The sequence below is a fragment of the Oppia nitens genome, unplaced genomic scaffold, assembly GCF_028296485.1.
Source record: "Oppia nitens isolate AA-2021 unplaced genomic scaffold, nextdenovo-longstitch-racon4-pilon3 scaffold11_pilon_pilon_pilon, whole genome shotgun sequence".
NCBI lineage: Eukaryota > Metazoa > Arthropoda > Arachnida > Sarcoptiformes > Oppiidae > Oppia > Oppia nitens.
The window spans coordinates 1,898,614-2,042,792 of NW_026533190.1; the positions used below are offsets into that span (position 1 = coordinate 1,898,614).

A 144,179-nucleotide genomic window follows, 5' to 3' on the forward strand; every position below is an offset into this window, starting at 1 on the left:
ACCCGGTATATCCATAAATAAATAGTAAACATATAGTAAGGTAAGTGAATGATGTATCCAGTGAAGTTTAATTAGTTTGCTCTGACGCAATATAATAAAAACGGTATCCAATAGCTCCGGGATCTTTGACAAACAAAACAAACTGTACCAAAGGACTAGACGATAGTCCCGATAGTAGTCTGATTGACAGTAAGTGGCGACCAGTCCTTTATGTTTGTATTGATAGACAAAATTGGGAACCAATCTGATTGTGGCTATAATTGAAAAAATTGCATTCAATATATTCCATAGGATTAACAATGATCTCAATTTGTATGACTTTCCAGAGTTAGACATCCAATAGTTTAACAGTAAAATTGTTAAGAGATAGCCGATTGATATGTAGAATGTGATGAAAAAATTTCGGTTCAACCATTTTAGTATGACTGGCGCCGGTAGTACATCGAACAAGTAGTTTTCCAATTCAGTGATTACAGGTATGTACGATAAACCGGGTAATTGATCCCAATTTGAGGACCAATGATGGGTTGGGTCGATTTAATCGATATTATAGTAATTGTAGCGATAATCTGAATCCATTGTCTAACACTTGTTTTTGTTATAAAAAAATTAATTAATTAATATTAAATAAATCAATATTTATTTTGTAAATCAAAAATAGCTGTAAATTCAATACAGTATTTACTGTATATGTTTCAGAATATTAATTATTTAAATACTAATATTACTTATAAGTAAAATAATAATAAATTTATTTAATAAATTATTTTTCAGATACAATTAGTACAATAATTTTGTCTAATAATAATAATAATAATAAGCATTACAAAGCAATTATTGCATTTAACTTCTAACTTATATTTTTTTTAGTGAATATCAATTTTAATAAAATAAATTATAAACATGTGATTGAAAACTGATATAATTATAGCAAAAGTTTTTGTCACACTAACAGATAAAAAAAAATTAGTCACATATTATCAAATATAACTATATATTTTGTTATAACTATAATTTAATGTAAAATAATGATTAAATTATATTTTTTTCTTATAATGTTTTACTTATTTATGTATTTTTATGTTTAAATTTTTTTTATATTATATAATAATAATATAATGTATTTTCAATATTATATATTATATACTATTTGTTAATTTCTAATGTCTACTCAAAGTAAAACTACAAACAATTTTTTTTATTAACAAAATTTAATTCATAGTTATCTTTTATTTTTATTAATCAATTTGTTTCACATATTTTTGAAAACTATTAATATTACATTATACAGGTTAGTCCCCTTTCCTGTCACCATATATATATAGGGTGACAGGATATATATATATATATATATATATATATATCAAACCCAACATTCCTGTAGAATACAGGCGGCACCTGTATGTGTGGTCAGTCTAACTGACATGACATGAGAATAGCATTATATTACAAGAAATTACATTTCATTATTTGATTGATTTTCATTTATAATAACATTTTTTTAAAAAAAAGTTAAATAATTGTTTTAATAAGTACTAATAAATATGAAATAATATTTTATCATTAATAAGTAGCACACAATTATTAATTATTATTTAAATATAGTGACATATTTGCATTTGACTTTGTTATAAAATATAATGAAATTACAAAACAGTTATAAAATACGAATATTATATAAATGAATAGTTTTTTTTTATAAAAAAAAGTTATTAATTTTTATGTTTACAGTATTTAATAATAACTGTAAATTCAATAAACTATTTATATGTTTCAGATTATTATTTATTTAAATACTAATATTACTTATTAATAAAATAATAATAAATTTATTTAATAAATAATTTTTCAGATACAATAAAATGTTTTTTATCCTCTAAATTAATACAGACTTTAATTATAAAAAGATGAAAATGCTATAAAGCATTAGACAGAAACAAACTTTTATGGCATAAAATTAAATGGTCTCTTATTAATATAAATTTTCTTTTATAAATTGCGCCATAAAGTGAATGAATATTATAATATAAATTCAACTATAGTCATATGGGGTATCAAAGTAAAATCAACAATAGTCATGTGGGGTGTTAAATGACTCAGTATGAGTAAAATAAACTCAAATTTAGCCATATAGGGTATATTTATAAAATAAATTACCATAAAATACGAAGAAATAAAATAATGTTACTAATCTATTAAATCTGATTTTTTTATGCTCTATACCAGTGATCAAAATTAAGTGTTATCATAATAACTTTTTGATACTTAAATAACATAACTAATTTAACAAATATTTAATAGTAATTTTCATAATTTATAACAAACAATGAGTAAGTTAAACAAACACTTTCTCATTTAATATGTACTAGGTTATTTGTACAATTTTGTTTTATAAAGTTTAATTTTGATCACTGCTCTATACAATACTAAACGTTAAAATTTTTATCTAAATTTTTTTTTTACTTTGGCCGCCATTTTCTCTATGTTCCCGAAGAGATATAAAAAATTTTAATGTTGATATTTAATGATATAACCGAATCTGAAATCAGATTTTTGAAATTTTCAACAAAAAAAAATGCTACAGACACAGACAAATTGATCGTATAGTTTTCAGTAAACTAAACTTTTTAAAAGTTTGTTTGAAAATATATTTAATAAGCTATAAATTTAATATAATTTTGTCTAATAATAATAATAATAATAATAATAATAAGCATTACAAAGCAATTATTGTATTTCACATATAACTTATACGGTATATATATTTTTAGTGAATAAAGATTTTTAATAAAATAAATTAAATTTATAAAAACATTTCATTGAAAACTGATATAATTATGGCAAAAGTTTTTATTCACACTAACAGATTTAAAAAAAAAATTAGTCACATATTATCAAATATATGTATATATATTTTGTTATAACTATAATTTAATGTAAAATAATGATTAAATTATTAAATTTTTTATAATGTTTTACTTATGTATGTATTATTATGTTTAAATTTTTTATATATATATATTAATAATACCCAAGGCCCAATACCCCCCCCTAGGATCGAGATTTTGGGATTTTACCCCCCCCCCCAGACTTTTTGACCAAATGGGAAAAATTGTCGCTTAAAAACGAGGAGAAATGATAATTGAACCCCCCCTAAAATCCAAAACCTTTCTTAACCCTGATATATATATATATATATATAGTTAAATAGCTAACTAATTAAATATAATTTTATACACAAACAGTAATGTACTTTTAATTAAATTAAATTATTTTAATTATGATAATAAATATGTATTAAACAATAAATTTAAAAATATAAATATTTTTATATAAAGTATATACAGTATTATAAATTTTATAAACATGCTAAACAATTTTTTTTTTTGTTTAAATTAAACTAAAATTAACTAAAAAATAAATAAATATGATATTAATAAACAATTATTTACTTTTTTGAATGAGTACTGAAGTGTTTCATCATATTTGCTATTTTCGGTAAACCGTTTCCGACATCCCGGTTGCAGACAATCAAACGGTTTTACCTGTCTATGAATCAATCATAACATGTTTTTTTCAAATTAATGTTAGTCCGAAATACCCGTTCACACAATTCACATTAAATAATTTAGTTTAAATTATTCAACTTATTATTATTATTATTAAAAAATTAAACAAGATTTATTTAATGTTATACAATAATTATTATGTACTATAATTTTTTTTACAATACAACTAAATTGCAACCAATTTATTAATATATGGATAATTGTAAATAAATTTTGTTTAATTATTGAAATTTTGTTATTTATAAAAAAAAAAATTAATTAGTATTTAGCTTAATTTTAAGATTGGCAAATTTATATTGGTAATATTGATCTTTATATATATTAGTATTTATTATTATTATGGTCTTAAGTGATTTTAAGCTAGATAATTTATTGATAGACAACTTAATAAAAAAAATAAAATTAAAATAGAAATTATTTCTTTTTATGTAAAACAATTTAAACAATTACAAAAATTATCAATTTAATTTACGTTTTTTAACAATGTAAGTTTTGTAAAAGAAATTCAAAAATAATACTAAATTTAATGTATAGATAAATAGCGATACCAAAACACGTTGAATACTACAATCGCATTTTGATTGGTTTAGTTTGAGCCATAATACGTGCAAATTTATTAAAAGACCCAGTATCATTTGTATAATTTGCATTATGGTAATTAGCATGCTCAATTGTCTAGGTATATGAAATTTCATAATCATCAATGCATAATAGGTATACATAACTGAGTGGATGATTACATTTAAGCCAAATGACCATTGGGCAGTACCCGGTATATCAATAAATAAATAGTAAGCGTATATTAAGGTTAGTGAATGATGTATCCAGTGAAGTTTAATTAGTTTGCTCTGACGCAATATAATAAACACTGTATCCAATAGCTCCGGGATCTTTGACAAACAAAACAAACTGTACCAAAGGACTAGACGGTAGTCCAGATAGTAGTCTGATTGACAGTAAGTGGCGACCAGTCCTTTATGTTTGTATTGATTGACAAAATTGGGAAATATTCTGATTGTGGCAATCATTGAAAAAATTGCATTCAATATATTCCATAGGATTAACAATGATCTGAATTTGTATGACTTTCCAGAGTAAGACATCCAATAGTTTAACAGTAAAATTGTTAAGAGATAGCCGATTGAAATGTAGACAGTGATGAAAAAATTTTGGTTCAACCATTTTAGTATGACTGGCGCCGGTAGTACATCAAACAAGTAGTTTTCCAATTCAGTGATTACAGGTATGTACGATAAACCGGGTAATTGATCCCAATTGGAGGACCAATGATGTATTGAATCCATTGAATCGATATTATAGTAATTGTAGCGATAATCTGAACCCATTGTCTAACACTTGACTTTGTTATTAAAAAAAAATTAATTAATTAATTAATATTATATCAATCAATCAATCAATAGGTTTTTTTTGAGTAAAATAGTAATTAATTTCTATGTTTACAGTATTCAATAATAGCTGTAAATTCAATACAGTATTTACTGTATATGTTTCAGAATAATAATTATTTAAATACTAATATTATTTATAAATTAAATAATAATAATTGTATTTAATAAATGAATTTTCAGATACAACAAAATGTTTGCAGACTTTAGTTTAAATAATTATTGTAATACATGTAAAATATATATTTAATAAGCAATAAATGTAATATAATTTTGTCTAATAATTATACTAATAATAGACATTATAAAGCAATTACAGTATTTAACATATAAATTAGATTTTTAGTTAAATAATTGTTTTAATAGTATTATAGTATAGTACAGTGTATAATAAGTATTAAGAAATATGAAATAATATTTTATCATTAATTGTAGCACAAAATTATTAATTATTAGTTAAATATAATGACATATTTTTAAAAACTTATTTTAAAAGGAAAAATATAATAACATATTTGAAAAATACTATATATATCTTAAGAAAAACATTTCATTCAATAAAACCCTAATTTTAGTCACATATATATATCTAAAGTTACTAATAATCACTAACTTAAGTGATTTTAAAATATTAAAATATCATATTATTATAATACAATTTACATTAAAAATCAGTTTTTTTAAAACAAATAAATTTTTTAAAAAATAATATTTTCGGCAAACGGATAGTTTTGCAAATGTTTGCCCGAAGTTTGGCCCGAAGTTTACGGTCCAATACGTCCAACTCTTTCCAATGTCTTCAGCAGTCAGTTTGAAGTCAAAGTGAAGTCCGGATTAACACTTTTTTTAGGCACAACTATTACCCCCACATTATGTCCCTATTATTACGGTAATAGTCATTAGCATTACGGGTCAGTTAGATATTATTTAGGTTTAAAAAAAACCTGATACTTAATAACAACTATCTTTTAACGGCATTTTTATTATATACTTTTTTTGGCTTTTATTTTAAAACAACTGGATCTCTAAGCAATTGGATTTGTTTGGCCTCCGACCTCATTTGATCCGGGATTGCCTAACAGTGAATATTTAGTTTCACAGTCAGTTTAATACAGTTATCTATGAATACATTTGGTTAGTCTAACTGATTAATGACGGGAATTGTTTTGACGGCTAGTCGGGAATAGTCGGTCCACTTATGCGGACGTAAAGTATGAGATACTAATACTAACAAGTCCAGCTGTTCAGACAATCTTCGCCGAGTCCCTGACTGGACCCTCAATATAGTCAACATTACCGCCCAATATCTTGCCGTCCGGTCCTTTTTTTTTTGGAAACAGTGTGTCGTCTACCTGTGCAGCAAAACACAGCGGCCAATGAATGAGTACTAAATCCACGGTACGGTGTCTTAAATTTGTCCAAAATTTTGCCAGTTGTTAAAAAAAACTCAATAAATTTATTATATATAAAAAAACAATTGAAATAAATAAATAAAATATATATTTATGTTTTTTTACACAAAAGGTAATATTATTTTTTTTTATTAAATTAAATTATTTCAATTATGACAATAAATATGTATTAAATGTAAAAATATATATATAAAAAGTATATACAGTATCATAAATTTTATAAACATGTAAAACAATTTTTTTTTGTTTAAATTAAACTAAAATTAACTAAAAAAAAATAAATATGATATTAATAAACAATTATTTCCTTATTGAATGAGTACTGAAGTGTTTCATCATATTTGCCTTTTCGGTAAACCGTTTACCACATCCCGGTTGCAGACATTCAAACGGTTTTACCTGTCTGTGAATCATAACATGTTTTTTCAAATTAAAGTTTGTCCGAAATACCCGTTCACATTGTGGCCAATCGCACCGAAATTCGGGTGCATCGTTTGCGTCGTGTGTCCACAAATGCTTTTTGAGCGAACAATTTCTGCTGAACGATCGGTCACAGCCGGGCCACGAACACTGGTAAACAATCGGTTTTGAACCGGTAATACTTGAATAGTCATGTATTTTCTGATGTTTGACCAGCGAATGCCGGTTCTTGAGTACAGACTCACAACCAGGCCATTCACAGCGCAATTGTTGACTCGGCTGATGTACCGATTCATGTCCGCGCAGATCGTCTTTTGTCTTGAATTTGCCATCGCATCGGTGACAGTGAAATGGCCGGTCAGTCGAATGTCTTCGTTGATTATGTACAGCGATCTGTCTCTTGTAAATGGTCTTGAATTGGCAGCCGTCGTACGGACAGTCGTAATAGACAACAATCGGATTGTTGCCGCCGCCGCCGCCAGACGACAACCCGTAGTGATTCAGGTCATTCATGTGCTTAAATAATGTTGTTTTACGTTGAAATTTCTGACCACAATCGTGACACTGATTTTGTGGTTGTTTGGCTTTACGTTTGACTGATATCCCTGTTGTTGTCATCCTATTATCACTTTGTTGTCGTTGTTTAGCAGTCTTCAGACGGCCGGGTTGTTTGACTTTATTATTATTATTACCACAGATATCGGTTGTCTTGTTGTTGTAGTCTTCATCTTCATCATCGTCGTCGTCATCGTCAGCATCTAAGCCATCATTAATAGTATAATCTTCATCATCAGTATCTTCTGGTTGTTCAACAACATCGATGTCTTTGTGTTTATGATTGTTTCGGTTGTCAACCAATTGATTGGTCTCGAAATGGCAGTCATTGTCTTCATTGTCGTCGTCGTCATCGCTATTAAAAACTAGTGGATCAATGTGTTCATCAAATATATGCCATTTGCAGTCCGATTTGCGCCGAAATCGTTGGCCACAATGTGGACACTCGTGACGGTAATTGTCGGTCATTTGTGTTTGTTTTGTTTGTCCCGCGCGCCGGTCATCGGCGGTGCGGTTTAATTGGCTGCTGGCCGGCCGCGGCCGATCATTTTTTTTTTTGGTCAATCAAATGGTTAAATATAATTATTAGTTAATTATTTTCTTGTTGTTGTTGTTGTTGTTGTTGTTGGGATCAAATTAAGTGATAATCATTGACAACAATAACAACAATACTGTAATAACACAAACATAAAGTTTATTATTATTATTATGTAATAAATAGTTTACAGTATTTTATATTTATTTTTATTATTACTTTATTTTTGTGTGACATTAATAACGTTAATATTTTATCTAACTTTTAGAAAAAGGATTTTAAGTTTTATTATTATTAGTTTAAATAATTTTAGTTAATATTATTAGTTTAAATAATTTTAGTTAATATTATTAGTTTAAATTATTTTAGTTATTATTATTAGTTTAAATTATTTTAGTTATTATTATTAGTTTAAATAATTTTAGTTATTATTATTAGTTTTTTTGTAACAAATTATATATTTTGTCAAATGTTTGTTATATTATATATATATATATATAGAAAATTTGTCAATAATTATAAATTAATTGATTTGTTTAATTAAATTTGATATTTGTTTGTTTATTAATAAATTCAAAATTTTTATTATTATTAAAAAAAACAAATTATTTTATTAATTAAAAAACAAATATGATATATATTGTAAAACAAATTATAGTTAAGAAAAAATCATTTTTAAAAAAAACAGTTAAAATAATAAACTATTGATAAAATATATAATAATATAAATATACAAAGTGGCCCTGAGACAATAGTAGCTCTAGTAGATGATGGTGTGATGACTGGTAAAAGTAGACTGACCATCCATACAGGTGCCGCCTGTATTATACAGGAATGTATTGTACAGGTGACAGGAAAGGGACTAATCTGTATATATGTAATATACAATATAAAAAAATATATTGAAACTAATTGAATTAAAAATTTAAAAATTTAAAAATTTAAAAATTTAAAAATTTAAAAATTTAAAAATTTAAAAATTTAAAAATTTAAAAATTTAAAAATTTAAAAATTTAAAAATTTAAAAATTTAAAAATTTAAAAATTTAAAAATTTAAAAATTTAAAAATTTAAAAATTTAAAAATTTAAAAATTTAAAAATTTAAAAATTTAAAAATTTAAAAATTTAAAAATTTAAAAATTTAAAAATTTAAAAATTTAAAAATTTAAAAATTTAAAAATTTAAAAATTTAAAAATTTAAAAATTTAAAAATTTAAAAATTTAAAAATTTAAAAATTTAAAAATATATATATATATAAATAACTATGAATTAAATTATTGTTAGGGAAACTAAATGTATAATTGTATCTGTAAGACAACCATTTCAAAAGGGGGTAGTAGTAGTAGTAGTAGTAGTAGTAGTAGTAGTAGTAGTAGTAGTAGTAGTAGTAGTGTCAACATAGATCAACCCACACATACACACACACAAAATATGACAATCAATCAGTTTAAAGATATATTAAACAAAAACAAAAAAAAACTTTTTAAAAGTATATTTATATCTTATTGTATTCAATAGTAAATTGATTTTTTATCAGAAACTAGATTTTTGTTTTTTTATTAATATTAAATTATTGTTTATTATTATAATAAATTAATATTAATAATTAATAGTTTAATCAGTATCATATCAATATACATATATTTTATAAATTTATAAATACATTTTATTTACAATACTGTATATCTAATTAAAATTAATTTTTTTTTTTGTTTAAAATTATTATTATTAATTTTTATATAGTCAAATCAACAATTAAAATTTGAAAAATTAAAAATTTCAAACAAAAACTAAAATAAAATATATTATTTTATAAGATACAAAAAAAAACAACATCAAAGACAACTAACACCACTTCTTCTTCTTGAGTTGAGTTGAGATAACACACACACACAGACACAGACATTGAGATTGAAGTACAAAGAGTTAGAGACTATATCTGTTTCCCAGTAATTAATAGAAAAGTCGACAGATATGACGGATACAAATATTGATGACATACCAGCCAGAGATCTAATAGATTATGTCAAACGTAATAAACCACGGGTGAAGAAAGCATTGGAACAAAGATTGGTGACACCGATAGACAATACCATCCATTTGGTAGCTCATCCGTACTTCAATCTGATCGGACCAAAGAAACAGAGTCTACAGATTGGCAAAGATTTATATGAGATAAGTCTGAAAAGAAGCTGTAAATCAGAGGATGGCATCAATTTAGGAAACAATTGGATAATTCACGGCCAGCACATCAAATATAACGCCCGGGGAATGGAATTTAAGCGACAAATGGCTTTTACCACATTTGAGGGTACTGTCCATTCGGGAGAATACAGTGCTATGTTCTCGCAGTTGGACACCACCGATAAGGGTAGGATGCAGTGCGGACCTCAGGCACAACTGCTCCAACATGAACAGCAAAACAGGATGTATATCATCGACGTCCAAACGGCTGGAGCATTGCGCTTTCAATGCATCAATTGGTCTGTTCATCGGTCGCTAACCTATAGGCTGGTTAGGGCAGCCGAAAAAGTGCTAACAATAGCCGTTATATTGATTAGATGTTACGATATAATCAATCGGATCAGTCCGGAAGACATGGAACATATGAGAAACTATGTCTACGGTTACGGGACAGCCGTTTCCAAACGATTACGTGATGCCAGACGTTCCGAAGAGATCTACAAAGCAGCCATTGTTCGTCAAGAGAATATGACTGATATTCGACCACTTAGTGAACCAGAAGCCGAACCAATAGAGGTACCGATTCCCAATTATCGACAGGTGCCCCAATTCAATGTCAATATGGATATCGAAACAGCCGTTAGACCATGGCGAATACTTTACTATAGTATAAATCAAAACCGGTTATTTCAGAAATCATGGGATAAGCTGTTTAAAAGGATTGCCAATACAGACACTTCGCTCGAATTTTTGAATGTCCCGATCGGTGAGGTAGGTCAGAGGCGTACTGTTCGCCTAAGAAATCGTCAAAAATTAAAGATAAAAGTTAAACATCTATTAGCTGAGGATGGGGAACGGTATGAGCTACTATCGTCCACATTTATCGATGCGTCTGCCAATAAATATTTGTTGAAACAAGTGCCCGCTGGCGATCAGGCATGGGTTGCATTCAGACACAAACGGACACATCATATACCGTTACACAGTCACGGCCTGAGCGGCAGTGAGAACGGTCTCAACCGAACAACTCGGCGTTACGACGGCAACAATGGCTATCAGGTAATGTCACTGATATTTCCCAACGACGACAACCTAAACCAACAGCGCATCTATTTTGTCAACAGAAAAACGGCCAAAAAGTTGCGCTACTATTTTGAGCTAAATGAGGTGATGAGGGAATATCAGTCCTGGTTTGACCAGTTGTTGCCAATAGCGGCCCGTCTGTGCGATGCCCGCCGTTCGGTCAAAGAGTTGGACAACGATACAGATCCGCAGCGTCTAAGCGATTGTCGCGACTATGAGTTATTGAATGACTTGATCAGGAAATTGGCTGACAATTATAAATGGTTGGTCCAATTGGAACAGATATGGAGGTACAGTATACTGGCGCCCAATACCCGTCCAAAATCCAAACGTGTAAAGGCTGAGGAACCCATCCAATCAATTCAAACAAATATAGCTGTTTATCGTATAGGAAGGGGTGCATATGTAGATGTGTAACCGTGAAACAACCATTTCCAAAGGGGATAGTAGTGCCAATACAACAGCTCAACAACAACCCAAACATATACACAAAATATGCCAATCAATCAATCAATCAGTTTAAAGATATATTAAACAAAAACGAAGAGTAAAAAAACAAAAAAAAATTTAAAACTATATTTATATCTTATTGTATTCAATAGTAAATTGATTTTTTTCAGAAACTAAATTTTTGTTTGTTTATTAATTATAATTATATTATTTTAATTATAACTAGTTTGTCCCGCGCAACATGTATAGCCGTTCAATTCTTTTGCTAATTTTCAAAAACTTATCATAAGTAATTTGAATGACTGCCTAATTTGTTTTATATAACAAACAACTTAACCTAATGTAACAAAACTTTATAATAAATACACATTAATACGTCTAAACTCTTGAGAAATTTTAGATTTTTATGTATATTTAAATAATTTTTAAAAAATTTAAAAGTTTAATAATTTTTGTGAAAAAAATTTGCATTTTTAAAAAATTTACAAAATTTTTCACTTTTAACTAACCTCCCGGTGCCCTGTGATTCATACAATATAGCAAAATGTAATAACACAGCACCTGCCTACCTGTCCCTAAAACCTACCTGAGCTCAATAATCATTTAAAATTTTCCATAGAATTAGCATTACTTTAAATAATAATTGAAAATTTTAACACAAATTGGAAATTTTGGAATTTGAGAAAATTTTACAAAAACTAAGCACAGGTAACTAACCTCCCGGTGCCCTGAGACTCATACAATATATCAATATGTTATTACACAGCACCTGCCTACCTGTCCCTAAAACCTACCTGAGCTCAATAATCATTAAAATTTTCCTTAGAAATAACATTGCTTTAAATAAAAATTGAAAATATAACAATACATTTTTAGATTTGAATTAATATATGGTTGTTGATGAAATGTGCACGCATACAGACAAAACTATTATCTTAAAGTGTTAAATATTGATAAATTAATAATAGTTTAATCAGTATCATACATATATATATATATATATATACATTTTAAATTTATAAATACATTTTAGACATCACATCAGATATCTAATTAAAACTAATTTTTTTTGTTTAAAATTATTATTATTAACTTTTATAGTCAAATCAATAATTAAAATTTGAAAAATTAAAAATTTCAAACAAAAATTAAAATAAAACAAAAAAAAAGATTTATTTTTAAGTACCAAAAAAACAACATCGAAGAGAACTAACACCACTTCTTCTTCTTCTTGAGTTGAGTTGAGATAACACACACACAGACACAGACATTGAGATTGAAGTACAAAGAGTTAGAGACTCCCACTGTTTCGGCAGTAATTAATTGGTCAAAAAAAACAGTAGTCGACAGATATGACGGATACAAATATCGATGACTTTACAGCCAGAGATCTAATAGATTATGTCAAACGTTATAAACCACGGGTGAAGAATGCGTTGGAACAAAGATTAGTGACACCGATAGACAATACCATCCATTTGGTAACCCATCCGTACATCAATATGGCCGGACCAACGGCTCAGGGTCTGCAGATTGGCAATGATATATATGAGATTAGTCTGAAAATAAATAGTTTATCAGAGAATGGCATCAATTTGGGAAACAATTGGATACTTCACGGCGAAACCTTGAAATTTATTGACCGGGAAACGGAATTTCCGCGACAAATGGTTTTTACCACATTTTCCGGTAGTAGCCGTTCGGGAGTGTTCAGCGCTATGTTCTCGCAGTTGGACACCACAGAGCCGATGGGTAGGATGCAGTGCGGACCTCACGCACAACTGATCAGTCATGAAACACAACAACGATTGTATATCATCGACGTCCAAACGGCTCGAGCGTTGCGCGAACAATGCATCAACTGGTCTGTTCATCAGTCGCTAACCTATATACTGGTCAGAGCCGCCGAAAGAGTGTTAATAATAGCCGTTATTTTGATCAGAAGTTACGATCTAAACGAAGTCCATCCAGAATATATGGAACGAATGAGAAACTATGTCTACGGTTTCGGGACAGCTGTTTCCAAACGATTACGGGATGCCAGACGTGCCGAAACCATCTACAAAGCAGCCATTGTTCGACAAGAGAATATGACTGCTATTCAACCACTTAGTGAACCAGAAGCCGAACCAATAGAGTTACCGATTCCCAATTATCGACAGGTGCCCCAATTCAATGTCAATATGGATATCGAAAGAGCCGTTAGGTCTTGGCGAACACTTTACTATAGTATAGATGAACACCAGTTATTTCAGACACCATGGGATCAGTTGTTTCAGCGGATTGCCACAAGAAAAACTTCGATGGAATTTTTGAGTGTCCCGATCGGAAAACTAGGTCAGATACGTACCGTTCGCCTACCAAATCACCAAAAATTAAAGATAAAAGTTAAACATCTATTAGTAGATGATGGGGAACGGTATGAGCTACAATCGTCAACCTTTATCGATGCATCTGATGTTAAATATTTGTTGAAACAAGTGCCCGGTGACGGTCAGGCATGGGTTGCATTCAGACACAAACGAACACATCATATACCGTTACACAGTCACGGCCTGAACGGTAGCGAGAATGGTCTCAACCGAACAACTCGGCGTTACGACGGCAACAATGGCTATCAGGTAATGTCACTGATATTTCCCAACGACGACACCCTAAACCAACAGCGCCTGTATTTTGTCAACAGAGAAACGGCCAAAGAGTTGCGCTACTATTTCGAGTTAACTGATGTGATGAATGTATATCAGTCCTGGTTTGACCAGTTGTTGCCAATAGCGGCCCTTCTGTGCGATGCCCGCCGTGCGGTCAACCATTTGTACAACGATACAGATCCGCGGCTTCTAAGCAATACTCGCGTCTATGACTTATTGTATGGCTTGATCAGGAAATTGGGGAACAATTATAAATGGTTGGTCCGATTGGAACAGATCTGGAGGTACAGTATACTGGCGCCCAATACCCAACCCGAATCCAATGTAGAGGCAGAGGAACCCATCCAATCAATTGAAACAACTATAGCTGTTTATCGTAAGGGAAGGGGTGCGAATGTAAATTTGTAACCGTGAGACAACCATTTCCTAAGGGGATAGTAGTGCCAATACAGCTCAACAACAATCCACACATATATAAACAAAATATGCCAATCAATCAATCAGTTTAGAGATATATTAAATAAAATCAAAAAGTAAAAAAACAATTAACTTAAAAAAAAGTATATGTCTTATTGTATTCAATAGTAAATTATTATTATTTTTTTGGTTATAATAAATTAATAAAAGGTTTAATCAGTTATTAGGGAAGGGGTGGTCAGTTGTATGTTAAGAGCATTTTTCAAAAAAAAATTATTGAATAGAAAATTATTTGATTTATATATTAATTTTTAATTACAACATTGGATGATAAAACAATATGAAATTTAACAATAAATTTAACAAAAAAAATTTAACAAAAAAATAAAAATAATTATAAAAAAACTAATATCACATTTAACAACAACAACAGTAAACCACTTCCTCTTGAGTATACATCACTCACAAGAGACTATTAGCTAAAACAGTCAAGAGATACACACACACACACACACACACACATAGACAGCACAGGTAGACAGATAAATAGACAGGTAGACAGGTTCACCATAAATTGTCAATCATTAAGAATAGGAGTACATATAATATACAACAAAAATTTAAAACATTAGTTTCAAAAAAAATTTATGGCAAACCAACCGACAGAGGAACAGTTAGCTGATATAAATGGCATATTAAATCATATACAACCCATACTGAACACTCCCATAGTGTTTGTTCGGCCAGTTCAAGGTACTCAGCCGTACATCGATTTGGCCGGTCCTCTGGATCAGGTTCAACAGTTAGCCATCGGTGACGACATATTTCCAATAGAGCTGCACAAACAACAACCCCAGGGAAACATTATTAGCATTTCATTTGGCAATCAGTGGCGTCTACGCAGTCAGCCGGTCAACTATGGCGGCCAACAAAATCCGCAACATTTTCGCCGAATGATTGTAACAACGTTTGCCGGTTACGCCACTGCTGGCCAATGCGGAGCAATGTTTGCCCAGATTGTCAACGGTATGAGCGGACCGCAGGCTCAGCTGATGTTAGGTCCGGGACAACACCAATGGCAGAGACTGTTCGTCGTCGACGAGGATACAGCTGCTCAGTTGAACTACCAGAGCATGACATGGGGCGATCATCAGTCATCCACCTATCAGTTAGTTACCGCCGCCTATTTGCTATTATCATTGGCCAATACGTTGAACATGTTTTACGATCAGGACGTTGACCAAGAAATTGCTGAAAACATGCGAACAAATATCCATCTGTTAGCTGCCGTACATCGACCGCAACTGTATAGATCAATGTCAGCTGATTATATCAACAGGATTGCCATTGTTCGTACCCGAAATATGCCGGCACTAATACCGCAACATTGGCCACGAGCACAACCGTTTATGCTTCCGTTGCCAGCTATGCCCGAGGAGGTGCCGCCATTTGAGGCCGACAACATCGATATGGAAGAACTATTTGACGATTGGGAAGCATTTATCCATCCCCTACTGGCTAACCAGGACTATAATACCGATTGGGCCGAACAGTTTGGCCGGTTTGCCACTGTTGAAAATTCCATTGAATTCTTGGACATTGTCGACAACAATCAGCCAGTATTTCGTGCTATTCATCTGCCGAATGGCCAGGACTTTAATATATTGATTACACGCAAACCAAACGACACATATGAGTTGCATTCGCCATTTTTTACCGATTCGACTAACTTTAGGTATCGCTTAAGACAAGCTCATCCGTGGCCAGCCTGGACGGCCGATAGATATCAGGGAAATCTATGGGTACCGTTGCACAGTCACGGACTGGCCGGCAGTTATCAGGGTCCAGTAATTGTCAGAGGCAACAACGGCTGTCAAGTTATGTCAGTATTGTTTGGCGACCAACTCGTCCAACAGCGACTGTATTTTATCAACAGACATATGGCCGTCGAGTTGCGCAACGCTTTCGAGTTTCGTCGGGTATTGACTGGATATCAGCGCTGGTTTAACCATTTGTTGCCACTGTCCCGACGCATATGCGATGCCCGTTGTCTGTCCCGTCAGGAACACGACGACGCCGATCCCGAACTACTTGAAAGTGTACGCAATTTTGCCGATCAATTGCATCAAATAAGCGACAGATTGTATGAAAATTATTGTTGGTTAGTCCGATTGGAACAGATCTGGAAGTACAGTGTACTGGCGCCCCATATGACTGCCGCTGTCGATGAACACCGGGAGGATCCTATTCGATCAGTTAAGATAAATGCAGCGGTTTATGGTCTGGGAAGGGCTGCTAAACTACAATCTCTTTGGCCGGAAGATCAGGTAAAGGAACAACAGGAACAGGAGTGATGATATAGAAATAACAACAACAACAACAAAGTAGTCACTAAACTAATTGGTGTTTTTCTCCTATTAAAAAAAACAATTGAACAAAAAAAATATATTTTAAATAATTAAATGTTAGAATCAGTTAGAAATTTTTAGTCAAACAATTTGTTTGTTTTTTTTTGTATCACATTTGAATTTTAGTAGTAGTAGTAGTAGTAGTAGTAGTAGTAGTAGTAGTAGTAGTAGTAGTAGAAGTAGAGTAGTAGTAGTAGTAGTAGTAGTAGTAGTAGTAGTAGTAGTAGTAGAAGTAGAGTAGTAGTAGTAGTAGTAGTAGTAGTAGTAGTAGTAGTAGTAGTAGTAGTAATAGTAGTAGTCAGTTGTTTTTTAATTGTTAATTTAAAAAAAATAATAAGTATATTAAATTAGCATTAAATTTAAATAAACTTTTTAATTGGAAAAAAGTATATTAATAGGAAAATATTTTCTAAAAATTATAATTTAAAAAAAACATAATTAAAATAAAATTTTTAACAATAAAATTAAGTTGAAAAAATTTTTAGTTTTCAAATAAAATTTTAAATACAAAAAAACATTAGAAGTAAAATATCACTACCTCTTGAGTTAGAAGGAACATCCGATGACACAAACAGATATAATATCCAAAATAGACTAACTGTCCGACATTTACTTACAGTACATACAGATACACCACAAACAGTAGAAGTAGTAGTAGTCCATCAAAAATCATGGCAAACCAACCGACACCTGAACAAGTAGATCTATTAAACACACTATTACAGCAAACAGAACCTATATTACAGACTCAGGTAGTTTGCATTAGAGAGGATGCACAAAATCATCAGTACATCAATTTGGCATCAAATAGGTTACAGCATCTAACCATAGGCCGCGACCGGTTTGCGCTACAACCACGAATTAACAGAGGCTCTAATATTGTAGTATTTAGAAACCATTGGACTTTCAAGGGTCAGGTAGTCAACTATGATGGCCGGGATAGGCAAATGGTTCAGTCACCGTTTGCCGGAGCCGGACATGCGGGAGTAAAATACAGAGCTATGTTTCCAAACATACCAAATGAAATGAGTGGATCACAGGCACAACTGACCAGTAATGGGGGTCAACAGCAACAAAATCTATTCGTTTTAGACGTCGAAACGGCTCATGCGTTGCGCAACCAGTGCGTCTCGTGGGGTGACCATCAGTCTCTAACATACCAGTTAGTTAGGGCCGCCTACGGACTGCTATTATTGGCCAATGCATTGAATAGATTTATCGATCAGGATATCCACCAACAAGTAATTGAAGACTTGAGGTCACAGATCCATCGGTTGGGAAGTATTTATGCTAAACAACTGCAGTCGGCAATTGCTTCCGAATACGTTTTCAAAGTAGCCATTATTAGACATGAAAATATGCCCGCATTAGTACCACAAGTATGGCCAGTAGCGCAACCATTGTTGAAGCCGGTGCCCAATTATCGTCCGGTGCCGCCATTCGCTCCGAACAATATCAATATCGGTCAAATCAATACCGAATGGACTGCATTTCGCAATGCAATAGTCAATCACGACTATTATACTGCAGATTGGGATCAAGTGTTTGGCCAGTACGCCAATATTGGCACTTCAGTTGCTTTTTTGAACACAGTTGTCGGCCAACCAATATTTTCTGACATCACTCTAATGAATGGCCAAATCTTTGCCGTAACAGTTCATAACTTAGGAAATGGAATCTATGATTTGTTTTCACAAAGCTTTACCGATTCAGCCACTTATATATATCGGTTGAGACAAGTGCCAAATTGGCCGGCTTGGGTAGCCGATAGGTTCATTCAGAGTCATGGTGTGTATGTACCGTTGCACAGTCACGGACTGGCCGGCAGTCACCCCGAAGGCGAAATCAATATCAGAGGTAACAACGGCTGTCAAGTAATGTCGTTACAGTTTGGACACCCATTGAACGATCAGCGCATATATTTCGTCAACAGATATATGGCCCTACGATTGCGACAACTTTATGAAACCCATCAGATAATGGTTCTCTATCAGCGCTGGTTTGACCATTTGTTGCCACTGTCCCGACGCATATGCGATGCCCGTCGACTGTCCCGTCAGGTACACAACGACGCCGATCCCGGATTACTTCAGACTGTCCAGAATTGTGCCAATCAATTGCATCAATTTAGCAATCGATTGATAGCAAATTATCATTGGTTGGTCCGATTGGAACAGATCTGGAAGTACAGTGTATTGGCGCCCAATATCAATGCCCCGGTATTGGAGAACAGAGAGGATGGGCCCAATTATATTGCTGTTTATCCCGGTATGTATGGTGTGGGAAATGCTGCAAATCTAAAATCCGTATGGCCTGAAGATCAAGGAAAGGGAAAGGGAGCTCAAGACGAACAATAATAGTGATTATAGACAACAAACAATGGACAACACAGGTATTGGTGTCTCAACAACAACAACAACAACAACAACAACAGGAAAACCATATCAGTAATTCAAAAATCAGTTCAGAAACTGTATAACAATAAAATTTAGTCAAACAAGTTGTCTATAACTATTGATAGATTTTATTAATTTTTTAAACAGTCTAATTGTCCAACATTTAAACGGTACATACGGTTTCGTTACGGTACGTAGTCTCATAAACTACTGCTACTACTATTACTACAATTTGTAGTAGAAGTAGTAGTAGTAGATAAAAAACATGGCAAACCAACCGACACCCGACACAAGTAGATCACTAAAGTAAACACTATATTACATCAAACATCAGCCTATATTACAGAACTCCGTTAGTATTCATAGTATTTGTTGAATATAGACAATGCAAAAAAATAACGATACGTTTTATTAGTTTATAAAAAGTTTTTTTTTATTAAATTAATTAATTATAATTAATTATAAACTAATGATAATATTTTATGTTTTAAATAAAATTAAGTTTTTAGATTTAACAATATCTAACTATTATTTTGTTTTTATTTATTTTTTGTTTAAAATATTTACAGAAAAATATAACTAAAACTAAACAAAAATAATCATTTGATTCAATTTGAAGTTAATATTTTTTGTTAACATTAGTTTTTCATTACCGGTAATGCAAAAGTAGTTTTTGAAAATTTCATAATTTTTTTTCTCATATAAATTAAAAAGTATTAGTAAATTATTTACAAAATTTTTAAATTGTAACAAATATTTTGTGTTGTTGTAGAAAATTTTAATCAAAATTGAAACAATTAAGTTGAAAATAAAAATTTCAAATAAAATTTCAATAAAAATACATTTTTAAATTACAAGAAATACTACATCAAAGATCTACAATAACAACAACAAAACCACTTCCTCTTGAGTTAAGAAAAGAAAGATCACATCAGACACAATACAATTCACAGACAAACAAAAAGAGATATATCATCTAAATTGTGAGATATATCCAAACAAAAACAAGTCTAACTGTCCGGACATTTATACGGTACACACACACACACACACACACACAGGTCACACAAACATTAGTAGTAGTCCATCAAAAATCATGGCAAACCAACCGACACCCGAACAATTAGATCAGGTACGCACTCTATTACAGCAAACAGAACCTATATTACAGACTCAGGTAGTTTGCATTAGAGAGGATGCACAAAATCATCAGTACATCAATTTGGCACAACATAGGGAACAGTATCTATGCTTAGGCCGCGACCGGTTTGGAATACGACCACGAATTAACAGAGGCTCTAATATTGTAACATTTAGACACCATTGGAATATGAAGGGTCAGGTAGTCAACTATGATGGTCTGGATAGGCAAATGGTTCAGTCATCGTTTGCCGGATCCGCACATTCGGGAACACATCACAGAGCTATGTTTCCATACATACCAAATGAAATGAGTGGATCACAGGCACAACTGACCGGTAATGTGGTTCAACAGCAACAAAATCTATTCGTTTTAGACGTCGAAACGGCTCGTGAGTTGCGTAACCAGTGCGTGTCGTGGGGTGACAATCAATCTCTCACATACCAGTTAGTTAGGGCCGCCTACGGACTGCTAGCATTGGCCAATGCATTGAATAGATTTATCGATCAGGACGTCAATCTACAAGTAATTGAAGCCTTGAGAACACAGATCCATCGGTTGGGAAGTATTTATGGTCAACAACTGCTGTCGGCAATCGCTTCCGAATACGTTTTCAAAGTAGCCATTATTCGGCATGAAAATATGCCCGCATTAGTACCACAAGTATGGCCAGTAGCGCAACCATTGCGGAAGCCGGTGCCCAATTATCTTCCGGTGCCGCCATTTGAACCGAACAATATCAATATCGGTCAAATCAATACCGAATGGACTGCATTTCGTAATGCAATAGTCAATCACGACTATTATACAGCAGATTGGGATCAAGTGTTTGGCCAGTACGCCAATGTTGGCAATTCAATTGATTTTTTGAACACAGCCGTCGACAATCCAACATTTCCTAACATAACTCTAATGAATGGCCAAATCTTTGACGTATCAGTTATTAACTTAGGAAATGGATTCTATAATTTGTTTTCACAAAATTTTACCGATTCAGCCATTCATCGATATCTGTTGAGACAAGTGCCCAATTGGCCGGCCTGGGTGGCCGATAGAAAAATTCAGGGTCATCTGTGGTTACCGTTGCACAGTCACGGACTGGCCGGCAGTCACCCCGAAGGCGAAAACAATATCAGAGGTAACAACGGCTGCCAAGTAATGTCGTTACAGTTTGGCCACCCGTTGAACGATCAGCGCATATATTTTGTCAACAGATTTATGGCCCTACGATTGCGTCAACTTTTCGAAACCCATCAGATAATGGTTCTCTATCAGCACTGGTTTGACCATTTGTTGCCACTGTCCCGACGCATATGCGATGCCCGTCTACTGTCCCGTCAGGTACACAACGACGCCGATCCCGAACTTCTACAGACTATTCAGAATTGTGCCAATCAATTGCATCAATTTAGCAATCGATTGATAGCAAATTATCATTGGTTGGTCCGATTGGAACAGATCTGGAAGTACAGTGTATTGGCGCCCAATATCAATGCCCCGGTATTGGAGAACAGAGAGGATGGACCCAATTATATTGCTGTTTATTCCGGTATGTATGGTGTGGGAGCTGGTATAAATGTACCCTCCTTATGGCCTGAAGATCAAGGAAAGGAAAATGTAGCTGAAGATGAACAACAACAACAACAACAACAGGAGGAAGAGGAACAACAACAGTGATTATAGACAATAAACAACAGACAACACTGGTATTAGTGTCTCAACAACAAGAAAAACAAATCAGTGAAACAAAAATCAGTTCAGAAACTGTATATTAAAAAAATGTGAATCAGTAAAATATATTATTTTATTATATATTATTTACCCCAAACCCATCCCCACCCACCCAACCACTTCCTAACCTCACACTCACCTCAAACTAACCTAACTAAACAATTCTATAGTAATAAAACTAGCATTATATATATATGACATTATATGTATAAGTGTATAAAAACAATAGTTTTTTGCTGGCTGTCTATAATATACATTTAAAGTCAAAAAATTTAGTCAAACAAGTTGTGTATAACTATTGTATTCAAAGTATTATATTTACAAAAAAAACGATACATTTTATCGATTTTTTTTAAAAAATAGTCTAATTGTCCGACATTTAAACGGTACATACTGGTCACACAAACTACTACTACTACTACTACTACTACTACAAAAAACATGACAAACCAACCGACACCCGACACAAGTAGATCAAAGTAAACACTGTATTACATCAAACAGAGCCTATATTACAGACTCTGGTAGTATTTATTAGAGACGATGCAAAAAATAACAATACATTTTGTTAGTTTTAAAAAAAAATATATAATTATAAACTAATGATAATAGTTTATGTTTTAAAGCAATTAAGTATTTCAGTAACATAACTTTTTTTTACTATATCCAACTATTAATTAGTTTTATTTTATTTTTTTTTTTTTTAAATATTTACAGAAAAATATAACCAAAACAAAAATAATCATTTGATTTATTATTAGTTTTCATTAATATAAGTAGTTTTTGAAAATTTCATAATTTTTTCCTCATATAAAAAAGTATTAGTAAATCATTAGTAAATAATTAAATTGTACAAAATATAAATTTTTTGTTGAAAGTTTTAATCAAAATTGTATTTAATAAAAAAATATACAATATAATTAAGTTGAAAATAAATATTTCAAATAAAATTTCAATAAAAATACATTTTTAAATTACAAGAAATACAACATCAAAGATCTACAACAACAACAAAACCACTTCCTCTTGAGTTAAGAAAAGAAAACTCACATCAGACTCAATACAATCCACACAAAACTATGATAAATGATAATTAAGTTATAAAACTAACATTTTATATATGTATAGCTGCATAAAAACAATACTTTTTTTGCTGGCTGTCTATAATATAGATTTAAGTCTATAATATATTATTATATTTTCGAAAATAATAATACATTTTATCTGATTTTTTTTAAATAGTCTAATTGTCCGACATTTAAACGGTACATACAGGTCACACAAACTACTAGTAGTAGTATTAGTAATAGTTGACAAAAATCATGGCAAACCAACCGACCATTTTTTTGTTGTTGAAAATAACGATACATTTTATTGTTTTTGTTTTTTTTGTTGTTGAAATTAGTTTGTATTAAAAAAAAGTTTTACAATTAACTTTAATATCTATAATATATACCAATTAATTTATTAATTTATTTAATTATTAACAGAAAACTATATATTTAAAAAAAACATTTGATTGCATTAGTTTTCATTTATGAAAGTCTAGATTATATAAAATTTCATAATTTTTAATCATATAATAAAAAAGTATTAGTAAATTATTACTAAATTTTCAAAATTGTACAAAATATATTATTATTATTTTTTGTTGAAAATTTTAATCAAAATTGTAATTTAAAAATAAAAAAAAAATTGAAACAATATAATTAAGTTGAAAATAAAAAATTTCAAATAAAATTTCAATAAAAAAAACATTTTTAAATTACAAGAAATACTACATCAAAGATCTACAACAACAACAAAACCACTTCCTCTTGAGTTAAGAAAAGAAAGCGCAGATCAGACAGAATACAATCCACACAAAAACAAACAGAGATATATCATCTAAATTGTGAGATATATACACACAAAACAACTGTCCGAACATTTATACGGTACACACACACACACACAGGTCACACAAACAGTAGTAGATGTAGTGGACAAAAAACATGGCAAACCAACCGACACCCGAACAAGTAAATCTAGTAAACACTCTATTACAGCAAACAGAACCTATATTACAGACTCAGGTAGTATTTATTAGAGACGATGCACAAAATCATCAGTACATCAATTTGGAAGTAAATATGCCACAGCATCTAACCATAGGCCACGACCGATTTGAGTTACGGCCAACATTGGCCAATGGAATTCCGATTGTATCATTTAAAAACAATTGGACTATAAGTGGTCACGAAGTCAACTATGATGGCCGGGATAGGCAAATGGTTCTGTCATCGTTTGCCGGATTAAAACACGCGGGTATGCAACACAAAGCTATGTTTCCATACATACCAAATGAAATGAGTGGATCACAGGCACAACTGACCAGTAATGTGGGTCAACAGCAACAAAATCTATTCGTTTTAGACGTCGAAACGGCTCATGCGTTGCGCTACCAGTGTGTCTCATGGGGTGACCATCAATCCACCGGACTATCACATACCGGTTAGTTAGGGCCGCCTACGGACTGCTAGCATTGGCCAATGCATTGAATACATTTATCGATCAGGATATCCACCAACAAGTAATTGAAGACTTGAGATCACAGATCCATCGGTTGGGAAGTATTTATGGTCAACAACTGCAGTCGGCAACAGCTGCCGAATACATATTCAAAGTAGCCATTATTAGGCATGAAAATATGCCCGCATTAGTACCACAAGTATGGCCAGTAGCGCAACCATTGTTGAAGCCGGTGCCCAATTATCGTCCGGTGCCGCCATTCGCTCCGAACAATATCAATATCGGTCAAATCAATATCGAATGGACAGCATTTCGCAATGCAATAGTCAATCTTGACTATTATACTGCAGATTGGGATCAAGTGTTTGGCCAGTACGCCAATATTGGCAATTCAGTTGCTTTTTTGAACACAGTTGACGGCCAACCAACACTGCATAACATCACTCTAATGAATGACCAAATCTTTGCCGTAACAGTTACTAACTTAGGAGATGGATTCTATACTTTGTTTTCACTAAATTTTACCGATACAGTCAATCATCGATATCGGTTGAGACAAGTGCCCAATTGGCCAGCCTGGGTGGCCGAAAGGAGAAGTTATGGTCTGTTTATACCGTTGCACAGTCACGGACTGGCCGGCAGTCAAGCGGAAGGCGCTCTAACTATCAGAGGCAACAACGGCTGCCAAGTAATGTCGTTACAGTTTGGCCACCCGTTGAACGATCAGCGCATATATTTCGTCAACAGACATATGGCCATACGATTGCGCCAACTATTCGAAACCCATCAGATAATGGTTCTCTATCAGCGCTGGTTTGACCATTTGTTGCCACTGTCCCGACGCATATGCGATGCCCGTCTACTGTCCCGTCAGGTACACAACGATGCCGATCCCGGACTTCTACAGACTGTTCAGAATTGTGCCAATCAATTGCATCAATTTAGCAAACGATTGATAGCAAATTATCATTGGTTGGTCCGATTGGAACAGATCTGGAAGTACAGTATACTGGCGCCCAATATAAATGCACCGGTAGAGGAAAACAGAGAGGGAGAGCCCAATTGTATTCCTGTTTATCCCGGTATGTATGGTGTGGGAAAGTCTGCAAGACTACAGTCCGTATGGCCTGAGGATCAAGGAAAGGGAAAGGGAGCTAAAGAGGAACAACAACAGTGATTATAGGACAACAAACAACAGACAATACAGGTGTCTCAACAACAACAATAGGAAAAACAAATCAGTAAACAAAAAATCAGTTCAGAAACTGTTTAAATAATAAAAAAAATTTAGTCAAACAAGTTGTGTACAATTATTGTATTCAATAAAGTATTATATTTTCGAAAATAACGATACATTTTATCTGATTTTTTTAAATAATCAAATTGTCCGACATTTAAACGGTACATACAGGTCATACAAACTACTAGTAGTAGTAGTAGTAATAGTGGACAAAAAACATGGCAAACCAACCGACACCCGACACAAGTAGACACAATATTACATCAAACGGAGCCTATATTATAGACTCCTGTAGTATTTACTAGAGACGATGCAAAAAATAAAGATAAGTTTTATTGATTTTTAAAAAAAAATATTTTTTTTAAATGATAATTATAAACTAATAATAATAATAGTTTATGTTTTAAAGCAATTAAGCTTTTCAGTAACACAACTTTTTTTTAATAATATCTAACTATTAATTATTATTAATTTATTTATTTAAATATTAACACAAAACTATAACCAAAACACATAAAAACAAAAATCATTTGATTATTTGAAGTTAATATTTTATTTTTCATTAGTTTTCATTATTGAAAAAAGTTTTTTAAAAAAATTGATAATTTTTAATCATACAAAACAAGTATTTAGTAAATTATTACTAAATTTTCAAAATTGTATAAAATATTTATTTTATTTTTTTTTTTTGAAAATTTTAATCAAAATTGTATTGAATAAAAAAATTAAAACAATATAATTAATTTGAATAAAAAATTTCAAATAAAATTTAAAAAACTACATCAAAGATACAACAATAACAACAACATCACCATTTCCTCATGAGTTAAGAAAAGAAAGCACACATCGGACACAAAACAAACAGTGATATATCATCTAAATTGTGAGATATACACACAAAAAGTCTAACTGTCCAAACATCTACACACAGGTACATACAGGTCATACAAACCTGTGCTAGTAGTGGACACAAAATAAAAAAAACAATGGCAAACCAACCGACACCCGAACAAGTAAATCAAGTAAACACTATATTACAGCAAACAGAACCTATATTACAGACTCAGGTAGTATTTATTAGAGACGATCCACAAAACCGTCAGTACATCAATTTGGCAGTATTTAGACCACAGTATCTAAGTCTAGGCCACGACCTGTTTAAGGTACAGCCGAGGTTGGATAATCTAAGACAAAATTATGTCACATTTAAAAACAATTGGATTATGAGAAGTCAGTTAATCAACTATGACGGTCGGGACAGGAAAATGGTTCAGTCGGGGTTTGCCGGATGGAAATCTAGTGGACAACACAGGGCTGTATTTCCATACATACCAAATGAAATGAGTGGATCACAGGCACAACTGACCAGTAATGTGGGTCAACAGCAACAAAATCTATTCGTTATAGACGTCGAAACGGCTCAAGCGTTGCGCAACCAGTGCGTCTCGTGGGGTGACCATCAGTCTCTAACATACCGGTTAGTTAGGGCCGCATACGGATTGCTATCATTGGCCACTACATTGAATATATTTATCGATCAGGACATCCATCAGCAAGCAATTGAAGATTTGAGAACACAAATCCATCGGTTGGGTAGTATTTATGGTCAACAACTGCAGTCGGCAACAGCTGCCGAATACATCTTCAAAGTAGCCATTATTAGACATGAAAATATGCCCGCATTAGTACCACAAGTATGGCCAGTAGCGCATCCAGTGATGAAGCCGGTGCCCAATTATCGTCCGGTGCCGCCATTTGATCCGAACAACATCAATATCGGTCAAATCAATGACCAATGGACAGCATTTCGCAATGCAATAGTTAATCACGACTATTATACTGCAGATTGGGATCAAGTATTTGGCCAGTACGCCAATGTTGGCAGTTCAGTTGCTTTTTTGAACACAGCCGTCGGCCATCCCACAATGCATAACATCACTCAACTAAATGGCCAAACATTTCAAGTAGAAGTTACCCATTTGTTAGGTGAAGGACATGAATTTTTTATACTGAATTCAACAAATTTTAGCGATTCAGAAATTTCTCGATATCGTTTGCGACCAGTGGCCAATTGGCCGGCTTGGGTTGGAGATTATTACCGTAATAATCTGTGGCTACCGTTGCACAGTCATGGACTGGCCGGCAGTCACGAGGAAGGCGAAAACAATATCAGAGGTAACAATGGCTGCCAAGTAATGTCGTTACAGTTTGGCCACCCGTTGAACGATCAGCGCATATATTTCATTAACAGATATATTGCTAGACGTTTGCGCCAACTGTTTGAAACCCATCAGATAATGGTTCTCTATCAGCGCTGGTTTTACCATTTGTTGCCACTCTCCCGACGCATATGCGATGCCCGTCGACTGTCCCGTCAGGTACACAACGACGCCGATCCCGGACTTCTGCAAACTGTCCAGAATTGTGCCAATCAATTGCATCAATTTAGCAATCGATTGATAGCAAATTATCATTGGTTGGTCCGATTGGAACAGATCTGGAAGTACAGTGTATTGGCGCCTTATATAAATGCACCGGTATTTGCAAACAGAGAGGTTGGGCCCAGAATTATACCCACTTATCCCGCTATGTATGGTCTGGGAGATGGTGTAAATGTACACTCCTTATGGCCTAAAGATCAAGGAAAGGGAAAGGGAAATGAAGAGCAACAACAACAGTGATGGACAGAGACAACAAACAACAGCTCAAGTATTTTTGTGGTCTAAACAACAACAAAGTAAATCAAACACAAAATCAGTAGAGAATATGTATTAAAAAAATTAAAAATATTTAGTCAAACAAGTTGTTTATATAACTAATTATTTAAATACACTAATGTTTTCTTTAGTAAAGTAAAGTATAAGATATTTAAAAAAAACGATACATTTTATTGTTTATTTTGTTGTTGAAAATAGTCTTACAATTAACTTTTGAAATTTAAAAAAAAATCGATAATATCTACCAATTAATTAATTAATTAAATTATTAACAGAAAACTATATACTAAAATAAACATTTTATTATATAGTTATAATTTATATAAAATTTTTAATCATATAATAAAAAAGTATTAGTAAATTATTACTAAATATTCAAAATTGTAAAAAATATATTATTATTATTTTTTGTTGAAAATTTTAATCAAAATTGTATTTAAAAAAAAATTGAAACAATATAATTAAGTTGAAAATAAAAAATTTCAATAAAATTACAAGAACTACTACATCAAAGATCACCACTTCCTCTTGAGTTAACAAAAAAAGCGCACATCAGACACAATACAATCCACACACAAACAAACAGAGATATATCATCTAAATTGTGAGATATATCCAAACAAAAACAAGTCTAACTGTCCGGACATTTATACGGTACACACACACACAGGTCACACAAACATTAGTAGTAGTCCATCAAAAATCATGGCAAACCAACCGACACCCGAACAACTAGATCTAGTGAACACTATATTACAGCAAACAGAACCTATATTACAGACTCAGGTAGTATCGATTAGAAACGATGCACAAAATCGTCAGTACATCAATTTGGCACTAAATAGGACACAACATCTAACCATAGGCCACGACCGGTTTGAGTTACGGCCAACATTAGCCAGAGGAGTACCTATTGTAACATTTAAAAACAATTGGACTATAAAGGGTCAGGTAGTCAACTATGATGGCCTGGATAGGCAAATGGTTCAGTCACCGTTTGGCGGATTCAAACAAGCAGGACCACAATACAGAGCTTTGTTTCCAAACATACCAAATGAAATGAGTGGATCACAGGCACAACTGACCAGTAATGTGGGTCAACAGCAACAAAATCTATTCGTTATAGACGTTGAAACGGCTCATGCGTTGCGCAACCAGTGCGTCTCGTGGGGTGACCATCAGTCTCTAACATACCGGTTAGTTAGGGCCGCCTACGGACTGCTAGCATTGGCCAATGCATTGAATAGATTTATCGATCAGGACGTCCACCAACAAGCAATTGAAGACTTGAGAACACAGATCCATGAGTTGGGAAGTATTTATGCTCAACAACTGCAGTCGGCAGTCGCTTCCGAATACGTTTTCAAAGTTGCCATTATTCGGCATGAAAATATGCCGGCATTAATACCTCAAGTATGGCCAGTAGCGCAACCATTGTTGAAGCCGGTGCCCAATTATCGTCCGGTGCCGCCATTCGCTCCGAACAATATCAATATCGGTCACATCAATACCGAATGGACTGCATTTCGCAATCCAATAGCCAATCACGACTATTATACTGCAGATTGGGATCAAGTGTTTGGCCAGTACGCCAATGTTGACAACTCAATTGCTTTTTTGAACACAGTTGTCGGCCCACCAATATTGTCAAACATCACTCTAATGAATGACCAAATGTTTGCCGTAGCAGTTACTAACTTAGGAGATGGATTCTATCTTATGTCTTCACAAAGGTTTACCGATTCAGCCAATAGTATATATCGGTTGAGGCAAGTGCCCAATTGGCCGGCCTGGGTGGCCGATAGGCATATTCGTGTTATGTATATACCGTTGCACAGTCACGGACTGGCCGGCAGTCACGAGGAAGGCGCTGACACTATCAGAGGTAACAACGGCTGCCAAGTAATGTCGTTACAGTTTGGCCACCCGTTGAACGATCAGCGCATATATTTCGTCAACAGACATATGGCCCTACGATTGCGCCAACTATTCGAAACCCATCAGATAATGGTTCTCTATCAGCGCTGGTTTGACCACTTGTTGCCACTGTCCCGACGCATATGCGATGCCCGTCTACTGTCCCGTCAGGTACACAACGACGCAAATCCCGGACTTCTACAGACTGTTCAGACTTGTGCCAATCAATTGCATCAATTTAGCAATCGATTGATGCGAAATTATCATTGGTTGGTCCGATTGGAACAGATCTGGAAGTACAGTGTATTGGCGCCCAATATAAATGCTCCGGTATTGGCAAACAGAGAGAATGAGCCCAATTTTATAGCTGTTTATCCCGGTATGTATGGTGTGGGAGGTGGTGGTGGTCTAAAATCCTTATGGCCTGAGGATCAAGGAAAGGGAAAGGGAGCTGAAGAGAAACAACAACAACAGTGATTATAGGACAACAAACAACAGACTACACAGGTATTGGTGTCTCAACAACAACAATAGGAAAATCAAATCAGTTAAATAAAAAACAGTTCAGAAACTGTATATTAAAAAAATTTAGTCAAACAAGTTGTCAAATAACTATTATAAATAAATATATTGTATTCAATAGTAAAAAAAATTATTTTCAAAATAACGATACATTTTACTGATTTTATTAAACTACAAAAAAAACTATTGTTTCAAAACTACAAAATTATTGTACAGTATATATAACTAACTATACGATCATTGAAAAAAACATGTATTATTTTTTTTTTAAATTTTAATCACAAGTAATATTATAGTTGAAACAGTATAACTTTCAAATAAAATTTTTAAAAAATACATTTTTAAATACAAGAACTCAAAGACTCAGACATAATCAAAGATACAACAACATCGGCACCACTTCCTCTTGAGCTAAGAAAAGAAAGAAACATCCGGTCACACAAAACATACACATAAACACAGATCTAAATTGTGAGATATCCACACAACAACAACAACAACAACAAAAAAGTCTAACTGTTCCGACATTTATACGGTACATACAGGTCCAGCAAACAGTAGTAGTAGTAGTAGTAGTAGTGGACAAAAAACATGGCAAACCAACCGACACCCGAACAAGTAGATCTAGTAAACACTATATTACATCAAACAGAACCTATATTACAGACTCAGGTAGTATTTATTAGAGACGATGCACAAAATCATCAGTACATCAATTTGGCTGAACAGAGGCCACAGTTTCTAAGTCTAGGCAACGACCGGTTTAAGATACAACCAAATGTTAACAGAGTAGGCATTAATACTGTCTCATTTAGAAACAATTGGACAATTCAATGGGTCAGGTAGTCAACTACGATGGCCGGGATCGGCAAATGGTTCAGTCAGGGTTTGCCGGATGGAAAGCTAGTGCAAGATTGCCCAGAGCTATGTTTCCAAACATACCAAATGAAATGAGTGGATCACAGGCACAACTGACCGGTAATGTGGGTCAACAGCAACAAAATCTATTCGTTATAGACGTCGAAACGGCTCGTGAGTTGCGTAACCAGTGCGTCTCGTGGGGTGTCCATCAGTCTCTAACATACCGGTTAGTTAGGGCCGCCTACGGACTGCTAGCATTGGCCAATGCATTGAATAGATTTATCGATCAGGACGTCCATCAACAGGTTATTGAAGACTTGAGAACACAGATCTATCGGTTGGGAAGTATTTGTGCTCAACAACTGCAGTCAGCAACAGCTGCCGAATACATATTCAAAATAGCCATTATTCGGCATGAAAATATGCCCGCATTAGTACCACAAGTATGGCCAGTAGCGCAACCAGTGGTGAAGCCGGTGCCCAATTATCGTCCGGTGCCGCCATTTGAACCGAACAATATCAATATCGGTCAAATCAATACCGAATAGACTGCATTTCGCAATCAAATAGTCAATCAAGACTATTATACTGCAGATTGGGATCGAGTGTTTGGCCAGTACGCCAATGTTGACAACTCAGTTGCTTTTTTGAACACAGTTGTCAGCCCACCAATATTGTCAAACATCACTCTAATGAATGACCAAATGTTTGCCGTAGAAGTTAGCCGTTTCTTAGGCCAAGGAAATAACGCAAATGACTACTTTCTACTGTATTCAACAAATTTTAGAGATTCAACAGTATATCGATATTGGTTGCGACGAGTGGCCAATTGGCCGGCATTGGTGACAGATCTAAACAATAATAATCTGTGGACACCGTTACACAGTCATTGACTGGCCGGCAGTTTAAGTTTAAGGCGCTTTAAATATCAGATGCAATAACAGCTGCCATGTAATGTCGTTACAGTTTGGCCACCCGTTGAACGATCAGCGCATATATTTCGTCAACAGACATATGGCCCTACTATTCGAAACCCATCAGATAATGATCTGGAAGTACAGTCTACTGGCGCCCAATATAAATGCCCCGGTAGTGGAAAACAGAAAGGATGGACCCAATTTTATTGCTGTTTATCCCGGTATGTATGGGATAGGAAATGCTGCAAAATTACAATCCGTATGGCCTGAGGATCAAGGAAAGGGAAAGGGAGCTGAAAAGGAACAACAGTGATGGCAGAGACAACAAACAACAGCTCAAGTATTGTTTTAGTCTCAACAACAACAAAGAAAATCAAACAGAAAATCATTAGAGAAAATGTAATGAAAAAAATAAAAATATTTAGTCAAACAAGTTGTTTATAACTAATTATTAAATACATATTGTTTTCTATAGTAAAGTATTATATTTTTTAAAATAACGATACATTTTATTGTTTTTTTTGTTGTTGAAAATAGTTTGTATTAAAAAAAAGTTTTACAATTAACTTTTGACATTTTTTTATATCGATAATATATACCAATTAATTAATTAATTAATTAACAGAAAACTATATATTTAAAAAAAAAACATTTGATTGCATAAGTTTTCATTTATGAAAGTAGTTTATATAAAATTTCATAATTTTTAATCATATAATAAAAAAATATTAGTAAATTATTACTAAATTTTCAAAATTGTACAAAATATATTCTTATTATTTTTTGTTGAAAATTTTAATTAAAATTGTATTTTAAAAAAAAAAATGAAACAATATAATTAAGTTGAAAATAAAAAAATTTGAAATAAATTTTCAATAAAAATACATTTTTAAATTACAAGAACTACTACATCAAAGATCTATAACAACAACAACAACAGCACCACTTCCTCATGAGTCCTCAAGAAAGAACATCCGACATACAAAACAAACACACAAACAAACAGTGATATATCATCTAAATTGTGAGATATACATACAAAAAGACAGTAGTCTAACTGTCCCAACATTTACATACAGGTCACACAAACAGTGCTAGTAGTGGACACCAACAACAACAAAAAACAATGGCAAACCAACCGACACCCGAACAAGTAGATCAACTAAACACTCTATTACAGCAAACAGAAGCTATATTACAGACTCAGGTAGTATTTATTAGAGACGATCCACAAAACCGTCAGTACATCAATTTGGCTGTATTTAGACCACAGTATCTAACTCTAGGCAACGATCGCTTTAAGGTACAGCCGAGGTTAGATAATCTAAGACAAAATTGTGTTACATTTAAAAACAATTGGATTATGAGAAGTCAGTTAGTCAACTATGACGGTCGGGACAGGCAAATGGTTCAGTCGGGGTTTGCCGGATGGAATTCTAGTGGACAACACAGGGCTGTATTTCCATACATACCAAATGAAATGAGTGGATCACAGGCACAACTGACCAGTAATGTGGGTCAACAGCAACAAAATCTATTCGTTATAGACGTAGAAACGGCTCATGCGTTGCGTAACCAGTGTGTCTCGTGGGGTGACCATCAGTCTCTAACATACCAGTTAGTTAGGGCCGCCTACGGACTGCTATTATTGGCCAATGCATTGAATAGATTTATCGATCAGGACATCCATCAGCAAGCAATTGAAGACTTGAGAACACAGATCTATCGGTTGGGTAGTATTTATGGTCAACAACTAAGGTCGGCAACAACTGCCGAATACATATTCAAAGTTGCCATTATTCGGACCGAAAATATGCCTGCATTAGTACCACGAGTATGGCCAGTAGCGCAACCAGTGATGAAGCCGGTGCCCAATTATCGTCAGGTGCCGCCATTTGATCCGAACAACATCAATATCGGTCAAATCAATACCCAGTGGACAGCATTTCGCAATGAAATAGTTAATCAGGACTATTATACAGCCGATTGGCATCAAGTGTTTGGCCAGTACGCCAATGTTGGCAGTTCAGTTGCTTTTTTGAACACAGCCGTCGGCCATCCCACAATGCATAGCATCACTCAACTAAATGGTCAAACATTTGACGTAGAAGTTACCCATATCTTAAACGAAGGAAATGAATTTTTTATACTGAATTCAACAAATTTTATCGATTCAGGAGTTTTTCAATATCGGTTTCGACAAGTGGCCAATTGGCCGGCTTGGGTTGGAGATTATTACCATAATAATCTGTGGCTACCGTTGCACAGTCACGGACTGGCCGGCAGTCACGGAGAAGGCGAAAACAATATCAGAGGTAACAATGGCTGCCAAGTAATGTCGTTACAGTTTGGCCACCCGTTGAACGATCAGCGCATATATTTCATTAACAGATATATTGCTAGACGTTTGCGCCAACTGTTTGAAACCCATCAGATAATGGTTATCTATCAGCGCTGGTTTTACCATTTGTTGCCACTCTCCCGACGCATATGCGATGCCCGTCGACTGACCCGTCAGGTACACAACGACGCCGATCCCGGACTTCTGCAGACTGTCCAGAATTGTGCCAATCAATTGCATCAATTTAGCAATCGATTGATTGCAAATTATCATTGGTTGGTCCGATTGGAACAGATCTGGAAGTACAGTGTATTGGCGCCCAATATAAATGCACCGGCAGTCGAAAACAGAGAGTATGGGCCCAGAATTATACCCACTTATTCCGCTATGTATGGTCTGGGAAACAGTAAATATCTACAATCCTTATGGCCTAAAGATCAAGGAAAGGGAAAGGGAGATGAAGAGCAACAACAGTGATGGCAGACAACAACAAACAACAGCTCAAGTATTGATGTGGTCTAAACAACAACAAAGAAAATCAAACACAAAATCAGTAGAGAATATGTAATGTAAACTATAAAAAAAAATATTTAGTCAAAAAAGTTGTTTATATAACTAATTATTTAAATACTCTAATGTTTTCTATAGTAAAGTAAAGTATTATATATATACAGTATTTTAAAAATAACGATACATTTTATCGTTTTTTTTTTGTTGTTGAAAATAGTCCTACAATTAACTTTTGACATTTTAAAAAAAATCGATAATATATATCAATTATTAACAGAAAACTATATATTAAAAAAACATTTGATTGCATTAGTTTTCATTTATGAAAGTTTAGTTTATATAAAATTTCATAATTTTCAATCATATAATAAAAAAGTATTAGTAAATTAGTAATTTTTTGTTGAAAATTTTAATAAAAATTGTATTTTTTTTTTAAAAATTGAAACAATATAATTAAGTTTCAAATAAAATTTCAATAAAAATACATTTTTAAATTACAAGAACTACTACATCAAAGATCTACAACAACAACAACAACAGCACCACTTCCTCTTGAGTTAACAAAAGAAAGCACACATCGGACACAATACTATCCACACAAACAAACAGTGATACATCATCTAAATTGTGAGATATATATACACACACACACCAAAAAAAAGTCTAACTGTCCCGACATTTATACGGTACACATACGGTAGTAGTTGTAGTGGACAAAACAAAAATCATGGCAAACCAACCGACACCCGAACAAGTAAATGAATTAAACACTATATTACACCTAACAGAACCTATATTACAGACTCAGGTAGTTTGCATTAGAGAGGATGCACAAAATCGTCAGTACATTAATTTGGCACAACATAGGGAACAGTTTCTATGCCTAGGCCACGACCGGTTTCAGTTACGGCCACAATTCATGAAAAACGCTGATATTGTATCATTTGGAAACCATTGGACTATCAAAGGTCAGGTAGTCAACTATGATGGCCGGGATAGGCGAATGGCTCAGTCATCGTTTGCCGGATTCAGACAAGCAGGAGGAGGACAACACAGAGCTTTGTTTCCAAACATACCAAATGAAATGAGTGGATCACAGGCACAACTGACCGGTAATGTGGGTCAACAGCAACAAAATCTATACGTTATAGACGTCGAAACGTCTCATGCATTGCGCAACCAATGCGTCTCGTGGGGTGACCATCAGTCCCTCACATACCGGTTAGTTAGAGCCGCATACGGACTGCTAGCATTGGCCAATACATTGAATAGATTTATCGATCAGGATATACACCAACAAGTAATTGAAGACTTGAGAACACAGATCCATCGGTTGGGAAGTATTTATGCTCAACAACTGCAGTCGGCAATTGCTTCCGAATACGTTTTCAAAGTTGCCATTATTAGGACAGAAAATATGCCGGCATTAGTACCACAAGTATGGCCAGTAGCGCAACCATTGTTGAAGCCGGTGCCTAATTATCGTCCGGTGCCGCCATTCGAACCGAACAATATCAATATCGGTCAAATCAATACCCAGTGGACAGCATTTCGCAATGCAATAGTCAATCACGACTATTATACAGCCGATTGGCATCAAGTGTTTGGCCAGTACGCCAATGTTGGCAATTCAATTGATTTTTTGAACACAGCCGACGATAATGCCACAATGCATAACATCACTCTAATGAATGGCCATATCTTTGCCGTAACAGTTACTAACTTAGGAAATGGATTCTATAATTTGTTTTCACAAAATTTTACCGATTCAACCAATTTTCTATATCGGGTGAGACAAGTGCCCAATTGGCCGGCCTGGGTGGTCGATAGGCATGTTCGTGTTATGTATGTACCGTTGCACAGTCACGGACTGGCCGGCAGTCACGGGGAAGGCGAAGACAATATCAGAGGTAACAACGGCTGCCAAGTAATGTCGTTACAGTTTGGCCACCCTTTGAACGATCAGCGCATATATTTCATCAACAGAAATATGGCTCTACGATTGCGCCAACTTTTCGAAACCCATCAGATAATGGTTTTCTATCAGCGCTGGTTTGACCATTTGTTGCCACTGTCCCGACAGATTTGCGATGCCCGTCTACTGTCCCGTCAGGTACACAACGACGCAGATCCCGAACTTCTACAGACTGTTCAGATTTGTGCCAATCAATTGCATCAATTTAGCAAACGATTGATTGCAAATTATCATTGGTTGGTCCGATTGGAACAGATCTGGAAGTACAGTGCACTGGCGCCTCATATCAATGCCCCGGTATTAGAAAACAGAGAGGTTAAGTCCAATTGTATTGCTGTTTATCCCGGTATGTATGGCGTGGGAGCTGGTGGTGGACTAAAATCCTTATGGCCTGAGGATCAAGGAAAGGGAAAGGGAGCTGAATAGGAACAAAAACAGTGATTATAGGACAACAAACAACAGACAACACAGGTATTGGTGTCTCAACAACAACAGGAAAATCAAATCAGTAAAACAAAAATCAGTTCAGAAACTGTATATTAAAATAATTTGTCAAAAATATTGTTGTCAAATAACTATTATAAGAACATATTATAGTATTTAATAGTAAAAAAATAGGTATAAATGCAGATTATAAGGACTCACTAATTTTGCATTAAATACATTGTATTAATTAATAGTATTTATGCTCAACAACTGTGGTCGGCAACAGCTGCCGAATACATCTACAAAGTAGCCATTATTCGGACAGAAAATATGCCGGCTTTAGTACCACAAGTATGGCCAGTAGCGCAACCATTGTTGAAGCCGGTGCCCAATTATCGTCCGGTGCCGCCATTTGATCCGAACAATATCAATATCGGTCAAATCAATAACCAGTGGACAGCATTTTGCAATGCAATAGTCAATCTCGACTATTATACTGTGTGTGTGTGTATATGTGTGTGTATGTGTATGTGTATGTATGTGCGTGTGTGTGTGTGTATGTGTGTGTGTATACGTGTGTGTGTGTGTGTGTGTGTGTGTGTGTGTGTGTGTGTATGTGTGTGTATGTGTGTGTATGTGTGTGTATGTGTGTGTATGTGTGTGTATGTGTGTGTGTGTGTGTGTGTGTGTGTGTGTGTGTGTGTGTGTGTGTGTGTGTGTGTGTGTGTGTGTGTGTGTGTGTGTGTGTGTGTGTGTGTGTACTAAATTAATAATCAACTTAACATTTAATTTTCTATCAATAAATAAGTAAACAACAAAAAACTAATTAATTGCAAGATATGTGTTAATTATTATTATAGACCACACATAAAAAAGTGTTAAATGTTAAATAAAAAAATAAATGTTAAAATGTATATTAGTGTGTTAAGAGGGTTAGTTAGGTGTGGAGTAATTTTATGATTTATAATGACTTAAAAAACATTAACATTAATATTACATAACAATACAAAAAAAACTAATTAATTACTAGATATGTGTAATTATTATTATAGACCAAATAAACAAAAGTGTTAAATGAAAACTTTTTTTTTTAATTTCTAATCTAGAAATTAGTTTTTTTATAAATCTCAATGAATTTAAATATTTTGATATATTTTTTGGACTAATAGTATCTGATTTAATATCTTGAATATATATCTCGATTACATATTACCAGAAATTTTGCAATCGATTAGATGGTCCCTCACCATAGATTCCCATTTTTGTTATTATTGGACGAACCGGCAGTTCCTGATGGTCGGTATTGGCCACCAGTAGACCGTATTTCCAGATCTGTTCGAGTCGGACCAGGTATTCATATTTGTGAAACAATAGATTACCGATAGTAAACAATTGTTCACTCAGTTCGTTGACTAATTCAAGCAGTTCCAGGTCGTTGTCGTGGTTAACCTCACGTGACATCCGACGCAAATCGCACAGCTGTCGGGTCAATGGCAACAATTCTTGAAACCATTGATAATATTGGACCATCACGTCTTGGACTTCAAATAGGTTAAGCAACTCCTGAGCCATTGCCCGGTTAACAAAATAGAGCCGCTGTTCTGCCAATTGGTGGATACCATCAAAGCGAAGTGTCATTACTTGACAGCCATTGTTACCGCTGTTTCTGTTTTCGTTGTCAATATGACTGCCGGCCACTCCGTGACTGTGCAACGCCATCCAATTGCGCAACAATTGTCTTTCTGCCAACCAGGCCGGCGGACAGTAGTCGTCCACTCGTCTCAATCGATGTATATTGTATGCCGAGTCGGCAAACATCTCCGACTCTATGATAAATATGTGGACAACTTGATCCTGGATAACTGCAATGTCCGGTCTAATTTCTACATCAAACTCGTGGCCATTGGTCAGAGTAATGTGATACTGGGCCGGATTATTGTTCAGTGGTATCGATGTGTTTGCATTGGCCAACCGGCCGAATGTCTGATACCATTGTACGTCAAACAACGGATGATCCAGAAGATTGTCGATGAAGTTGTTGGCTGTGTTCTGAAACTGGACAACATTGATGTTGTGGCCATTGAATGGTTGCGGTTGAACTAAATTGGGAACTACTTGAAACTGGTCGATCGGTTGCGGTGGCTGTGCTCCACCCGGCGGTATCAATGCTTGCATTGATCTTTTGCGAACAATTGCACACTTGTAGATCAAATCTAATTCAATTGAATGCTCCAATCGGTCGACGCAGGCGTTGCCTAACAAATGAATATTAGTTCGCAAATCTTCAATGACTTCCAGCGGGACATCATTCTGGCCGATCCATTCAAACAATATACGGGCCAATACTATACAGCCGTGAGCTGACCGAATCAGTTGGTATGTCAGCGAACGAAACTGACCCCATGTTAGGCACTGTCTCTTCAGTGAGCTGTACAGTGTCTCGTCGATGACATAGAGACACATTTGCTCGTTGTTGGCAATCAGCCGGGCCTGTGCGCCGTTACTTCCGCTAACTCCGTACGAAAACATACACCTAAAACGAGTTGTACTAGTGAATGTTGTCTGGACCATGTATAGTTCACGTCCGTCTACAAAATTGATCGGTATGGCCCGTATGCGCCAATTGTTGCCAAAGTCGACGACACCGATTCCATGGCTATTAGTCAACGGTATTACATATTCATCGACACCGATGGTTAGCAACTGAAATTCATTAGTATTGTCGAGAATCATTTCGACATACGGTCGACCGCCTGCAGCAGTGAATGGCAATACGGCTAACTGACGGCTAATCGTTTGGTAAACCACTTCAATAAGGGCTAGCATATCATCATAATTTTCCGGTTGATTAGCCATATCTGGATGAATGGGGTGCTAACTGACTGGTGCTCTGGATGTCTGTCCTTTTTTTTGGAAGTTCTTTCAAATCTATTCAAACAACTGATTCTTTAGATTGTTGGGTCTAATATCTTGTGTGTGTGCAGTAATCGGTGGTAAAATAATATATCTTTTTTTTGTTTGGTCTTTAATAAAATTATTATTTTTTTTATAAAACTTCAATTGTTGTGTTTTTTAATTGTTGATGAAATTGTTTGTTTGCTTTTTTAAATAATAAAAATTGTTAAGTTGTTTTAAATTATTTTTTACCGATAAATTTTTTTTTAAAAAAAAATAATTACTAATTAACTGAATCTGTTTTTAATTGTTTTAATAGTCTATAATAATTACTTTACTTTTACAAAAATTGAATACAATTATTGATGGCTATAAACAACCCATTGTACGGTCAGCTCATATATTTAACCAACAGTTATATAACTGTCCAGAATTGTGACAATCAATTGTGTTTAGTAATCAACCGATTATTGAAAAATTATCATCGGTTTGGTCTTAAATGTATATTATAGCAGCCAGCAAAAAGTATTGTTTTTTTATACAGTTATACATATATAAATTGTTAGTTTTATTATTTAATTATTCTTTAGTTAGGTTAGTTTGGGGTGTGTGTGAGGTTAGGTAGTGGTTGGGTAGGTGTGGATGGGTTTGGGGCAAATAATTTTCTACTGGCTGTTTATAATCTACATTTGTTCCCAAACATGGAGTCATCACCCAGTTATATACCCATTCATCCTGCTATGTATTGTCTAGAAATTGGTCCAAATGTACACTCATTATGGCCTGAAAATCAATGAAAAGATGAGAAAGATAACAGTGATTGCAGTGATTTATGTGTGTATGTATGTTATGTATGTGTGTGTGTGTGTGTGTGTGTGTGTGTGCGTGTGTGTGTAAAATAACTAAATAATCAACCTAACATTTAGTTTAACTTAAAAAACATTAATATTACGTAACAATACATTAACAAAAAAAACTAATTACCGGTAATTACAAGATATGTGTAATTATTATTATTAGACTACACATAAAAAGAGTGTTAAATGTTAAATAAAAAACTTTTTTTTAATTTCTAATCTAGAAATTAGTTTTTTTAAACCTCAATGAATTTAAATATATTGATTATTTTTGAACTAATAGTATCTGATTTAATATCTCGAATATATATCTCGATTACATATTACCAGTAATTTACTAATCTATTAGACGGTCCCACACCATAGATAGCGACTTTTGTCCTTATTGGACGAACCGGTAGTTCCCCATTGGCCGTATTGGCCACCAGTAGACCGTATTTCCAGATCTGTTCGAGTCGGACCAGGTATTCATATTTCTGAAACAATAGATTATCGATAGTAAACAATTGTTCACTCAGTTCGTTGACTAATTCAAGCAGTTCCGGGTCGTGGTTAACCTGACGTGACATCCGACGCAAATCGCACAGCTGTCGGGTCAATGGCAACAGCTCTTGAAACCATTGATGATATTGGGTCATCACGTCTTGGACTTCAAATAGGTTAAGCAATTCCTGAGCCATTGCCCGGTTAACAAAATAGATCCGCTGTTCGGCCAATTGGTGGATACCATCAAAGCGAAGTGTCATCACTTGACAGCCATTGTTACCGCTGATAATTTCATTGTTGCCGGGATGACTGCCGGCCAATCCGTGACTGTGCAACGGTACCCAAAAGTGATTTGTTAGTCTTTCTGCCAACCAGGCCGGCGGCCAGTCGTCGCCCTTTCGTCTCAATCGATGAACATTATGCACAGTATCGGTAAACGCTTGCGACTCTATCCTAAAAAAGTCGACAAATTGATTCTCATTCTCAAGAAAATGAAGGTCCGAACTGAAGTCTACATCAAACTCATGTCCATTGGACAAAATAATGTGATACAGTGCCGGATCATTGTTCAATGGTATCGATGTGTTTTCATTGGCCAACCGGTCGAATGTCTGATTCCATTGTCGGTCAAACAACGGATGATCCAGAAGATTGTCGATGAAGTTGTTGGCTGTGTTCTGAAACTGGTCGACATCGATGTTGTGGCCATTGAATGGCTGCGGCTGAACTAAATTGGCAATTACTGGAAACTGGTCGATCGGTATCGGTGGCAGTGCCCCACCCGGAGGTATCAATTCTGGCATTGATCTTTTGCGTTCAATTGCACACTTGTAGATCAAATCTAATTCAATTGAATGCTCCAATCGGTCGACACATGCGTTGCCTAACAAATGAATATTGGTTCGCAAATCTTCAATTTCTTCCATCGGGACATCATTCTGGCCGATCCATAGAAACAATATACGGGCCAATACTATACATCCGTGAGCTGACCGAATCAGTTGGTATGTCAGCGAACGAAACTGACCCCATGTTATGCACTGTCTCTTCAGTGAGTTATACAGTGTCTCGTCGATGACATAGAGACACATTTGGTAGCCGTTGGCAATCAGCCGGGACTGTGCGCCGCTACTACCGTGAAGTCCGTACGAAAACATTGCTGAGTAATCTGTACCAAGAGGGAAATTTGTATGGACCATGTATAGTACCTGGCCGTTTGCAAAAGTGATCGGCACGGCCCGTATGCGCCAATTGTTGCCAAAGTCGAACGAAACGGTTCCATGATAGTGATACATAGGTACTACATATTCGTCGACACCGATGGTTAGCAACTGAAATGCATTAGTATTGTCGGGAATCATTTCGACATACGGTCGACCGCCGACAGCAGTGAATGGCAATACGGCTAACTGACGGCTAATCGTTTGAAAAACCATATCGATAAGGGTTAGCATTAGATCATAATCTTGCGGTTGATTAGCCATATCTGATGGTGTGCTAACTGACTCTGTGCTCTGGATGTCTGTCCTTTTTTTGTGGAAGTTCTTTCAAATCTATTCAAACAACTGATCCTTTAGATTGTTGGGTCTAATATCTTGTGTGTGTGCAGTAATCGGTGGTAAAAGTAATATATCTTTGTTTGTTTGGTCTTTAATAAAATAATTATTATTTTTACAAAACTTCAATTGTTGTGTTTTTAATTGTTGGTGAAATTGTTTGGTTTTTTAAATAATAAAAATTAAAGTTGTTTTAAATTATTTTTTACCGACAATTTTTTTTTAAAAAAATTTTAATTACTAATTGTAATAAAATGTATCGTCATTTTTCTAGAAAAATTCAAATTATTGATGGCTATAAACAAACCAATCGTTCGATCAGCTCATATATATATATATAACTGTTTGAAACCCATCAGATAATGGTTGTCTATTAGCGCTGGTTTTTGCACCATTTGTTGCCACTGTCCCGACGTGTATATGCGATACCCGTCGACTGTCCCGTCAGATTCACAACGATGCCGACCGACGGCCGACTTCTGCAAACTGTCCAGAACAATTGTTGAGAAAAATTATCATTGGTTTTGTTCAATTGGAACAGATCTGGTAGTATAGTATACTGGAGCCCAATATATATATATATATATATGCTCCGGTATTAGCAAACAGAGAGGCATCATCCAGTTATATACCCATTCATCCTGCTATGTATTGTCTTGGAATTGGTCCAAATGTACAATCCTTATGGCCTGAAAATCATGGAAAGCATGAGAAAGTTAACAGTGATGGCAGACAACAAACAAAGAATACAGTCTCATAGCATTCATTTCGACAAATGATTCAATAATATCGACGAACGAGTTAATGAATTCAACGGTGAGATAAACAATTCGATGAATGCATTATTGAAATCGACGTATATTTTAAACAAATATTTATTAGCAATGTTTTACAATAATATACAAATAGTAGTTAAATTAATTATAAATAATTTTTTTGTTAAGACATGAAAAATAAACAGATACTGTATTTTTTAGATAAAAACAATACAAAAACATTTGAGTTTAAAATGAAAACAATAAGATTTTTTGTGTACAGTTTGTGACATTCGATATATACGTCGATTTCAATAATGCATTCATCGAATTGTTTATCTCACCGTCGAATTCATTCACTCGTTCGTCGATATTATTGACTCACTCGTCGAAATGAATGCTATGAAGACTGTATCTAACAAAAATCAATTCATAAAATATTTAGTCAAACAAGTTGTGTATAACTAATAACTATTGAATACAAATTGTTTTCAATAGTAAAAGATATTTTCAAAATAACGAAATTGATTTGTGTGTGTGTTTGTGTTTGTGTAAAATAACTACAAATAATCAAATGAATAATCAACTTAACATTTAATTTTCTACCAATAAATAACTAAAACAACAAAAAACTAATTAATTACAAGATATATGTATACTTATTATTATAAATCACACATAAAAAATTGTTAAATGAAAAACATAAATAGCTTTTAAAAATAAATTTATTTATCTATTTTTATAATTTCTAATCTAGAAATTAGTTTTTTTTAAATCTCAATGAATTTAAATATATTGATATTTTTTTGAACTAATAGTATCTGATTTAATATATTGAATATATATCTCGATTACATATTACCAGTAATTTACTAATCTATTAGATGGTCCCACACCATAGATAGCGACTTTTGTCCTTATTGGACGTACCGGCAGTTCCCCATTGGCCGTATTGGCCACCAGTAGACCGTATTTCCAGATCTGTTCGAGTCGGACCAGGTATTCATATTTCTGAAACAATAGATTATCAATAGTAAACAATTGTTCACTCAGTTCGTTGACTAATTCAAGCAGTTCCAGGTCGTTGTCGTGGTTAACCTGACGTGACATCCGACGCAAATCGCACAGCTGTCGGGTCAATGGCAACAGCTCTTGAAACCATTGATGATATTGGGTCATCACGTCTTGGACTTCAAATAGGTTAAGCAACTCCTGAGCCATTGCCCGGTTAACAAAATAGATCCGCTGTTCGGCCAATTGGTGGATACCATCAAAGCGAAGTGTCATCACTTGACAGCCATTGTTACCGCTGATAATTTCATTGTTGCCGGGAATACTGCCGGCCACTCCGTGACTGTGCAACGGTATCCAAAACGTTTGCGTTAATCTTTCTGCCAACCAGGCCGGCGGCCAGTCGTCGCCCACTCGTCTCAATCGATATAAATTGTGCACCGAATCGGTAAACACTTCCGACTCTACCCTAAATATGTTGACATTTTGTTGACCATTAATGTTGACATTGTCCGATCTGATATCTACATCAAACTCATGGCCATTGGACAGAATAATGTGATACTGGGCCTGATTATTACTAAGAGGCATCGATGTGTTTGCATTGGCCAACCGGCCGAATGTCTGATTCCATTGTACGTCAAACAACGGATGATCCAGAAGATTGTCGATGAAGTTGTTGGCTGTGTTCTGAAACTGGACGACATCGATGTTGTGGCCATTGAATGGTTGCGGTTGAACTAAATTGGGAATTACTGGAAACTGGTCCAACGGTAGCGGTGGCAGTGCCCCACCCGGCGGTATCAATGCTTGCATTGTTCTATTGCGAACAATTGCACACTTGTAGATCAAATCTAATTCAATTGAATGCTCCAATCGGTCGACACAGGCGTTGCCTAACAAATGAATATTGGTTCGCAAATCTTCAATGTCTTCCAGCGGGACATCATTCTGGCCGATCCACAGAAACAATATACGGGCCAATACTATACATCCGTGAGCTGACCGAATCAGTTGGTATGTCAGCGAATGTAACTGACCCCATGTTACGCACTGTCTCTTCAGTGAGCTGTACAGTGTTTCGTCGATGACATAGAGACACATTTGATCGTTGTTGGCAATCAGCCGGGCCTGTGCGCCGTTACTTCCGTGAAGTCCGTACGAAAACATAGCTAAATAATGTGCTCCGACAGGGAAACTTGTCTCGACCATGTCTAGTACCTGACCGTCTGGAAAATTAACCGGTAAGCCCCGTATGCGCCAACGGTTGCCAAAGTCCACATAAACGGCTCCATGGTATTGAGTCAACGGTATTACATATTCGTCGACACCGATAATTACCAACTGAAATGCATTAGCATTGTCGTTGTCGGGAATCATTTCGACATACGGTCGACCGCCTGCAGCAGTGAATGGCAATACGGCTAACTGACGGCTAATCGTTTGGAAAACCAGTTCGATAAGGGCTAGCATATCATCATAATTTTCCGGTTGATTAGCCATATCTGGATGGATGGAGTGCTAACTGATGGTGCTCTGGATGTCTGACCTTTTTTGGAAGTTCTTTCAATCTATTCAAACAACTGATCCTTAAGATTATTGGGTCTAATATCTTGTGTGTGCAGTAATCGGTGGTAAAAGTAATATATCTTTGTTTGTGTGTTTGTTTGGTCTTTAATAAAATTATTATTATTTTTACAAAACTTCAATTGTTGTGTTTTTAATTGTTGGTGAAATTGTTTTGTTTTTTTTAATAATAAAAATTAAAGTTGTTATAAATTATTTTTTACCGATAAATTTTTTAAAAAATAATTTAATTACTAATGGTAATAAAATGTATCGTCATTTTTCTAGAAATACTTTACTTTTTCAAATTGAAATTGAAATTATTGATGGCTTTAAACAAACCATTGAACGATCAGCTCATATATATTTCACCAACAGATATATATATATATATACTGTTTGAAACCCATCAACGACATTGATTTGTATATATATATATATATATATATATATATGTGTGTGTGTGTGTGTGTGTTTGTGTGCAAAATAACTACAAATAATCAACTTAACATTTAGTTTAACTTAAAAAAAATTAACATTAATATTACATAACAATACATTAACAAAAAAAAACTAATTAATTACTAGATATGTGTAACTATTATTATAGACCAAACATAAACAAAAGTGTTAAATGTTAAATGAAAACTTTTTTTTTTAAATTTCTAATCTAGTAATTAGTTTTTTTTTAAATCTCAATGAATTTAAATATATTGATATTTTTTTGAACTAATAGTATCTGATTTAATATATATATATATATATATATACTGTATATTCTTGTATGGTATGGTTTATACGATTACATATTACCAGAAATTTTGCAATCGATCAGACTTTCCCTCACCATAGAGAGCGAGTTGTGTCCTTATTGGACAAAGCGGCAGTTCCTGATGGTCAGTATTGGCCACCAGTAGACCGTATTTCCAGATCTGTTCGAGTCGGACCAGGTATTCATATTTGTGAAACAGTAGATTATCGACAGTAAACAATTGTTCACTCAATTCGTTGATTAAGTCAAGCAGTTCCAGGTCGTTGTCGTGGTTAACCTCACGTGACATCCGACGCAAATCGCACAGCTGTCTGGTCAATGGCAACAGCTCTTGAAACCATTGATGATATTGGGTCATCACGTCTTGGACTTCAAATAGGTTAAGCAACTCCTGAGCCATTGCCCGGTTGACAAAATAGAGCCGCTGTTCTGCCAATTGGTGGAAACCATCAAAGCGAAGTGTCATCACTTGACAGCCATTGTTACCGCTGAATCTGTTATTGTTGTCGGGATGACTGCCGGCCACTCCGTGACTGTGCAACGGTATCCAATTAAGCATCGTTAGTCTTTCTGCCAACCAGGCCGGCGGCCAGTCGTCGCCCACTCGTCTCAATCGATGAACATTATGCATTGAGTCGGTAAACACTTCCGACTCTATCCTAAATACTTGTACAATTTGATCCTGGATAATTGCATTGTCGGGTCTGATTTCTAAATCAAACTCATGGTCATTGGACAGAATAATGTGATACTCGGCCGGATTATTGTTCAGTGGTATCGATGTGTTTGCATTGGCCAACCGGCCGAATGTCTGATTCCATAGTTCATCGAACAGCGGATGTACCATAAGATTGTCGATGAAGTTGTTGGCTGTGTTCTGAAACTGGACGACATCGATGTTGTGGCCATTAAATGGTTGCGGTTGAACTAAATTGGCAATTACTGGAAACTGGTCGAACGGTAGCGGTGGCAGTGCCCCACCCGGCGGTATCAATGCTTGCATTGATCTTTTGCGAACAATTGCACACTTGTAGATGAAATCTAATTCAATTGAATGCTCCAATCGGTCGACACATGCGTTGCCTAACAAATGAATATTGGTTCGCAAATCTTCAATGTCTTCCAGCGGGACATCATTCTGGCCGATCCATTGAAACAAAATACGGGCCAATACTATACAGCCGTGAGCTGACCGAATCAGTTGGTAAGTCAGTGAATGAAACTGACCCCATGTTACGCACTGTCTCTTCAGTGAGCCGTACAGTGTTTCGTCGATGACATAGAGACACATTTGGTCGCCGTTGGCAATCAGCCGGGCCTGTGCGCCGCCATTTCCGTGAAGTCCGTACGAAAACATAGCTGTAAAACGTGTTCCCTGTGCGAAACATGTATGTACCATATATAGTTCCTGGCCGCCTTGAAAAGTGATCGGTACGGCCCGTATGCGCCAATTGTTTCCAAAGTCTACGTAAATGATTCCATGGTAGTTACTCAACCCTACTACAAATTCGTCGACACCGATGGTTAGCAACTGAAATGCATTAGTATTGTCGTTGTCGGCAATCATTTCGACATACGGTCGACCGCCTGCAGCAGTGAATGGCAATACGGCTAACTGACGGCTAATCGTTTGGAAAACCAGATCGATAATGGTTAGCATAACATCATAATCTTGCGGTTGATTAGCCATATCTGGATAGATAAGGTGCTCTGGATGTATGTCCTTTTTGGAAGTTCTGTCAATCTATTTAAACAACTGATCCTTTAAATTATTGAGTCTAATGTCTTGTGTGTGTGCAGTAATCGGTGGTAAAAGTAATATATCTTTTTTTTTGTTTGTTCTTTAATAAAATTATTATTATTTTTACAAAACTTCAATTGTTGTGTTTTTAATTGTTGGTTAAATTGTTTTGTTTTTTTTAATAATACAAATTTTTATTTAAATTATTTTTTACCGATAAAATTTATTTTTCTTTTACTAAAATTAACTGAATAATATGACACTAATTATAAAATTGATTTATTATGTAATTAACAATTGTTTGTAATGTTTTGTATATACATACCATAGTACACATAATAATTAGTGTAATTATATTTTATTTATTGTAAAAAACAGATTTTAATAATAAAATGATAATTTTTTAAAAACAAAAAAAAATAGTTTTCAAAAAAAACCTAATAAAATGTTTTGTCATTTTGAAAGATACTTTTCTTTTATTTTTATTGATGTATTAAACAACTTGTTTGACTAAATATTTTATTTTTTACAAATATCTCAATTGATTTTTGTTTTTCTTGTTGTTGTTTAGACACCTAAATACTTGTGTTGTTTGTTGTTGTTGTCGACCATCACTGTTGTTGTTGCTCTTCCTGTTGTTGTTGTTCCTCTTCCTCTTGGTCTTCATTTTCATTTCCTTGATTCTTAGGCCAAAAAGATGGTACATTGACTCCTTTGCCTAAACCATATATAGCAGGATAAGTGGCTATAAAAGTGGGCCCTGCCTCTATGTGTTCCTGTGCCGGAGCATGTATATTGGGCGCCAGTATACTGTACTTCCAGATCTGTTCCAATTTAACCAACCAACGATAATTATCCATCAGTCGGTCGCTTACTAAACGCAATTGATTGGCCCAATTATGGACAGTCTGCAGAAGTTCGGGGTCGGCATCGTTGTGTACCTGACGGGACAGACGACGGGCATCGCATATCCTCCGGGACAGTGGCAACAAGTGGTCAAACCAGCGCTGATAGAGTACGGTCACCTGTTGGGTTTCGAAAAGTTCGCGCAACTGTCTGGCCATAAATCTGTTGATGAAATATATGCGCTGATCGTTCAGCGGGTCGGGTAACAGTAGCGACATTGCTTGGTAGCCATTGTTGCCTCTGATAAGATCCAGGTCTTCGTTGTGACTGCCGGCCAGTCCGTGACTGTGCAACGGTGTCCATAGAACGTGAGTGTTTCTCTCTGCCAACCAGGCCGGCCAATTGGGCACTTGTCTCAACCGATATGTATGATTGGATGAATCGGTAAAATTTGCTGAAAACAGTATATAGATTCCAACTTCAATTATGGTAACTGTTACGTCAAAGTGTTGGTCATTTACTAGATTGATGTTAACAAAACGTGGTTCGCCAACGTTTGTATTCAAAAAATCAATTGAATTGCCAACATTGGCGTACTGGCCAAACACTTGTTCCCAATCTGCAGTATAATAATCGTGTTGGCCTAGTGTACCGAGAAATTCTGTCCAATCGGTATCGATTTGACCGATATTGATATTGTCGGGATCAAATGGCGGCACTGGACCATAATCGGGCACCTGCATCAACAATGGTTGCGCTACTGGCCATACTTGTGGTATTAATGCGGGCATATTTTCTGTCCTCACAACGGCAACTTTGAAGATATATTCGGCAGCTGTTGCCCACTGCAGTTGTTGACCATAAATACTTCCCAACTGATGGATCTGATCTCTCAAGTCTTCAAGTACTTGTTGGTTGATGTCCTGATCGATAAATATATTCAACGCAGTGACCAATGTTACCAGTCCGTAGGCGGCCCTAACTAACTGGTATATTAGCGACTGATGGCCACCCCACGAGACGCACTGGTAGCGCAACTCTAGAGCCGTTTCTGCGTCTATGACGTATAGATTTTGTTGCTGTTGAGCCGCATTAGCGCCGGGAATTATCTGCGCCTGCGGTCCGCTCATACCTTTGGATATTTGCGGAAACATAACTCTGTATTTTCCAGCGCCTACGTAACCGGCAAACGATGTCTGAACCATTGTCCGATCCAGACCATCGTAGTTGATCCGCTGTCCCCGCAGAACCCAATGGTTTCCGAACGAGACAAATGTCGGTCCGCCTTTGACACTCTTTGGATGTACCGGAAACCGGTCGTGGCCTAGACGTAGCAACTGTGGCCTCTGTACTGCCATATTGATGTACTGATGATTTTGTGCATCGTTTCTAACGAATACTACCTGAGTCTGTAATATATGTTCGGTTTCTCCTAAGATTTTGTTTATATCTTCTAGTTGTTCGGCTGTCAGTTGGTTTGCCATGTTTTTTGTCCACTACTACTACTAATACTGTATGTATCGTATGGACAGTTAGTCTTTTTTTGTGTATGGATATTATACACAATTTCTGTGTCTAACTGTTTTTGTTGTTTTGTTTGATTTTAACCTCTAAGTGGAAGTGATGGGTGATTTGGTTGTATCTGTGACTACAAAATGTTTTAGTTTTTTTAAATTTATTTAAAAACTATTTTTTTATATATATAAAACTTCAATTGTTGTTTTTAATTGTTGGTTCATTTATTTGTTAAAAACTATTTTTTTTTTAAATACAAATTAAATTTATTTTAAACTATTTTTTTCAAATAAAAAGAAAAATAATAGTCAAATAAATACAGGTATCAAACATACATAAATACTACACACACACACATACTGTAGTATCGGTATACAATTTCAGTCCCTCAACATTATACTGGGCACCCACCTAATTACAAGCAGACAGACACACACACATACAAAGTACATGGCTGATCCCAATATGTTGCAACATATGAGACAAAATATCTTATTATGGAGACAATCGGTTGACAATCCGGACATTTCAAATGGACTATTGGCTCATATAGATTATCAATTACGACAAATACTAGATAATCGGCACCTGTATGCCAACGCTAGAGGATGGGAGGGCCGATGGATTATCCATGAGGCTGAACAACTTCAACGTGATATTGATCATCGATCGAAAGACTACGGCGATGAGGAAGTGTTTTTGTCGACTGTCAATCAGGCCAACCATTTGGCCGTAACGTGTGAGGCATCGCTAAATCAAATGATTGAAATGGAACCGCCCGACGATATCATTGATATATCATTGTTTAATTTCGATCAGCCGATACATTTGCCGTGGTGGGGCGGCCGAGAGCATACTATACCGATAGAAATGCATCATTGTATGCCATTCGATACGGCTATAGCCGAATCGTTGGACACTTGGTACGGCTATTGTCGCTTTCCGATGCCACGCAACAGTCCGCTACCGTTGACCATATTTGTGGCCTGGTTTAAGCGTCACCATCAACCCTCAGATAATGATAATCTGGAAAACGTCCGGTTTTCTGTCTATCTGAACCTGGATCATATCTGGAAGAGGCCGTCCGGCACCCGTATGAGCCCATTCAACAACTACATATCAGCTAAACGTCAAGCTATATGGTTTTACGGACCACGATTACATGTGCTCAGTGCCAAATGGTATTTCGAGTTACGGGATATAGTAGACAATTATCGTCGATTGTTACCATTTGCCGATCGTCTACAACAAAAGTTGGTCGACATTGATCTACTATATCGGCAACAGTTTCACCAATGGACGCCACAGGACAGGGCAATACTTGAACCCCACTATCGGCAAATGTTTGCCAATATTTTGCGTATACGGGACCGACTGCGCGACAATTATCAGCATTTTGTCGATCGTCTGAATATGTTTTCAGTCGATGATGAGACAGGAGGTGGCGGTGGTCTACTTATACCGTAAATTGTACTAAATTACCAGTTGATGGGGTTGACCAGTAAAACATGTGTATGGCTTATGATTAATATTTCCGAAATAGTAATTAGTAGTAGTAATAGTTATTGTTGTTGTAGTAAACAATAAAATATAGTAGTATTAGATAACTGAGGGTTTTTTTCTGTATATATGATTGATTAGACAATACATGGTTAAGCTTGCAAATGGTCGACCAGATGTTTCAATACGAAACAGTCGATATCGGACTTACCGGTTATACGATCAACCAATGAATTATTGATTAGACTAGTATTTAAGATTTTTTTAAAAAAATAAATCAATTATGTATATAAAATAGCTATTTTTCTTGTTAGTTTAATTATAGCATATTCATACATCAGTTCACTTGATCAGGTATGTTATAGACCATATCTACGATGACGGGTAGCGTATGGATACAGTATATCAATAAAATGTCTGCCCCTATAAAACTCTAGTTCCGGTGAAGCCATATACTGACTAAACAGCTGTTGTATTGTTTGATTAGTCTCCAAGTATGGCATAAGATTCAGACAGTCGGGTATGGAATCTATAGGTGACGCTTTCAAATGGTCGACCAGATGTTTCAATATGAAACAGTCGATACCGGACTTACCTTTGATGCTACCGATCAACCAATGAATCATTTGGCACATATTGGCAACGTCTTCGCCAAATTGATTTTTCATAAGCAAATGGTCGTCACTGGTAGTGTATTGTCGGGAAACACCAAAATCGGCCCATTTGGCCACTATGTTATACCCGTCCAACTGCTGCTGTTGTTGTTGTTGTCCATCCTGTTCGGCTATCGGATCTTCCGAGACGTTGTCGGTATCTGAAAATATCAAAACATTTTGTAGACCAATATCGTAGTGAACAATATGATTGTAGTGCAGATACTTGAGTCCAGCACAGAGATCCCAGAATATTTTGTGTACAGTATAACAGGTCAACAATCCATTATTAACATATTGATCCAGTGATCCGTAATCAGCCAAATCCATGATAATATAACTACGATCGTAACTGTCGACCATATCCCGGCGGTCATACCTAAACTCCAGCGACGATCCTATATTGATAACCAAACGATAGGTTAAGACGTTTTTATGATTAAGAAAACGCATAATACGTTTCTCCCGTTCCTGTGCTTGCCTGCACTCGTCGGCCAATCTGTTTTTCGGATTTATATGGCAACACTTGACAGCAAATGTCTGGCCTAACTGTACATTGCACTATATAAAATTTTTGCGCACATTTGCTTCACATTTAGGAGAGTTCTGGGGACTTTCAGTTTGAGTAGAGCTGAACACCATAATTCGTGACCCTCAATGAGCACACCAAGTAGCTATGACAACAAATACAAGTAATAATGTTTCTCGATCAGTAGATCAGTTCAAGAAACAGTAACAATGTTACTAGTCTGTATTACCAGAGCAACAATGAAACTTTTTCTAAAATTACAAACCTACTAAACTTTAGTAATAATCAGAAACAATGATTGTTGAAAAACAAAGAAACAATAGTTCTCAAAAATTGAAAATCCAAATGAAAGCACCAATGATTCTTGTAGTCAAACTGATCGCGAGCATAGAAACAATAATACTTACGGTTATGAAAATAGTTCGACCAGAAACAATGAAACTTAAATTCCAAAGTAATAATGTTTCTCAAAATCCATCTCAGCTTTGGATCGAGCAACAATATTACTTCTATTAATTGTGATACTTTGTCAAGTAACACTGTTTCTTTCAACAATAGTTCAGTACTATTGTATCTTAAGTGTTGATTTTATACAGTCGTTATTCATGAATATGATTTAAATCGTAATTTATTTAATAATATTAATGAAAATCAAATTAAGTAACATTAGTTCTTAACAATATTTTATATAATTACTTAAGAATATTGACGAAATAAAGTAATACAAATATATATATATATTAAATATAATACTTATGATCTGAATTAAATTGTTAATTTTAGTGTAGTAATAGTTAATTAATGTTTAACAAAAAAAATTATTTACAAAAATGAATATCAACTAATAAGACTATTTAACTAATTAATGAAAATAATTTTAAACCAATTATTTTGAATATAGTGTTGATTACTTACTAAAACAATTAATGAGATTCTTCAGACTTTCAGTGGGAATATTACCGTCGACTTTATCCAAATAGTAGTCAAATCCGAGAACTAATTTCTCAAAACCCATCCAAAAACAAGCTGTTTCAGGCGTATAGACAATTTCAGAATAAAGATTTTTCAGCATAATAGCTGAAAATATGCTTTCAAAGATTGTATCAGATTTTGCAAACAATTCGTCCAACTGATACACTGATAAATATGTTACGCCATTTCCGCTTATTTTAGTCAATATTTCTTCCGTAATGTCTTCAGTATTCAAATCCAATGTATCAGCATTTGTGACAATAATGTGCATATGAGGCGACGAATCGGGTCCTATTGTCAAATCTTTTTCAGCGGAAATCATTTCCTTGTGGCCGTAAATTACACGACGTTTGCATGTAATCTCTTCCAAAACCAATAAGGCGGCCACAGCTCTAGAGGCATCTAATAAATATTGAAACAAATAGTTTATTAAACTAAACTAAATTAATGATTTTATTACCGTTTTGAAATTTAGACGAAATTTGCAATAAATGTTTAGATTTTGGTAGTTTGTCGTCAGCAAAGTTTGATTGGTATTCATAGAGTGAATGCCATAAATTCAATGTTTTGTCAATCAACGTATTAGTATTCATCGAACGCATCAAATCTAAATTTTTGCCGCCAAAGTGAGTGCAAAGCTCATGAAATTGGTCGTAAAGCTAATAAAATATAAATATTAGTAACAATATTACTTTTAATTAGAAAATAATTAGATTATACAATATTTTAATTACTTACACATTTTGTTGATTTTTCCAATTGCGAGTCATCGGTTTTGAAACGAATGTTTCTGTCGTTTTCATCAATTAATGGTTTGCAAATCAACTTAAATAATGCTAATGATTGTAGTTTTGGATAATGAGAAATACGTTAAAATATTTAGTTAAATGTTATTCAATGTTTCTTATTGTAATTAAAATTATTTTATTTATTTACCCAATTTATTAGATTTCTCATTTGATTTCTCTTCAGTACTCTCAACAATCACAGTTGCTGACATACTTGTGCTATCATTCGAGGACTTCCTATCAATTTTAGTTTTTTTTGAAGTCTGTTGATAGCTAATTTGGCTACCACTGACATTGAGTACAAAATCTTCTGCAGAATTGTCATTTTCTTTATTATTGTGAGAATAAGCAACCAATGGATTTGGTTCTTCAGCTATAGGCTGTAAATTGTAAAATTTAAATAAAAAAAATTAAAAACAAAGTTATTAAATATACATAAAACAAATTAGGAATAGTTTATTAAATTATCATCAAATACTTGTCGATTTTCTTCATCTGATTTATCGCTTTCGTTTAATTGAAGCCCTGAAGAAACATTGTTTCCATCCTCTACTTCCATGTCGACTTCTTCTTCAGATAATCTATGAACACCTAACATAGCCGATGTAGTTTGCATTTGTTCGTCATCTGAAGATTGATTCATCCAATTTTCAGTGTCTTCAGTTTTTCGTTTGCGTTTCATTATTTTTGCGATTAGTTTACTACTAACATTTTCTTTAGTGGCCTCGGGTTGACTATAAAAATAATTAATTTAACTAAATATTTATATATTATTGATTAAAAAAATATATAATAACTTTGTTGTTTGTTGACTAGTTATTGAATCCATTAACTCAGTGTCATCTAATGACGGTTCGCTTGGATTACTTACTAAAAATAAAAATTTTTTAATAGTTACAATGTTTTAATATCTAAATTAATTTTTTTTGTTTTACTTTCAGGTAAATCGATTTCATTTGAAACCACTGCTGATGGTGTGGTCTGTTTAGTCGGTCCTTTTTTCGATTTACGTTGTTTGGTGGTCTTAGTAACAACTTTTTTGCGCTTTTGTTGGCCTAAAATATTTACAATTTTCTGATTACTATAATCTATTTAATAATAAATAAAATAAGTTAATCACTTAGTTGTTTTGGTTTCTTATGATATCTTTTGTTGTATTCTGTTTTGCGGCCTTTTACCAAAAGTTGTTCCTATAAGTAACATTGTTTCATAAAAATATATTTTAAACTAATTGGGTTAGATATATATTTATATTCATTTTATTTAATTAAATAATAGACTTACAAAAGTCAGTCCTTTGCTACCAAACAGATTCGGATACCTAGCGGTGAAACTGTAGGCAAGTATACCGAACAGTTTTGGCAATTGAAGTTCACTCTTATGTGGAGACATTGTTTTCATTGCTCTACATAAACAATTATTTTACAATTTATTAATTATAATAAATTATTAAAACATTTAATTAACTTAACTGTGAATAAGCATCAATGTGTCTATTGAACACATTAATCATTGTTTTTGCTAACAGTGGCCTACTATCGAGATTGATATTGTTGTCGGCAATTAGTAAGTTAAACAACTCTTCCTCTTCAGCATTATCGTTATCAAAAAATGGTAACATAGGACTACTTTTGATAAACAAATCTGAAAGTTCTTGAATTGTAAGAGGCAATGATTCCAATTTAATGTCATCACAAGTTGTCGGCAACAGATCCATCAATATTCGAGTATTATCTCTGGCCATCTGATATCTCGGTGTGACTAATGATTTCTTCTGTTTTCTTGTAGGACAATCAGTGTCTTCATAATCAGTGTCTTCTGTCATTGACTCATGAGTTTGTAAACTCTTTGATTATTTTAATTGAAATTTAATACATAACAATAAATAATGAGTATATATTATAAAAATAATTTAAATTAAAAAAAAATTAAAAACATACTTACCTCACGTTTGTCTTCAGGTGTCCTCTTAATGACGGAACTATCGTAAAACATACGTTTCGTATGTTTACGTGTCGACCGACGATTAACTGATTTTTCTATTAAATCACTTTGTTCACTCATTTTGTTCAAATATAAATTAGTAAACAATACTAATTCAATTTAATAAATCACCAATTGATAATCCAATTGTTGTTAAATAAGTTTAACAGTAATTAAAATTAAACACTGAATATGTTTTTGACTGTAATAGTCATACGTTTAAAACCACATTTATTTTGAACTTTTATTGTATAAACATAAAAAATACTGTAATATTATTGGCTAATTTTAGGTATCTCTATGCACAACTATAACACTTGTATCATATACACTAAACTTATATAAGTATTGCATATAGTCATTTAATAAACTTATATATAATTATTATTCAATAATACAATAAAATAAGGTTAAATTATTTAATAACTTAATTAATATTTTCAATTGTTTAGTTTTTTTTTGAAAAGTTAATTTTAATACATTTATTGTTTAATTTAATTTAGATGCTAAAATGTCAGTGTTTAACTGTCAATCGCCTAACTGTTCTGAAACTTTTATCGAACACTTTATGTATAGTAAACATTGTTTCAAAAAGCATTATGTTTTAGGAGAAAGTTTCAAATGCTATGCATGTGATTACAAAAGAATTCCCACAATTGTCATTAACTATAATTCCAATTCTGATGATAAGAATAATCAATCTAAATTATTGAAAGAGGAATTCCATAATACCTGTGCTTGTCATATCAGATATCACGTCAAAAAGAAGAAAGATAAAGTCAGAAACTATGTTTCTAAATCTAAAGACAATAACCAATTGAATCCTCCAACAATTATTGACAATATTTCATCGACAGTTGGCTCACATAAAAAACTAACAACAACAGTAACGGCTTTTTTATGTGATGATGATGGTAATGAAATATTAAACAATGAAATAAGTGAAAACGATTATAGTTACGATAATAGTTTTACAATTAGTGATGCCGAAAATGTGAATCAAGAAATTACTATTAACGAAAATGAATCTGAAATTGATTACAATTTGATTGATGAATTAGATTTGACAAATACGATATTTGAAACTGTTGATTACGAACCATTAGAAACAATGGAACTTCACAACAATAGTGATTCTGCTGATGATATTTCAAGTAACTTTTCATCAGATGGCTTAGAAATAAATAATAAGACTATTGAAGATCACAACTATTATGGTATGAATACTAACGATAATAACGAAATCAATGACATTGATATTGATCCTAAAGTTATTCGCGAAAACTTATTTAATGTAATGAATAAACTGAAAAACAATGTTTCTGAAAGAAAAGTTATTCAAATGGCATTAGAATTTTTGGATGTTTTTAAACCATTCTTTACTAGCTATCACGAAGACTTGTACTATTATATGAGAAAATCAGTTAAATCAATATATCATCAACACAATGAAATAAAACAACTATCATCATATGTCAAATTTACCGAATATAAATCTGATTGGAATAATAGTAATAGTAGTAGCTGCCAGTTAACAGATAATGATACTCAAAGTGCTAGTAGCAGACAAAGCAATTTGAGCGGTCCTTCATCTAAACGTAGAAAGAAAAAACATCACTCAAATAAAAAAAAGACCTCAACGACAACCGTATATTTCATTATGTTCATATAACAGAAACATTGAAACGTAAACTAAGTGATCCTGAAACCTACAAATTGCTAATGAAAGACAAAGGTAAGACACATTGATTCTAAACATTAATTAAAATTATATATATATTAATTTTAATTAATGTTTAGAACGAAAGAAAAATGATGACTATTATACATCATATAAAGATGGCAAACAATATGAAACACAAATTGAACCGTTCGACATAAATACAGACAAACCATATTTAAGAATACAGTTATATGCCGACGACTTTACTATTAATCCAAAGAAAAGCGGACCAAACGAACAAAAGCTTATAGCCATCTACTTTACAGTAGATAACTTAGGCTATGAGAATCAATCGACTAGAGAATCAATATTAATGACATGCTAAAGTAACATTGACTCTGATTCAACAAACTACTCATTTTTCTGAGAGTTTCAATGTTTCTTACTAATAGCGTCTCGGTTGTCAGTGGTTTGTTAGTGTGACTATCGGTCGACTGTATTGACTGAGCCGAGATTTGGCTTAAGTGTCTTGAACTAGTATTACTACTGACAAGTTCGTCTTGGATTTGATTGGCCGACGATTGTGTACTAACTGATGGTACATTATCCGTCAGTTGTTTGTCCATCTCATTCGAATACGAACTCAAAATACTTTCATCAGAACCAATGTTTTTCGGTATTTCCATGTCTTTGTCAGTCACTGGTTCTCTATCATTATTTATTGAAAAAGCACTCAAGTTTTCGAACGAAATCTTTTCCATAGTTGTTGAAATATCAACAACAGTATCATTGTTACTTTTTATTTGTTTAACAATCGGCGGCAGGTCTTCTGAATCAGTATTATCCATACTATCTGACATATTCTCTTCTATGGTTTCGAAAGTTCGTTTCTTTGTTTGCGATGTTTCACTATCACCAGTGATTTTGTTCTCCGATTTTTGTGTCCTATCGTCTGTGATTTGTGAGCCAATGTTTATCAGCGAATAGTCTTTGCTTTGTTGACCAACACTTTGGTTGATCACTATCAGGTCACCCCATTCTTCTTTTGGATATTCGGTTACAAAATGTGTGGACAACATGTGATCAACTCTTAGTTGAGGTCCATCAAGTGTGGCCGCAGCCTCACGCGATAGTTGTGATAGCGGATCGAAACGTCTCTCCGCAATAGCGATCATTAGATCGTAACCAAACAATTCTTTATCATCTTCTACTTCCATCTCTGGAGTATGACTTGAAGACGGCGGTCGTTGTTGTCCACTCGACATAATCACACAAATGAGTTTTAATTTTCGATTAATCTAAATAATATTTAATTATTTAAAAACATATATATTTATTTGTATAATTATTAGTTTAGTTTAAATAAAACTTACCAATTATTTGATTTAATAACTGTTAAAAAAAACTTTTATTGCGTCAAAAAAAACTTTATGTCTAATGCTTACAACTATAGTGCGCCACTCTTTGTTTGAATTCAACTCTTACTGTTTGTAATATAGTGGCGCTATATGTATGCATATGAATATTTTATTGGCTAGTACTAGCTTTGTTGCTTATAACTATCTATTAATACGCCATCTAGAATATTGTAAACAATATTCAAATAATATTTTATTTCAATATTAAGTAACAATATTTCTATAGTGAGTATTTTATAAGAAACTTTATTTTTGATAAAAATTTATATTAACTTTATAGTTAACTCTGATACAATCTTTTTTTAGTAAATATTATTTTTAAGAAACTATGTTACTTACAAACAATTTTTGTCATCATTTTCTAGTCAACTCTGATACAATCTTTCTTTAGTAATTATTTTTTAAGAAACTATGTTACTTATAATCAATTTTATCAACATTTTCTAGTCAACTCAGTTACAATGTTTATGAATTTTTCATATATCTAAGAACTATTGTTACTTTTTTAACAAACATGTCATGTGGTACAAACAAATCTCTAAACTGGCGCTAGAATACTGTGCTCTGATTGGCTGACGACTTTTAACTAAAAAAAATCCACAAAAACATAACGATATGCTGTTACTTTTGCAGCGCCTCTGACGGGGGAGTAACCAACTATTAGATGTGAAGCAAATGTGCGCAATTATTTTATATAGTGTTGCGTAGCCGTTCCCCGTTAGCGGTTGTCCTAACAGTTTCAATCTGATTGATTGATTGATTAGATTTTAAAACAAACCAAACAAACAAAATTATGATTAGTTAGTTTAGCAAACATGTAGCTAATAATAATAATACCTGTAGTACTGTATATCATTGATGTTTGATACATACCCCAATGCCATATTTACCTTTAAATACATAACCAAATGCTCCACTACCTAAATAACTGGTCGACTTAGTGGACGTACAGTCATCGATAATAAAACCCATTTGTCTCAACGTTTTGAAATCCGATTTTAGGACATCCCAATCGCACATACTTTTTGGACTCATTTTCAATGTATTGCTAATGTTTAGCTCTGATCTTCTAGCAATGTCATCGTCCATATGTTGTCCAGTCGCCTGCTCTGGACTATCATCAGGTGCTCCGGATGCCTGTGCCATTATCTGTATAATTAATACTTATGTTTAAAATTATTTTAAAAAACAATTTTTAAATTTAAATTAATAACCAAAAAAAATTCACAACAAAATATATGAATATTAAAATTATTTAGAAAAATTACTATTTTAAAAACAGTGGGCACCGGGAAATTATTATTATTATTACTTCTACTACTACTACTACTACTACTACTACTACTACTACTACTACTACTACTACTACTACTACTACTACTACTACTACTACTACTACTACTACCACACACACACACACATTATTTTAAATTATTTATTTTATAATTTTAAATGTTTAAATAAGATTTTTTTAAAAATCAATATTTTATTTTCACTGTATATACACTGGTTTTTTTAAAAAAATAAATAAATAATTTTCAGTAAATTAATTCATTCAAATAAAACTTGAAAACACATAACTGTCGTAGAGATGATTGGCGACCAATGCTATCGGTAGTAAATTTAATGCGACAAAACTGACGCCAATTGAACAGTCCGATCGGCGCTAAACATTGCGGACACTGGACACTGCCCGACACTTGGCTATACACGTTTGCGGACAACCATGCGGTCGGTTCGGTAAACACAAAGCACTTGTTATAGCGCAGCACTTGGATGTCGCTAAACAGTACTGACCGACACCGGGCGCACTGGTATTGGCAGCCGAACTGGTCGTCATCAATGGCCGTCGACTGGAGTATCGCGAAGAACTTGTGCTGAATAGTCTGGTCGGTGTCGACGATACCGTAGACAATCCGTTTTTGACAAACATAGAGAAACCGATTCAATAGGTATTCCCGAAACTGATGGTTCAGCGGATCAAATGAATAGTTCATCGCTTCGAACAGTTTGAGCTGAAATCGGAAACCGCTGTTTGGTCTGGCAATTGGCCGCCGTTGGCGTACCCGACGCATGGCTTCGCGATACCCGATACGGTCTCTCCACATGATATACGAGACAACTATTGTAACACTACGCGATCGACCCATACGGCAGTGGACATACACTGGCTGCGATTGGCTCAGGCCGTTGTCAATAAATCGGTGCGCTCGGGGAAAGTGTGTCAATAGGTCGTCGTTGTGGGTGTCGTTCAACTGGATGTGCCCGTACTGGACGTCCGGTAGACGACAGCTGTCATCTATGCCGACATTTCTCACAGTCAGCACACGTCGGGTACCAATCAGGCGCATGACATCCAAGTCATGGGCGGCCATAACGTTACCGAGGAATAGGTTGTCTTCGATCATCGAATAGTCAACCGGTAAATGCATGTCCTCTTGTTTTATGACCATTTTTTTTTAATTTGCATATATAATACAGTATACTGTATGCTTCTGTATGTTCACTGTCCGCGGGTATATGAGATAAATGTGTGTTTTACCTACTGTTCCCTCAGTACTAGGGGTTTAAGACACAACACTTAATCAATCAATGGATTGCCTGAAGTTGTGTCTAACAAATCAAACAAACAAACAAAAACTAACAATTATTTTCAAAAAATAATTTTTTTGTTGTTGAAAATTCTTTTCAAATCAATTGTTTAGAAAAATTTAAAAAACGCGTGAAATATTACCATAAAAATAATAATTCATAATAAAAATAAAATTTTTTTCAACAATTAAAAAAACAATTACCGGTAAATTTAAAAAAATAAATAAATAAGTGCATAACAAATTTAGTATCAATCAAATAGTAGTAAAATAAATTAATTGTTAACAATATATCAACAAGGCAAATCTTTTATCTTTAGTTATTTATTATATTTAGCTAGTTTATTTTACTAAAAAATAAAAATGTTTACCAAAAAAATTAATTTATAAAATAAATTGAATTATAATTTTTTGCCATTTAATAAATTTCTACTAATAATAATAATCTAAATAATTTTTTTGTTTATTTACTGAAACTTTTGTTATTGTTGAGATATATATAACTTTAAATTTATTTTAACCTATAATCTAATATATATATATATATATATATATATATAATAAAACTTGTATATTTTATTGTTTTTTTATAAAATTTTTAAATAATATTTTGTATATATATAGTTTTAATATAAAAAAAAATTTAAGTAAAATTATTATTTAAAAAAAAATTAAATTCAAATAACATAATACAGTACACAATATACAGTACAGTATAATATCATATATTTATTTTACGACATTATTGATGGATTATAACCGTTACGTCAATATTTAATACAATATTATTATTACATACACTTTAATACTGTATATTACAGTATATAATAATAATAAGTAAAATTCAATTTCAAAAAATTTTAACCAATAGTTATGTATATATGTTATGTTTGATTGAAGTTATTATTATGTGTTTTATTATAAATCACTAACAGATTAATAGTTAATGTAATATTAAAATAGCAAAACAAACAAAAAATTTTGTTTTGAAAAGTATTTAAAAAACTTTTTTTTGATAACAAAACAAAAAAAAGTTTTGTTTGTTTTTTGTATTGTTTTTTTAATTACAAGTGATTTTTAACTTATCATAACTTTGAAGAAGAAGAAGACGACGAAGACATTGAAAGATAATAATAATAATAATGGCCTCAACATTGGCGGCGGCTATGAATACATCGGAGACGGAGGCTATGACCACATCGGAGGCGGCGGCTATGGACACATCGGCGGCGGCTATAATAACATCGGAGGCTATGACCACATCGGAGGCGTCGGAGGCTATGACCACATCGGAGTCGACATCGGTAGCGATGACCAAAACAACAACAATGCGCCACTCGTTTGACCGTTTCGGCGACGATCTAACTCAACTGGTACTATCGTATATGACGATCAGTCCCGAAGACAAATGGAAACTACAGTTTGTGTCCAAACAGTGGCAACGGTTGATGTTTAACACTGTAACCGATATCGAGATAGACATCCGATTCTGGAATGATATGCGAAGAGCGGAATGGTTTCTATCGATTGTCCGAAAGTGTCGTAACATTCGCCGTCTAGTCATCCGCGACCACACCAAAGACACTGCCCGATCTGTTGTCGACATTCTGTGCGACCATTTGATGGCCAATTGTCCGCACATCAGACATCTGTCGCTGGAAACCGATGACACCAGCAGTGCGTACACCGGTTTCAATCGGCTGTTGACATCAGTTAGCCAACAGTTGTCGAGTCTTGAATGGATTACCTACTGGAAGAATCATCGGAAAGTTGTCCGCATTGTCAGCGAATATTTGCCGCAAATCCCGAAGCTGGTCATCACCGACAGAAGCTTACCGTTTGCTGAGCTAAGAGAGTTTTACATTGAAAAAGATCTCTGTATACTACCCGCTAGTATAAAGTCGGTGGCAATCGGACTGAGAGCTAACGATTGGCAGTCACTGATCGATCAGTTCGCCACCAACTATGGCCGCCAATTGACCGAACTGGACATTGCTGTCAAATTGAACAACGAAACTGATATCGTATTGTTGGTAACAGCGCTGACACAGATGTCTCAACTAAGACGACTTCGGCTAAACTTTTATCAAACACCACTAATGGATCAGTTTGTTTGCCAACTGTTGAGTCTAGAGTTTAGCCGTAACTGTCCTAATCTTAATCATTTAACCATTATTTGTGCTCAATATGCTTCTTATATTGGTATTAAAAAGAAGACATTTGAAGAATTAATCAAAACATTGTCAACAGATCTCAAACAACTGAAACGATTGACCATTTCATGTCATATTGGCTATCGTTTTGACGAAAAGTATTTGCTGACCAGTGGCCAACTGAAACAAATGAAACGGTTGACACATTTGTCTCTGAATTTGTCGGGATTCAACATCAGTGACAAGTTTTTCGTCAACATTGACGACAATTTACCGCGACTTCAGTTGATTGACATTACCGGTGTGGTCATTACGCGCACCGCTATCCAGTCGTTGGCCAAATTGCGTCACTTGAATACCGTACGATTGGCCTCCTGTTCTAACGATCTAATTGATGACCAATATATTGTCGGCGATCTACTCGATGGCCAACCAAAAGTGACCAATGTTTACGTGGCTCATAGTTCACGAGATTTTAGACACAAGTTTACCCGCGGGTATATTGAAACTGAAAATCTAGTTATTACCGGTAAAACTATTTATTAAATGATATTTTTTTTAAAAATACAGAAATATATATTTAAAAAATATTTTTTTAAAAAATATATTTAATATAACAGTAAAATATTTATAAAGTATTTATTTATCTATTAAACACACACACACTTACACCAGATATTATTATTATTATTGCACTTATTATAATCACTATTTTTTGTTTTGCTAATTACGGTAAACCATAATTACCGGTAATACACTTTATATACGTAATATAATAATTTCAATTAATTCAAATTTAACTTTAAATTTTTAATATATAGTATTATAGTATTTATAAATAATATATTTGTATTTTTTTGTTATTATTTTTTGTTGGTTGGCAATTATTTTGACGTTTATTAAATTATCTAATCAATTATGTATTTATTATTATTATGATAAAGTACTTAAATAAAAATTATCAATAAACTTTCATTATTTAAACTATTGTTAATTTTTATTTTTTTTTGTAACTAATTAATGGAATATTAATTTTTTTTGAGTATGGTAAGTTAATTAATTACAGGTAATTTTAACTCTAAAATTTACTCTAATATTTTTTTTTTCTAATAGTTAAATTTATAAAAATATTTGGATAATAATGTATTACTCCTAAAAATACTTAAACTATTTGCTATAAATTAAATAGTTATTTAAAAAATAATAATACTGTTTTACTACTGTATAAGAAAAAATTATTATTATTTATTTAATTACTAATCTGGTAAAAATTAGACCTTGATGACAAATCTTTTTATTTATTGCTACTATTATTATAATACAGGTATTTAAATAATATTTTCATACCTGTATATCCTATATTATACATAAAATAATACTATTGTAAATTACAATTACAATTTGTAATACAGTATTAAATATTGTTACAACAATTTATTGTAATATTAATTATAATACAATTGTAATTACCCCTATAAATTACGGTTAATGCTATCAGTTTGCTAGTTATATTGAATATACATTTAAAGGGTAGCAAAATTAACCAAAAATTTTTAGACGTAATTGATATCCTTAATAATATACACACACACATTGATTGTTATATTCGAAACCAAAACAACAGTACATAGCACCACAAGTACATAGAGATATATCATAGATTACACTTAATATATATACATACAAATAAAATCGTGAATATAATAACTATGTCTAACATTGTCTATGCTCCGCCCCTAAACATTAAACAATTATATTGCGCGCATAGATATTTTATACACTATTGTGCTTATGTGGGCGTTAATTATTGTTTTGGTTTTGAATATAATCTAATAGTTTATAATACTATTATTAGATGACATCATTGACTGTAAAAATACAAATAACAACTAAAACATAGAAATATAATAATAATAATAAAAATCAATAAAACAGTTGAATGAATGTCATCGCCATTGATGTAACAAAACAGTCAATAGATATCATATCATATCAAACATATTGTCTATATATTGAAGATCTGATCCGAGCGACAACAACAACAAAATGGTTGAACATATGATGCGCTCGGATCTGATGTCACTCTGCCAGCTGTTCCTGCAGTCGGAGGCCGCCTATAACTGTGTGGCCGAGTTGGGAGAGTTAGGACTGACACAGTTCAGAGATGTATGGATTTTATCACCCGAATTGATCCCATCATCGATGTACTAATGTCTTGTTATTTGTCTCTTTTAATAATAGTTGAATCCCGATGTCAACGCTTTTCAGCGCAAGTTTGTCAACGAAGTCCGCCGTTGCGATGAAATGGAGAGAAAACTTAGTAAAAGAAATCATTTGTTTTGTTTGTTTTGATTGAACCAATGTCTTCATCAGACATCCACCAGATAGTTGTCCACCAAACTAATCACTACTATTACTACTTTGGTTTAATCTATTTTAATAGGATATCTGGAGAAAGAGATCAGACGCGACGGTATACCTATGCTGGACATTGGCGACAATCCCGAAGCGCCGCAACCGCGTGAGATGATCGATCTTGAGGTGTGTGTGTGTTGTTGTCTCAATTGGTGACACCATTTGTGATATACTAACTATAAATATCAACTAATTGTGAATTATCTTATTTTTGATGACCACTCTATCCATTTGTAGGCCACATACGAAAAGCTGGAAAATGAGCTCAAAGAGGTCAACACCAATGCCGAAGCGCTTAAGAAGACATACCTCGAGTTATCTGAATTGAGACACATATTGAAAAAGACTCAACAGTTCTTCGACGAGGTATGAGTTTGTTTTTAACTACTTTTTTTCCCCCCCAACTATTTTATGAATGAACTCTGGATCAGATCCCTATCTCCCCCCCCCGCCCTCTATATATATTTACTCTGTTGTGATGTCGTCTGACTCTTTACTACCCCTTTTCCATCAACCATACCTTAAATCTTTGATCCCATAAAAACTGATTGATTGATTGATTTGTGATGAGTTGATTATTAAATGTTGTGATTGTCCTCAAAAAAAAAATTTAATTAAAAATAAAAGTTATATAATTTTAATTTAATAACTCTTTTAATAATCTAATTAATAACAACTAATAACTATTACCAGAGATATTATTATTATTATTATTATTACTAGAATTTTGATTACCTTAAAATAATAATAATAAAAATTTAATTACTATGCATAATATTATCATCTCATTATTATTATATTAATATATGAAAATGTTAAATCATTGATGAGACCAGTAGTACTCTATTAAAGTATTATCTAATTTAGATCATTGATAAATTTATTAATTTTAATTAATGTTTTTTTTATTAAAAAAATTGTTTTTAATTGACACCAATTCATAAATAATGAGACTGTTAATGATATTAACATTGTTTATTAGTTATTATTATAATTTATAATGATGATGATAAAACATTTAAACAATATATTATTGCATTTTGTTAGCATATTTAATTTTATCTAGTGTATTTTTTTTGGGGGGGAGGGTGCACTAATTATTTATTTGCATGCTAATTTTTTTTAAATATTTTTTTAAATGCTTAAATTATTAATTAATAGATTATTTATTTTAATTATTTATTTTTATAATTTTGTTTCCTATCATTTTTTTTCTCTCTCACTCTCTCTCTCTCCACTGTTTTCCCCCAATTGTCTAACAAACAAACAATTGATTATCACTGAAAATAACTGTTACACCTGTTTATTATTGACACACACACACATACATACCTAATTGTCACCTGTATTAACCACTTTAAAAAAACAATACATACATATCTTTTACATAACATACACATATAATTTGTTTGTTTAATTTATGTTGTTTTTATTGTCCAATTTATTATATATATATACTGTATGTATATCTGTATGTCATCCCCCATGTCTTGTATTGGTTTTCGATGTTGTTGTCTGTGCTTTATCTGTGTGTGTGTGTGTGTGTGTGTGTGTGTGCTGTGTATGTGTCCATCCGTGTGCCAAATGATATGTCATAAAAAAAGGTGTCGGACATACCAATACAGATGCAAGACTCTGGCTATCAGGACGAGAACATACAGTTGTTGGGCGAGGAAGGTCTACGAGCCGGCGGTCAACCGGCCTTGAAGTTGGGGTAATGCTAAAAATCAATTGATTAGTTTACTGACTTTGTTTCAAATCACTAATAAATTTTGTCTGTTTTTTTCGGACTGATTAGATTTGTGGCCGGAGTTATACTACGCGAACGATTACCATCGTTTGAGCGTATGCTGTGGCGGGTGTGTCGCGGCAATGTATTTCTACGACAGGCCGAAATCGATACGCCACTGGAAGATCCGCATACCGGCGACAATGTCTATAAGTCGGTCTTTATTATCTTCTTTCAAGGAGAACAACTCAAGTCTAGAGTTAAAAAGATATGCGAAGGGTATGTATATGATAACCACAACTATCTGGTTTATACACACACATACAGGTGCTCTCTCTCAACAAAATGTTTTTTTTTCTACTACCGTATAGTTTTCGGGCCACTCTATATCCCTGTCCGGAGACACCATCGGACAGACGCGAAATGATTAGCGGTGTTGTCTCGCGAATCGAAGACTTGAATACCGTTTTGTCGCAGACAACCGAACACCGACATCGAGTACTGGTCGCTGCGGCCAAGAATATTAAGAACTGGTTCGTTAAAGTACGCAAAATTAAGGCCGTTTATCATACACTGAATATGTTTAATTTGGATGTCACACAAAAATGTCTGATTGCCGAATGCTGGGCGGCCAACGATGACTTGGAACGCATTCAGATGGCACTGAAACGCGGTACCGAACGCAGCGGTTCAACGGTACCGTCCATATTGAATAAGATGGACACCCAGGAGGTGCCGCCGACTTTCAATCGTACCAACAAAGGTTGATTGATTTATTATTTTTTATAACTTTAAATAAATTGACTTTTTTTATTATCAATTGTTTTCAGTTACGCGCGGCTTTCAGGCTATTGTCGATGCCTACGGTGTGGCCACCTATCGCGAGATGAATCCGGCACCGTTCACAATGATAACCTTCCCGTTTCTGTTTGCCGTAATGTTTGGCGACGCCGGTCACGGACTAATTATGACACTGTTTGGCCTATGGATGGTACTCAAGGAGCGCAATCTCATACAGCAAAAGTCGACTAACGAAATATGGCTAACATTTTTCAATGGTCGCTACATTATACTAATGATGGGCTGCTTCTCCATCTATACCGGGTTTATCTATAACGACATATTTTCTAAATCGTTGAACATATTTGGCAGCTCGTGGTCGGCCGTATCGCTAAACAAATCGAAAAGCTATCCACACGAACATTATATACTGGATCCTCAAGTTAATTACGATGGAGGACCATATTTTTTCGGTTTAGATCCGGTATGTATGTGTGTGTGTGTGTGTGACGGACGGTAGTAAACAGTAATACCGTGTAGTTATATATATTTTGGTGATTACGGTATTTATTATTTTATTTTTGATGTTCCCCGTCGACCAGGTTTGGCAACTGTCGGAAAATAAGATACTGTTTCTCAATTCGTATAAAATGAAACTATCGGTTATACTCGGTGTCGGCCAAATGTTTTTCGGTGTTATGCTTAGCCTATGGAATCATAAGTGAGTAGTTGTTTTTATCATACTATCCATTTTATCGTTTAACCTAACTAACTGTCCACACATTTGATTTTTTTTTGTTTTAAAAATCAGATATTTTCAAAATCGACTGAATATTATCTGCGAATTTATACCGCAAGTAATCTTTTTGTTGTCGATCTTCGGTTACATGAATCTGATGATTGTTGTCAAATGGCTTAAATATGATTCGCGTGAATCTGGTTGCGCGCCATCCATACTAATCAATTTGATTAATATGTTTCTATATAAATATGTCGACGACGACGATAAGACATCCGCCTGTTATCTGAAGGACTGGTACGCGGGACAGAAATTTTTTCAAACAGTACTACTGTTGGCGTCGTTGGGTTGTATACCGTGGATGTTGTTCGTCAAACCCTATATACTGATGAAACAACACGAACTTCGTATGCGTTTTCATTCGACTAATGAAGTACTGGTCGATGGCGATACTAGTATTCAGATTGAACAGCCGCCGCCACCATCGGCTCACGGAGATCACGGTGACGGCCAGTTCGATGTTCAAGAGGTGTTCATACATCAGGCAATACATACTATTGAATACTGTTTGGGATCCATATCGCATACGGCCAGCTATCTGCGTCTGTGGGCACTGAGTCTGGCCCACGCCCAACTGTCGGAGGTGTTATGGTCGATGGTCATGCGTATCGGACTCAATGGTAACGGTATTTTTGGCGGTATTGTCATGTTTTTCATATTCGGTTTCTGGGCGTTCCTGACGGTCAGCGTTCTGTTGCTGATGGAAGGTCTGAGCGCTTTTCTTCACGCCCTACGTCTGCACTGGTATGCAATAAACTGATTGATTCATTGTTTGTTTGTTGTAATCGTAATTAATGTTTTTGTTTAATTGTTTTTAGGGTTGAATTTCAATCCAAGTTTTACTCGGGAATGGGCTATTCATTTCAACCGTTTTCGTTTGAGGTAATACTCGAATTGGCGGCTCAAGAGTCGACCACCGAAACCAATTGATTGATTGATGTTTTTGTTTTAAAAATTATCATAATTTATATAAAAAAAAATTTACCCTTAAATTAATCGATAAAAATTAATATTTAGGAATTAATGTTTTATTAGTCTAATTTAGGTAATAATAACTGTTAACTCGATTTTATTTTATAAACTACAAATTTATTAATTATAAAAATATTTTTATTTATTAACTCTATTAATTAACTCGAAATATTTTATTTTACTTTGAAACTCAATTGAATTATATACAGTATATATATATAAAAAATGTTTAGTCGAAAAATATTGTAACTCGAATCTAAAATAATTTATTGTTCATTATTATTATATATATTAATATATATCTATTTAATTGTTAATTTTCTATATTTGTTTTTAATGTTTATCTCATAATGTGTTATATTTTTTTTAACTATTTATTTGTCTGGTATTGGAAAATATTAACGTAATAACTGCTAAATGATTGAATTGGAGACTGAATTATATATTATTTTTCTAAATTTTATTTTATTTCTATATAATTTATACATAAATTGTTTTTAATATAATTATTATTATTAATTTTTGATGTGTTCAAAGTATTTTTTTTTTTAATTATTATTATTTATCTAAAATGTATTCAATTAATTAATTAATTTTTTTCTGAAAAAAATATAAAATAAATGTTGTGGTTGTCGTTGAAAACAAAAAATTAAATTATTTTACAATTCAGATTTAATTAGTGTATTAAATATTTATAAAACATTAACTAATTTAATAAAAGGTAAGACTCTTTTAACTAAATTATTAGAAAACGGTTTAGAAATGGGAAAATAAAACATTTTCATTAATTAATTATACACCAAACAAAAATCTAACATTATTAACTAAATAATTATTTTTTATGAATGATTTTAATATAATAACTATTTATTGTTAGATTTATTTTTGTTGTTGTTGTTGAATAATATCATAAATTTATAGTTAAAAAAAATTAATTAATAAAATGGTAAAGCTGTAATAGTTATTATAAAATCTATATATATATATAGTATTATCATTGTTAACAACTTAAGAGATAATGGTATAAAAGGGTTTATATATACTGTAGTTATAATTCAAAGATTAATACAATTTATTTAAAATTATTATTACTATTACTATTACTACTAAAATCATACTGTAGTTATAATCAAATAATAAAATGCTAAATTTAAGTGTTTATTTCATTTGATTTAATAGTATAATCTAACTTAATTAATCTAATTAATTTATGATAATTAAAAAATTATTGCGTATTTAATGTCTATATACCTGTATATATACTGTCTATAAGTATTAGTTATCAAAAAACAAAATTATGTAAAAACATTAATTAGTATTGTATTAATTAGTTTTAAATATTTAATTATAAATAACATATAATTTTTTTTTAAACAAAATGCCCGGTTATGATTGCGACCGATTTGTTAATCTGAGTCCATCGGATAGGTCGGAGCTATCGTGTAGTATATGTCAGGATATATTTTGCTGTCCGGTTATCGTCCAGTGCTGTCGCCAAACATTTTGCGAAGACTGTATCAACAATTGGCTGTCCGCTAACAATACCTGTCCGTATGATAGAAAAACACTTACTAAGGATGCATTAGCACAACCACCCAGGTATGTCCAAAATTTTTTTTTAAAAAGTAATATTTTTTGCTATTTAAATTTTAAATAGATATATAATTTATTTAAAATCCAAACTTGGCTCAGGTTCATTTTATGGTAACATTGAAAATATAAATTTAGTTTAAGTTTTAAAAAATATATAGTATTTATTTAATTTTACTATTTATCACATTTTTATTGCCCGACTGTTTAATACACAAAATATTTATAAAAAAAAACAATTTCTTAAAAAAATTTAAGTAAAAACTTTTTGTGTATTTATTTTGTTTTTTTTGTTGGTTAGAGTTATGATTAATATATTAGGAAAACTACAAATCAAATGTGATTTTCAGGATAAGGGTTGCAATGAAGTGATATCGTTAGAGGATCTGTCAAATCATGTTAACAATAATTGTCGATATAATTCATCCAAAAGTTTAATTACGGAAACAATTAGCGTATTGACAGCTAATTTAAGTGTAGAGTCTTTGTTAAGAGAAATACATGAATTAAAGGCCGAAAAGAAAAACTTTTTGAAAACAATTCAAGAGTTAACCGATAGTCAAGAAGACTTGACTACAAGTATGAGTAATCTTCAGGTAATTGTAATTTAATTTTAAATAATTTTTTTCAAAAAAATATTTAAAAATATAGTTTCAATATATTACTAATTAAATTAATTTCTCAATTTATAGCTAATTAACAACCAAAGTGTGGCCACAAATACAGGTATTAGCTCACAATCAGTATCACAACCGGAAGTAATACATTAAATATATATATATTTTTAATTTATGAGTATTTATTGAAGATATCTATTGTTTGTTTGTTTTTTAATTTTTTTCTGAACAGTTGTCTGAACTGGAGATTATCATTGAGTGTCGCAAACATTTGTGGTCACCTCAAGTGATCCACAATATGATGAACAGAGAGATTACAGAAAAAGTTTTATCAATTGTTAGGTCAGAAATCAATGGAAATAATAGTTTATTTATGATTTGCCAAAACATTTTCAATGAACTCAATGATGAGTTTGGATATCTATGGCACTGTAGGGCTGACTATAGAAATGGTTCAGAAAATTGTTTTAGCTATGAATTGGGTTATTATTTGAGAGTCAAATTTAGTTCACTAGTATTTGATATCTATAAAACACAATATGTAAGCATTGAATTTTGTTATTTTTAAATTATATGTTAACTTAATTTATTTTTATATATATATATATATAATAATTTTTACTAAAAAAAAAATTAAGCTAAACGTCGACCAATTGAGAAAACGGTTAAGAAATGGCAAATTAAAACGCGAAATACAAATAGTTAAGACAAATATGACACACAGTATGATATCGATGGTCAATGAGATTATATTTGCAGCCATTGATAAATCTGTTGAGACAATTGCAGGACTGGCATCGGAAATGAAATATCGGATGGACAGGCAATACCCGGCCGGCAAATGGCATTGTTTTATGTATGAAAAAAGCTTCGGCGGTTATAACATACATCCCAAACACGATTCGTTAATTACCTTCGAAGTCGCAGATCTTAAGGTTACACTATTTCAAGCCATCAATGATTGATCAGAAAAAAGTTATCAAAAAGAGTACAAACTATTTATTTAAAAAAAAAATTCAATGTAAAGTATATATATATTTTTTGTTGATATTATTAATGTTAATAAGTATTTACTTGGAATTTAATTAATAGATTTTTAAATAATAGTCTCCGACAATATCTTTTAAAGTTTTTAATAACTATTATATAACAATAGATACTATTAATAATTTGTTTGTTTGTTTATGAGTTGCTTTTTTCCTATCTTTCAATATGATTGTATATTTTCATAATTGTATACTAAAAAAAATAGTTGACTCTATTTAATGGATAATCAATAAAAAAAAAAGATAAAAATCATAGAAATATAATTTTTTGATATATTATATTTATTATTTAGTATATATTTTGTTTATTACATACTGTAATAATATAATATAAACTGTGTGAATAAATTTAATTATTATTATTATTACTATTATTATTAATAATTCAACACACATGTAGTATTTGTATATTATATTTAGTAAATTATGAAAAAAATAATGAGAGATAATATTTATTATATTAATAAAAATAAATATTTCTGTTATACATAAAAATAATTAATCAAAAGTTTACGCCAAAAATACCAACTATAATATTAATTTTTATTAAAACTATTCAAGATAATTAATAAAAGTATAAGTAATTAAATACAAAATAATAATATGATTTATTATAGTTTTTTATCTAAAATTATTTTATGAATATTCATTACTAATAACTAAATAGACTATATTTTTAATAACATTTTTTTAGTTAGTAAATATATATTTAACTTTTTTACATTAGTCTAGTCCATGACATTCAAATATATTGAAATATTATTACAAATAATAATAAAATACTATTACATAAAATAAAACATTTCATTAATTACATACACAAAAAAAACACTATTAACTAAATATAATTATTTTGTGATAGATTTTGATATTACGTGTTTATTAAGTATTTATTATTCACGTTTTTTTCGATATAATAAAATAACATATAATATAATTAATAACAAAATTTAGTTGAATGTTAACTATACAATATTATAGTAATAGATTATTAGATATTTGTATCACAAATTTTTTTTACTTATTTATTATTAAAAAAATCAATATTAATTTATCATTGTTTTATATTTGTATATACTTTATTATGTTAGTTATCAGTTAAGTTAACTTCAATTCAAAGTAAATGCAAATATTAAATGACACTGTTTTTTATGAAATCAAAATTTTGTTCACCAAAAATAATTATGAACTTATTTTTAATATATTTTTAATTGACTAAAACTTATATAACAAACATAAATAAAACTTTTTTTTTGTTGGTGTCAAATGAGTTTATATTCAATAAGGTTTGTTAATTATTTAACTTTATTTGATTACAGTATATAACTTATTATATATTTTTTATATACTATAAAAATATAACTTAAGTTTGAATAATATATATTTTTTTGAAAATGTTATATATATATATATATACATAAAATTAATTAGTTTTAAAATATCAAAATAATTAGTATGTCTATAGTGGTCATCAATAGCAACAATAAAAACAAAAGTGAAACCGCAAACCGTAAACCGCAAAACATTAAAGACAAATACCGAAACTTTTTGAACCGAAACCATGAAATACGTAATGGTTTACAACAATTTGAAACCTTTCTATGGAAATATCATATACTGGTATCCAATAGTATTGACGACCATCGAAACGGCTGTCAAGGCTGGCGTCGCATACGTAATGTGTCGGCACTACGCGTAGCGGCACTGGTCATGGCTTTCCGCTATACGATGTCCATACTTTTTACCAGCAAACGTGTCGATGACCTGATGTGCAACGCTCTGTATCTGTTGTCCAATCAGAAAGTTTTGTCCGCTATCTATCTGTATGTCTCGGTGTTGTTGAACTTTGGTTTGGGTGCACTGATCCAGTACTACGACCTGAGCCGCAAATTTTATGTATTGAATTTCATCGACGACATCAAACACCAGCGGATCCGATATCCGTTGTCGTTGATATTCAATCGGAAATTCGGACTCAAAGTCAACTTTATTGTCAAATATTTGTTGAATAAGTCGCTGATGATATCGGTAGTATTGGGTACAGTGGTCATCATAGCACCGATGCTGATGCTCAGTGTCCGATCGGATAACGGTTTTCCAATGGTTTTAGTAGTATTCTGGAGTTTTATGACATTTCTCTTTTATTATACATTTTTTGCATTGATTTCCGGTTCAATTTGTTTACTATATTTGACGTCCGTTTACGTTAAGTATCAGTTTATGGACACCAATGAAATTATTGAACGCTGGAAAAGTTTGGACAACAAAAAACTAGTCGAAGCCCTGGAACGGCACCAATCGATTACGGCATCGGTAGATCAGCTGAACAAACAGCTGAAGACAATTATTTGTGTTATTTACTACTTTTTGCCGATTGTTACGGATATAGCTTTCTGGTTGAGCTATGCGCCGGAAAGTATTGTATTTATTAAGATATTTGGCGCCTGTTTTACTGGGTTTTCGGTTATCTCGTTGTTCGGTATGGTCGGTATGGTTGCATCGGTAACCCGAGCCGCTCATCGGACACTACCGCTGGTCTATTCGGTATTGTTGAAGAAAAAACAGTTGGCACTCAATCATCGATTCAAATTGATCCAGTTTATGGAGAAGCTATCGGGACCGGCCATCGGGTTTCGGTGCGCCGATTTTTTTGCCCTCAGTCACTACCAATTGTATCGATTGATTGCCAATTGGGTAATATTTTATCTGTTTCTCATGGATCTCATTGATAAAAGTTAATTTTATTATTATTATTATTAAAAAATATATTTATTTATTGTTATTTGTTATAATCAGTCAATAAAATACTTGTCTACAAAAAAAAATAATATATATGTATCAGTAGTTTATTTGTTGTGTAGAAATATTTGACATCAAATGTAAATATTTTTCTGAATTTAAGAGATTAAAGTGGTTAAAAAACATTTAATTTGAATTGATTTAATTTTTTGTTGTATTTATAATAGTAAAACAATGTGTAAATTAGTTTAAAGTAATACTATCTTTAAACAAAATTTACACACATTTACTACTAAATACAAGTTTATTAGTTTATTATAAGTTATGTAACATTTTTTTGATAATTAATTTGATTAAATATATGTACGGCTAAATTAGTGCAAAAAAATTAGTAATTTATTTTTAACTATTTTCCGTAAGTTTTTTTATTATTAATTTTTAAAATTATAATGATATGATATTGATATACATATAAAATAAACTCATTATCAATCAATCAATGAATAATTTAATTATTTAAAAAAATATAATAAAAAAATTAATTTTTGTAAAATGTTATATTAGTTAAAACTCATAACACACATAAAATAACTTTTGTAGAAAAAAACTAATTTAAAACTAACTAATGTCAGTAATTAATAATTTAAGTACAAATATATTGACATTTATTTTTGTTGTTTTGTTTTTTTGGCAATTTAATACTATTAATGATAATAATATTAATAAATTTATAAACTAATATATAGTATTATTAGTTGAACACATTAATTATTAAATTGTTATTAATGTTTCCCTACCCCATCCACCCGCCCCATTCAAACCCCCCCTCACACATACACACACACAATGTGGCTACACCTCAGATGGGACAACCTTGGTATCGATGGGCTCAGCCATATCATCTTGAGGTACGGCATCATATTGTTTGCCATCTTTTTCGGTTTGCACCGGCTGTTCGGCAGCAGTGGCAACAGTAACGTTGGCGCCGCCGGTTGGCGTTGGCAGTACATAGCTGACCGGCGCACCGCCGCTAGTCTGGATTACCACTGGTCCGGAAAATAGATTTTGTCGGCGCCTATAGAGATCGTAGGCAAAAGCAATGGCCAGTACGGCCACTACAAAGTTGATGACCGTATTGAACGAATAGTATGGATTGCGGACGGCCTGATCAATGGAGCCGAGAGAGCCCAGTGTCATCAGTACAGCGTAAGTGGTTGTCATACAAAAGTGCTCCTTATAGGCGCCCATCAGTCCTAATAGATCGAACAGTATGGCCAATGCCAGTGCCACATAAATGATTGAAATCGTAAATGTCTGTCCAAAAAAAATTTATTTTATATATAACTTATTTATGGGATGTGTGTGTGTGTATGTGTGTTTAGAAAGTATACCTTAACAGTAGCCCTGTCCTCCTGGGATAGTCTATTAAAGGCGTCATTGTTTTCGTAATAGGCGTTCACCAGAAGCGATGTAACGCCAGCCATAATGACCGCTGCAATGATACTGATGGCACAAAACGTAAACAGTGCCCACTTTTTTACACGAAAACTAGTAGTGTATCGGATATCCGATTGGTGTCTATTGGTATTGAATTTGACGTCCATTTTTTGATTGTCTAATAATTGATTTTTTAAATACAATATATCATTTAATTATAGTTTTTTCTCTTTTAATAATTTTAGTTCAAACGTGTGAATCGTTATCATATTATTATTATTATAACTTAAAGACACTCACATATAGCCTACACTTTTTCTCACATATTTTTTTGTAGTTGATTTGATTGGCATTATTAATACATTGTATTAGAAAAAAGTAAACTGTTTTTTTGTTGTTGTATTGATTGTTGAAGAGTCTACAAACTATAGTGATTAGATAATTTCAAAGGTAAAATCAAACTGTTTTATATATATAAGATTTCCGAGGGAACGGTATCTAATTTTTTATTAATAAGTTTTTGTTGTTTTCCTAGTTATAAAGCGTCATATAATATTTTATATCTGTATAATAGTAATTAGCAATATTTTTGTTTAATTTAGATAAATGATTTAATACATATAGATAGACACACACACACACACACACAATTATTTGGTCATTAATAGCCATTATAGTGTTTAGATTGTTGATAAAATAGTTGGTTTATTTATATTGTAAATAAACTAAAACAAAATTAAGTAAATTCAGGTACTTTATATACATTATAGTACCTGTTTTTTACTATAGTATATAAATATTTGTACATTTGTATATATAATGTAAATATTAGTATTGAAATTGAAATATTGATATAAGTAAATATATTACAATCAATTTTTATTATACTATTTGTTTAAATAATATTATTACTGTAGAATGTAATATCAATATAATATAAACAAACAAACTGTTAAACAATTTGTGCAATTAATTAATTTTTTTAATTAAAAAAAATAACTTTTTAATAGAGAGGACTTTTTTTTCATACTCATGTTGTTGTTGTTGTTGGACACCAGTAGCTGATAATTGCTGGTAACTGTCATATTGTCATTGTTATAACCAGTCAATTAAATAATAATTAATTAGTAGTTTATTTGTTGTCTAGAAAAATAATTGTAAATATTTATTGAATACAGATTAAAGAGATTAAAACATTTAATTTGAATCAATTAGTAGTAAATGTGTTTAAATTATAAACAATGATATAGTTTATTATAAGTTATGTAACAAAAAAAAAGTTTGTTTTTTGATAATTAATTTTATTTAATAGGTGTAAAAAAAGTTAAATTAATGCAAAAAAATAGTAATTTTAAAATAACTATTTAATTATTTTTAGTCATTTTATAAATTATGATGATATTACATAATACAGTATATTTCATATAAAAAAATAAACTCATCAATTTCAAAACAAAATAAATAATGAAAAATTTATTTGTTTATTAACCAATACATTTTTAATAATTTAATTACAAATATATTGACATTATTATTTTTTGGCAATTTTTATGCTATTAATATTAAAAAATTTATAAATTAGTATTTATTGAAAACATTGATTATTAAAATTATAATAATTTTGTTTGTTGTTTTACTACCCCATCAACACACACACACACACCCACACATAATTTTTACACAACAGGTGGGATAACCATGGTATCGATGGGCTACACCATATCATTTTGCGGTACGGCATCATATTGTTTGCCATGTTTTCCACCAGTCTGCACCGGCTGTTCGGCGGTAGTGGTAGCGGTGACTACAGTAACGTTGGCGCCGGTTGGCGACGGCAATACATAGCTGACGGGTGCGCCATCACTCATCTGGATTACCACTGGTCCTGAAAACATTAGTTGTCGGCGCTTATAGAGATCGTAGGCAAAAGCAATGGCCAGTACGGCCACTACAAAGTTGATGACAGTGTTGAACGTATAGTATGGACTTTGGACGCCTCGGTTAATCGAGCCGATAGCGCCCAGTGTCATCAGTACAGCGTATGTGGTTGTCATACAAAAGTGCTCCTTATAGGCGCCCATCAGTCCTAACAGATGGAACAGTATGCCCAATCCCAGTGCCACATAAATGATTGAAATCGTAAATGTCTGTCCAAAAAAAAATTTTTTAAAAATATATTCATGACTTATTAATGGGATATGTTAATAATAGGTGTGTGTGACTGTGATTGTCTGGGAATTAATACCTTAGCTTTAGCCCTGTCCTCCTGCGATAGTCTATTAAAGGTTTCGTTGTTTTCGTAATAATCGTTGACCAGATGCGCTATAAAGTTGACTATAATGACCGTTACAATGATATTGATGACACAAAACGTAAACAGTGCCCACTTTTTTACACGAAAACTAGTAGTGTATCGGATGTCCGATTGGTGTCTATTATTGAATTTTAAGTCCATTTTGTTTGTTTGTTTAATAATTGATTTTTAAAAAAATTATTTAATTACTATTTTTTACTTAAATACAAATACAATTTATCATTTAATTATAGTTTATTTTTTCTATTTAAAATAATTCTAGTTTAAAAACGTGTGAATCATTATCATCATATTGATACATATAAATGCTAATATATAGTAAAATATTATTAATTTATTTTATAATATTATCTATTATTGAAAAAAATAATGTTTAAATAAAAATGACATTTTTAACGGATGAAATACTTACCATATATGGGAAATGCCATATATGTGTTATAAATATTAAAAATATAATTATATATTATATATAAAGTGTTAATTTAATATTTATTATTTAAAATTATATATAATATATATATAATATTTTTAAACTAGGATGTTTTTGTTACTAATACTTAAATATTAGTATTGAAATTGAAATAGTATTGATACAGTATATGAAAACAAATCACAATTAATTTTTATTATTATATTATTTGATTAGTTAATATTAATACTGTATAACATAAATATCAATATTATATATAATATAAACAAACAGACAAACTGTTAAACAATTTGTGCAATTAATTAATTTTTTTTAAATTAAAAAAATCACTTTTTAATAGAGAGGATTATAAGGCTTTTGCTTTTCATACTCGTGCTGTTGTTGTTGGACACCAGTAGCTGCTGATGATTGCTGGTAACTGTCATGTTGTTGGTATGCGGGCGGTGCTGAATAGGGTTGCTGTGTATATGGCACCGATTGGTTGGAGGAGGAAGAGGATGGATGAGCACCGGTCGACTGGTTCGGTCCGATATACATATCGGGTGTTTGATAGGCGTGTGCGCTGTAGGCCGGCTGACTGTACGGCGGATAGGTGTTGATGTGCTGCAAGTTTTGGCCCAAAGCTGGTGACCTAAAAACAGTGGTCGTAGTGGCCATCATTGGTGGCGGCGGTGCCGGCGTCTGTATGATTATCGGTCTGGCGAACGCGTCCCGACGCCAGCGATACAGATCGTAGGCAAACGTATAGGAAACCAGACAGACTATGATGAACGGTACGGCCGCGTACCAGAAATCTGTATTTTTAGTGGCCAAACCAATTAGACCGGCCGTAATCAGTGTGTTGAGTACGGCATAGGTGCACGTCATACAGTAGTGCTCTTTGAGTGCGCCAATCAGTCCGACCAAATTGAACAGTATGGCCAGTCCGCACCCGATGTACGTAACTATCAGAAAGATACCCTATTTAAATGTATATATATAATGAAATATAAAGGATAGTTAGCTTTTTATTTATCAGACTATAGATCAGCTATCTATTGGTAATACTATAGAAAATTAATTAATTAATAAATTAATTAAATGATATTTTTTTTACTTTTTTAACATCTTTAACCCATTTTTCTTCCCATTGATAGTTATTATCGATAATTTTGGCAATCAATTTGTTGGCCATCGAGGCCAACACTATGGCACCAATAATACACAGAAGACAGAAGAAAAATAATAGCCATTTTTTGATGAAATACCAGACTGACTGTCGTATATCTGTATTATTATTATTGTTATAATTATTATTATTTAAAGTCATAGTTAGTTAATTATAGTAATAAATAATATATAATAGCTATTAATGTTGTCTCCATTAGTAATGTTTTATATTGTGAGAGCTCTCCGGTATTTTATAATCATATTGCTATAGACAACACATTTTATTTTATTAATTTTTTATATATGATATTTCAATATCAAAATGCAATTACAGGTATCTATAATAAAGCATTAGTAATGATACAATTGTTAACACTGTAAGGAATTATGATAATCTTAATTATTTTTATTGAACTTTTAGTAGATTATTAGTTTATTTTTTTCACTATAACTTTAAGCAAGTTTTAGATTTTTTTTAAATACATTTAATTAGCTATAATTTGTTTTATTTTTAAAGATAAAAAAAATCATTTTTTAATAGATAGGATTATAAGGCTTCTCACGCTGGTGTTGTTGTTGTTGGACACTAGTAGATGCTGATGATTGCTGATAACTGTCATATTGTTGGTATGCGGGCGGTGCTGAATATGGTGGTGGCTGTATATATGGTACCGAATGACTGGAGGAGGAGGAGGAGGACGTTTGAGTACCGGTGGACTGGTGCGGTCCGATATACATATCGGGTGTTTGATAGGCGTGTGCACTGTAGGCCGGCTGACTGTACGGCGGATAGGTGTTGATGTGCTGCAAGTTTTGACCTAACGCGGTAACAGTAGTTATGTTGTTCATTACAGACGGCGGTGCCTGTGTTTGTATGACTATCGGACTGGAGAACGCCTCCCGGTGCCAGCAATTGAGATCGTAGACAAATATATATGAGACCAGACAGGCTATGCTGAATGGTACGGTCGGGTACCAGGACTCACAATTCTTAGTGGCCAAACCAATTAGTCCGGCCGTAATCATTGTATTAAGTACGGCATATGGTGCACGTCATACACAGTAGTGGTCTTTGAGTGCGTCCATCAGTCCAACCAAATTGGACAGTATGGCAACTACACATTAAAATAAATACACATTTTTAATAAACTGTTTATATACAGTATATTACTATCCTATACATATAATTTTCTAATTTTGTTTTATTATTTAATTTAAAATTATTTAATCATTACACAACAACAACCCGTTTTCAAACCTATCTATACTATTGATAACTATTCAATCAGTGCGCATACATGTATTGGGATTGGGGTTAGTTTAATCACAATAAGTAAAATAAAATCAATTGATTTTTTTCATAATAATTTATTTGTAAAATCTATATATGTTTTCAAAATGTCCACAAAAAAACCCACTGAACTGAAATTGGTGGCCAAATTGGACGGACAGTCGATAATCAGTCGTCACAAACAAAAACCAATACAATTACTATACAATTCACTCTTCTTCTTCAGCTTCTTCTCCTTCTTCGTCGTTGTCCGTGTCTTCTGTTTGCTGTCCTTTCTCTTGTTTGTTGTCGACGACCTCTTCTTCTACGTCTTGTACTTCGCGATCGACTTCTGTTTACAGTCGGTGGTCGTCGTCGTCGTCGACGACGTCGCCGACGTCTTCTTCCTCCTCCCATAAATTGCATCAAATACTGGTGTGCATTAAACGGCTGATAGGCTATAGGATTCAAGTCGTACTCACTGTCCGATCGGATATTGGATATGACTTGTGTGTACGGTTGTCGACATACCGGACAAGTGTTGTTTTGGTTGGACCAATGGTTCAGACATACCAAACAAAATTCGTGCAAACATTCATTAATGACTGCCCGATCGGTTACCGGATCGTGACATATGGGACACCGGTCGGCGCCATCGCCCACTTGACTATTCTGTTGTTGTGGATTTTGCTGTCCATCGCTACTACCTCCTGGTGTCGGTGCCGCCGCCGCAGTCGCTGTTGTCGGTACTGTCGGTGTATTATTATCATTACCTGTTTGACTATGATTTTGGCTATCAGTGCTCTGAGTGCCACCAGAGGTACCATTTACTGTACTACCCATTGTTGTTGTTGACCAGATCTTGTATTGTCGGTAAACCTATTAACCTAACCTTACTTTATTGGGCACCGGTATTGTTGCTGTTCGAACTCGAGGCTCCGGGCGGTTTTGAGAACAGATATATAGTTTAGCAAAAATTTGACATCCAATTCTCAAATAATGTTAACAATTATTTTTTTTTTAAAATATAATTTAAAAGTTTATTGTATTGTATTATTGATATTTAAAAAATATATATTACCGGTAAATGCAATATTATAAATGTTTTATTTTAATTTTTAAAATTAATTTTGTTAGCGATAATGATATTACTATTGTATTATAAAATAGTTAACTCACAAAATAAAAAGTTTTTAAAATATAGTATAGTAGTTAATATATATAGTTATCTAGAAAAAAATTAAAATAATTATTTGATAGCAATAAATTTGTTTATTTTTTCATATAATTAAAAAAATACTATTAAATTTATTTAATCTATCAATCAATCAATCAATAATATAATATACCGGAAAATAATTAAACAGTTAATAAATCAATCATAAATACTAAATTAAATAAAAACATTTTTATTATTATTATTATTATTGTCAATCAATCAATCAATCAATCAAACAATTTTTCTGAACTAAAATTTACAAAAATTAATTAATTATTAATAATAATAATAACAGTAACCGATTGATAAACCGATAGTAGATCTACTCAAATAAAACACTAAGTCTACAACAAACTAGTAATTGATATACACATAGATATCGCGGTGGATGTCCATCCAAAATGATGGCCAACCCATCGCCCGCGGGGGTTGGCCTACCATTTGTTAGCGTAGTCCCAGTTATCGTAGAGACCAGCTTTGATCCGTTTGTCCAATTGTCTGATTTTCTTGTTGTGTTCAATAAGTTTGTCGTGTGATTTCCGTTGTTGATAACACTCTTTGAAATAACGCCGCCTTTCAATGGGTACGACACTGTTTGAATGTCTGGCCACTGCATCTTCGAGTACATTATCCGAATGTACTAACCGATAGCGGCGTAACGGTTCCTCCGATCCGTTTACTACCAGCCGATATTTGCGGCCAACAAATTGCCAAAATGTTTTAGACATCGCGCGGTCGGGGCGTATGGTTCGGGTCCGTTTGGATGTGTTTCGGGTGTGATGTTTTGTGTGGACAATGGGAGGACAGGTATACGCCGATCGGTCAGATTGTTTGACCAGTTGTTTGATGTAATGATTTGTTTGAATGAATTAATAATTGATAACAAAATTATTGTTATTATTATTATTATGTACTGTATATCAAAACGCCATACAATTATATAGTACTGTACTGTATATAGACTCGTCAAATGTACAGTAAGTATAGTGTATAATGTTTTTTAGGGAATAATAATAATAATTTGTTCAATGTTTTATTTATATCACGCAAACAATTACTTTTTAATTTGTCGCGCGATTATAAATAATTTTAATTTATTAAATAAAAAAATTAATAAATAAAATATGTATACTGTTTATAATAAACTGTAAGCGCGTAAGTATTGTTGCACGTGTTGCTAACTATTGATACACATATTAATCAAAACATTATATGCATAGAAAACTTTTTTTGGTTATAAACTATTAATCAAATATTAAAAAAAAAATATTAAACTAAAACAAACAAAAATTAATTACAGTATTTGTTGTATTAGGTCACTCTAGAGATATATAATATGTAAAAATGTTAGTTAACTTGTTTGCCAACCACTAGAGGGGGCGGGGGTGGGGAGGGTGACTTTGGGCATAAAGTTTTCTGTACAGTATAATCATATGATTGTATTTTATTTTAAATTAGAGGACAAGTCATACACACACACACACAGAGTGCAGGGTTGGGCCAATACATACATACATACAGTTAGGGTTAGATTGAAATTCCGAGGGAGGGAAGTTCCCAAATAAAATCCCTCCAATTTTCCCGGAAAATATGGAAAATATATTATATTCCCTCCCTTGATCGTTAGAAAGGGAAAATATAATTTGTCATACATTAAAAAGTACCTAATCTCAATGACTATGTGTTTCAATTGGGACCATTATATTAGCAATAACTCAATCAAAATGTGATTCAAATAATATTAAACATTTAGTAAAAACATTAAATAAATTTTGTAGAAATTTACTATACAAACGTGTTTTTAATTAAACATTATGTAAAGTGAGTTAGGGTACGATAGGTGGTACCACAAGGAAATGTCTTCCCTGGGAATTCCCAGGGAACAGGGAATATAAGGAACTTATGGATAATAAGACGAGGGAGGGAATCTGATCTAACCCTACATACAGTACAACAACAATGAATACATTAGTAGACAAATAAAAAAAATCAAACAACTGATGCCATATGATTATAGTACGCATGCGTAGTAACATTAATATATTGTTAATGTAGAAAAATTTTCATACATTCTATGCGTAATACTCTAATACTTATTAATGTAATATTTTGTTGTTGTTATATACAGTATCAGTGTATTACACACAGTGTAGAAATTTGTTGTTGTTGTCGTTTCACTGTATAGCATCCACCAGTTGTTTAAGCGTTGACTGTTTGATTATCAACAGTAACTATGAATACAGTGTGTCTATGTATGTGTGAGTCAGCAGCCATTGTATTGGTATTGAATTGAATACCAGTATTTAGATTATGCATTGAGTCAGTGATTCCCCACAAAAATCTATTGCTTTAAACACATACACACATAGACTACAGTGTATACTAAACATACACACAGTGTGTATGTATATATTGTGCTTAAGTTAGAGCACAATAGCCTTTAATATACATAAAAATTATTATTATATTATTATTATTAGTAGTAATACTATGTGTGTGTTTAGAAACAGAGATTATTATTAATATTATTATATTGTTTAACAAAACAACAGTGAAAATAATGAAAATGTTTTTTAATAAATAAGAAATAATAATAATATTAATAATAAAAAATAATAATAAATTTATTGTATATCTCAGTGATTGATAATAATAGTAATAATAATAATACTGTAATAATGTTATGATAATAATAATAATAATAAACAATACGATAGACAGTAGGAGTAAATAATATTTAATGATAATTGATTTTATTATGATTATCACCAATCAGTGACACAATTATCATATTATTAATTATTTCTGTGATAGTAGTAGTGGTGATGATGATGATGATGTCTGGAGGAGGAAACATGTGTTGTTAACATAACTGATCCATATTTTGTTTTTTGCTTTATTTGTGGCTTTGATTTCTTTTTTTTGATGATCAGATATCCATCCGCTGATCGCCTCAATTGTCTCAATATCTATCCTATCGGACGGTAGTGACCAGTCAACTATAGTGATCCATCTGTGTCGCTGCCGTCATCATCGTCATCATCATAGGCGTGAATGAGTTGGTGGTCAACCATCACCGACTACAATATCGGCCATCAAGTTTGATACACACAACACAAGCAAAAAAGATGTGCCAATCAATTGTCAACCCTATTGTAAACTATGCCAGTGGTCGGCCATTGTGTCCATTTCGGTGATAATCCGTTTCCCAGCGTTTGCCTCGGGAGTTAGTCTGTCATCTCTCCCACCCATCAGTGGTTCCCATACTCATCATCAGCATAGTGTGTCTCAATTTATATATCATATATATATACCTATACTCAACACCCGTTGTTTCGTTTTATAATTTTAATTTTGTTGGTCAACCCATACAAAAAATAAGTCATGTCCTTATATTACTCATCATCGCTAAGCACCAGTATGTGGTGCGCACTGTGGTCGCTGTTGACGGTGGTTACGGTGCCGCCTATCACTAGCGCCTTACAGTTGCGGCCACTGGATCAGTACATTGAACACTACGAGCCGCTCGACTACCCGCCTATCGACACAAGTCAACTGCACCGTCACCTCAAAGCACGTGCCAAACGGTCGAACAGTGTCGACAGCCGTTATCATACGGCCAGCGCTCACGACGACCGTCAACTGTTGCCGGAAGATATTAGAGTTGAGTTTCGATCTCATGGTCGACATTTTCCACTGAGACTGCGACCCGATTATCATACAGTTTTTGGCACCGATTTGGTCATCGAATCGAGCGATGGCCAACCGGTTGCCGTAGATCTCTCGCACATTGTTTCCGGTAATCTGTTAGGCGAACCGCGTAGTCGAGTGTTCGGCAATTTGCGTAAAGGCGTATTCGAGGGACAGATACTCACCCAAAACGATCAGCACTATTACGTGGAACGGGCGCTCAAATATATAAATTCTAGTAATGATCCCATACTCCAAACCGTTAGCCACGACCAGTCACTGCCATTTCATTCAGTCATCTATTCGGCCAAACACGTCAACGATCCGTATCGCCAAAAACGGTCAACAGTGGACGGCGCCTGTGCTCTTGACGACGATGTCCGCGAATGGATGAACACTGTATCCAGTTCGGCGGGTGATGACCAGTCGACAATGGCCGAGGGAACCAGCGATTCGCTGATGCGAAACAAGCGCGACAATAGCGGTGGTGGTGGTGGCGGCAACAACGGCTATAGTCGCAACAATTTTTGGACATCGTTCGAGGCCCAGGGCCGTATCGGTCCCCAACAGCGACCCGTACAGCCGGTCCAGCGAGACATACCGTTCGTACCGCAGAAGCGGGCCTGTAGTCTATACATACAGACCGATACCTATCTGTGGGATCACATAAAGAAAACCGAACAGTCGGACGCCAAAGCCCGCGAAGAAATTGCATCGTTGGTCGCCCAACACATCAAAGCTGTTAATCATATCTACGAAACTTCTGTGTTCAAAGACATCTATGGCCTAAAGTTTATCGTTCAGCGGCTAAAAATCAACGACTCGTCCGCTTGCGACACACCCACCAAACGCGAGTCCAACCAGTTTTGTTCGCCAAATATCGATGTCTCCAACTTTTTGAATCTAAACTCTCAGTTCAATCACAATGACTTTTGTTTGGCGTACATATTTACCTACCGTGACTTCAGTGGCGGTACACTTGGCCTGGCCTGGGTGGCCAGTACGTCAGGTACGTAGTAGTAGTAGTAGTAGTAGTAGTAGTGTATAATATATATTATATATATCAACCGTGTGTGTGTCTGTGTCTGTATTATTTATGTACAGATTGTGCAATACCATCGATCCCAATACTCATAGTAGTAGTTAATAATAATCGGGACCCCCTCCCCTCCCCTCTCATTTTTTAAAAATCACTACCACATCCCTCCCCCTTTTTTAACGATCCCTTAATCTCAATCCATATGTTTGACACCAAATATTTGCTAATTTATATTTTTGTTGTTTATTAGTTGTTTATACTGTTTGGTTATATTTAATCATTGAGATAAATATGTTGTCTCTCTCTCTCTCTTTCTGTTTACACTCCCGTTCCTGTCATAAACCCAGTCAGTGTGTGTATAGTGTATTGATAGTGTTTTTATTGTTTTTGTTTAATCATATGCCAAACATATTACCCTTATTTTTATTGTTGTTTTTTTGTGCTATGAATTTGGTTTATGGTGTGTGTGTGTGTGTTTGTGTGTGTGTGTGTGTGTGTAGTCTAGTAGTAAACGGTAATACTGTTTAAAAAAAATTAACAAATACTACAGTATATATATATGATATATCTAGACTTAACGACTCATTAAATGTTTTATAATAATAATAATAATAATAATATCTGTATAGAGTATAAATAATCATATAATTATTGTATTATCATCGATATTATTATGTGTTTAGTATATACAGTATTTTAGGGGAACTTATTGTCTTTGACTTTAAACACAATTTAGTTATTATTTTGTGTTTTTTATAAATTTTATGCATAAATTAGTTCAATAAAAAATATATATAACAATTTATATGTGTGTGTGTGTGTGTTTAGTTTGACTTTATAAATACGATAATTGGTTTTTTTTAAAAAAGTATACTATAGTATATAAACAATTTAGTAATATTTAAATGATTAATTCAAAAAATAATTGGACCGTTTATAATGAATTACTGGTAACCTGTAGTAAAGTTTTTAATAATAATAAAAAAATTAGTTTCCATATTATTATTATTACAATTATACCAAACAATATGCAAAACAATTTAATGCTATAATAATTCATGATTTTTCCCAATAGTAGTCTAATTATTGGATAGTCTGTTATAGAAATGTTACAAAAAATTATATGAGAAAATTAATGTTGTTTTTCCCTCATTTAAAATTGTTTTATAATTTTTTTTATATAAGTTATAAATGCATTTTGAAAGAAATTTTCTCCAATTAATTCAATCAAAACACCCAAAGTCTGGGTATATTTATAATACAAAAACCATTGCATACCATAAACCGCAACACCTTATCATTATTATTATGATTATTGTTGTTATTGTTATTATTTTAGGCTAACTTTCACTAATCACGCAAACATTATGATTATATTTTTATTTTTTATATGTTTTAAGAGTGGAAAAAAACTTTTTATTTTTTTCATTAGTATTATTATTATATGGTTTTAGTCTAATTTTTTAATTATACTAAACCGTTGTGTATTAGTTAATAGTTATTTATTTTGTTGTTGTTGGTATATATTATTTGTGAATTAGAAAGAAAATAATTTTATATATATATATATAAAACATTGTGTTTTTTTGTGAATAATTATACAATAATTTCCTGAAAATATATTAAATATGTTTTTTTATGTTTGTCAGTCTATAGCTGTGTCTATGAATTTTCAAATAATAATAATAACAATAATATACTATGAATGCCATATCCTTCAATAACACAAAAAAATATAAATAAATAATTGGCATTGTTTTTGTCTGCAATTTTTTTATATATAATAATAATTTATATACTTTATATGTATATGAATTTGATTTTAATTTCTATTGGTTTTAATTAATTATTTATTGGGAAGTTTTTTTGTGTTTGTTTTATTAATTTTTATTATTTATTAATTATATATATATATATATATATATATATTACTTGAGAAATATATTATTATAGCTGTTAATAAACAAATAGGTTGTTAAAAAAAATAAATTATTGAGTTAGTTTTTTTTTAAAATAATTATTATTTGCAAAATTTGGAGCATTGAGTGATAAAAAAAAATAAAAAAAAGTAGTTTATATATATAAATAATAATTTTTTGTATATAATAATAATAATGATAATAAAAAATTGTTGTAAAAGGAAAGTACTGATTATCCCTTTAAAAAAAAAATATTAATTAATAACTCGTATTAATCGTTAACGGACTGGTCGTTTCATGTGATAAAATAAAAGATAAAAATAATAAAATAAATTATATATATATTTTTGTTGTAAAAAAATAAAAATTAAATAAGTTTACTATATTATTATTATTAAACTTGTATTATGATATTTTTGTGTGTGCAAAGTTTTTTGCAATTATATATATCATAATTTATATATAAATATATTTTTAATGTTTAAAATATTATTATTACTCTATGAAAAAAATTATATAAAATTATTATTTTATTAGTTTTTCAAAAAACTTGATTTTTCTAATCTATAGTCTCTGCCAATTGCTAATGACTAGGACCTTGAATATATTGTATATATATATATATATATATATATATATATATATATATAAATTTATATATATTGTAGTGTAAAAACAATTTGTGTGCCATTGATTATAATTATTACAAATTTATAGTACAATGTGTGTATGGTATTATAAAATCATAATTTATAAAATAAATGAAAAATTAATAATAGGTTTTTGCAAATAACATACAATAATAATTTATTTATTTTTTTTGACTTAAGATCCATAGCTATAAAAATTTATGCATAATTATTCACTGTATATATTAACTTAATAATATAATAGAAATAATAATAATAATAATAGTGTGATAAACAATGATTTAATATATATTGGTGTGGCATTAGTTGATAACATGTATTATTTTATTATTATTAATACAATAAATTATAATACAGTAAAAAAAGTGTTTCGTAATCACATATTATTATTAATTTAATATTAATGCTTTAAAATTGTATGTTTTATGTGTGACAAGTTATTTACAATTTATTATTTTATATTATCAGCTTTTTTTAGTTTTAGAAAAATTAGCTTAAATTAAATTTATAAATAATGTAATTTATATATAGATATAATACTAGTATGACATAATGTACAGTATAAACATTTATGTTATTTTTTGATTTAATTTTTCAACAACAACAAAAATATCCTATGATAAAAATTTTAGATTACATTTCAATGGGTTTTAATGTTTAAATTACATTAAAAAATTTATAACAGTATAGTTTAATTAGTAAATTTGATATTTATTATGATTATTATAGATTTTATTATAATAATTATTATTATAGATGACTAATATCTATATATATATATATATATTTAATATCATTGATTTGATTGCTTCCGAAATTAATGAGAAAATTAAAAAATGATTAAACAATTTCATATAAAATTTCAAAAAAATTAGTTGCTTGAAAAATATGTAATTAAATTTTTTTATAATGTAATTGTAATAATAATACTAAAATGATTGAACACACAAACAAACAAAAGAGAAAGTAATTTAATTTACAATTTATATAATATTGTTATCATTATATATATATATATGACTCCCCAGTAGTTAGTAGTGGTGAGTCATTCCTAAAAATTTTAATTGAATTTTATAGTTGTTTGAGAAGTCAATTATCATTGAAATCTCTATCTATTATAATTTAAACTGATTCATGTGAACCAAATAAAATAATTTATATATATATATATACAGTATTAAACATTATATTAATTTGATATTACATTTATGTTGTTAGTGTGTGTGTATGTGTGTGTATGTCTATGTGTTTCATTTGATAAATATATTTAATGAACTGCCACTCAAAATATTTCTTTCTTTTTAAAAAAAAAAATAAAATAAAAAGTTTAGCTAATTTTTGTTTGTTTGTCTAAACACACATACATTTAATTTAATTGAAATTTTTTTTATATACAGTATATTAAAGTCATTATTATTATTATTATTATATATAAAAAAGTTCAGTAGCTTTTTGTAGCCAATACACACACACACACACACACACATACATATAAATAAATTTATATATAAATATATACTGTATATTATAGACAATTAAATGAATTAGCCACGTATAAATCAATTTGAAGCAATTTTTCATTGTGTGATTGAAATAATTTTATATATATATATTAAATATATTATAGTATAAATATAGTAGTTTTGTTGTTATTGTTGTTGGTATCATTATATACGAGGTTATATATTAATATATAAATTTATATATTATATTATAACTTATTAACTTTACTTACCATGAATTTGATTGTCAATAAAATTAATTACTATTAATATGTTTTATGTATAATGAATGAATCAATGAATTTATATATGAATTATATATTTTTTAATCATATATTCTGTCCGCAAAAAATTAAATATATTATTACATTATATATATATATACAGTATATGAGCATAAAATTCATTATTATTATTATTATAGTAGTTGTAATAATAATATTTATGATTATATATACAGTATATTTGTTGGTTATACCCTTTTTTAATGATTACAAAAAAATATTTTCTCACATATAATACACACACACATACACACACTCCCTTATCATTTACTATATCTATATTAACGATACTATAATAATAAATTAGATGGTTATCCCTAAAAGCCTCTCTCTCTCTCTCTCTCTCTTTACGATATCATTGTCCTTAAAAGTCGTTAAACTTTTGGACTATGAATTGTATTTAATTTACGTGACATTCACTATATACTATAGTTAAAAAAGTTATAAATATGGAAATATAGTAATATATTTATGAATAGATATAATGCATTATAAATAATTAGTAATAAAAATATAATAGTAATAATACTAATACTAAATAATGATATTAAAAATCGATAGTTTTTTTTAATGACACAATTATCACACACACAGCAAAATGCTATTATATACAGTATATACACAAAAGCTATTTGATAATATATTTTTTCATAATAAAGAAATAGTAATAATAATAATAATACACTTATTATTAATAATGTTATCATTTTTCTAGTTTGTTGAGACCCTTACTTTATTATTATTATGTCATTTATTTTTTTTCGATGACATTACTGTATATGATTTGAATAAAATTATACTATATTTTAAATAGTAGTAATAATAATTTCAATATTTTTTGTTGTTGTTATGTATAATTAGGCGCTTCGGGTGGTATATGCGAAAAATACAAGAGCTATACGGAGAACATTGGGGGTCGACAGGTGCAGACAAAACGTAGTTTAAACACCGGTATCATTACGTTTGTCAACTACAATAGCCGGGTGCCGCCCAAAGTCAGCGAACTGACACTGGCCCACGAAATTGGCCACAATTTTGGTTCGCCACACGACTATCCGCTAGACTGTCGACCGGGCGGTTCACAAGGAAACTACATTATGTATTCGTCGGCGACATCGGGCGAACGGCCAAATAATAACAAATTTTCGTTCTGTTCGGTCAACAATATATCCAGTGTTTTGCACGCCGTCTTCAACAACGAAGGCAAAGACAATTGTTTCCAAGAAGATAACGGACCCTTTTGTGGTAATAAACTGGTCGAAGATGGCGAAGAATGCGACTGCGGCTACGATATGAAGGAATGCAACGAACGGTGTTGTTATCCGCGTGAGATCGAGGCGTTCAGGGCTCGGGAACCGCACGCCAAACCCTGTCAACGGCGACCGGGTTGCAAGTGTTCGCCATCGCAGGGTCCGTGCTGTACGGAAAATGGCGAATTTGAGACCCGACTGAAACAATGCCGACACGAATCTGAGTGTACATACGAATCGTTTTGTAGCGGTTACGATGCTGTATGTCCGCGACCGCCGCCCAAACCCAACAATAAAACCGAATGTAATGGCGGCACACAGGTCTGCTGGAACGGTGAATGTGTCGGATCTATTTGCCAGAAGTATGACTTTGAGGAATGTTTTCTGACGGCCAAACGTGGAGCCAAACCTGACGAAATGTGCGAAGTGGCCTGTCAGTCGCCAAACAGATCCGAAACGTGTAAACGTACGTCCGAATTGGACACTATGCGCAACATATCGGGCCTGAAACTGCGTCCCGGTTCGCCGTGCAATGATTTCCAGGGCTATTGCGACGTTTTTCAACGTTGTCGAGCCGTCGATGCCGAAGGACCGCTAGCGCGGCTCAAGAATCTCTTGCTTAACCAGAAAACATTGATGACTATTAAACAATGGGTGACCACCTACTGGTGGGCCTGTATGCTGATGTTGGTCGCCATCATGATGTTTATGGCAGCGTTTATCAAATGCTGTGCCGTACACACGCCCAGTTCGAATCCGAAAAAACGGCCGGCGCTCCGACTGAGCGACACATTGCGCCGACCGGCCGATACGCTCAGGCGAAAGGTTAGTCTCCGATAATTATTATTGAAATGCCAAATGAATTATTATTATTATTATTAACATTTGTAGACAACATTTTTGTTGTTAATGAGATGGGAAGGGAAAGGGGTTTGTGTGGGTTGGGATGGGAACTGTAGTATCATTTAATTTCTATTATTTTCTTCCTGTATAATCACAACAACAACAACAACACGGTTGGTATGAATGACGGATGAACTGGTTTTTTGCTGATTGTCTAATGATTATTGTCTTCTCTTATTTTTTTTTTGTTATATTTTTTTTGTTTGTTTGTTATTGTTTTATACATTATATATATACAGTATATTGTTTTATAGAAATGTTTTTATGTTTTTTTGTTGTTGTTTTTTATTATTATCATCAAATAAATATAAGTAGATATTATGTTTTAGATTTGCTGTTAAAATGCAATTTAAAAAAAATACATTGTATGCTAGGATTTTATATATACTGTATAATATACACTATAGAGATGATAGGAAAAAGTATTTTATTGTATTAATGAAACAATTTTTGTTTAGTTTTGTTGTGTTTTTTTTATAATACTCTCTCAACCACTCTATCGTTAACTTTTTGTTTCAAAAAAAAAATAGTAAAACAAAAACACTTAAACGAGATTGAAATGAAAAAAGTCATCTAAAAAATATCACTTTAAAGTTTATATATATATTGTATATAAATTAAAATTTGAATTATTCCCCCCCCCCACCAATTTCTTTCCCTAGTATTTATTAACTAAATATTTATTAAATTTAGTACAATTTATTTTTTTAAAAATAATTTCAATTGTCGATTTAAAAACTATTTCAATGGGTATATTGAAATATACTGTGAAATTATTGTAATTTTTAATATATGTTTTTGAAGTTTTGTAAATGTTTTTAGTAGTAGTTGTTGTAATAGCACTTGAAATACAATTTTGTTGTTGTTGTTGTATATTACTTGATATCATATTATGATTGCAATTGGTTTGAATTTTTTTTTATTGTTGATTTTTTTCATCGAGGGGAACAATGACATTAGCAATAAATAATTATATAATACTATAAATATATATATATATTTGTTTAGAAACAATAAAAAACTAATTCAACTATAATTGAAATCAAACAATCGGTAAACATTTCCCCCCCCTCCCGTCCTCCCAATATATTGTACTGTATATACAGTATACAGTGTATATTGAAATATCACTGTATATACTGCATATTATATAAACATTTTGTATGATATTTAGATTTTTATTTTAAAAAAATTGCATTCAATTCAATTCATATCCTGTTTTTTAAATGCCTACATATTTTTGTTGTTGTTGTTGATATCCTATACATTGAACACATGTATATTTATATACTCCCGGGCCATAACCTTATACATACACACACACACAAAACCAACTGAAATGATAGATTTATATTTTTATATAATACTTCAATACCTGTTCCCAAACAACACTTATATATTAAAAAAAAAAATTATATCTATTTATCCATTGGATGACTACAGGAAAGGACATGAAAATGTGATTTTTAAAAAAATATATTTAACTTTATATGTTATTTATATATCCACTATTCAATAGGAGTTGTTAGATTATCATTAATTTGTATATATTTTGTTGTTGTTGTTACAAACATCTATAAAATAAAAACATAATATAAATTTATATATATATATATATAAAAAAAAAATAATATATAAATTTTACCAAACACTTGCATGACTTGTTGTGTATGCTAAACATAATATTAAAAAAATATATATATATATAATAATAATTATATTATTGTATAAGCAAACCTTGAATTTCAATAATTTTTTTATATTTAGTATTTTTGTTGAAATATTAAAATTTTTATTATTTATTATTTATTTTTTTGCTCTTTTGTGTCGAAACGGCTCTTTTTTAGGGGTGATTATTATTATTATTAATGTAAAAATATTTTTGTAAGAAAAAAAAAATATTTTATTTTAATGTATTTATAAATTATACAAATACTGTATATTTTTATATATCCAGTAGTCAATGTATGTTATCTTTTGTTTGTTTTTTTAAAATATGTTTTGTTGTCGACATTGAAATGTTTAAAGGTTTTATATTTTTAAACATTAATATTAAGCAAACTTAAACAAAAAGTTTTTTTTTGTTGTTAATTGATTTTAGACTTGATTTGGGTTTCAAAAAAATTTTATTTTTTAAATACATGTTTATTATTATTATTAATATTATTTCATTATTAAACAATTTATAATCAAATCTTGTTTTTTGGGGACAAACATTTAAAAAAAACAAACAAATTTAATTATACTATAGTATATATAATATATATATATTATTAATTTACAACAAATATGCAGCCATATATCTATAATTGTATAATTTTTTTTTATTTAAAATTCTAGTAAATTAATCAACAAAAAATTAATTAACAAAAATATATTTAGTAAATTATAATATACATTAAATGCATTATTCATTTAATGATATCATAGAAATATCGTAGGACTTCATTATTATTTAGTATTATTATTATTATTATTTATTATTATTATTATTATTACTATTATTATTTAGTAGTAGTAGTAGTAGTAGTAGTATAGTCGGGTGTTAAATAACAGCAAAAATTAATTTATTATTTAATATGTCTGGTTTATGTAATGTACTGTACTGTATATTTTTTTTATTATTAAATTCATTATATGGTTTTACAGACTATTATTATTATTATATCTATCATACATTAAATTGTGTAATACTGTATGTTTGATTAACGATATTATTATATATATATATATATAATGGTATATATATAGTGAACTATGGTTTTTCTCAAGATCTCTATCATTAACCATATTTTATAAAAAAATATACACAAATACACACAAATATTAAACTATAGTATTAATATATATATTAAAAATTTATATATATATATATGACTTGAAATTCACATAACAAATACACTACAAAAAAATGTTTTTTGAAAAACTTGTAATAAAAGACCAGACATTCACCCGAAAGAAAGTCATCAATCATTAGCTGCCAAAACATATCGCCAAACCATAGCTTGACTTTTCATTTATTATTATAAAATATACTGTATTTATAAATAACTTGAACTCACTTTTTAAATCCCAATTTGTATAATGAGATTAATTTTTGTTTCTCTCTCTCTCTGTCTATCTCTTTCTCCACCCTTTTATATCCAACAGAGTCGCGACCGATCGCACAACTCGGGACGTAATCGTGAATCACGTGGCCATCATCAGCAACAACCGCTGTCGCCGACATCTGGCCAGTCACTACAGTCGGCACCGGCCGGCTCGCTGCAGATGCAGGTGAACCCGCACGCACCGCCCACACTAGTGGTGGCACTGCCGCCAGTTAGTACTACACACTTGGATCCGCCGCCACCGTATACGGGGCCGCGACCCACAGCGCCGCCATTGCTGGCCGGTCCTTCCCATGGTTATGGCGAAGGCCGAGGCCACTACAACCGTAACGGACAGTCAAACGTGCCAACCAGTGCGAAGCCTATGGGCGCCAACGGACGCACCAGCGATCTGCCGATGCCGAGACAGAGCGGCACCGGAGGCGGCGGCAAACACAGCCGTAATAGTGATGTCGAAATGCCGAAGTCTTCGCGGCGCTCGTGATGTTTATTAGGCTCATCCCATGGCCTGAATGGGACAAACTTTTATTAGACTTTATTTCAATTATTATTATTATTATATATATATATCTAATTAATGAAAAATTTAAATTACAATTTATTATCTATTGCTCTCTCTCTCTCTCTCTCTCTTTAATATTATTTATAAGTTTTTTGTTATTATATGTCGATAACTAATTGATTGATTGATTGATTGATTGATTTGTTTTATTGTTGAATGGGAAGTGATTTACAGTGATTTTTGCTGCCAATCCTATTTTCACTCAAATCAATTGTACATTTTTTTGGAGACATTTTTATTATCGATGATGATATATATACATAATTATATTTATATGTAAAAACTATATATATATATATATATTATTGAATTGGATTATTATGATGAAACAAAACAAAAAAAAAACTCGATATATATATAATATACAGTATATTGTAAATTATGTGAAATATTTAAAAACAATATTTGAAAAAAACAAACAAACACTTGATATAACTATTATTATGATAATTATTATTATTATTATGGTAATTACCATGTATATATATATATATAATTAATGATAAATTTTAGTGTCTGTTTGTATATTGTCAATTATATATATATACACACACATGTCAATAATTTTAAACTTTTTACTATTTGAATATCTTGATAAAAATCCAAACAAACAAAACACAAAAATTATTGATTTTAATAGACAATTGAAAACAAAACAAAAATTGTTGATTTGTATGTTGAATAGTATTTGATAGAAGGGGACGAAATAGAGGGGTTAGGAAATTAATGATAATTATATAATACACACACACACACACATACATACATACACACAACTACAACTAAAAAATTACTGAAAATTATTTTGCTCCAATTATTATTATTATTATTATTGTTTTTTATTATTATTATAGAAATTAAATAACTATTCCAATACATTGATAAATAAGGTTTTTTGATTTCTATATAATTTATTTATATACAAGTAAAGTGTTCAATTAAATAATACATCATTTAATTATGATCAATGTGATATTTTAAATGAACATCTAGGTATATAATAATAATAATATAATTATTTAACTAATTGATTGATTGATTAATTAATTAATTTATATATTATAAATATATGTATATTTATCACATAAAAATTATACACAAACACAACACACACACACATATAAATAGACAATTGAATATAAAAAAATTTAATAATTTTTATTAATTATTAAAAAAAATCGGGTTAACCCGTACCCCATACGGTCAGTCAGATCTGGTCAATACTATTTGCTGTTGTTGACCTCGCAATTAATAATAATAATTATTATTATTATTTAATAACTAAATTGTTTTAATTTATTACAAGTATTTTTTCAAATATTTATTTTACTCATTTATAAATATTTTAATTAATTTATTATTTAATTAATTAATTAAGATTTTGTGTTTTAGCATTTTTTTCAATTTTTGTTTTTATCCAATTATTAATTTCAATTTATTATATATTTTTTAAATAAAATAATGTATGTAAAATGTAATAATGATAAAAAAACATAAAAATTTATATATATATATATATAATATATCAATAGATATATACAAATTAAGTTTACAAATTAAACATAAACATCAATTTACAAATAGTCATTAAACATACAGTAATTAATTGTTTTACATATAGGAAAAATTAATAAATGTAAAAATAATTTTTAAAAAACAAATTTGTTTGATTTTACTATATTTATAATTAATTTATCAATTTTATTATTATTATTATTTATCATAAATTTTTCAAAAACATGTAAATTAATGGCCATTTATAATATATTATTATAACATTGTATGAGATTTTTTTTTTGAGATGATTTGTACAATAATTGTCATCAATTTTGGCAATTTAGTAAAAAAAATATTATCATTATTATTATTATTATTAAATATTAAATTTACACAATTGTTATCATAACTATGTTTATGTGATGTTATTAATTATTATTAATAGTAAACAACAACAACTGATACCGGTACAATTAATATATATATATATATATATATACTGTAGCAGCACCCAGGACAGTTGACTTACAATAGGGTGATCATCAGGGGTGGGGGGTGGGTGGGAGATGACTACATGACTACTGGTAATAATTACAACATTTTTTTATTTAAAAAAAAGGTATTCAATTCATACAATAATACCCGAAAAAACTAACTGTCCCTAATTGTGTTAGGAAAACAATAATTTACTATTTTTTTGGTTATTAAATTAAATATAATATCCAGGACAATTCTAACAATTATTTATTACCTAATAGCTAATTATTATTATTATTATTGTCAATTATTTTTATAAATATATATATATATATATATATATATATATAGTATTATTATTATAAATAAATTTATTTGTCACAAATAATTTATATACAAAAGTATATACCGGTATATAATATTAATATATATATAAAAAAAATGTTATGTAAATATCGTTTTGAACAACTGTTTCATTAGCTGGTCGTCCATTGACTCAAATGACTGAGTTTTGCAGATATCTTTCCAGTGGTTGGCCGCAAATCGGGCGCAATGAGACTCCAATGCCGGCAATCGGTGGCCAACAGCAATCTGATAGACACTGCATATGCTGTCCATTGTGATCGACGATTGTAGAAACTCGCCGCACATGTCCAACAGTTCGGGTTCGTTGTGCGTGGCGGCCAACAACAATAGTTGGCCAGCGTTGGCCACTGTAATGTCGGGTGTTAGCGAATAAAGATATTTGATGAACGCGTACATCGATTCGTAGCTGAAATTGTTTTCGACAAAGACTTCGTTATTGTAGACCAACGAGTCTTTGATCGACTCCCAGAAGTGTCGATTACGGATCTGTAGTATAGTTTTATGACAATAGATTGAGTGATGATTGAAGACAAATTCGATGTCAAAGTTTAGATGATTGTCGAAAGCTTCGGACAGACAATTGTGAAACACTTTGGCCGCTGTCATGTCGTCGTTGTCTTTATGGACATCAACCGCTTTGTAGCCATCGCTAGACGTAAATTCGTTATTATCCTCCTCTTCCTCCTCCTCCTCCTCATCTTCTTCTTCTTCTTGTGCAACACCGATATCGTGAAATGGATTCACCGATAGTTTACATTTAATCAGGCGTTCAGCGTTGGCCAACAATTGGTCATCAATGGCGGCCAATTCGTTAGGCTTTGCAATCGCTGCTTGTTTTGCCACTACTTTATTATTATTATTATTACTGTCGGCGACAATCTTTCCGTTTCGTATGGTCACCGATCGGAATGTCTTGTCCACTCCCGAATATCGAGCGTAAACATCGTAGATAGTAAAACCAGATGTCCATCGGCTAACGTCTTGCGGAGTAGTGACCAGTTGTCTGTGAAACGAATAGCCCCAAACCCAGTACCGATTGTCAACAGATACGGCCAACGATAGACTTTTATCGAATATGGCGACAATGTCTTTGAATTTGACCGCAGTTTTCAACTTATATGGCTTACACATGTTCTCGGTCTGGCCGTTGCCGATCTGTCCGAAATCGTTTTGGCCAAATGTATAGATGTCGCCGGTTCGGGTCAATAGGATAGTATGATTTGGTCCGCAGCAGCCCTTCTTGAAGGTCATGTTTTCCAAACCGGAAATCTGTTTGGGAAGCGGATCGAAAGCCCGTTCCTTACGGCCGCCGTCTTTGCAAATATGATGATCGCTTTCCTCAATCGGTCGACCCAATTGACCGAAATCGTGTAGACCCCAGACATAGGCGCGACCGGTACACGAAATGGCCAGCGAATGATTTTTGCCGCACCCAATAGACTCGATAGGTTCGGTTAAAACAACCGGAGTGGGCCGTTCGCGCCAACACCACGTATTATCGCCAATAGCACCAAACGTGTTGCGTCCCCAGCCGTACAATAGGCCATCGCTGGTCAGCGCCAGTGTGTGTCGATTGCCACAGTCGATGGCCACTACTGTCCTGTGCTGTAGTCCAGCGATCAGCTGCGGAGTCGGCGACGACGTAAACGTTCCGATGCCTAACTGGCCATATTCGTTACAGCCCCAGGCATAACACTGGCCACTTTCAGTAAGACCGATACAGTGGCTAAAGCCGTAGTAGATCTTCATCAGTCGTTTGCCGGTCAATACGGTATTCAGTTGCGGTTGTTTGATATCCTTGTCGTTAGTTCCCAGACCCAGACAGCCGTGTCTGTTCGGGCCGTAAGCGTACACTTTGTCACCTGCGTCGGCAGTGGCGTACATAACTTCGCTGCCGTTAAATCCGAATGTGGCCACCAATCTGATGCGTGTCCAGTGGTCCTGTCGGCCACCGGTGCCGCCGCCGGCGCGCATCCGCTGCAAACTAGCAAACTGTTTGACAATCGGCATTGAATCCATCGGTTACTACTTTATGTGTGTGTGTCCGCCAAACACACGCGATTCACTGGTCACAGTGTGTCCAAAATAATCGGGCGATGGTCAGTGGCCACCAGCGGTCAACAAAATTTGGTGATTTTTTAATTAATTACTAAAATAGTTGATAACTTTTTTTTGTTTGTTAAATCGTTTATTATTTGTATGTATTATCACATTCACAGTCAGTGTTTATATCATATGTATTATAATGAAAAGTCTAATCAAAAATTAATTTTTATTTAAACACTGTATTTAGTTATGTGTTCACTGTATTCATTGATTCACTAATAATAATAATAATGACTGTAATAATTGTTAATACATGTTATATATGTGATGTTTGTCTGTATTTTTATTTTATTTTATTTTTTTTTGTATCAAATTTGACGACAAATATACAAACACTGCTTACTATTGGCTGTACACACTGTATCAACCTATCAGGGTTGGCAAAAATACATGGTTTTTGTGAATTTTGATTTTTGTATAAAAATACAATGTACTATATAGTACCATGTATTATACAAATTTTAAAACTAATATATATATAATTAATTAATTAAAAATATAAATTATATTATGTTAAAAAATTAAATGTTTAAAATATTTAGTAAAAATATAATTGATAGAAAATGCATTATTATTATTATTAGTAGTAGTAGTAGTACAATCGTTGTTTCTAAGTTATAATAATCAAATAATTTAAAATAAAAAATAATAATATTAAATCTATATTTATTATAAAACATGATTTAATTTGATTATATCAATGCTTTTAGCAATAGTTGGCACTAAATTTGTTTTTGGTAAACCAAATTGGTCATGTATTTTACAATTGTATTATGTACTGTATATTGTATTATGTACTGTATATTACGTTTTGTATTATACAAATATTTTGTCTCTGCCAACACTGATAACTACAGTCTACACTGTGTAGAGTTCAGTACAGTACTGAACTACTACTAAAGCAATAATTTTTACACACATGTAATGCTAACTAACTTTTATTTGGGGTGGGGTTGAGGTGGGGGAGTGTGATAGTAGTAGTAGTAGTGAGGCCAAGGGTTGGGCTACTTTGGACTATCATAACAAATATTATTATTAATAGTACTCTATAATATGATATTATAATTAATTAATAATCAATATCAAATAATAATAATAATAATAATAAATTTTGTTAAATTAATTATATGTGTGCGTGTGTGTGTGCATATATTTTTATTTAATATATTTTATTTTAATTATATGTATAGTATAGTATAATATAGATATAAATAGCACATAAAATTCAATCAAACAAAAATTATTTGTTATATAATAATACATTTGTATAGATTTTTTTTATAAAAATAAATATTTATAATTAATATATATTTTTAATATATAGGTAATAGACTGTGTGTGTGTGTGTACGACAATTAAATCAATAATATGATATAATTATTATTATTATTATCAATATAATAATTATTAATCAATATTTATTTATTGTCTATTACTAAATCAGTAGTACTAATAGACTATATTAGTGATAATTTAACATGTTGATTGTTTACATTAAAAATAATTTGAATAAATACATGTATATACATATAATTACTGTTAATGTAATTTTTATTAGTATGCATATTATAATTAAAAAAAAATAATAAAATATTTAATATGTATTTGTAAAATCAATTTAAGAGCTAAAATTAATTATTTTAAAGTTTTGTACACATTATCATATCATAGTATTAATAGATAAAAATATTTATTATATTTTTTGCAAATTTATAATTTTATTGCAATATTTGTGTATTTTAAGTACTAATAATAGTAATAGTAATATAATAATGATATTTAATAATCTTAAAGATATAGATAATAATTTTAATAAAAAATAATAATTAAATCATAAACTTATTATTAAATTATAAAAATAAAATAATTTCATTTTAATATTATTAAATTATCTTAATTAATTTTTTGAATGTACATAAATTTTTAAAATTTTTACACAAACACACACAAAATTAGCAGCAATTATAACATGGTATACTATAATAATTAAAAATAATGATAATTAAATTTAAATAATAAAAACATTTTTATAATATATTATTATTAGTTTTTTTGTGTTTGTATATAATATTAATATAAATAAAATCAAAAAAATATATTATATTTTATGTTCAAAAGATTTTTTTAAAATAATTAATAAATTGTCAAATACTGATGGTGTAAATCATAATAATAATAATAATAATAATAATAATAATAATAAAACCTTAATTGAATTCAATTATTGTATAATAATAATAATAATAATAATAAAAATAATAAAACCTTAATTGAATTCAATTAGTGTATAATAATAATAATAATAATAATAAAAACTAAAAACAAATATCAATATACTGTATATTTATATAATATATATAACTTAGACATAAATTATATTTAAATATTTAATAATAATTAATTAATTAATAAAAAACACACACATATTATATCAATATATTTATAACTTTTCTTAGGTGATGATAATTTTTTTCATAAATTTATAAATAATTGTCGATATGTTGTTGTTGTTGGTCATCAAAGTTTAGTTCAATAGCAAAATGATCCCTAAATAATCTCCATGAGCTCGGCTTATGCGGATTGTCCAACAGTGTCCGGTCTAGACGTAAAACCCGTTGATCTGGTCCGACAAATGCCGTATTAAACCAGAAATAAAAGGCACAATCTTCGTAAGCTCGGGGAACCGATTTCGACCGACTGGTAAACTTTAGCCGTACATCGCCGGCCAGTTGTGGACAGTTAATCGGTTCGACAGTCAGGACATCGGCCAGCGAATCGTAATCAGTCTGACAGTTACTTTGGGCACCGAAATCCATGTTAAACATTGGCAAACGGTTTACGTGAATCTGACACTGAAGATCGGAACCGTTACCGTTGCCCACACCTAACAGTGCACTAATTTTTATTGTTTTCAATCGTAGCTGTCGTCGCGGTTCGGGTATTTCACCGGACAGTTGGGTCATAACTTTTGTAAAATAGTCGACATATCGCGACTGTGACGGTGTTTCGACTCCTTGAAACTTCTCGCCCTTACTTCGATCGGTACGGCGATCGGCAAAATAGTCTAACGCCTGCTGAGAGGTCTGGTATTTACCAGTATATACCAGATATGAACAGATCATAGTTCCGGTTCTTCCCTTTCCTCCTAAATTGTCAACAAAAATAAAATTTAATAAAATTATATTAATTTATAAAATAAAATTTAATATATTATATTATATTAATATATAAAACTAAAACAATAATACAAAAAACCCCAATTGTCTTGACATATATCCAAAAATAAATAGATTTGTAAATTATATGCTATTGATAATTAAATTTTTGTTTAAAAATTTTTGTTGTTGTTTATTTGATTTATTTAAATAGAAATAAATTAAAAAAAAAATTTGTTTGTTTTTCTACACACTTATTCATTGATTCATTTTTTTAAAAAAAATTTTACAATACTTATTATTATTATTGTACTTAAATTTAAATAATATAGAAATATAGATAATAGAAATATAATAATAATAATATACTGGAAATTTTTTAGATATACGGTATATATTACTATACAATACTGTATAATAAAACATTTGTTGTTGTTTTTGTAGATTTAATAATAATAAAAATAATAATAATAAATATTTTGTTTTTATTTTCTTTCAAGTTTAGGGGTTCAATGAATTGTGGGGCTGTGTGTGTGTGTGTAGCAGTGTGTATGTGTTTATACACAATATATTATGTTTGGTAACACCCTTTAGGATAAACTAACTCATAAGGATGTTTGGACTTTTCAAACAAAAATATATTTTTTTGAATACATTTATAATAATATAAATTATATTAATCTATTGTAATTGTAATTGTGTAATAAATTACTGATTATTTTTAAGTAATTTATCATTAATTTTGTTTTTACATACAGTATAGTTAGTTGAATATTATATTTTTATAAACTCTATATTATTAACATTTATGAGGTTTTTTAAAATTTGAAATATCATATTATTAAGAAATCTAATTTGTTTTATATTTTTTATTGTTTTCTCTATTGTTTTATGTGATTACCTAATGTGGCTAAAAGTAATCAATTTTTTTTGTTATTATAAATTTTATTTAAAATACCCATATAAATATTATATAGTATTTTAATTGTTACTATAATTTTGTTTTTTATTGGATAAATAAATTAAAATAAAAATATTAATGTTATTAACAACAAAAATGTTATGAATAATAGTTTTATCGCCGATAAGTAATTAATTTTTTCACCCAATAATAAGTTTTTAATAAATATAAAATACTAAATTACTGTTGAAATGTATTAATCATTAAGTATTAAATATAAGAAAAAAAGTGTAATAAAAAAATAAAAATAAAATAATAATAAGTTTGTAATCTATTATTAATGCATTAATTCAACTTATTTTTGATCCCTTTCCTCGTTCCCCTCCAAAAAAAAAACAATAACATAACTATCCATTATTTCCAATTATTTTATCGTATTACTAACCCATACAGTGGACGGCAATGACATTATCGGCGCTACTTTTCAACCATTGGGTGGCATCCTTACAGAAGTCCATTATCTGTTGCAGTGACGGCACATTATGATCGTCGATACCGTAGTGGCCAACTTGGCCGTGAAAATATTTCGGATCGTACTGTTTTTCGGCACACAAATTATACACTTTATAGTTGCCCGGGCCGTGATTTTTGTCCAAATAGGCGGCCACGTCCTTAATGTTATTTCGATAGAAAGCCATCCTACCTGTCCAACAACAAAAACAACAACAAATAGACAACCAATCAATTAGATAAACTATCTAGATCATTATTATTATTATTATTATTATTATTATTATTATATATATATATATTGTTTACCAGTAGACGGGAACGACATGGCAATGATATTGTCGGTTACGTAAGTCAAGTCCAAATCAAACAGCGACGTCCGGATACGGCGCTTGTTTTCCGATACCACTTGTCGGGCACCGCGTCGAAGATTTCGGGGCTCTGTATAGCACAGGCGGACCAGAATAACGGTACGGACAATACGGACGACACGACCAAACAGTACAAGTCTTTATTATTATTATTATTATTATTATAAAAAAGGGGTTAAAAAAAGAGTTTGTTATATACGAGAGAAACAAAAACAAAAAATAAAATAAAAAATAAATTTTGATGAATATATTTATGCGGAACTCATGTTTTTTATTTAAAAGGGAATGGTATGGTATGGGATAGGTTAGGCTATTTTGTTGTTGTTTTTGGTTTGTCATGTCTTACCGGGTATAGCCACTCATCTCAACAAAACAATAGACGGCAGTCACGATAAAACTCACTGATATTACCGCAAAGTCCAGCGTATCCAACATATCGATGAAAAATATTTGCATACTATATATTAAATAGGAGTATATATATTAAAAAAAAATTATGAATAAAAAATTATATTTTAATAATAATTAAGAAATAAGTTTTTGTTGTTAACTAAAAAATTGTTACTAAAATTTCAATTTTATGTTTTTTTTGTTTGTTTGCATGTTTCGCAAAATAATATTTGTTTTATATAAAATATAACAACAAAAATTACTACTGTTTACCAGTTTATAAATAAATAGTTTTATTTTATTTTTTTTAATTATTTTTATTTATACTATTAATACTATTAAATTTATACTTAAGTTATGTTAATATAAATATTGCAACAAATTTTTGTATTTTATTCTGTTAATTATAAACAGTATTTTATTTAAGGTATAAATTAGTTACTATATTATTAAATGGTAGACTACTGTATATTAAAATTTTGTTGTTGTTATTGTAATTAAGATTGCTTAAAATGATTATCATTATGATTATGATTATTTTTTAAAAAAATAAATGTACATCAAAATAAAATTCCAGATAATAATCATAATTAAACATAAACTTATGGAAAAAATAGTAGTTATAATCATATATATAATATATATGTTGTTAAATAGTTATTATAATCACATAATTCAATAGTAAAATTAAAATCAAATAAACAATTATAAACTATAGTATCCTATAAAATCTTTTAGTATAAAAGTTTAATAAACTTTTAAACTTATATAATATATGTTATTATAAATCATTATTTTCTTTCAAAAAAAGTATTAATATAAATAAATTAATTAATTACAAGTATTTCATTTAATAAAATAACATTTTATTTCCCACCACTAATATATCTATATAACATATACTGTATAATACTAATGTAATTAATCTTTAATTACAAACTATACTACTATTAATAGTTATGGTTAACACTTTTTATGTGAATAAAAAAAATTAATCACTGATATCATAAAAAAAATAAAATTTCGAGAAATAAACAAAATCAATAATTTAATCTAAACTTAAAATTAAATATATATATATTTAATTTGAATTAAATTAAATCTAAAATTAAAAATTAGTGTATTTTTTCTAAAAAAAAATATTTCGTCGAAAAAAAATTTAAAAATAAAACTTACGTTTTTGCGTATATTCTTAGCGTTACTTCGACCACAAAATAGGTACCGAAAATCATTGACAACGTATTGAACACAAACTCTTGATTACTAGACTTATCATCGGTTGACAGGTCGACAATCAATAGGATTAGGTCGACAACAATAAGTGCCAAACCAAACAATCGGAAGTACAGGTGCTCGACTATTCGGCGCACTTTCTCCCGGCGCGATATAAAATAACCGTACGATAGGTCGGCACAGTTTGGCTGTTGATGTTGTTGTTGGTGTTGGTTGTGTTGCTGTTGTTGTTCAATGTCTTCGCGTGTGATCTCAATGGTCGGTTCGGCGGTCTTTAGCGATGACGACGACATGTTATTGTTGACCGAACCGGGATTAGACCGGCCGTTGACGGCACCGGTAGTCGCCATAGTCTTAGTTGTAGTCGTCGTCATCGTTGACATAGATTTTGACGTTTCTTTCAGATCGTCGCTAAATCGTTGATACTTTTGTGACATATTTTTGTTGGTGTTGTTGTGTTTAAACAAATAAAATAATTGTGTTTTAAATGATTGTTTGAAATCAAAAGTTTGAATTAATTCATATATAAATATTAATCGTTTTTTTCTCTCTCAAAACATTTCTCTTAATTTAGTTTAATATTTACTATTAATAAACGAAATATAAGTTAAATATAAATTTCAATATAACAACAAAACAACATAAAAACTTTTTGCACAATTTATAAGTTAATAAAAATATTAATTTAATTGATTAATAAATTTGTTTCAATAAATAAGAAATTTTCACTATTTTTTTCGAAAATAATAATAATTATTATTATTTATTAATTAATTAACTAATTATATGAAACATTGCCAACAAGTGGTGTATAATTATTAAATACAGTAATTATTAAAAAATCCATACACAGAAAAAACAATAAAAATTAAAATATAAAACAATATTTTGTTGTTTTTTTTAATTAGCAATCACTGAAAAGTTAAGTGAAAAACGCCTCCAAATTAATGTCCAGAAATGAGAGAAAGAGAGAGAAAAAAATTAGTTGAAAACTATAGCATAATAATCATTGGGTGAAAAATGTGTGTATGGTCCAAATGGATTGGTATGTTATGGTGTCGACACCATATATCGGTGTGTATGTGTTTCAATATTACATAACAACAATACACATACATACACACCAGTTAGTTCATGGGCTCATGGATTAAATTACTGATGAATATATATATATTTTTTTTTTGATTTGATTTTTCACATAATATATAGTATATATATAAACATATTTTTTAAAACATATACACACGAGTGACAAACTTGAGTGCACCGGTATGTGTTAGGCTAACACATATAGTACATACCCCCACCAGTGTTTCAAATACATACACACAAACTATTATTACATATCCATACAGTACTAACACACACACACACACACACAGAAAAAATCAGATTATCGTTACACTTGATGGACACCAGAAAAATATAGTTTATATATATATATATATATTTACATATTTTCAAGGGTTGTCTGTTTTTATTTTATAAAAAAAAGTTATCATCGTTATGCTGTCCGTCCCCCCACCACTCCATCAACTCACAGTCATACAGGTATTTACCTAATAATGACAGACACACACACACACACACACAACGGGTGAGTGAGTGTATGATTCAAACACACACACACACACACACACACACACACACACACACACACAGCACTTGACTTTCACTAATAGTCAAACAAAATGTTTCCTTACATTGAATAAAAAAAAGATGATTTTTTGTTGTTAACTAATAGTAATAATAATAATTGCAATAATACTTTAGTTAACTAAAATATTCAGTAATAGTAATAATAATAATAATAATATCAACACTTGAAGTAAACTGTGAATGAATATATAACTTTCATATTTAAATGATATATCAATAAAATAAAACTTTATTTTATTTTATTTTATTTTTAGTTAAATATGTTTCACTTATGGCAATAATCGAAAAACTAACTATAAATAACTACTGTATAATAAATTTTATATATAACATATAACACCACTAATAATAATAATAATATTATAATTAATAAAATTAATAACTAAAATAAAAGTGAAAAAGTTCGTGAACTTTATGAATACAACAGTGAAAAAGGGCTTTTAAAACAACATTTGATCGGTTGGTTCGGTATATTGAATCACTTAAAACACACATACAGTATACTACTGCTGGTGCATATACTTGCATACATGCATATACCCCATACCTGCAAGAGCATACATACCTGTCCCTCAGTACAGGTAATAGGCAAATGAACGGCTAGCAAATCGTATGATTTAAAAAATAAAAAGTTTTTCCCTTTTTCTAAAGCTAACTCTCCCTTATTTCCACTGTTAACTAAGCTTAACTATTTTTTTCATATATATATATATACTGTATATAACTTATATATATATGCATTTTTTTATTTATTTTTATATAATACTGTACACTTAACAACTATACACTATAGTATTAATAGTTAGTTATATAAAAAAAACTTACAAAACTTGTTTGAAACTCACATATAGACAGTGACTGAGTTATAGACAGATAGACAGTCGGATAGTCAGTAATAGAGGATTCATATGTAGTAGTAATAAACTGGTAGTCAAAATAGCTTTCAATTAAAAATAAGAGAGAGAGAGAGAGAGAGAGAGATTGAAAAAAAATTAATTATTACACAATAACATCAAATAAATAATAATAATAATAATAATAAATAACAATCTATTATATAATAGGTGTTTTCATTAGTAAAAATGCAATTAAATGTGTATTTTATAATTTTTGAAAAGCATTGGAATTTAATTTTAAAAAATTTTTGTTTATTAACTTTAATGAGAAAGTTATTAAAAAAAATTTTTTTTAAAGTTTTGTTTTGTTGTTGTTGTTATTGATTAGAAACTACCTGTGCTATTGATGTAGATTTGATTTGACATACAAACAAAAATTGTTTGAAATTGTAATGTAAGTACTAATTTATTATATTGAAAATAAAATTATATATATCTATGATATTTTAAGATTAAATAAAATTATTTTTAGATATTAAATAAACTGTAAATAAATTTATGACAACAACAAAAAAGTAGATATTATTTATTTGAAAAATATCGCAAATAACATAAAAAAATATTTATATTTTTATATTTATAACTTTAAAAAAAATATTAATGATTAATATTTTTCTTACCAATCCAATTGTATGATAATATCCATCAATAAATTTTTTTTATTACATATATTATTTACAAATGTCATATTAATTTTTATAATATTTATTATAACAAATTTATATGAATTTTTGTAGTTTTCTCAAATTGTTAACAATATTAAATGCATTTTTTTCAATTTATTACATTAATTATAACAAAACTATGCATTAATTGTTTTGTATATTAGATTTTAAACATACATTTGTTAAATAAAATTATTATTAAAAAAACAATAAACAATAATATTAATTTCAATTAAACATAATATTAATTTCAATTAAACATAATTAATATTTTTCAATTAATTAATAACAATAATTTATAATTAATAACTAAAATTATCTATTATTGTAAAATTAGTATTTTTTAGAAAAAAAACTAACAAAACTTTGTGTAGACCACTATATAAAACATATTTTGTGCTCAATATTATACTTTTATTGAATAAAGTGAAATAATATATATATTTTTAAAAATACAATTTTATTAACTAATATTAATAATGTATTAGATTTTTTTTAAAAAAATATATAATAATAAAATATATACAATATATAGTTGTATATTCAGGTGTTTTTTGAAACATTTATAACAAAAAAATAAATGATAATAAACACACATTAAAATAAAATAAATTATAATTTATGTTACTGTATACTAATAAATGTTGGATAAATGTATATATATGTATTATATATATAATATATATTTTTTATTTTTATATATTTTAGTTTTACCATGATAATAATCAATATAATAAATAAAATTTCTGAAAGTGCTCATCATTAGTAATGTGATTTATATAAGCAGAAAATATTTTTCAATAAAATAATTAAAAATAAATTTATTTAAAGTATATTTCCTTCTAAATAATTTCAATTAATTTAATTCAATTAATTTTATTTTATTATAATTATTTGATAGTTGTTTACCTTGAAATATATTGTATTACTGTATTTTGTTTGTATATTAATACAAAAAAATGGTTATTTATTTATTTTTATTATTTTATATGTAATGCTAATTATTTATTTATTTTTTTTAGTTTAAATAGTTTTTATAAAATGCTTTTTTGCACAACTGTTATAACAGTTATTAACAATTTTTAAAAAAACATATTTTCTAACAATACTTAAAAATTATTAACAATTTTCTGTACAGTTCAGTGTAATAATGCAATAATTTTTTTAGATTTATATATAAATTTAAGTAATAATAATATTAAAATAATTTTAAAATAATTGTGGAAAAACCACACAAAAAAATAAATAACATTTTCTTATTAATATTTGCCATACATTTGTAATTTATTGTTAAAATATTTTACATAAAAATGTATTAAAACTAAAAAAAAATGGAAATATTAAGAAAAAAAACTTAAATAAAACTAATAATATGGTAATAATAATAATAAATAATTTTTTACAAAATATTTATAAAAAAAACAATAATAATAATAATACAATGTTATTCATTAATATTATTATTATTTTTACATAAAGACATAAAAAATTATAACTAGTAATTAAAATTGCAAACATAAATTTTAGCTGTATAAATTTACATACACTATATTTTATAATAATAATAATAAAAGTGTGATAAAATTACAGATAACAAAAAAAATGATATAAATTTATCAATTATGTATCAAATATATGTTAATAAATACTATATTATTATGATTTTACAAATGCTAAAAAATAAATATATATTTTTTAAATGATATATAAATAATTTGTTTGTTTTTTATAAATAAAAAAACTGATATAAATCTAAAACATAATTTATCTGAAAAAATATACTAATAATAAAAAAAAGTTAAAAAAAACTTTTGCAAAACACACACATAATATAAAAAACATAAAAATATAAAAAAACAAATTTGTTTTATCAGTTAAGATATTTGTTATTATTATTATTTTCAGATAATTTAGTCGTCGGTTAAGTCAATGATATTGTTATTATCGTTGTTATCGGGATATAGCTGTTGGACGGCTTCGTACAGTCGATGCCAATCGGGTACTAAACGAGTGGCCACCGATTGTTTGGCCAATCGGAGTTCAACCAAGTAATCATTTAACGAATAATACTCGTAAAGATCGTCGGTCTCGAAGACTGTCGTTTCGATGGCCAGACCATCGTATGATAAGAATTGGCAAAAATTTTCGTTTGTTTCCAATCGATCTCTGTATTTGAACAGTACTTCGGCTATCGATTTTTGCCATCGTTTGGCCCGTTTCGGTGACGTCGTGTTTGCCGGTCGACCGATACCGTTGAAGCGCATCGGAATGGCCATCGGTGGCGGTTCGGTAAACTTACGGTGCATAATACGTAAATTGGCGACCGATGTCCAAAAGTAGTGACCAAAATCAATGGCAAAAACACGTACTTTGTTTCGAGGTGTGTCCAGTTTGGAAACATCTGTCAGTTTGACGCGTATGTAACCGCTATAGTCATCGGTTTTGGCCACACAATACTGGCCGACCACTAGAAACACGTCGGGAATTGTTTCGTACGGTTTTCGTTTCGGACTATTATTGTAGAACTCGTCCATCTGTTTGAGCGGATCGTCAAACTCGTCGCGCATATGATTGAGTTGACCGTAGAGTAGCTCTGATTTGGCCGAAAATGTAGTTATTGTTACCGGAAGAACACGGCCGACGAGTTCGGTATCGAAAAATTGTTGCAAATCAATGGACTCAAGTAGTCTATCGCCTGGTCGAACACTGCCGTCGGGAATGTCATATAATTCCATGTTATCATCGATTGTGGTAATAGGTTTGGCGACAAACGGTTTTTTCGGCCAATTTCGGGCGTCGTATACCATATACGATACAATACTGGTGTCGGCCGAGCGCTCGACAGTAAATACGGGCGTACAGGTCATCATCAGTTGGATCAGCGAACCGTTGAAGTCACGGGTGTCGATATCGGTGCCATAGATCTGTTTGTATTGATCGCGAAATTCGGTCACAGAAATACCCGACGGGTTTTGTTCGAGAATATCCCGATAGCGCATAGTGTCCTCAATTGCTAACGGATTGGCCGCCGATTCCGACAGCGACGGTGTCTCGCAATTGGACAGCCATTCGATTATTGCGGCGCTTTTGTCCACATAGTTGGCGATGTAGTCGTTATTGTTGTTATTATCGGAGTCGGAGTCCTCGTCGGAGTTAATGATGTGATCATCAATGGTGTTGTTGTCGTCGGAGTCGATGATCTCAATCATATTGATATTATTATTATTATTATTATTATTATTATAACACATTTTGCTATCAAAACTGTGGTCAGTGGTCAGTCATCGAGTGATTATAACAATTATTGTAAAAACTTTTTTTTTATAAAAAAAACTAATAACTAATTATTTATTTGCTTTTTTGTATTATTTAATATAAGTGTTAAATAAAACTTTTTTGTTATTATGTTAATAATTGAAAAGCTTTTTTTTGTTTGATTATAAGTATGTTTTAGACAAATAGTCGATTAAACATTATATATAAAGTAATTTTGATTTTGATTATTTTGTTAATTATGTTTTTAAACATATTGTTTTACAGTTTGAATTTAATTTAGCAATTATTAGTACATATCTATTTTTTTAATTTATATAAATTTATGTTAATAACAATTTTTTGACTAAAAAAATTATTATTTTTTCTTCAATAACAATAAGTTTATTTATACAGTAATTTATTTTATTAACAATTATCAACTAATTAGACACTCTTTAGATATAAGTATAATATATATATACATTAAGATTATTATATTGTATTTAATTAAAGCCATTTGACACTTTTGTTACAATAAACTTTAGTATATAATTTATATTATATATATTACTATATGATATATAAATTTGTTTAATTTGTATAAATATTGGCACTAATTTTAAATTTATCAAAAAATATACTATAAAATATCAAAAATTGTGTAATTGATATAAATATATATTATATTTTACATAATATACAGTAGATTAACATACATTTTTAGAAAATTATTTACTATAATTGTGTTTAGTTTAGCTTAAATTAAATGTGGTTTTAATATTTAATTATTTAATAAAAATAAAAGTATTAATACATATACTATAGTTTTTTTGTAAATAAATTATTATAATGGACATTGTATTGACAAAATATAACTTAATACCATTATAATATCAATTTCAATTGTTTATACAAGGTAACTTATATTACATTAAATAGTCTTAAACCGAGTATTAAATAACAAACTTATTATTAAATTATTATTTTTTGTTAAACTATTGTAAATGATTATTTGAATTTATATGAATAATGAATAGTATATTAAATATTTAATTTATTTATTAAATAATTACAACAGATATAAGCAATAGTCCAGTGATTTATATCAATGATATGCAACTATTTTGATAATTCATGTATAGCTAGCTATTATTTGTAATAATTTTTTTGCGATATAAACAAATAATATATATATACTTATTTATACTGTTTAATATTAACGATTTATTAAATAAAAAATATTAAAACTGAATGAAAATATAAAAACGCTGATACAATACTTAATCTAAAAGTACTAATCATTTAATAGATAAAAGTAAATGTATTATTTTAGTATTATAATAAAAAATAATTTTAATATTTAATTGTGTTTTATTATAAATTTATTATTATTTTAACAATCAATATCTACATTTTAACTTATTTAAAATACTAAACTATCGGTAAGTTTTAACATATTTTTTAAAAATTTCTTAATCATTATTATTAATGTTATGAATCATAACTTATGATAAAAAATAATGTTTAAATTAAATATATATATAAAATTTTTAAAATTAAAAATATTTATTATGTAAGCAAAATATTTATAATTTGCAAAATCATATATTCAATACTATTTAGACCTACAATTGTATTAAATTTTTTTAGATTAATAATTTTGTTGTAACTTAGATTATTTAAATAAAAATATATTTATATATAGTATTGTGTATTTATATGTTAATAAAAAATACTTAATGATATTTATAATTTTAAGTATATAAATCTAATAATATAAGTTTATCTATTATTTTTATTTTTTTTAATTACTATTAAATATCTATTATTTTTTGTTAGTAAATTTATATACAATTATATTTAATATTATTTATAATTTTTATATTAATAATTGAGATATATCATTAATAGCTAATGTAAATTATAAATAATATAATAGATAATTTTAAATATTTGAAAACATAAATATTTTTTTTAGCTGTTTAAATTATCATTATATTTTTAACAAATAATATAAATAAATATGTTTATGTCAAGTAACATTAGCTAGGTTATAATCTTATTTTTTTCATAAAAAATATCATTTAATTACCGTAATAATATCTATTATTTTGCAATCATTATACAAAATTTATTATATTTATTATCAATTCTGATATATTAGTAAAAGAAAATTAAAAACAACAATAACAGTATTAAAATTATCAAATAATTAATAATTAATAAAAATAAATAGTCTTCAATATACAGTATATAAACAAACGGTTTATAATATAAAGTTTTAATTAAAAAATTTGTGATTGAAATATTTTTTTTCGTAATATAATGTATAAATATATACAGTATTACAATATTCAGTAATAATTTTGTTTTTTTTTTGAAAAGTGTTATATCATTGGTAAATACAAACTAAATATCACTATTGTATTAATATTAATATTTACTAATTTTTTTAAATCAAATTTTTATTAAATAATTCAATAGTTAGATGATTTTCATATTTAATGTTAGGTCAATAATAAAAGTAACAAATTAAGTAAAAAAACTACAATTAATTTTAAAAAATCAACAATAATTTATTACTTATAGTTAATGTTAGTTATTTAATATTAAATTATTATTATAATTATTATTATTAATAGTAGAAAAAATTATTATACGATTTTTCCTTCAATACTATTTAAACTTTAAAATCAATTTAAAAGAAATTATTTGTTTTATAGACATTTAGTCAATAGTCAAACAGTTAAGTAAAAAAAAATGAAAATTATTTAACTTTATTTTTTGTTGTAAACTTTTAAAAAGGGAGGTCTTATTAGATAACATTACTGAGCTCTCCCTCTCTCTCCCTCTCACTAACTCAGGGATGTCTGCGCGATATACACAGGAGCACACCGTCATCGTCAATGATAACATAAACGATAGTCACAATCGCATGGTTAGCAGCAGCTGTACTACACATAATGCCGGTGCCATCAGTGATGGTGATGCTGCTGCTGCTGAACATAGCTATATAAATAAAACAGTTGCCAACTATTTGCCAGAATTACCGAAACAGTTGCTGGCCTTTGATGACCGACTGGAGACGAAGGACAACCAGGAGGTCAAGTATTGTCGCTGTGATAACTGTGCCATTAATAACAGTCAGCCGTGTTTGTTGAAAAACAACAATCATATCACTACTACTACTACTACTAATAATAATAATACCGTTGCTGTGATCGATGACGATCATAGTCGGACATCTACATTGACATCCACATCATTATCGGTAAATCGGACGTTGTTTGCAATGACTGATCAAACATCGCGCGTGCCGTACAAGAGTCTGAGTGGTGGCGGCGGCGACGGCAGCGGACAATCAAATGGACGCACAAACTATGGTTTCAATGTTGGACACAATAATAATTATAGTATTAATAATAATAATAGCGCTGTAGTTGGCTATTTGCCGGCCGGTCACGATAGTCAGCTGCAGCTAACTGATACTACCGGTGCTATTGGTGACAATCATCATCAGCACAGTTGGTCGTCCACCAACTCCTCCTCATCCTTCGCCCGACACTGTCATCCGACACAAAACGATGACACAGATACTAGAGAGGCAGTGTCATCAGCCAACCGTAAACTGGTTATCGGCTGTATATTGTGCGGACTATTCATGATTGGCCAGTTTGTTGGCGGCTATTTTGCCAACAGTTTAGCTATAATGACAGGTATTTTATAATTTTATTTTATTAATTTTAAGAGAGAGAGAAAAAAATATCAAATAACATATAATTTTTGTTATCTATTATACCAACAGTACAGATATGTTATACAATATTAAATATGATATTAAAAGTTTATATTCAATACTGTATTTTAAGTATACAGTAGTAGTAGTGCTGAATATATTGTATTTATTATATATCTACGTATTTATCATTGTTTTTGTTGTCTAATCAGTAATTTTTTGTTTCAATGTCTCGACAAATATGCCTCAAAAAAAACTTAGCTAAACATAGTTTGAATTTTAATGGTATATTAATTGAATTAGTTAAATAAAATTATTATTATTTTTTATTAAAACATTAAAAGTCATAAATAATCAGTACTTGTATATTATAAATTATTTTTTTTAGATATTTATTTATTTATTTTTTGGATAAAAGTGTATATTAAAAAAATATTGATAATTTGTGTGATTAGCTGCATTAATTAGATATATTTATATATATGATATTATAAATTTTATTATACTTTTTTTTTATTATTATGTACAGTAATTTATTTTATTGTATTATAATAGTTGACGATATATAATTTGCAACTTTGTATATATCTATATATATATATATAGTTTCAGCTAAAATAAATTGATGATTACGATAATAATACATCTAATAATAGCCATAAAATTATAAATTATGAAAAATATCAGTTAATTAGTTCAATATTTATTTGTTTAATGACTAATTATTATTAGTTAATTAATTAATAATTAAAAGTTTATTTATTTAATATTATATATATTAAATATAAATATTTAAAAAAATATCTAATATGTGTTTTTACCAAAATTATTATTTTTTAAAATAACACAAAATCATTGACAATATTTCAATATCTCAGATAAAATATAAATATCTTAATAAAAAATATTTACTACAAAATTAATTCGTCAGAAATAAATTATTAAATTATGTCTAATAATAATTACAATTATTTTTTTTTAAATGTATTTTACCTCAAATTATACTAACATTAAATCTATTAAAATTATTATTATTAAAAAAATATATTTATATCTGATATTATAAGTTCATATACCTTATTGTATATAATTATATTACAGATTACTAAATACTTAAAAATTAATTGCTTAACAATTTATAATTAAATATTATACTTTGTAGTATTTACAGTTTATATATATATATATATATATATATTGCAAATCATGCAAATATTTAATTTTGATTTAATGTATTTATAATAATATTTTTCCAAAAAAAAAATAGTACCTGTACTTATTTTTATTTACAATATATAAATTATTTACATAATTATAATAATAATCAATAATACAGTGTTATTAATAGAAAAAATATATATTTATTTAACAAATAAATTAACTGTTATTATTGTGCAAACAAACAAAATTTGATATATTAGTTTAATATTTATACAGTTTATACAGATTATGGAAATATACCCGAAAATAATATGATTTTTATTTAATTATGAAACTAAATTATTTATATATATATATATATATACAGTATTTGTTAAAATACAAAAAAATAATAGCAAATAATTTGATAAAATTAATTAGTTAATTAATTAAGCATGGTAACTACGAAAAAAATAATTATCACATTGAGTAAAATACAATTATTAATTTTCAAATAAATATATATATATATATATTATCAATAAATAAAATAAGTTTTTTTTATTAATACATATGAACTTAAAACAATGTCTACTATTGTAATCAGTCAACTATGAAATTTTTTTATATTAATTTTTTTTGTTGATTAAAATTAAATGAATAAATAACTAAAAATACAATTATCTTTTTTTTAAAAATAAAATAAAACCTTTAGTCTATAAATAAAATAACAATAATTAACAATTATCAACAATTTTGAAGACATTGAATTGTTATATAATCTAAACAAAAAATGTTATTGACTATAATTAACTGATTTGTTTTAAAAAAATTATTCAATTAATTGATAAAATATATCTTTTTTAAAAACACAAAGTCTATTGTATGAAAAAAATAATTCAAATTTTTTATATACTGTACAACACTTAAAGTAGTTATTTATTGATAATATAATAACTTGAAAACATTTTTTTAGTCAATGTTAACATTAAGTATACTAATGATATATTTTTTTATGTATTTTATAATTATTATATAAATTTAATTTAAAATCTACTAAATTTAAGTTTTAATAATTTGAACAATTAATTACAATTTAGTCTAAATAAACAAACAAAAAATAATTTAAACATTTAAACAAAGATATTACAATTATTACAAAACACGACACATACATTATACCTGGTATACTGTATATTCAAATTTTTTATAATAAAATTTTTGAAAAAATAACTTAATTATAAAAAACAACTTAATTATAAATCAAAATAAAATATTTTATTAATAATATATATTTTGTATTTTTTCACTCCCACGATATATACCCGTACCGACACACCAGACGCTGCACATGTATTATCAGATTTAGTTAGTTTTGTGCTCAGTTTGTTTGCCATATGGCTCAGCCAGAAAAGGCCGACCAAACGCATGTCGTTTGGCTTCTATAGGGCTGAAGTGTTGGGCGCCGTTACCAGCATTTTGATGATCTGGATTATTACCATTGTGTTAGTCTATTTAGCCGCCCAACGAATACGACATAACGACTACGAAATAGAGGACACGGCTATGTTGATTGTGGCCGGTGTTAGTGTCGGTATCAATATTCTCATTGGTCTGGTATTGTCCGATGTATTGACGTGCGGTAAACGGCCAAAACATCGACACCTGGACAGTGAACATCAGTCACAACAACAACAAACCGTACAGCATAGTAGTCACACACATAGCCATAGCCATGGGATGGGTAGTCATGGCCATTCGCACGCCAACATGAATCTTAGGTTAGTGAGCACCTCCTGATTTGCACAGCCCCTACTCACCCCCCATCCATTCTATAAGTCTAACTTTTTTGTTGTTAATTGTTTAGAGCGGCTATAATTCACGTAATAGGAGATCTCATACAAAGCATTGGTGTACTAATTGCTGCGCTTATCATACATTTCAAACCCGAGTACAAGATAGCCGATCCGATTTGTACATTCATTTTTAGCGCACTGGTTATGCTGACCACCTATGGTATAATGCGTGACGCACTGCTGGTGCTGATGGAAGGCCTGCCCCAGCATCTGGACTATACGGCCATCAAACAGGACTTATTGGCCATCGACGATGTCCAGAGTGCACACAGTTTACACATCTGGTCGCTGGCCGTAAGCCGTGTAGCATTGGCCGTACATTTGGCAGTCGATGAACGCTCGGATCCCGAAGTCGTACTGAGACGGGCCGAAAGTCTGATACGCGACAAGTATGGCATACAACAGACCACTGTTCAGGTGGAGAGGTTTGACGCCCGACTAATGAACAGTTGTGTCACTTGTAAGGGACCGTAAGATAAAGACAAACAAACAAAAATAGGCACTCATTTGACAACAACAACAGCAACGACAACAAAAGCAGCACATATTTCATAACAAATAATTAAATCAATTATATATTTATAGTAAAAAAAATTTAATAATAAATAAAATATCAGTGATTATAAATATAAACATTTTTTTCTAGGCATTAACTAATTGACTAATTGTTTCATTAATATTAATAATGATTTTTATTAAATAAATATTTTATTTTCTTTTTTTTTTTGTTATTAAATTAGTTATTGTTATCATTATTAATTATCACAGTAATGTTTAATAATAATAATAATAATTATTATTATGATTTGTTGTTCAATAATTATTTATAATTAATAATATTAATGTTTTCAGAGAAATAAAACAAACAAACAAAATTTTTAAAAAAATATATTAATTACTAAAATAATCCAGTCCAGTCAAAACTAGATTTTATGTTAACTTATTTTGTTGTTGTTGTTGTCCAACAATAATTGGTATATACACTGTATGTGGGTTTAACTGATCAATTACTTAACAAATAACCGATCAATTACTTAGACAATTATTATTATAACTGTAAAAATGCTTAGTATTACTGTTTAGGTATTGTTTACAAAAAAATTAATTATTAATCGTATTTATGTTATTCTAAGTTTATAAGTAATATTATACAGAATATTCTGTATGTTTGCAAAAGTTTGTATAGGAAAAAAAAATAATAATATAAATGTTATATTGAAATCTATTGTGTGTGTGTGTGTGTGTGTGTGTGTGTGTGGGAAGGGAGGGATATATGAATATAGGATATATGGCCACAATAAAAAAAACCAATGTCCAGTATATCATATAACAATAATTTTTAATACGATATACTTATTATTTATATTTCATAATTTCATTGTCTAACTGTAATTAATTTGATCAACAACAGTGTCTCTCTCAAGTAATCTCTCTCTCTCTCTCTCTCTCTCTCTCTCTCTCTCTCTCTCTCTCTCTCTCTCTTTCTCTCTGACTTTCTTATGAGACGCTAACATAAATCTTCAAAATTCATTGTTAAGTTATCCATTGACCAGACAGTTGACCGGCTAAGAGACATAATAAAAGTAATGATGAATTCAAGCTCGGAGTCTATGGCCAGCAGTGGAGATCAGGACAATAATAATAACAACAACAACAACAACAATAGTAACGCTAACAACAACAACAATAGCAGTAGCAGCGGCAGCAACAGCAGCGGCAACAACAACAACAGCTCGTGTCCAAAGTTGGTCAAACTCGGCAATAAAGCCAGAAAACAAATGATTGAATATCTTTCGGTCGGCAGAGAACCCGAAGGCCAGAGTAGCAGCCGAAGTGGTTCGTCGTCTAATAGCGGCAACACAAGCAGCAACACTAGCGGCGGATCGTGCGGCACAAGTGACGGCCAGATTAGCTACTCGTCTGGTAACCAGTCGGACATGGATACGGCTGTCAACATGGCTGGAAACAATGTTCCAGCCCTACTGCCGCCGCCACCGTTGCCGCCGCCGCAGCAACCGTTGGCCACTAATATGTCGTCGGCGACGACGGCCAACAATGAGGTGTTAATTGTGGCGCACACTTTGGGCCGCCAGTCGATGCTTATCAAGACATCGGAAAACGCTACGGAAAATAGTATCGCCGCCGCAGCCAATGCCCGACCTAAGCGTATGAAGACATCGATGTCCAACGATGACCGATCAAGTTGTGGTCCGGATAACAAAAGTATCGGCACCAGTCTGGACACCAGAAGCCGATGCCGGAGCTGCTGGAACTATATCCGACCGTTCGACGTAACCCATGTACTCGATTGTGGCCATCTGTATCATCGTCACTGTCTGAAAGCGTTTATCGAAGTCAATATCGCTCACAGACAGCAAATCAATTGCTGTTTTTGTCGCCAACGGGTCGACAAACAGTTGGTCGAGAATTTTATCCGACATTTCGATTCGATGGCCGTCAACAGTGCCGACGACGCGTCGGCCGTCACCGACACATCCGTACAATTGTAAGTTAAATCGTTTTTTTTGTTGTTGAAAAAAAATAATATAATTATTTTATTATATAAAATAATTTTCTTAAACTCATATATATATATATATATTTATAAGTATACCCACTTTGATCAATACTACTTCCGGCACAGGTATTTATGGGTAACGGTTGTCGTCGATATTGAGGTATCGATTATTTTTTAATGATTTTATTTATGATTTTTTGATTTTGTTTGTTTGTTTGATTGATTGGTTGGTTGGTAAGGCTATTGAAATATTAACAAAAAAAACACACCAATTAAAAAATCAATGGCAACTGTTATATATGTTATAAAAACTTATTGATTTGTTTGGAGGAAAGTTCATCCATTGGGAAAGTTAGTTTATTTTGTTGTTGATAAATTAATTATGAATTTTCAACAATAACAACAAAAAATGTTCAGTGACAACTAATTTATTTATTTATTTTTGTATTTAATTATTTATTAAAAATATTTTATTATATAATTTATCTAAAGTAAAATTTTATAATTTATCAATTATGTTATAACTATGATATTATTATCAATTAATATAATAATTAATAATATTAAACTTTAATCTATTTAATTATTTATTAATTTTTGTTAATTATATATTTTCCGGTTTTTACTTACTTAATAAAATTTTCTTTAGTATATTTAATGATATTAAATAAATTATACATATAATAATAACTGTTAGTTTAATTAAATAAGTAGAAATTGTAATTTTATATAATAATTTTATTATAAATATAATTTATTTTTCTTTTTATTATATCAAAACAGTTAGTTTTTTGGACAACAGTTTCATCTATATTTATGTTTGATATTTATTTAGCTATTATTTAATTGTTAGTAGTTTATAGTTGTTTAAAGTTGTCTTTTTTTTAAAAAAAATAACTATATGTTTAGTTTGTAGTAATCAATTATAATTTATTTAATGGTTACCTGTTTTTATGATACATATAAAATTTAATAAAAATAATAATAAAAATTACAAAAAATTTAAAAAAATAAAAAAAAAATAAAAGTATAATAATAAATTAAAACATAATATTAAAATAATTGTAAAAAAATTGTTGTTTACCCTCACATATCTGTTATCACATATGTATACTGTATTTATAATTTATATATAAATTTACAGTAGAGTTAAATAAAATAAAAAACATTATAATTTTTTTTGATGACAACTCAATTGGGGAGAGAAATCAATAATAATTGGGGAAACAATCATAATAATTATAAAAAAAAATTGTTGTCAAAATTGCTTAATTTGGATAATAACTGTTTGAATAAATGTATTGTACAATATATTATCCTAAATAAAAAATATTTCAATAAATAAAATATTACTTTAATTGTTACGAATTAATTAAACAAAAAAAATCTCTTTAATACAACAATTAAACAATTAATGTCATAAATATTTTTTAAAAATTAAATAAACTTTTTTTAAAAATATTCAAATAACCAAATAAAATATTCTCAAATATTTGTTACTTCAAATTGTATGTCCAAACCTACAAAACCATAAGTATAACAAACAAATCAACGAAAAAAAAATGGCAAACAATAGTGCGGTCGTCCGTGAGTTGCGCCGAAAGCCGGGATCAGTGCGATCAATGTTTGCCAGAGAAGCCATCGGTTACAGTAGTGATCATCAATTGTTAGCTCAGGGAATACAGGAAAAGGATCAACAAAATTCTGAAGTAATTGTGGCCAATGTTTTCGGTACAGTACCACCAAAACAACCGCCACCGACGGATAGTCTGGATTACATGCACTCGATTGTCGGCGACCAACAAATTTCAGACAACGAATCAAATACTATTGTCGGCGCTATCATCGGATGGACTGAAATGTCCTTTATTTCGTCAACAGATAGTCAGTTGCCGGCTAAAGTCATATTGTTGGACAACAGTACTGTTAAACATCATCAACAACAGCAACGGCCGACAGCCGTGACCGCATTGTACGCCGACTCGTTGTTTCCGATAGTTATGGCAAACGATTATAAACCGTTGGATACCAGACCCAAAGACTATACATACGCTACCTATTTGTATCTGAATCGGTGCCCGGAAATACCAGTCGAAACCCGTAGAGTCAGGTTTGTGTCAGTTGACAATCAAGAGATCCAGTGCCAGACCTATGCGGCCCAACTCCAGTGTGTAATCAAAATGGGAGAAAAATATCAATACAGAAATGTTATGCGAATACTGGATGTAAACAGTCTGTCTTATCAGGTCAAAGGTCTCTACGCACCGACCAATACACTCGGCGATACTCATCGTAGGGTATCAATGGATTTCATGTCCGACTTGTCTATTAGATATCCGGACTTAAGAAAATGTTTTGCCGATCGTACAGTCTATTTGGTAGCTAATGATGGACTGTTGTGTGTCACCGAAATGAGTAGCCTTAAAGACGATGTATGGCTAACATCGTTGCTTAAAAGCGAAACCTATTGTGTCTGCGAAGGTGTGGCACTCATCGATTCGTCTAAAGAGTACCAGAGTCACAGTACCCGAGGACTGTTCAAAGGACTGCCATATATCGAGTTTATTGTCATTGTTGGCGAAGGAGTCAACAATTTGCTTATCAAAAGATCGTACCTAACAATACTGGCCGGACATTCATATGTAATATCAAATTTTAGTCAATCAGATCTGTCAGTGAATATCGTTTACATTGATTGTCAACAATTGTTTGCCGATCTCGAGTCATACCCGAGTCATACGGGATCTGCCGGCGGTGGCGGACAACTGCAACTTCAACGCAGTATCCGACCAGTGATGCCGTTGGCCGATATTGGCGACTATTTTGTCGTACACTACAGAGATAAGGGCAACCAAATCGGTGATATAGTCTTCTCGTTTCGTCAGAACTATATTACCGACAGAGAGTATGTCGACGAATGGAATGTCTTTATCTGTTTGGACGACAGACAGCCACAGACGGCCGACTATCAGTATTGTTTGCAATTGGCCGCCAAATATGGTAGACAAAAGTATTGTAGACGACAACTGGATCCGCCAAACATTTTCTTCTACGACAGAGCCAATCCGTATGTCAGAGCACCGGTACTGTCAGACCAGTTGACCCAACACTGGACAACCGGTGGCCAGCGTAAGATAGTGCCGTTTCGCAACAAAGCCCTGATAGCCAACGATTTTCTGCCACAGTTTCACTATACAGACATCAACCGGTTTGGCAATATAGGTGTCAATCTGATGAATAGATACCGAATTATTCAGGAAAATGATTATCGATTTCCGATTAAACAAACCAAAGAACAATTGGCCGAACAATTGGAGAATAGAAAAAGACAACGAAAAAGTTATAGATATTAATTATAGTTAGGATTTGTTGATGAAAAAAATAAATATGATTATCAAATTTGGCTAAAAATAAAATAAATAAATAAAAACATTAATTTTTTTAGTAGTAAATTTTAAATATAAAAAATTATTTATCTCTCTGTATATTAGCAATAAAATAAAAAAACTAAATTTACTAATAAAACTAAATTATAAAATATTACTGTAAAACAATATATAGAAACTAACTGGTAGGTTAGCGACCAACGATCAAACCAATTGGTGCACTGACTGTTCAAACGTTGCGCTGTTAGGACATCGATGATATACAGTCTCCGTTGGTCTCCGTGTCTGATCAATTCGGCCTGCGGTCCGCTCGGTCTACCCAATGGTAGTGTAGTGTCTATCTGTGAAAACATTAGACCGTACTTTCCCGCATGTGTTTTACAGCCGGCATAGTTGGTTAGAATTATTTGTCGTTCAAAATCAGGTACCTGGTTACGCAACCAATTATTATTGGTAAAAGTGGTCAACCGATTGGCCAGACGAAAAAAATTGCCTAAATTGATGCCAACACTATTTGCAATGCAACCCTTGCCATTCACCCACCTGGCCTATGGCCAGATTGATGTACGGGTGTCCATTAGCTTTTGCATCCATGTCCTCGTCTATAACATACACTAATTCCTCGTCCAATAATTCTGGTATTCTTTTCTGATAAAAAGTAACACATTCTTCTAGTTTTTCTCTATTAAATTCGTCCATATTTTTATATGACTGACTGATTGCTGTTTTGTTTGTCCCGGTATGTGTATGTGTGTGTGTGTGTATGTGTATGTGTGTGTATGTGTGTGTGTATGTGTGTGTGTGTGGATATGGTATCGTCGGTAGACTCTTCAACACTCAACGAGGAGGAAGTAGGTGTTTGTGTGTGTGTGTGTGTATGTGTGTATGTGTGTATGTGTGTATGTGTGTATGTGTGTATGTGTGTATGTGTGTATGTGTGTATGTGTGTATGTGTGTATGTGTGTATGTGTGTATGTGTGTATGTGTGTATGTGTGTATGTGTGTATGTGTGTATGTGTGTATGTGTGTATGTGTGTATGTGTGTATGTGTGTATGTGTGTATGTGTGTATGTGTGTATGTGTGTATGTGTGTATGTGTGTATGTGTGTATGTGTGTATATGTGTATGTGTGTATGTGTGTATGTGTGTATGTGTGGTGTGGCTGTGATGTTGTTTTTTAAAACTAATTTTGTTTTTTTTTGTATTTTTTTGAAATTATTTTTTATTACAACTTAATTGTTTGTTTTAAAATTTTTATTTATTGGCCTCTCTCTCTCTCTCTCTCTTATACAGTAAATATATATACAATATTACTAATAATCAGGGTTTTAAAAATGGCAGGCATAAACAATAGATGCCAATTTTGCCAAATGCCTGCCCTGCCTCTGCCATGCCCTGGGCATCTATTTTCAGGTGGTGACACCTATTATTTTAATTTTATATTATTAAATAATTTATAAACCATTGTTTTTATAATATATTTGCTTGTATTTTTGTTTTGTATACCTTTACTTAAAAGGTAATATCATTGGAAATAAGTAAATTAATTGTAAATTTAATTAACACGTTAAAACACTAAATTACATTATTTTTATAAATACAGTTGATTTTTAGCAATTTAAATTGGCAGGCAAATAAAATAGATGCCCAAAATGCCAGGCATTTATGGCATCTATTTGGGCATTGCCAGGGCAGGCATTTATTTCCTTAAAACCCTGCTAATAATACAACAAATTGTTTGGTTTGACTCAAAAAAAAAATTTCTTTTTTTTAAAATATCTAAACTGATGGTCAATAATATATATATTTTTGATGTGTATTTGTTTGGATGAGTTGGTTGACTACTTTTTTTTCTTTGTTGTTGTTGTTGATGATATTGCTCTGTGTGTGTGTGTCTCTGATACCATTACCATCACAACCAACAACCATCATCACTATCCTCTTTGATTCGCACGTAAAACATGAAAAGAAACTCCCAATTGATAAATAGAGGCATTTATTTTAGGCCATTTGATGTGTGGCTCCAGTAGTTTCTCGACCTGAGCAACCGTATTAGGCTCTAGTATACTGTACTTCCAGATTTGTTCCAGTCTTACCAGACATTCATACTGTTCAAACAACAGTACGTTATATTCATTCAATATATTGTTATAATCACGAAGATTGATAACCCACGGGTGTTCATCATTCATGTTGTATAACTGTCTGACCAGACGATGGGCATCGGTTAGGTCTCGGGAAACGGGCAACAACTGACAAAACCATCTCTGATATGTAGCCATAACATCACTGGTCTCGAAATAGTAGCGCAACTCTTTGGCCATATTTCTGTTGACAAAATATAGCCGATGAGTGTTCTGAATGATACCGTTTGCCATTTGTATGCCAAACCTCAGCGACATTACTTGATAGCCGTTGTTGCCGTTATGGTCGTTGCCAGTTTCGTCTAGTGCTTCGTTACTACCGCTCAGACCGTGACTGTGCAACGGTAGATAAGTGTTAAAACCTTCTCCACCCGGACTGTTTTTGTAGGCCAACCATTGATCTTGATCGGGTAGATGTTGATCGGGTAGACGACACAAACGATAAAATTGATTTACTGGAAACTGATCCAATTCTAGTTGAAATGTGTTATCGTCTACGCGCCAGATCGTGATGTCAATGTTATGGCCTACTGGTAGCTGAACATGACGATGGATATGACCGTCGTTCGCATGGATGTCCAAAAATGCGATGGAAGTGTTCCGATTGGCAAACTGTTCAAATATGTCAATCCAGGGTCTATGAAATAACAGGTTCTGAGAAATACGACCGCACAGTTCTGCCCAATTTTGAATGGCTAGAACAACATCATTGATGTTGGCGTCGGCATTGAACGGTTCGGCTATGATATTATCTAATACGGGCGGAACTAATACTAGTGGTTCTGGTGGTGGATAAGCTGTATGTGGTTGAATGTCTAACATAAGTACCTGACGAACAATGGCTGATTTGTAGATCTTTTCGACGGACATTGCTTTTGACAATCGTTGGGAAATTAGTGGACAGTAAATATGGATATCGTTTCTCAAATCATCAATATATTGTTGTCCGACGACATCAATCAGATAGTAAAACCTATTCAACGCAGTGGCAATATTTAAGCAACAGTGTGCGGCCCAAACTAACTCGTAGGTTAGCGACCAACGATTAAACCAATTGGTGCACTGACTGTTCAAACGTTGCGCTGTTAGGACATCGATGACATACAGTCTCCGTTGGTCTCCGTATCTGATCAATTCGGCCTGCGGTCCGCTCGGTCTACCCAATGGTAGTGTAGTGTCTATCTGTGAAAACATAAGACCGTACTTTCCCGCATGGTGTTCATAGCCGCCAAAGTTGGTTAGAACCATTGGTCGTTTAAATGTAGGTGCTCCGAAATCAAACCAATTATTATTGGTAAAAGTAGTCAACCGATTGGTCAGACGATAACGATTGCCAAAATTGACGCCAACGGAAATCTCATCATTAACATTAGTTTTAATCGTCTTAAACGGAAATGGTTCGTTACCAATAAGTAACCATTGATTTTCGCCTACCTGGCCTTCGGCCAGATTGACGTACGGGTGTTGATTTGTTTTTGCATCCTCATCCTCGTCGATCACATACACTAATTCTCTGGCCAATGCCGGTGGTATTATGTCGTGATAAAAATCGGTATAAATTATTAGTTTTTCTGTATTAAAATCGTTGTCATCCATATTGTCATTCATATTGTGCTGGTTTGTTTGGCCCGGTATGTGTATGCGTGTGGATATGGTATTGTGTGGTATCGACTCTTTAACACTCAAAGAGGTAGTAGTGGGTGATTGTGTCTGTGTCTGTGTGTGTACTGTGGCTATGATGTTGTTTTTTATTTGAAACTATTTCTACTTTTGTTGACTACAACTAAACTATTTTTTGAAATTATTTTTTTTGACTACTACTTAATTGTTTGTTTAAAATTTTTTTTTAATTATTGCATCTTTTTCTTTCTTATATCAACATAACTGACACATATCTGACAAAAATAACTTTAATTAAACTAATTAATTAATTAGTTAAAACAATTTTCTATTGAATACAAAATATCACAGCTATTATTTAGTATATACTGTATATATAATATTCCTAATTATACAACAAATTGTTTGATTTTTCTTTTTTTATTTTAAAACATAACAAAACTGATGGTCAATAATATAATATGTTTTTGGTTGTGTTTGTCGGATGAGTTGGTTGACTACTATTTTTTTCTTCTTTGTTGTTGTTGTTGCTGTGTGTGTGTATCTTTGATACCATTACCATCAAACCAACCATCACTGCCCCACTGCTGCCTCATGTTCTTTTACATATTTAGAATTACCCAAACTATAAATAGCGGCATGTATTCTAACACTTTTGATGGCTGGCTCCTGTAGTTGAGGATTTGGCACCAGTACACTGTACTTCCAGATTTGTTCCAGTTTTACCAGCCATTCATACCGGTGAAACAACTGTCTGTTTAATAAACCCAATCGATTGTTAAATGCCCGAAGAACCTCTGGGTCTCGGTTTGACTGTATGGCCATACGATGGGCATCGCTTAGGTGTCTGGAAATTGGCAACAACTGTCCAAACCATGTCTGATATTCAACCATCACTTGTCGGGTCTCGAAATAGAAGCGCAACTCTTTGGCCATTTCTCTGTTGACAAAGTATAGCCGATGAGTGGTCTCAGTGCCGCCGTTTGCCGGCAGTTCATAGCGAAACAACAGCGACATTGCTTGATAGCCATTGTTGCCGTTAAAGTCACGGCCAAAGTCGTCTAGATCTTGGTTACTACCGCTGAGGCCGTGACTGTGCAGCGGTACATAGAACTTGTGATTACCTATTCCACCTCCACCTTGACTACTTTTGTAGGCCAACCATTGTGGTTGATTGAGATAACGACACAAACGATAATATTTTGTTGGTGGAAACGCTTGCGATCGTAGTTGATATGTGTTATCGTCTATGAACTGAATCCTGATGTTAAAGTTGTGGTTATCTGATAGTCGAACTGGACGAGTGATCTCACCATCGTTTGCTTGGATGTCCATAAATGCAATGGAAGTGTTCCGATTGGCCAACTCGTTAAATACGTTATGCCACGGTGTTTGATATAACGGGTGGTTAGAAATAAGTCCATACAGTACTTGCCAATCATGAATGGCTCGATTAAGATCAATGTTGGCGCCATTGAACGGTTCAGGCTGGTATATGTTATAATTGGGCGGATCTAATACTAGTGGTTGTTGTTGTACTAAGTGTGCAGTAATGACTGGCATACTGTATTGACGAACAATGGCTACTTTGTAGATCCTTTCGACGTACATTGCTTTTTCCAATCGTTGTGAAACTAGTTCACCGTATATATAGATCCGGTCTCTCAATTCATCAATGTATTGTTGTTGGACATCATTCAGATAGTAAAACCTATTCAATGCAGTGGTCATAATTAGGACTCCGTGTGCCGCCCTAACTAACTGGTAGGTTAGCGACCAATCATAGAACCAATTGGTGCACTGCCAGTACAAACGTTGTGCTGTTGCGGCATCGATGACAAACAGTCTCAGTTGGCCTCCGTATTTGATCAGTTCGGCCTGCGGTCCGCTCGGTCTACTCAATGGTGGTGTAGTGTCTATTTGTGAAAACATTAGAGCGTATTTTCCCGCTCTCTCATGGCCGGCATAGGTGGTCACAACCATTTGTCGCTCAAAAGTAGGTGACCAGAAACGATGCCGATTATTATTATCGGTAAATGTGGTTAACCGATTGGCCAGACGAAACTGATTGCCAAAATTCATCCCAACGCCTAACTGCCCTTCAAACGTATATTGTCCCGTCTTTACTGGAAATCGTTCACCAGCAATCACCAACATTTGCTCTTCACCCAACTGGCCTTTGGCCATATTGACGTACGGGTGTGCATTAGCTTTTGCATCCACCTCCTCGTCTATAATATACACTAATTCCTCCTCCAATATTTGTGGTATTTTTTGCTGATAATCATTAACAATTCCTTCTAGTTTTTCTATATTAAATTCGTCCATATTTTTTAATATGACTGATTGATTGCTGTTTTGTTTGTCACGGTATGTGTGTGTCTGTGTGTCGATATGGTATCGTCTGTAGACTCTTCGACACTCAAAGAGGTGGAAGTATATGTGGTGTGGCTGTGATATTGTTTTTTTAAAACTAATTTTGTTTTTTTGTGTTTTTTTTGAAAATATTTTTTTTCTACAATTTAATTGTTTGTTTGAAAATTTTTATTTATTCTCTCTCTCTCTCGCTCTCTCTCTCTCTCTCTCTATTGATAACAGATAAAAAAGATACTGTATCTAACATATCTGACACATACAAAAATGACTTATAAAACTAATTAATTAATTAATTAAAAAAAACAATTTTTTATTGAATACAAAATATCATAGCTATTATACATTATATTGACATTTATATATACAATGTTACTAATAATACAACAAATTGTTTGGTTTCTCAATTTTTTTTTTGTTTTTTTTTCTTTTTTTTAATTTTAAAATATATCAAAACTGATGGTCAATAATATATATATAATTTGTTGTTTTTGCTCTGTGTGTGTGTCTCTGATCCATACTATTACCATCAAACCAACCATCACTGTCCCACTTTTGCCTCATTTTCTTTTACATATTTAGAATTACCCAAACTATAAATAGCGGCATGTACTTTAACCGTTTTGATGGCTGGCTCCCATAGTTCATCATCTGGATTAGTCCTATTGGGCACCAGTACGCTGTACTTCCAGATTTGTTCCAGTTTTACCAGCCATTCATACTGGTGAAACAACTGTCTGTTTAATAAAGCCAATCGATTGTTAAATGCGCGAAGAACCTCTGGATCTCGGTTCAACTGTATGGCCATACGATGGGCATCGCTTAGGTGTTTGGAAACTGGTAACAACCATCTAAACCATGACTGATATTCAACCATCACTTGATGGGTCTCGAAATAGAAAGCGCAACTCTTTGGCCATTTCTCTGTTGACAAAGTATAGCCGTTGATTGATGTCTAGGATATCGTCTACCATTTGGTCTTCAAACACCAGCGACATTGCTTGATAGCCGTTGTTGGTGTTAAAGTCACGGTCAAAGTCGTCTAGCTCTTGGTTACTACCGCTCACTCCGTGACTGTGCAACGGTATATAGAACTTGTGATTACCTATTCCACCTCCACCCTGACTACTTTTGTAGGCCAACCATTGCGGTTGATTGGGATAACGACACAAACGATATAATTGACGAATTACTCCAATTAGTGGAAACGCATCCGATCGTAGTTGATATGTGTTAGCGTCTATGAACTGAATACTGATGTCAAAGTTGTGGTTATCTGATAGTCGAACTGTACGAGTGATCACACCATCGTTTGCATGGATGTCCATAAATGCAATGGAAGTCTCCTGATTGGCCAAATATTTTAGCCCACGGTCTATGATATAACTGGTGGCTAGAAATAAGTTCGTACAGTAATTGCCAATCATGAATGGCTTGATTGATATTGTTATTGAACGGTTCAACTAAGATACCATAATCGGGTGGATCTAATACTAGTGGTTGTTTTTGTACTAAGTGTGCAGCAAGGGTTGGCATACTGTATTGACGAACAATGGCTACTTTGTAGATCTTTTCGACGTACATTGCTTTTTCCAATCGTTGTGAAACTAGTTCACCGTATATATAGATCTGGTCTCTCAATTCATCAATGTATTGTTGTTGGACATCATTCATATAGTAAAATATATTCAATGCAGTGGTCATACTTAGGACTCCGTGTGCGGCCCTAACTAACTGGTAGGTTAGCGACCAATCATAGAACCAATTGGTGCACTGCCAGTACAAACGTTGCGCTGTTCGGGCATCGATGACAAACAGTCTCCGTTGATCTCCGTGTCTGATCAGTTCGGCCTGCGGTCCGCTCGGTCTACTCAATGGTTGTGTAGTGTCTATTTGTGAAAACATAAGACCGTATTCTCCCGCTTTGCCATATCCGGCATAGGTGGTCAAAACCATTCGTCGCCGAAAAGTAGGTGACCAGAAACGATGCCGATTATCATTATCGACAAAAGTGGCTAACCGATTGGTAAAACGAAAGTGATTGCCAAAATTGATGCCAACGTCTAACTTCGTGTCAATCGTATATTTTGCCGTATTTGACGGAAATCCTTCGCCAGCAATCACCAACATTTGCTCTTCACCCGCCTGGCCTAAGGCCATATTGACGTACGGGTGTGCAGTAGCTTTTGCATCCTGGTCATCGTCTATAATATACACTAATTCCTCGTCCAATATTGGTGGTATTTTTTGCTGATAATCATCAACAATTTCGGAGCCGATCTATCTTGTAAGCACCGTTTTTTATATTATTTACACGCGCTATTGTTTCAATCATTTTAATTGTATTTCACGCGATATTTACACGTATTTTTATAATTAATAAATTAAAAGTAGATAAGTTTAAGCAAAAATAAGATCATTTTCTATTTAACTAACCTAACCTATTTACACAATTGTTGACATAACCTAATCTATTGTATTAGTGTTCGCTCCGTTACCTAACCTGGTGTTTCGACCGCAACCTTAACCTAATTATAATGGTATTATACAAATGTATTATATGATTACTGTATAATAGTAATAGCTGTCAATAGCGCGTGAAATATAATTAAAATGATTGAAACAATAGCGCGTGTAAATAATTTAAAAAACGGTGCTTACAACATAGATTTTAGCCACAATTTCTTCTAGTTTTGCTCTATTAAATTCGTCCATATTTTTTTTAATATGACTGACTGATTGCTGTTTTGTTTGTCACGGTATGTGTGTGTCTGTGTATGTGGATATGGTATCGTCGGTAAACTCTTCGACACTCAATGGGGAGGAAGTAGGTGTGGTGTGGCTGTGATTTTGTTTTATTTTTGTCGTATTTTTTTGAAATTATTTTTTTTACTAAAATTTAATTGTTTGTTTGAAAATTTTTATTTATTGTCTCTCTCTCTCTCTCTCTCTCTCTCTCTCTCTCTCTCTCTCTCTCTCTCTCCATTGATAACAGATAGAAAAAGATACTGTATTTAACATATCTGACACATATTGACAAACTATTAACTCATAAAACTAATTAATTAATTAATTAATAAAAAAACAACTTTCTATTTATAGCTATTATACAGTATAACGCCCGAAAACATGCCAACCGAAAAAAATAGGGGTAGTGTATGTGCTCTACACATAAATCACTGCTATTGCCCCCACCATCGCTAAAATAACCGAAATTATTTACCCGAATAGCGGGCTTACAGTTAAATTTTTTTAATTAATTATACATATTATTAATTATTATATACTTATTTATTAATTTTAAAAATTATTTTTTTCCTGTGATTTATTTACCGATTTTTATGAGCAGTTAAAAAAAGCCGAGATTTTATGAAATATACTGTATATATAAATTTATGTATGATATATACAATATTACTAATAATACAACAAATTGTTTGGTTTGACTCAAAAAAAAAATTTATTTTCTTTTTTCTTTTAAAATATATCCAAAACTGATGGTCAATAATATGATATGTTTTTGGTTTTGTTTGTCGGATGAGTTGGTTGACTACTTTGTTTTCTTTGTTGTTGTTTTTGCTCTCTGATACCATTACCATCAAACCAACCCTCACTATCCTTTCTGAAACTGAGCTAAAAGTGCAGAATTTCCCAATCTATAAATAGCGGCATTTACTTTAACCGTTTTGATGACTGGCTCTCGTAGTGCATGATTTGGATTAGTCCTATTGGGCACCAGTACACTGTACTTCCAGATTTGTTCCAGTTTTACCAGACATCTATAGTTATTGAACAACCGTCTGCGAACAGTACTCAATAGACGGTTATAATTGCGAAGATCGCGTACGGCTGGATGTTCATCATTCATGTTGTTTTCCTGTCTGACCAGACGATGGGCATCGGTTAGGTCTAGTGAAATGGTCAACAACTGTCCAAACCATCTCTGATATTGAATCATCACTTGTTGGGTCTCGAAATAGTAGCGCAACTCTTTGGCCATTTCTCTGTTGACAAAATATAGCCGATGATCGGTGTGTACAGTGTTGGGTGCAATTTGGATGTCAAACACCAGCGACATTGCTTGATAGCCATTGTTGCCGTTAAAGTTTTGTTGGTTAAAGTTGTCTGGCTCTTGGTTGCTACCGCTCAGGCCGTGACTGTGCTCCGGTACATAGAACGCTTCACCACCTAGATTGTTTTTGTAGGCCAACCATTGAGGTTGATTGGGATAAAGACACAAACGATAATGTCGATTAATTGGAAACGCTTGCGATCGTAGTATATATGTGTTAGCGTCAATGCAATAAATCCTGATGTCAAAGTTGTGGTCATTTTCTAGTCGAACTGTACGAATGGTCTCACCATCGTCTGCATGGATGTCCAAAAATGCAATGGAAGTGTTCTGGTTGGCAAACCGTTCAAATATGTTGATCCACGGTCTATGATATAGCTGGTGGTTAGTAATAAGACCGTACAGTAATCCCCAATTTTGAATGGCTTGAGCACTGTCGCCATTGAACGGTTGAGGCATGATGTTATAATTGGGCGGACCTAATTCTAAAACATGTGGATCAAATTGTGCAGCAATGTCTTCCATAAGTTCCTGGCGAACAATGGCTACTTTGTAGATCTTTTCGACGGACATTGCTTTTGCCAATCGTTGTAAAACCAGTTGACTATATATATAGATACGGTTTCTCAATGCATCAATGTATTGTTGTTGGACATCATTTAGATATATAAACCTATTCAATGCAGTGGCCATACTTAGGACTCCGTGTGCGGCTCTAACTAACTTGTAGGTTAGCGACCAATGATCGGACCAATTGGTGCACTGCCAGTACAAAAGTTGTGCTGTTTCGGCATCGATGACAAACAGTCTCTGTTGTTCTCCATTTACGATCAGTTCGGCCTGCGGTCCTGCCGGTCTACCGAATGGTAGTGTAGTGTCTATCTGTGAAAACATAAGACCGTATTCACCATTTTTGAGTCGATAGCCTCCAAAGTTGGATATAACCATTTGTCGATCAAATTTAGGCGCCCAGAAATCATGCTCTTTATTTTGATCGACAAAAGTGGCCAAACGATTGGACAGATGAAAAAAATTGCCAAAATTGATGCCAACGGCATGATTCTGTTTATACGTATACGGTCTCGTCTGTACCTCAAATAGTTCCTTACCAATTAGCAACTGTTGAAATTTACCCGCCTTTCCTTTGGCCATATTGACGTACGGGTGTCCATCAGCTTTTGCATCCAGGATCTCGTTTATCACATACACTAATCGTTCCTCCAATACTGGTGATATTATTTTATGATAAAAATTGACAACATCTTCTAGTTGCTCTCTATCATAGTTGTCCATATTTTTCTATATGACTGACTGATTGCTGTTTTGTTTGGCCCGGTATGTGTGTGTGTGTGTGTGTGTATGGTGTCGTCTGTAGACTCTTCAACACTCAATGAGGAGGAAGTGGATGTGGTGTGGCTGTGATGTTGTTCTTTTAAAACTAATTTTGTTTTTTATTTGAAATTATTTTTTTTTAATAACTATTTAATTGTTTGTTTGAAAATTTTTAATTATTGCATTCTCTCTCTCTCTCTCTCTCTCTCTCTCTCTCTCTCTCTCTCTCTATCTCTCTCTATTGATAACAGATAAAAAAGATACTTTATCTAACATATCTAACACATACAAAAATAACTTATAAAACTAATTATTAACTAATAGAAATAAAACAAAACAAAAATCAATTTACTATTAAATACAAAATATCATAGCTATTATTCAGTATATATAATTTATATACCAATATATATATATATATTCAATATTAGTAATAATACAAGAAATTGTTTTGTATGACTAAAAAATAGTTCATTTTATTTTTTTTGTTATTTCAAATATCTAAACTGATGGTCAAAAAATATATTTGTTTGTTGACTACTTCTATGTTGTCGTTG

General features: G+C 31.6%; 14 protein-coding genes across 16 annotated transcripts; 4 read left to right on the top strand and 10 right to left on the bottom strand.

Annotated features, from left to right (window-relative positions):
* Positions 1–6,687: 6,687 nt before the first annotated feature.
* On the bottom strand, positions 6,688–7,830 carry LOC128953809 (zinc finger protein 501-like). The gene has a single exon (XM_054299333.1). It carries the CDS (start codon positions 7,828–7,830, stop codon positions 6,688–6,690), a length of 1,143 nt encoding a protein of 380 aa, XP_054155308.1.
* Positions 7,831–54,155: 46,325 nt separating this feature from the next.
* On the bottom strand, positions 54,156–55,199 carry LOC128953820 (uncharacterized). The gene is made up of 2 exons (XM_054299344.1): positions 54,908–55,199; positions 54,156–54,847 (listed from the first exon to the last, which is right to left on the bottom strand). Exon 2 carries the CDS (start codon positions 54,810–54,812, stop codon positions 54,156–54,158), a length of 657 nt encoding a protein of 218 aa, XP_054155319.1. The 5' UTR covers positions 54,813–54,847; positions 54,908–55,199.
* An 8,102-nt stretch (positions 55,200–63,301) lies between these two features.
* On the bottom strand, positions 63,302–64,439 carry LOC128954219 (dual specificity protein phosphatase 12-like). Its single transcript, XM_054299796.1, has one exon. The coding sequence runs from the start codon at positions 64,253–64,255 to the stop codon at positions 63,341–63,343; it is 915 nt and encodes a 304-aa protein (XP_054155771.1). The 5' UTR covers positions 64,256–64,439; the 3' UTR covers positions 63,302–63,340.
* Positions 64,440–68,461: 4,022 nt separating this feature from the next.
* Positions 68,462–73,199, top strand: LOC128953831 (V-type proton ATPase 116 kDa subunit a 1-like). The gene is made up of 11 exons (XM_054299355.1): positions 68,462–68,712; positions 68,788–68,866; positions 68,990–69,087; positions 69,199–69,327; positions 70,566–70,675; positions 70,760–70,969; positions 71,062–71,453; positions 71,521–71,954; positions 72,073–72,191; positions 72,282–73,013; positions 73,088–73,199. The coding sequence occupies exons 1-11, from the start codon at positions 68,593–68,595 to the stop codon at positions 73,197–73,199; spliced, it is 2,535 nt and encodes an 844-aa protein (XP_054155330.1). The 5' UTR covers positions 68,462–68,592.
* A 1,420-nt stretch (positions 73,200–74,619) lies between these two features.
* On the top strand, positions 74,620–76,413 carry LOC128953840 (uncharacterized). Its single transcript, XM_054299365.1, has 5 exons — positions 74,620–74,840; positions 75,133–75,427; positions 75,524–75,589; positions 75,681–75,989; positions 76,087–76,413. The coding sequence occupies exons 1-5, from the start codon at positions 74,620–74,622 to the stop codon at positions 76,411–76,413; spliced, it is 1,218 nt and encodes a 405-aa protein (XP_054155340.1).
* Positions 76,414–80,057: 3,644 nt separating this feature from the next.
* On the bottom strand, positions 80,058–80,974 carry LOC128954271 (uncharacterized). Its single transcript, XM_054299849.1, has 3 exons — positions 80,971–80,974; positions 80,625–80,848; positions 80,058–80,547 (listed from the first exon to the last, which is right to left on the bottom strand). Exons 2-3 carry the CDS (start codon positions 80,835–80,837, stop codon positions 80,086–80,088), a joined length of 675 nt encoding a protein of 224 aa, XP_054155824.1. The 5' UTR covers positions 80,838–80,848; positions 80,971–80,974; the 3' UTR covers positions 80,058–80,085.
* A 1,408-nt stretch (positions 80,975–82,382) lies between these two features.
* On the bottom strand, positions 82,383–83,125 carry LOC128953851 (uncharacterized). The gene is made up of 2 exons (XM_054299377.1): positions 82,916–83,125; positions 82,383–82,817 (listed from the first exon to the last, which is right to left on the bottom strand). Exons 1-2 carry the CDS (start codon positions 83,123–83,125, stop codon positions 82,383–82,385), a joined length of 645 nt encoding a protein of 214 aa, XP_054155352.1.
* A 625-nt stretch (positions 83,126–83,750) lies between these two features.
* LOC128953861 (uncharacterized) lies at positions 83,751–84,684 on the bottom strand. The gene is made up of 2 exons (XM_054299390.1): positions 84,514–84,684; positions 83,751–84,377 (listed from the first exon to the last, which is right to left on the bottom strand). The coding sequence occupies exons 1-2, from the start codon at positions 84,589–84,591 to the stop codon at positions 83,751–83,753; spliced, it is 705 nt and encodes a 234-aa protein (XP_054155365.1). The 5' UTR covers positions 84,592–84,684.
* A 1,243-nt stretch (positions 84,685–85,927) lies between these two features.
* LOC128954281 (E3 ubiquitin-protein ligase Topors-like) lies at positions 85,928–86,845 on the bottom strand. The gene has a single exon (XM_054299861.1). It carries the CDS (start codon positions 86,677–86,679, stop codon positions 86,080–86,082), a length of 600 nt encoding a protein of 199 aa, XP_054155836.1. The 5' UTR covers positions 86,680–86,845; the 3' UTR covers positions 85,928–86,079.
* Positions 86,846–89,780: 2,935 nt separating this feature from the next.
* Positions 89,781–101,966, top strand: LOC128954035 (disintegrin and metalloproteinase domain-containing protein 10-like). Its single transcript, XM_054299602.1, has 3 exons — positions 89,781–91,754; positions 97,001–98,214; positions 101,443–101,966. The coding sequence occupies exons 1-3, from the start codon at positions 90,440–90,442 to the stop codon at positions 101,884–101,886; spliced, it is 2,973 nt and encodes a 990-aa protein (XP_054155577.1). The 5' UTR covers positions 89,781–90,439; the 3' UTR covers positions 101,887–101,966.
* Positions 101,967–104,350: 2,384 nt separating this feature from the next.
* Positions 104,351–106,624, bottom strand: LOC128954046 (uncharacterized). Its single transcript, XM_054299613.1, has one exon. It carries the CDS (start codon positions 106,321–106,323, stop codon positions 104,383–104,385), a length of 1,941 nt encoding a protein of 646 aa, XP_054155588.1. The 5' UTR covers positions 106,324–106,624; the 3' UTR covers positions 104,351–104,382.
* Positions 106,625–108,824: 2,200 nt separating this feature from the next.
* On the bottom strand, positions 108,825–113,491 carry LOC128954080 (phosphatidylinositol 3,4,5-trisphosphate 3-phosphatase TPTE2-like). The gene is made up of 5 exons (XM_054299650.1): positions 112,914–113,491; positions 111,694–111,804; positions 111,286–111,485; positions 110,912–111,169; positions 108,825–109,555 (listed from the first exon to the last, which is right to left on the bottom strand). Exons 1-5 carry the CDS (start codon positions 113,405–113,407, stop codon positions 108,891–108,893), a joined length of 1,728 nt encoding a protein of 575 aa, XP_054155625.1. The 5' UTR covers positions 113,408–113,491; the 3' UTR covers positions 108,825–108,890.
* An 8,243-nt stretch (positions 113,492–121,734) lies between these two features.
* LOC128954056 (proton-coupled zinc antiporter SLC30A2-like) lies at positions 121,735–126,788 on the top strand. 3 transcript variants are annotated; one of them, XM_054299632.1, is made up of 4 exons: positions 121,735–121,869; positions 122,310–123,161; positions 125,664–126,102; positions 126,189–126,788. In XM_054299632.1, the coding sequence occupies exons 2-4, from the start codon at positions 122,312–122,314 to the stop codon at positions 126,649–126,651; spliced, it is 1,752 nt and encodes a 583-aa protein (XP_054155607.1). In that variant the 5' UTR covers positions 121,735–121,869; positions 122,310–122,311; the 3' UTR covers positions 126,652–126,788. The 3 variants fall into 3 exon arrangements, with proteins under 3 accessions (XP_054155607.1, XP_054155599.1, XP_054155614.1); XM_054299624.1 differs by having other exon boundaries at positions 121,735–121,843; XM_054299639.1 differs by lacking the exon at positions 121,735–121,869 and adding an exon at positions 122,154–122,190.
* Positions 126,789–139,470: 12,682 nt separating this feature from the next.
* LOC128954198 (uncharacterized) lies at positions 139,471–141,086 on the bottom strand. The gene is made up of 2 exons (XM_054299775.1): positions 140,880–141,086; positions 139,471–140,498 (listed from the first exon to the last, which is right to left on the bottom strand). The coding sequence occupies exons 1-2, from the start codon at positions 140,931–140,933 to the stop codon at positions 139,491–139,493; spliced, it is 1,062 nt and encodes a 353-aa protein (XP_054155750.1). The 5' UTR covers positions 140,934–141,086; the 3' UTR covers positions 139,471–139,490.
* Positions 141,087–144,179: the final 3,093 nt, after the last annotated feature.

Excerpts from the sequence above, each read along its gene's own strand:
- LOC128954046 (XM_054299613.1), bottom strand. The coding sequence starts at position 106,323 with ATGGATTCAATGCCGATTGTCAAACAGTTTGCTAGTTTGCAGCGGATG.
- LOC128953861 (XM_054299390.1), bottom strand. The coding sequence starts at position 84,591 with ATGGCCAACAAATTGATTGCCAAAATTATCGATAATAACTATCAATGG. Across the intron at positions 84,378-84,513 it reads GGGTTAAAGATGTTAAAAAA|GGTATCTTTCTGATAGTTAC; the intron begins GTAAAAAAAATA and ends ACATTTAAATAG.
- LOC128954056 (XM_054299632.1), top strand. The coding sequence starts at position 122,312 with ATGTCTGCGCGATATACACAGGAGCACACCGTCATCGTCAATGATAAC. Across the intron at positions 123,162-125,663 it reads CAGTTTAGCTATAATGACAG|ACGCTGCACATGTATTATCA; the intron begins GTATTTTATAAT and ends CCGACACACCAG. Across the intron at positions 126,103-126,188 it reads CACGCCAACATGAATCTTAG|AGCGGCTATAATTCACGTAA; the intron begins GTTAGTGAGCAC and ends TTAATTGTTTAG.
- LOC128953840 (XM_054299365.1), top strand. The coding sequence starts at position 74,620 with ATGCCCGGTTATGATTGCGACCGATTTGTTAATCTGAGTCCATCGGAT. Across the intron at positions 75,428-75,523 it reads CAAGTATGAGTAATCTTCAG|CTAATTAACAACCAAAGTGT; the intron begins GTAATTGTAATT and ends CTCAATTTATAG. Across the intron at positions 75,990-76,086 it reads ATATCTATAAAACACAATAT|CTAAACGTCGACCAATTGAG; the intron begins GTAAGCATTGAA and ends AAAAAAATTAAG.
- LOC128953851 (XM_054299377.1), bottom strand. The coding sequence starts at position 83,125 with ATGGACTTAAAATTCAATAATAGACACCAATCGGACATCCGATACACT. Across the intron at positions 82,818-82,915 it reads AGGACAGGGCTAAAGCTAAG|ACATTTACGATTTCAATCAT; the intron begins GTATTAATTCCC and ends TTTTTTGGACAG.
- LOC128953809 (XM_054299333.1), bottom strand. The coding sequence starts at position 7,830 with ATGACCGACAATTACCGTCACGAGTGTCCACATTGTGGCCAACGATTT.
- LOC128954035 (XM_054299602.1), top strand. The coding sequence starts at position 90,440 with ATGTCCTTATATTACTCATCATCGCTAAGCACCAGTATGTGGTGCGCA. Across the intron at positions 91,755-97,000 it reads CTGGGTGGCCAGTACGTCAG|GCGCTTCGGGTGGTATATGC; the intron begins GTACGTAGTAGT and ends ATGTATAATTAG. Across the intron at positions 98,215-101,442 it reads CCGATACGCTCAGGCGAAAG|AGTCGCGACCGATCGCACAA; the intron begins GTTAGTCTCCGA and ends TATATCCAACAG.
- LOC128954281 (XM_054299861.1), bottom strand. The coding sequence starts at position 86,679 with ATGGGTAGTACAGTAAATGGTACCTCTGGTGGCACTCAGAGCACTGAT.
- LOC128953820 (XM_054299344.1), bottom strand. The coding sequence starts at position 54,812 with ATGGTCGACAGTTACGATCGTAGTTATATTATCATGGATTTGGCTGAT.
- LOC128953831 (XM_054299355.1), top strand. The coding sequence starts at position 68,593 with ATGGTTGAACATATGATGCGCTCGGATCTGATGTCACTCTGCCAGCTG. Across the intron at positions 69,328-70,565 it reads CTCAACAGTTCTTCGACGAG|GTGTCGGACATACCAATACA; the intron begins GTATGAGTTTGT and ends TCATAAAAAAAG. Across the intron at positions 70,970-71,061 it reads GTTAAAAAGATATGCGAAGG|TTTTCGGGCCACTCTATATC; the intron begins GTATGTATATGA and ends ACTACCGTATAG.
- LOC128954271 (XM_054299849.1), bottom strand. The coding sequence starts at position 80,837 with ATGGACGTCAAATTCAATACCAATAGACACCAATCGGATATCCGATAC. Across the intron at positions 80,548-80,624 it reads AGGACAGGGCTACTGTTAAG|ACATTTACGATTTCAATCAT; the intron begins GTATACTTTCTA and ends TTTTTTGGACAG.
- LOC128954219 (XM_054299796.1), bottom strand. The coding sequence starts at position 64,255 with ATGGTCATAAAACAAGAGGACATGCATTTACCGGTTGACTATTCGATG.
- LOC128954080 (XM_054299650.1), bottom strand. The coding sequence starts at position 113,407 with ATGTCACAAAAGTATCAACGATTTAGCGACGATCTGAAAGAAACGTCA. Across the intron at positions 111,486-111,693 it reads GAGATGAGTGGCTATACCCG|ACTTGTACTGTTTGGTCGTG; the intron begins GTAAGACATGAC and ends ATAATAATAAAG. Across the intron at positions 109,556-110,911 it reads CATTGCCGTCCACTGTATGG|GAGGAAAGGGAAGAACCGGA; the intron begins GTTAGTAATACG and ends TTGACAATTTAG.
- LOC128954198 (XM_054299775.1), bottom strand. The coding sequence starts at position 140,933 with ATGGACGAATTTAATAGAGCAAAACTAGAAGAAATTGTGGCTAAAATC. Across the intron at positions 140,499-140,879 it reads TTGTGGCTAAAATCTATGTT|ATCGGCTCCGAAATTGTTGA; the intron begins GTAAGCACCGTT and ends CTTACAAGATAG.